Below are 121896 nucleotides of genomic sequence, written 5' to 3' on the forward strand. Positions count from 1 at the left end.
TATGAATGTTTAATCAGACCTAGATTAATGCTTGTTGCCATGATGGCAAGTATGCAGCTTGCAAGTTCAGGGGAAATGTGCCATGGTATTTCAAACAACAGGAAACAGCAATTTCTATCACATGCTGCTTTGAGGACTTTCCATGAAATATCTGGCCTTATCCAGCTAGGTGCTTATTTCCATGTAAATATACCTGAAGTAGTTAATAATTTGATGTCTGTTTGTCCTTTCCTTTTTTTTAAATAATAACTTTATTAAGTTTTGAGAAAAAAAAAAAGAACTAATGAGAACTAATATTAAGAAAAATAAAAGAGAGAAAATAGTAAATATTAAAAGTAGAAAAAGAAAAAAAACAAAAAGAATTTATTTCCAATCCTTCTCACTACAGATATAAGTAACAATATACATCCAACTCTTGCTCTAAGTTGTCTGTGTGTCCTTTCCAATGAGAAGTTCTGGAAATTATTTAATTGTCTACAGTGTAAAAAAAATATTCAAAAGGGAGATAGCTTTCATATTCCTTCAAATATCTGTCTTTCTCAGTGGCTTGCTTGTCAGTTATCTTGAGATTACAGAAGCCCTTTGGACTGATTTATATTGGATTTCATTAACAGGGAATAGCAAAGACAATTCTGGTGCAAATATTTTGTCCATCTCAAGATCAAGCAGGATGCTCAAAGGCACGTGTCATTTACATAGAAATACACTTAGTGAACATAACCTTAAGGAAATTAGAAAAAGATGCAAACCAGGATAGCAGTTGTTAAACACACCATAAAATGTGCATTGCTTTGTACTGTATCCAAGAGAATGTTATTGTTCATATTACTCATGGACTCTGAAATTATGCAAATTTACTTGGGAGGCGAACCCTGTTAAGTTTCCCAAAATTTACAGTTGAGTGTAAAACTGCAGATTAGACACACTTGTTTGGGAATAAACCCAATAAGGTCATCCCTAAAATGACCTGGAAAGTTTTTCACAAAATCCAGTAGCTTAATCCACAAATTATTGCTTGTCCACTGTATTCTATATCCTATATGTTAATCATTCCACATTTTCTTCAGTATATAATATCAGTTATCAGTTTGAGCTTCCATAAATACACGATACATTCTATTTACAATAACCAATAAATGGGAGGGTAGGTGGATTCATTAACCAGCCATCCACAGCATAAATGGAATGATGACAGTAGGAAGAGTGGTAGAGGGTCTCAGACCCAGATAGAGTATAGAAATCAGTCCCAGCAGCACCGAAACAAGTACACTTCTCTGGTCTCTAATGATCATCTTCAGCGTTTCACAGAACTGCAAAGATAATAGAAGAGTTTAGAATAAAAAATTAAAGATGTTCCCTCCCTTGCATGGGAGGAAAAGTTTTGATATTTGTTTCATGATTTGTTTAGTATGACCTCCATGCAATATAGATGGATTATTTTGTAATGCCTTCTTGTAAATTACTTAAGGATATTGCATGTAGCAACATAATATACAAAAAACAGCTATAATTCATTGTATATTGATCTAATGGGAGTTAGTAAGCTATCGTGCTACATGATCTGAAAAATAAAATAAGCACCTACTGTGACACTACAAAGGATTTTGATGAGAGAAGGCCCATGGTTTAATGATATTATACATAGATCACATATTAAAACCTAAGGTTTAAAATCTAACATATCTAAATTTCAGAATAGCTGGGACAAGTAGCAGCTCTACCTAAAAACATAAAAGAAAGATCTTAAGAGTACATGGCACACTGAAGTCAATAGACCACTGGTATATTTTGGTATTAGATAACTTCACGTGACTATGTACTGCTTCATCAGTTCAGTTAAAAGAGTTGCTACTCCAAGTCAGCACTTTAGCTGTGTCAGTTAAATGCGCCTCTACATTATTTCATAATGGGAAACCTACATAAGACAGGGTTCCTATCAGAGGGAAGTTGGTACTTGGCATTCACTTAAACATGGCAACAATTCTCCATGGATTTTAGAAATATGAAGTTAAAGGAATTCAGAGCCTCAAGCCTGCTTTGGGAGAGCCTGGATGGAGCTTGCCTATATGCCCTCATCCCCTCACTCCTTTAGCATTTGCACGTGCAGGTTGAAGCTCTGCATCAACCTGTAGAATTTACACATTGAAACAACACATGTATTATAGGCCTTTCCCATCAGTTCTAGCCAACATAGCTAATGATAAATGATTATGGGAACTGTACTCTAAAATGTTGTTTTTCCCCCTTGGAAATGGGATGGTATAAACCTTTCTTTTAGCTTTCGTGTGGGTTCTAGCTCATTCTTGTCAATTCTAATGCATATCTCCACTGGGCAGCATCCACCTTTCCAGCAGTTATGTTTTCACGTATCTAGAATTTTGGTAGTTTCATACCCACATGGGGGAGGTCATGGCATCATGTTGGTGTTTGTGATGGAAGACATGAGCGGAGAGGATTCTGGAATGGAGCTTCAAGGTTGCCGGGAGGAGGAAGAGAGGTTCCAGGGAAAGCACCTCCTCAGGCCCCAACCAGAGTGTGGGAAAGTCAAGAGAAGGAGACTGGCCTCTCCTTAAGGGCATTGTGGTTACAGTTGCTGTTGGGGATTAGAATGAGTCTGGCAAGATTCTGTCTATTAGGTGTAAGCTAATAAAGATGCTGAACTGATTCTGGACTGTCTCTCTGTTGTTCTTGGGCTGAACCTGACATCAATCTCGCCAGACTCATTCTAATCCTCAACAACAGCAACTATAACCACGATGCTCTTAGGGAGGGGCTAGTCTCCTTCTCTTGACTTTTCCACACTCTGGTTGGAGGCTGAGGAGGTGCTTTCCCTGGAACCTCTCTTCCCCCTCCCGGCAACCTTGAAGCTCCATTCCAGAATCTTCCCCGCTCATGTCTTCCACCACAGTGTTTAACTTGATTCTTGCCTCCTCTGCTTGAATATTGGAAGTGTGTTTTGGCTGTCAAGTCTAAGTGACTGCATATGTTTCCTTGTCTGCTTCTTTTCCGAAACAAGGTATGGGTTTGGTTTTCAATATGAAAAGATGAACAAAAACTTCTCTTGTATTTTCTTTCCTCCTTAGGGACTATAGGCAATAATTTATTGTTTCTTCACCAAAAGCTTTGGTCCTGCTCCAATGCAGGTCAGAAGAGATGTTGTCTTCCTAGAGGGTTGCCATCTCAATTGCCAATACTGCTCATGTCAGTTCTGGAGATTCTGACCTCCCAAATCAGCCTAGCTTTCCAGTTGATTGGATTATTTTCCTGGCATTGTTTTCTCTGCTTTATTTGGCTCTCCTCCTACGTCAGCCATATGGTCTCCTTACCTGTGGGCTTTTGCTAGTTTACCAGTCAGAAAACACTGGGTGGTGCTTTCGCACAACTCCTTCCTTCTTTCTTCCAAAATGTAGCCAGCATGAAAGCAACTATTTCTTCTAAAAGGCAGAGCATAAGACTGAACAGTAGGTGTTTCCTTCATGCAACAGGAAGAACTCTTAAATCCTGCCTTTTAGTTAGAAAAGTTACAGTTATCGCTTTCCAGTCACATCATCTCTGGTGACTGAGAAACTGAGTTCTCTCCATCTTAAGCAGTTTATTATAAACTTATTGAAACTGTATTTACATTTTTTGTTATGTGAACAATATTCAATATTAGCACCAATTAAATTCTCTTTTCGTTTCACAGAAACTTGGCAAATCTAAATGTCTTTATTGGCATTTCACTCAAATTTAATATTTTAAGTGATTGAAATTAAAGCAAAATAACCTTTTTTCATTCCTTGCTTACTTTCTTCACAGACATGAATACGTGTTCTATTCTAATTAACTTCCCAGAAACATCACCTCCCCTAAAAGAAATTATTTGCTTAGGACTTAAATAAATATGACATGTTTCCTTTCACAGATTTTCCTGCCGCATCCCTATACAATCGTACCTTTCTTTCATTTTGAATTATGGAGAGATTTTGCTTTTGCTCTTAATATTTTAACAAAGCATTCTCCTTACATCTTGAGTTTAGAGGCATTCGATTAGAATAAGTGCAGCACAATAAGAAAACAAATAAACCAATCCTTAAATTTACTTCAATTGAAAAGCTGGACTTTTAAACTTTTTGTAATACTAAAGCCTACCTCATTTCTTTGCTATTAAAGGAATTAATATTAAGCAAGCTAATTAAAACATGGGCGTTAACAAAGCTAGGTTAGATTCAAACCTAGATTGAAAGTTAGATTAAATGGGTGATGTCATGCTTCAGAAGGCCATTTACAAGCTCTGCTCTAAAATGTTAATTTTATAAATGAAAATGTTTCTTACATTAAAAAGACTGCCCCTCCTAAAAGCATTTCATTATGATACTGAAGAACTAGGAACCAACAATAGTTTTGATAAGGTTTTAAAGGCTTATTAGAAATGAACAAGAGACAATATCTGCATTACACCCCACTTCCTATATCAATAGGTTTCATTCTTGTTAGATGGAAAGGCACATCTAAAACAGCAAATCCCACATGCCATTAAGAGTCTGGGACGATCTGTTCTGAAATGATCTCCCTCTTGCAGTAAATCTTTGATCTAAGAGAAGGGAGGAGACCAGAGTGTTTAAAGCAATGAGTTGCCAACTTTCAGGGAGAAGTAACTCAAAAACCATTCTACAATGTTGAAATGTTGTTAAACCATGAACAGAGAGATGTTTTTATAAAAGCAGAGGCAGTTTTGCACCATTCACTCTTCTAGCTGTGAAGTGAGAAGCAAATTTCACTTCAGCAGTAGATACTCCTATTAACATACCATGAGCAAAATAACTCTCTTCCTGGGTCTGCATTCAGACAAGGAAGTTGAATGACTAAAGTTGCACCAGTATCCCCGGGCTTCCTCGGCAGCATCAACTCAGTTCTGCCCACTTTCCAGATCATTTGGTGGCTATCCATATATTAGTCTTCTTGGGACAAGCAAAGAAAACTGGGATTTGAATCTAATAGGCAATATGAAACATGTTATAGCCTTTTATGATCCATTTATCTAAGTGGGTATCAGTTATTAAAGCCTAAGAAAGTTTAAGAAAAGTTCCCCTTTCCTCCACATCCACCCACTCCAAAATCCCACTCACATCTCTGTTTTAGAAAAAAAGTCTAGGAGAAAAAAAATGCTTTTTAAAATATATTATAAATAAATGTTCATAAACATAAGCCACTTGTTCTTCTCACTTCCAGCACATCATAATTCAAAACAAGGACTTGGCCCCCCACCCTTGTCAGAGGTTATTTGCACAGTGGCAGTTTACCTTGGTTGTCTGGAAGCTGACTGAAGAACCGTATCTGCAAAAGGTCACAAAATGTTCACAGTTGTTCCAAAGTAAGCTGTATTCAGTTGTGCCTACCAGGCTTTTTGCTCTGCAGACTACTTCATCATTACAGAGGATACCATTTTTGAAAAACCTATCTATGCTGTTCACCAGGATGGGGCCTCCATAGGCAAAGTCCTCCACTGTGTCCACACGGATCCTTGCCGTTTTTGTGATGGCACCTAAGATAAGTCTCTTATTAGTCACTACTTTCTGGATCAGCTTCTGGTCATTCGTGAGAGCAGGCAGAATGTCTGGCATAAGATGTGCTACTTGGTTATCCCCCAGATAAATGCCAAAATGAATGAAGAGAGTGCGAGGCACTTCTAGTAAATCTCCTGGTTTGAAATAGGTGGAGTCATAACAACGTACATGTTTTTTCTTCTGTTCCTCCTCTCCCCTGGAACCTGTTCCCAGAGCTTTAAAGTTGGCAAGCAGAAGTAACTTTTCCAGTAACAGAGATGCTATTTCATACATTGGGTTTTTCATGATTTTTTTTCTTGCGGTAGTAGCTGCTCCTGATTTATTCTGCTTTGGTCTCTTTTTAGTATGGCAAGTTGGGCCATCCCACACACTGCATCAGTTCTGATTGGTAGACAGGCAAGTGGGCAGTTACTGTGGAGCAAAATAAAGTGGCTCTTTTAGAAAAGTTTTTGTAGGAGCCCTTATTATTTGTTGGTTATTTAACAAGAACATTACCTAAACCAAGTATTTCTTTCAATGCAAGTGCTGACTAAATGAACCATTTGGCCATTGACAAAGATGTCTGTAAGATATGCCATAATAATAATAATGATGATGATGATGATGATAATGATGATAATAATAATAATAATAATAATCCATAATGATGATGATGATGATGATGATAAACAACAACAACAACAATAATAATAAGGCTTCTGATGCAAATGTTGTATTATGATTTATGAGCCCAGCTTCTGAAATAATTTGAGGAAAATATTTACAGACCTTGGCTGAAATCCAGTGCATATTTACTGGAGATTAAGTATTGGTGAATTCATTGGGACTTACTTGCAAATAAATACATTAACTACAGCAATCAAGTGCTCCTGTATAATACATGGAAATTAATTTCAGTGGGATTTATTTAACAATGTCCCTGGCTTATATTTATTCTCTAATAAGAACATTTAGGGCTGCAGTCTTAATTTTGAAAAAAAAAATACTCGTAATGTATTAGGTAAAATCACTATAAGTGTTACTAAATAAAACATTGTTTTGTGAGATGTATATTAGACATGGGTCTCTTTACATGATATTCAAGATGACCAGTTTTTACTACAGAACTAAAAACAGACTTGCCAACCTATAAATATATAATTAAAGGCATGAATCACTTGAAATACATACAATCTTAAAGTAGTCCTTAACAATAAGTTGCACATGGATTTGCTAGACTATTTATATATATATATATAAATATAGCATCTGAATCTTTCTATGCCATTGTGTAACTCCAGATTTTTTGCTGTTGCTGATGAAATATTCAAGGCATATGTTAACATGCATGGATTGGGACTTGTTGCTTAGTTTAAGAAGAAACTTAATTGCTAGCTTTCAGGGTGATACCTGGGAAAGTCTGATATTTGCCATCATCTACTCATGTGCTTAAAACTGCCAGCTAGGAAATTCAACAAAACATGATAAAATCAGTGTTTGCAAATGGATCTCATGTTGATCCATTTATACAAAAGTCTCAGTCTTGTCAAAAAAGTACCTCCGGCACTGGATCAATGAAAGCTTCTGCCCTCCACCCCCAACCTGGCTCCCATCTGAGGCTCACAGCAAGAGGATCTCTTCAGCTTCCCCGGGGGCTGTAAATGCTGATGGATTGGGGCCATTCATCTTACCTGGAAAACTTCAAGGCTTGAGATCCTGGAAGAGGGGGAGACGCCGCCATGCACAGCCCCCTCATTCTCACAATCAGCCTGTGGCTTTTTTCTTACACAGCTCCTGGCGGCCAGGCTTTCTTTGTTTAGTTCGCCAAGTCTCCCAATCCAGTCTTTTGGGGGTTGGGGGGAGAGGGAAAAAATGGGAAGTGTAAAAGTCTTTCCGAGAACCTGAAGGAGGAAGGAGGCAGGACAAAGGAAAGGGGCGGTGTTTTTTACATTCAAGTAGTTGGGGAGAGAGAGAGAGGAAGAGAGGGAGAGAGGCTCCTTTTAAATTGTACTGTATAGCATTTATTGTGTTTACATAATGCAAGACCTCTTTGAAACAATTTAAAGGAGAGCAGAATTAATCTGGCACCGCTCTATCTTTTTACAGATGAGCGAGCAAAATTTGGCTTCTGTGGGAGGAGTTGAACTTATCATCAAAGATCTATCAGAAGGCAATATTTTCATGTTTAAGTTTTTTTCCCCACTTTTGGATGGATTGAATCTGTGGCCAAGCAGCCCAGTGGCATTCTTAATACATGCTTGGCGAGACGAGCCTTGGACTCTCCTAATACTAGCTATCAACACTCAACTTGCGACTGGAGCTCATTGGATTCCAGTTATTCATCCTCCTTCCCAATATCTTCTGGAACTAAATGAGAGATGCTGGAGGACATTTTTTAACTTACATCAGACTGCATACCTGCCATAGGTTTGACCACAGCAAACATACGATGGCTGTCTTTCTACTGATAATTAATATTAAGTTCCATCAGTAAACTAATGCTTCTTCCACCATTATGACTCCCAGAGGCACATAATCCTCTGGACATCGGGTGGGGGGCGGGAGGAGAGGAAGGAAAATGGTGGGGAAAAATGGTTAACCTGTAACCATAGCCAAGTAATGCCAGCAAATGATTTATTATTATTATCAAAGTCACACACTTTGGAAAGTGCCACTCAGGCATCATGTGGGCAGATGCTTCTTGGAAGCTATGTGACCAGTCTCTCCAGTCAAAATGGCTATAAGGTTCCTAGTGACTAAAAGAGAGGGGGGTTGCCCACAGCAGTCTAAAGTGGCCAATAGAAACCAGGCAGATCCCAACCTTGATTGCGTCAGCAGCCACAGCACTCAGAAAATGCACCAGAGAATGGCCACATCCAAACAGTTATGGATATGAATTTGGATTGCACACTGGTACAAGATGGAGCAGAAAGTGCCTGGTTTCTACTTGCCTAAACAATGTGCCCTTGATACACACCCAGAGCAAGTATGTTTGGTATTCTAATTTGGCCAGCACACCTTATACTACACCAAGGGTTGTGATTGACTGTTGCATTATGTTCCTTTGCATATATCACAGGACATGTGCAAGACCTCTGCCAATCAACACAATGGCCTTTTCAAATTTGTGTTCTGGGCTCTGATTATCTTGTCAATGGTACAACCTTCAATCAGTAGTCCTGTTGGCCCAGCATCAGTAATGGGTGCAAGCTTCCATGAAGTATTATATGGTGTGCTGTATGAGTCATGCCTTATAACCATCACTAAGGTACAGTGAACTCCCAATGTCCCTCATTACTAGGATTTTCTGCATAGCATGGCTTCCTGGGCTGGAGAGTGCTGGTGGCCCAACAAGGTTGAGATTGTGTATGATTGGTCCTTGAGTCAGACCATGCAGACACAATGTAGCTGCCTTCCCTTTTCCTCAGTCTACTAATCAGTCTGGGGGATGGGGAAGGAGGTCTATGGCCCACAGGTGTGCACAACATTTAAGTGGATCAAGGAGTGCTTGTATAGATTCCTTTGGGAGCACAATGACAAGCCTCTGCTTGCTATCAGTTTCCATGATTCCAAGCCATGAGGAGGCTGTGGGTGGTGCAGCCACCCATACTGGGAGGACTAGCAAACCACAGATATTCACACCAGCCCCACTCAATACTCCTGTTGCACTATGATACCATGTGGCATGCTAAGCCCTTTCTATTCTATGCCATGAGGCAATATGGGCTTTCTGCTCCCAGAAGTCTCTGCCAAACCCACATCAAATCATTCCCTTGGGGTATTTTCTGCGCACAATAAGAATGCTGGTATCACATTGCCCTGTCCCACCAACTGTAAGCAGGAAGCCAAGATGTGTCTCAGCCTTTCACCTTTTCCTTTGTCTCCTCCACTTCGTCAGGCTGCAGGAGCACATAGAGACAATGATCTGATGCTGGGACATTGAACAAGCAAGCCAGTATGCCGTATGCTTCACACCATGGTGGACAGAGTATGGTGAGTGGCACTCTTCACAGGCCATAGACCTGCTCCTTTCCCTTTCCAGCAGACATGAAAGATGATAAAACCCAATTGCCTTAGGTGGAGATTCAGTTTGCTCCAAAGACAACAGGTTTGTGTCTCAAGTCTCCTTCACTTACACAGAATTCCTTCATTGAGTTAGTTCTTCCACTTCCTGCCTGAATTTTTAGGTTCCATTATGCTACTAACACAGAGTGATGCTCCACCAAGGCCCATGGAGGCCCAGCCTACCAATGCTGAACCCCAGTCAGCAGTTGACCATTATCCTCACTCACAGAACCAGGTATACTATTTGTTCTGCACCAATATCAGTCGAAGTACTGACAAAATACCCAGCTGGGTCCCAATTGAACCTCAGGCAAAGAAGATTCAGGAGTTCAAAGGTTAAGAATCCTTTTTGTTTTCTTAATCACAATGCTATATGTAGATCTCCCATGTCAACTTTGCCCTCTCACACTGCATGCAATCAGCAGTTATTTGAGCATTGTTTTTTCACCTGCAACCCCCTTCTTCCCAGGCCAGGAACAGTGCAAGGACCATAAGCAGGAACGGGGACTGTTTCTACTTGGGAGCAATATCACACCATGCACACTGTGTATGGTCTGCTCCTTTGAGTCCATAGTGCTCTGATTTGGCAGATGGGTGGGGGAAGTCATGCCATGGTGACCCAGGCCTTTAACCACATGGATTGCCAGCAGACAGAATATAGAACACTTGTCTGGCAAGTGGACGGCTTGATCTATTATTTGTATGGGCGTATGAGTTCTGGGTGAATAGGGAGCAATGATGATACTGTAGAAACACTGAGTAGAGCATTGGTATACAGAGATGCAGGCAGACTAACTGAAGGTAAATCATCAGATTCCAGTGGAAGCAGGGGATCCCAATTTGACAGGGCAAGATCAGATCAATCCCCAACAGTAATGCTGAATATTTTACATGAACAGTACATTGTATTCCCATTAATTGATCATTGCATTGGCTTGGCTTGCGTATTGTTCAAAGTCACAGCAGATTTCTATCATGTCTTTGGGTTAAACAGAACCCTAATATTTTGCTGTTTATCTGGTGTGCATTTCAACAGGTTCTTCAGGCACAGTGGCACTTTTCCAGCCCATGAGAACCACCTTGGATGCACTATGGGAAGCACATGATGAAAGCAGGGATGGATTTTGAGGGATGCCATGCCCGTTCTTTCAAATGAGTATTTGACTATGGCACGTGGCTATTCTGGCAAGGAGACAAAAGAAGAGAGTGGACATTTATGGCACTTGAATGGGAGTGCTGCTGCTAGGCTACTTCCCCACTAATAGTAGATCTAAAATTAGCCATCAAGAATACACTTATTCCTGTCCACGCCTGGTACAACAAATCGTCTCTGTCCTGGCTTTGGGTGTGGCTATGAGGTGGTTACTGGATGAGGGAAGTGCACATTTGGGGGCCTTTCTTGCTGGTGGTAATAGAGACTGATGGCTTGGCATGTCTGTGATCAACTCCTCAGGTGAGGTGTAGTCCACCAGACCACAGGAACCTGTGGGAATATGAAGGTCACAACTCCATCATTTTGTGTCACTTGGGTCTTGACCTCTCCCTGTCCCTGCAGGCAAGACAGTCCTCTACATGTGGTGGGACACCTGCTACTTGGTAGGCTGTGTAACTGCCCTCTGATTGTTCATATTTGGCTGTGCTGTTTTATGTTATGGTGCTGGTGACAGCTGCTTGCCTGCCCAGCCAGGGCTCTATCAAGAACCTATGAGGTGTTACTGCCTACAGTGGTAGCAGTCATAGGCCACTGAATTCCCCAACACTGATAGCATGTTGATGAAGCCAAATGAGGTCAGGCAGCTGCAAAGCAGTCTTTGTGGTAGTGCATAGCTGTCTGCTTCATCCTGCAGTTGCTGAATAACCAATGTGTTCTTCTTCCACTCCACAACAATCTCATCCGACATCTGTTCCCAGTGGTGCACCAGGGCCTCAACCAGCTAATACATCCACACTGACATCTCTTCCTTGCCCAAAGTAGCACTATCTGGAATGCGGAGGACATATAGCCAGATCTTTTACTTGATGTAGAAAGGGTGATTCTGTGTTAGGGTGTGAAAGATGCTGAGGGAAAATATTGAGTTCTTTGGAACAAAATGTGGAGCACAATTGAGGAGCCATAAGGCAGCTGCTAACTAGATGTTTGTTGGGGGAAGGCAAAGCAAAGACTGGTACACTGTCCACACCAGCATGTCAGCTGTGGCCAACACAGCTAGCACTGATTAAATGTAATGAACAAGGAAGATGCATGTTTGTGTTATGCTTGTGTGGTCACATCTTGCACTCAACCAATTGATCCAAAAATCTCCTTCAGAAAAAAACAAGGAAGGAAGCTTTGGCGAAGTCATTCCACAGTCTCATCCTCACATATGCAAGCCCTGAATGGGTAGCTGGGCCAGTGGCTGGAGTCCAGGTGAAGGGGGCAGTCCTGGAGCACAGTTCTGGAACAAATAACAGGGCCCCATCACTGCAGTGCAGAATGCATCACACCTGGCAATGTCCCACCTTGCATGTTGACCACATGTTACTCCAACAGATGGTGTGCTAAGATGGAAAGCTCTGATTAAGGAGCAGAGCATTCAAAGCTGCCCTGGGGGTGCCTCAATCATTGGCTGACCTTGAGGTCCATGCAGGGGACTATGGAGACATCATATGGGACTGGTTTGCTGGTGTGTGGCCCATATCCATAACACAAAATGTGTCAGGAAAAGAATGAACCATTACTTTCTTACCTGCCTAAGCACACCTTAAAACAGAAAACTTGATTGGTTGAACATTATAAAACCTCAGTACTTAGACCTTCCTGTGTTTCATTTTCAGATAGTTCAAGAAATGATTTAAAGAAGGATTGTTTAATAAATCATATGCTAGAATTCAGTCTTAAGGGTCTCAAAAAAACTAGGGCAGACCTTTCTTTCAGAAAGGTCTTAAGAGTATAATAGCCTGCCTCCCCACCTGGGGCCCATTCACTAACTTGAAATAAATCCTTTGCTTCTTTTTCTCCTCTCAAATGTGAAACACAGATAGCATTTTCTGTTCGCTTTGTTTTTAAAAAGCTGCTTAGCTTTAACGCCCAGCTCGCTATAGCATTCTCAGTATAGCACCTATAGTTGGAAATCAGGTGGAGACAAAAACTAAGCTTATTCTTAGTAAGAGTAAACACTGGTTTCCAATCCTTTTTCATTGTTTAGACAGAGTCTTTGTTTTCTGTTCCAAATGGTAATTAAAACTTAATCTCCCACCACTCCAACAGAAGTATATCTAAGTAAATTCTGAGAGTGAATGCTCATGAAAACATACATGGTATTTAGGATTTTGACTAAAAGCTTTGATTGCCAAGATGAATCTTATCAGGCATGCAGAGACAACCAGCATTTAATTTCTTACAGCTTCTACTAACAAGTTAGAGATGGTTCCACATTACCTCATGTTCAATCTACAATTAGTAGGATGGGAGCACATAACAACTACACAACAGCCTTTTTAAGAACATGCAAGCTAGTTAACCTGGAATACACAGGCCTCTAAAAAAATAGAAGTTTCATTAGCTCTGTGTAAGTAAAGGTTTCAATTTAGAGTACAATAGCCTTTAGTTTAAAGAAATATTTTAAAAATGGGGGTAGGGGTAGTTTTTACATCTTTTCGCAGGCACTATTTCTTTTTAATGTCTGCAAGCATTTATTTATTTTTTTTACTTCTGCTCTAGAGTTCCATACAAGAAAAATCATAGAATTGTAGTGTTGGATGGAACCACAAGGATCATCTGATCCAGCCTTCTGTAATGTGCAGGAAAACCAATTAAACCTCCACTTCCAGCCTCTTAAAACTTCCAGAGATTTATTTATTAAAAAAATAAAAATAAATTTATAAGCCACTCATCTCACCTACATGACTGGGCGGCTCCTAGAGAACCCACAATCTTTATGGTTAACTGTTGTACAGATTCTACTATCAGGAAGTTTTTCTTTACATTTCAATGAAATCTAGATAGCTGCAATTTATAACTGTTATTTTTAGTTCTAATTTCTGGAGCCATGGAAAATAGTTTTTAATTATCTTCCCTGGAGCTTCCCTTTATGCATTTGAACATGGCTCTCTCTTCTCTAGACTGAACATCCCAAGTTCCTTCACCCCATCCTCATAAGTGTAATGGTAGGTGAGAAAAACCTTGACAGGGCAAAGAGGTGCTGCCTGGGGAATGGTCAGATAAGAGACAGCATAGCCCACAGCTAGATAGTGGACAGGGCAAGCAGCTCAGAAGAGATCCTCCCTAGTTTCTTGGGTGGTGTCAGGTCCAGCCCAAGAACAACGGTGAAACAATCCAGTTAAGTTCCTTTATTTGCTTATACCTTGTAGACAGAATCTTGCCAGACTAAATCTGTACTACTGCAACAAGTGTATATACCTGGGAGATTCTAGGGAGTGGCTATCCTGAACTCCTTTCACTTCCCACGCTCCTCCTGTGTTGTCTTTTGTCTCCTTTCCCCTCCTGGAATGCACACCCTCCTTCCTGATAGCCTTGATCTCTGCTTCTATCTTCCACATCACCCTCCTCTCCACTGGTGGTAAAGGAAATTGGGTGGGGCTGGGGGAGGGATTGTACTTTCATGCTTGTAAAGCTACATTCTGTCAATGTAGCTTTACAATAAAGTAGAATTAGCTCATCTGGTGGTGATTCCTATCTGGTTTACACCACGAGGCTGACATAAGCCACATCCTCAAGTTTTTATATTATTTCATTGCCCTCCTCTGAATCTTATCCAACCTGCCAGGATCCTTCTGGAAATATGCCCAGACTTGTTCAGTACTCCAGGTGTGGTCTCACCAGTGCCAAGTAGAGAGAAATAATGACTTCACTTGCATTTGATACAACTTTCTTCTAACACAGTCCAGAATTGTGTTAGCTATTCCACCGTCTTATATTGCTGACTCAGATTCAGCTTGTTGTCAATGTCTGCACCCAAGTCCATGGTTCTGTTTCTAAGCCATGAATCCTCAATTTTATATGTGTGTCCTACATGTTTTTTCCAAGTGTAATATCTTATATTTCTCCCTGTAAAGGGGATCTTGTTTCTCCAAGCCCAGTCTTTTAATCAATCAATCAAAGTTTATTGATTAGCCCTTAGGCCATATCAAAATTCAAAATTTCAAACACAAAGTGTTAGTAAAACCCAATGTTATAACAAATTAGGTAAAATGGAAATAAAATACAACAATTAAATATACAGGTGAGAGTACAGATCATATTTCTGTGTCACCCCTACAATTCACCCCAGTCAACCCCATGTATGCAGATCTCAACTGTATTTACTCAGATACCGAGCTGTATTATATGTTATTTTCAAGTTCTGACTACACATAAGATATGTTGTTTTAATATGTGGTTCCCAATGGGTCATTCAGTTAATGTATGATCCAAGATACATATCTCCTTCTTATACAGGTTACAATCAAATAATATATGTGTTGTCTTCTATCTCTGATGCTCCACAGATACCCAGTCTTTTAACTTGTCTAGACTAGATTAAAATTTCATCCTGGATGTTAGCCAGACCTCCCAATTTTATGTCATCTGAAAATCTGATAAGCAACCATCAATCCTATCATCCAGGTCATCCTTAGTGAGAATGTAATGTAGAGCTTGTCAATAACTTTGTTGAAATCAAGGTAGGTTGTATGCACAACATTCTGCATGTCTACTACACAAGTTTTGTTTCACATGATCTATTTTAGACAAATCCATGTTGGCTGTTTGCAATCATGGTATTTTCTTCAAGATGCTTGAAAATGGCCTGCTGTATTATCTGCTCTAACATCTTTGCAGGGGTTGATTTTAGGCCCACCTGTCAATAATTACTGCAATCCTCTTTTTTACCTTTTTAAAAATCTTTTCCAGCCCTCTTGTATGGAAGGGGTAGCAAGAATGAACTACAATTTTCCAGAAATTTATTTCCTTTCTTAGCCTATTTCCTTTCTTTTGAACTAGTTCAACCTTCATTTCTGAATTTAAACAAAATGAAAGTATAATCTTAGACAAAGCTAATTAGATTACTCTATTAAATCTGGATATGGGTATTTTCACTTGCAACAAATATTTCACTTTATAAGATTTAAGAAAACATGAGAAAACTATATTAATCCATGTATAAATATATATATCATTAAAACTATACTTAACATTCTAATAGTAATGTCAGTATTCTATTAAAATTTCAGAGCAGCCATGTGATTCACTGAAGATGCAGTCTTAAAGACACACACCTGAGACTAGTTTCTTTGGAACTTATTTTGGATCAAACATGCTTAGTAGTAAACTAGTTGTGAGCACATGCTCATTCACAAGTAACACTATTTTGAACTTGTTCCTATAATCTATTTTTGTCTTTCAGTTTTTCTGTTCAAATGCAGGATAAATATAGCATTGACATAAACAGAAATAACTTTTCTAATTTGTATAATGTTCATAAACCATCCTATTAAACACATCCATAAGATATTTGCAGCTTTTCTCAAGATGAGATAGCAGTAAGGGTACTTGGAAATACGTGGGATGCCTTCTTCATTATTGTCACTAGTAAATTTTATCACCTCTTCTGTCTGTGTGCCTTTGTGAGTGTCTGTGTTTTAGAAAGAACAATTCCAATTCCAAACAATCCCAATTCCTTCAGATGGTTTACAATCATGCATGTTCTTTGGCTACAACTTTGCCAACTCTACCTACTCAATGATTGTACAGTTAAATGAAATATTTTACTGAAGTAGTTGCAAGTTTTAACTGTACATTATTCTCTTTGTATTCTATATAGCTGCAAAGTTAATAGGAATAACCCTCATTAAATCTGACTTCCAAGGAGATTTGTGTCAGATTTCCATATTAGAAAACATACTTATGTAGATAGTCTCACCTTTTTAATAATGTCCTGGTTTTTGCCTTGTAATCTGCTCAGTTAAAAAAGGGCATATTTTGGTTAAAGGCCTTTGACTGTATAATAAGTAGAAAAATAAGACTTGTGTAGACTTAACTATACCAACATTTTGTCAACTCATTGCCCTTTCACTTAATTCTATATTTTAAAAATCTGACCATCTTTAATAAACAAGACCAAAACTATAATCCTTTATTCAGTTTATTTGAATACTGCATTACACTTAATGGATTGTGCTTTCGGACAAGTCTCCACTGTAGTTCTCCTTTCATCCAGATGTGTTAAGTTGTGCAAGTAATATATGCTACATGATTGACTTAAAAGCATGATGCTAACCACTTCCTATTCTCCATTGGGTAATGGGTTTTCCGGTCCTTGTTAGGGTAGGCCAGGTCACAACAGAAGAGTTATATAAATTAAGCCATAATATATGAAAAGTGAGATAGAAGAGTTTAGAGCGTATGCTGCTTTACCACAGCCTCCATCCTAATTGGCCATGCTTGCTTGGGACTGTTGAGAGTCTGAGCCCAGTATCATTTGGGTGGTGACAGCTACTCTATTCCTGGCTTAGAGACAAATAGTATTTTGTGAAGTTTGTAGTTTCCCTATTCTTTTAAGTATATTTCTGGAGACTGAAGTAAGAGTTAGCGGGTAGATGGGAACATAACTTTACAGCTATTTTTGTACAAAATAAAATGTAGTTTTTCTCTCTTGCAAAGAAAAAGTTATGTATAACTGTATCTTTTTCTGCTACAAGGAGACAGTAGTGGGTGGGACTGAAGTGCAGTTCTTCCACCCCTGCTTAAAGCAGATGCTCTTCATGAAAGGAAAACCGCTGTATGTGTGTGTGTGTGTGTGTGTGTGTATGTATATATAGTATATATACACACACGTACAATGTAAAAAGATAGGTCTGTTTCTAACAACAACAAATATAGCAGCTGGATAGTGTAGTGGTTACAGCACTGTCCTTTGACATAGGAGATCAGGGTTTGAATCCCAGCTGGTACTACCTTACCAGTGAGGGTCCTTGGGCAAAGATCCCCTAATGCTTCACCTGCCTACCTTGAATATGAGAATGACACAAACTAAGAGAGCATGCCGGCTTGGACATTGCCCAGATAAACAAGGTCTGCACCAGATGTTGGGGAACCAGGACAATCTGACAATAAGTGGGCTACTGGAACAAATCATACATGGTCAAGACAAGAGAATCTGGAATTGATGGAATGCTACTACAACAGTAGACCTAGTGAGAGGGAATATATGAAACATATGAGGGATGGACAGAAGACCTACATCTACACTTACTGAGAAACAGCTAGTTACTCAACGCTTCAACATAGTGAAGAGGAAGCTGCTCTCACAACTTGAGATAGACCAGCTATACATTACATCCTGGATTCAAGAAGACTTGGAAGAACAACTGGATGTGCAGCCAGCACCTGAAGCTGGAATGTCACTGCCACCCCCTCCATTACAGAGCATAGCAGCTGACATGAGGAATAAGATCATGGATAAACTAGCTATAGTAAACCTTTGAAATCAATTACCAAGGCTCAATGGAGAACTACCATCAGATAGTATGCTAGAAGATGCCAATAGAGCCCTCACAACAATCCCTACTACCACCATAACTCATATCAATGAACTGGTATACGCTACAGCTGCTGTAATCCTGGAGATGCTTGCCTACATGATCAAGAAGAACAGCTGTACATACCACCCCCAACCTCCATCCAGAAAATGAGGTTGGAAGCTAAGATCAAGGCAACTCAGAGAGAAGTAGTAAGCTGGTGGAACTACAGAAGGGTGTGGAGATTAAGGATAAGACTTGGCTACTGAAAAAATGTGATGGCCTGACTCCATTTGAATCCCTAGAGACAGCTAAACAAAGGCACACAGCAGTGGTTGGCAGGCTAAGGAGATATATTAGAGAAGCAGAAGCTAAGAAGATAAATGCCCTGTTCTCCACAGAACCATCCAAGGTACACTCCCAACTGCAGTGCAACAACACACTGACAGTAGAGCCACCAACAGCATAAACTGAACAGTACTGGAAGAACATCTGGGAGAAAGAGAAGACACATAACACCAGGGTGAAGTGGCTGCAGGACCTGAAAGCAGGCCACAGCAATCTCCCAGAACAGAAACCAGTTACCATCATAGTAGCAGACATCCAACAGCAGGTCAAGAACATGAAGAGCTGGACAGCACCTGGCCCGGACATAATCCACACCTACTGGCTAAAGAAACTAACAGCAGTGCACGAACGCCTAGCAGCACAGATGAACCAGCTAGCAGCAGGCTCCCACCCAGACTGGCTAACCCAAGGAAGGACAGTGCTGATCACAAAAGACCCCCACAAGGGAACAGCACCATCCAACTACCGGCCAATAATCTGCCTCCACACAACATGGAAAGTCCTGTCAGGCATCACAGCCACCAAGCTATAGAACCTATGGGCTAGTACATGAGCACAGCTCAGAAGGGCATTGGGAACAACACCAGAGGCTCAAAACACCAGTTGCTCATAGATAGAGCAGTCGCCTGAGACTCAAGGTCTAGACAGACCAATCTGAGCACAGCCTGGATTGTCTACAGGAACGCCTACAGCTCAATGCCATACACATTGGATCTGTGAATGCCTGGCACTATACAAAGTCAACAGGACACTAAGGACCTTCCCTCAACTCAATGGGATTGTGGAAGACAACACTGGAAGTCAACTCAAGACAGCTCGCATAAGTGGCCATCAAATGCAGCATATACCAAGGTGATGCACTGTCCCCGCTGCTGTTCTGCATAGGCTTGAATTCCCTCAGCCAGATAATCACAAGGAGTAGATATGGATACAAGTTCAATAGTGGAACTACCATCAGCCACTTCCTTTACATGGATGACATCAACCTGAATTGTAAGAGTGAACGAGACATCACCTCATTGATACACCTGACATAGAGCTTCAGTGAGGACATCGGGTTGTTAACTGGACTGGAAAAGTGTAGCTAGATGGTAGTAAAGAGAGGGAAGATAGTTAAGGCTGATGGGGTGGAACTACCTGCAGGTCACATAGCAGACATACAGACCAGCTACATGTACCTTGGTATCCCACACTCACATGGGAACCACGATGAGGAGGCAAGGCAGACAGCAACATCCAAGTACCACCAAAGGATAAGACAGGTCCTAAAGAGCCAGCTCAATGGGAAGAACAAGATCCATGCCATCAACCCATATGCCCTGCCAGTCATTAGGTTCCCCTGCTGGTATAGGCAAAGGAGGACACGGAGGCTGCCGATGTGAAGACCCAGAAGCTCCTCACAATGTACGGAGGTTTCCACCCCAAGTCCAACACCCAGAGATTGTACACCAGCCAGAAAGAGGATGGGCGGGATCTGGCGAGTGGCAAAGCCACTGTCCTGGACAAAACCTGGAGGATCCAGGAGTACATCAATAAGATGGCACCCAAAGATGAGCTGCTGAGAGAATGCCTGAGGCAGGAGCAAACATGGGAGGAAGTTCAAGCAGAAGAATTACTATGGCAAGAGAAGACCCTGCGTGGGATGTACCATCGCCAGATAGCTGAGATGGCTGACATTGGGAAATCCTACCATTGGCTGGAAAGGGTTGGACTAAAAGACAACACTGAGACACCAATCACAGCAGCACAAGAACAGGCACTAACCACCAGATCCACAGAAGCAGGAGTCTATCACATTAGACAGGATCCAAGGTGCAGACTGTGCAGAAAGGCTTCAAGACAATCCAACACACAGTGGCAGGGTGTAAAATGCAGGCAGAAACAGCATACACTGAACAACACAACCAAGTAACTGGCATTGTGTACAGGAACATCTGCACAGTGTAAGGGCTAGACCCTCCCAAGTCCAGATGGGAGATTCCACAGAAGGTCATGGAGAATAACAGGACTAAGATCCTGTGCAACTTCCAAATCCAGATGGACAGGCAGGTACTGGTCAATCAACCAGATAACATGGTAGTAGACAAGGACCAGAAGACAGCAGTGGTGATAGATGTAGCAGTGCTAAGTGACAGCAATGTCAAGAAGAAGGAGTATGAAAAGCTGAAGAAGTACCAGGGCATGAAGGAAGAACTAGAGAGGATGTGGAAAGTAAAGCCCAAAGTGGTCCCAGTGGTGGTAGGAGCACTCGGGGCTGTGTCTCCTAAGCTGGGAGAGTGGCTCCAAGAGATCCCAGGAACAACATCAGAGCTCTCTGTCCAGAAGAGTGCAGTGTTAGGAACAGCTAAGATACTGTGCAGAACCCTCAAACTCCCAGGCCTCTGGCAGAGGACCCGAGATTGAGGAAGACACATACCAACCATACTGGTGAGAGGGGATTTTTTTTTTTTTAACACACACACACAATGTAAAAAGATAGGTCTGTTTCTAACAACAAATCCAAATGATTTTCTGATTTTTTAGGACTCAACTACGTTGCTACAACTGTATAGTGAGATGAAATCAGGGTACACTGGATTACTGACTCTTGGTATATCACCACATAATGCCAAATCTTGAGAAAATAAACAGAGAAGAAAGATTCAAAAAGCAAACACAACAAATCCATAACATTATTTAATGCTAAAAGTAAATCAACACACTAATGGAAATGTAATTTCTCCCAGATGCACTCTATACTTATGTTACTCTTGCACAGGACACTTGAGAAGTAGCTCAGAGACAAGACTGATCAATATATCAATATTTAATGTTGATTAGTACTGCCTGAGTTCAGTTTCAGGAAATTATAGTGGAAAATCTGCTTTCTCTCTTCATTTCAGTTACCATTTACACATGATCAGTATCATTAACATTTTCTTTAACTGATAGTTCTTGTTATTTAAAAAGGTTATAGAAGTCAACAGGTAGAGACAAATTCAGTAAATGGTGTATTTGTACACTGATTATGAGCAGTAGATTAAAACTGATGTGTGTTTGCAAATTTCTGGCAAAACACAAAGCTATTATTTTTCCAAATTTAATTTTTACAAGTGCTACTCAATAACAGCTAAAATAATTCAAAACAAATGCATTTTCAGAAAAAAAAAACCCTGTATCTAAGCATTCTCTCTAAAACATTTAAAAACATTTAAAGCATTCACTTATCACTTTGTTTTCTCCTGCTATAACAGACAATTAACACATGGGACATGCCTGCACACAGCCCCCATTTGGAAACTTCCAGAGCTTATAGAAACATTTGGTGTGAACTGAGGTTGCAGCTACCTTGGTGTTCAAGAGCTGAAGAACATTCTGTGCTTTTGCCTCAAGAAGAATTTTGTGTGCTTGAAGCATACAGAATCATGGTAAAAATAGGGAAAAAACACTCCTCTGACAATATCTGTCAAAGTCCCATGAACAGGATAACCTGCAAGGGAAAAAGGGCAGTTTTCTCCTAAGTAACCCAAGGGCAAGTTATCCTGTAAAAGCACTTGAGCTTTGTGTCAGAATGGTTCTGCATAAAAATACATGGTAAGAAGCCAAACATCTATATGAGAACAGGATGTCTTGGAGGCAGAGGAAAGCAACAATAGACACCATACACTGAAAATATATTCTTGCAGCTGTGATAAAACACGATAAAAACAGATTCATTTATTATAAAATGAAGGAAGGAATGATGATAGGGTGCTACAGAAACACAAAAATATGCCTGTTGCAAAATTCCATGCAAAATTACACATTCCATTCTGTAAGTAAGTAACTTTATTGTTGTAGTCATAACATATAGTGTGCCATAAAATACAGTAACATAACAGTAAAATAATAAGATTGTAAAATAAAGAATATTGGATGTAAAAAGTTTATAGTAAGATAAAGATAAAGCTGCAACTAAGAATTTATTTGACTAAATTCTAAGCAACTAAGAACTTAAAAACTATTTCTCAGTTTAAATGACAGCAAAGTAGCAACTTGAACACATCTGCAAGAAGATAGTTCAATTTTTCGAGGTCTGAGCCTTTGAGTTCACCTACCATCAATAATTTGGCCCTGATCTTATTGTAAATGGGGTAGTGGAGGACATAATGGATGATGTCCTCCGCTTGACCAACTCCACAAGGACAGAGATGTCGTTTGACAGGGTGCTTACAAAACTCCCTTCGAGATATAAGCAGGGCATAGTCTGCAGGTGAAGCATGTTAAAGCCCTTCTCAGTGAAGGACTGGTTATATTAACCAGGTACTGGGAGAGGCTTCTATGTTTTTTATAATGATAGTACCAAGATGAAAATGTGGATGATTGTACTGCAGTGGCATCTTTATTGGCATCCTTTTCAAAAAGCCTATCTCTAACATTTTCTCTGTTCCAAGAGCTAAGTTCTCCCAAAAGTTGTAGGGAATACATTTCTGGATGGGTGGCAAGAATTTGGTCCATTGATTCCCAACTGTGTAATGGATAAAGCAGAATTTGGCAAGATGGGATTATTAAAGGTGTTCTGGTTTCTTATAGTGCCCCAACAATGCAAGATGTATTCTAAGAGCAATGGAACATTCCATTCTGTAGGAGAGGGAGGATGGAAGAATTTTTATCATCCCGAAACAGGATTGTCTCAGAAACATACAACAGCAGAAGTCCAATATGGATTTCCACCCATCACCTTTCATAGGGACTGAAAAATATTTGGAAAAGAAGGGAAAAGGATGATTTTCTGGAGGGATGTTTTTAATTGCTCCTTTTTGCCCAAGGAGAGAAACTTTCTGAGAAGCATGGAAGTGGCTTTGGAATCTAGAGAGCAACTTGGTATGAGGTTAAACCAAAGAAGTCACAAGTGTTGGAGACCTACATATTTTGAAAATGAGCCAGTTCTTGATGTCCAATATGGAGAAAACATGAAGATGCCCCCTGGATCTTTGAGGCTGACATCTAAAACTTTCTTGAGCAGGATGTGAAGGAAGTGCTGATCTCTAGCAAGAAGCCTAGAGGGTAGAGCCATCTAAAACCTTATTGTCTGTGGTCATAGCATGAGTGGGCCCAGGGATGTAAAAAAAGAAATGCAGTTATAGAGTCTACCTGAGGGCTGTTAAATGAATCTTTTGGAGCCTATCAGTTTTATTGCTGAATAGACTATCCATGTCAAATGGAAGGTATTCACTTCTAGCCTTAGCCTCCAATGAGACCAGTGGAATAGAGCCAGGAATTATGACACAAAGAAGTGGAAGTTACCATAATCTTGGCTGCCAAGTCAGTTTGCATGTTGAACTGTGTTTAGTTTCTACTTGGCAAAATGAGTAATTTCCATCTAAAAAATTTAAAGTGCCAAGTCAAGCCAAGAAGTTGAACTTAAAGTAAAGTATCAGATCAGTGATTTATATTGAGTCCAGGTGTGAAGCCTGACAAACATCCAGAATAAACTGAGGCAAAACTATATTGTTTAATTATTGTGTTCAGTCACCATTTTATATTTTATATATTGGGTAGATTTTTAAATGTTATGTAGTTTGGGCTTTTGGGGGGGGAGGTTGGTTGGTTTGTTTTTTTGTGGTAGGCCAGCCAGAGTCACATTGTTTAAATTGGGCGGCTTATAAATCCATTAAATAAATAAATAAATAATCTGAAAGGGGATCTGCAGGGCTGGCACTTGCACAGTTGGGCCCTAAGGCCAAAGCCAGATACCCATAACGGAGCACAAAATAGTATAACTCTGTGCTGATTCTAATGAGTTGAGAGGATAAATAACAGCAAAATAACAAATAAGAAAAAGAAAAGAAAATAAGAATCTGGCCAAAATGAGAAGCTCAAGGATGAATGTGCTATTGCTCTGCTGGTTGAAAACAACAGAAAGGATTCAGGGGATGTGGTGCTTAGCCACATAGTATGCGGGGAGAGGGGGTAAGGGGCAGTCAGCCACCAAATGTTTCTGTAAGCTGTAGAAGATTCCAAGTTGGGCTTGGTGCAGGCACATTGCTTGTATGCATGAATCTCAGAGACTACAATGAAGAATCAGTTGTTACAAAACATGTTGGTCTGTTATTTATAGCACAAACATGAATGAGCTCTTAAGATTTTGTTGACCCTTCAAGATAGTTCAGACAAGAAGCACAATCAGGAGCATCAGTATATCAATTGACTGTTTTTAAAGTTTATATTAAAGTGCTTCAGTGCAAGTTCCCACATTGTTTCATACATATGGACATGGCAAGCTTTTAATTTCGAGGACATATGTGTACTGGAATTTCAAATAGTTCACACAATGTAATCATCTGCTGTATGGCTGCCTCCTGTTAGCTTCTAACCTTCCTCGGTTTTTCAATTCACAGTGAAGGCTAATGGAATATTCCATTTTGTATTAGCAAAGTGATCCAAGAATAAAGAATACATAATCTAGAGAAATTAAAATAGATTTTTCACTGACTATATACCGTCATATCATCAATCTCACTAAACATTTACTATAGTGTGTATCTCTGTATGTTTATCTATATCTATTGATTTATGTCCATCAAGTTGGTGTTGACTCTTGGCAACTACATAGACAGACTTCTTCAACTTGGGCCTTCAGATCTCCCAATAGTGCACTCATCTCTACTTTAATCAAATCCATCCACCTTACTTCTGGTCATGCTCTTCTCTTTCCTTCCACCTTTTCCAGCATTATGGACTTTTCAAGGGGGCTGGATCTTCACATGATGTGTCCAAAATATGATAATTTGAGCTTGGTCATTTGTGCCTTGAGTGAGAACCCTGGATTGATTTGTTCTATTATTCATTTGTTTGTTTTCTTGGCTAACTATGATATTCACAGGAATCTTCTCCACCGCCAAAGTTCAAAAGCATCAATACTATTTCTATTCTGATTCTTCAGGGTCCACCTTTTGCTTCCATATAGAGTCACACGGAGAATAATTGCCTGTACAATTCTGATCTTTGTAGGTATAGATACATCATGTTATCTGAATATCTTTTCCAAGGCCTTCACTGCTATCCTATCAAGCACTAGACTATGGTGTATTCTTGACTGCTGGTTCCTTTACTACTGATGGTCAGATCTAAAAGGCAAAAGCTATCCACCACTTCAACATTTTGAAAGTACTGTATTGTAAATGCTAAATTTGGTTTCTGTATCTGTTATCATTAGTTTGGTCTTTATATTTAATCTTAATCCCATTTTTTCACTGTTCTCCTTGATTTTCATTATCAGAGCTTCTGAATCATTTGCATTTTCAGCTATCAAAGCAGTGTTATCAGTATAAATCAGGTTATTGAAATTTTTTCTCCCAATTTTAAAACCACACTCTTTTTCCAATCCAACCTCCCTTGAAACATATTCATTATATAGCTCAAGTAAATAAGGAGAGAATATACAGCCTTGTCTCACTCCTTTGCTGATCTGGAGCCTCTCTATTTCATCATATTCTGTTCGGACTGTGACTGCCTGTCCTGTGTATAGGTTTCTTATGAAGACGGATATTTTGGGATTCCCATTTTCCTAATGATATTCTAGATCTTCACATGGTCAACACAACTGAAGGCCTTTCTATAATCAACAAAGTACATATTGACGTTTTGGTACTCTTTGGCTTTCTCCATTATTCAGTGTATATTAGCAACATTGTCTCTTGTGCCTTGGCCTTTTTTAAAACCAACTTGAATATCTGGCATCTCCCTTTCCATGAAGGACTCTAATCTGCATTGGATAATCCACATCTGCATTGGATAATCTGCAAATCCAATTTGCTAGCTTGTGAATTTAAGGATATTAAATGATAGTTTGCACATTCTATCTATCTACATCTATATACAAATACACACATATAAGCTACATCAAATCCAAATGGCTGTGTATGAAATTATTTGAGGCTTACAGATATAATAATTCTGCAGTAACCATAAGGTTATATAGTTTATCATAATTTAATTTTTAAAATACTATATATACTAGTCTTCAGTTAAATCCAATAGCTAAGCTTCACTTAAAAATATTGAACAAGAAACAGTTGTTTATATCTGCTTGCAAACAAAATAAAAGTTGCCTTGTTTATCATAAGGAAGTAGTTACTAGAAAATATTCCAGATAAAGACAATAACAGTGTCTTGATCCCATGTTAGTAAGTTTTAATGATGGCAAATCCAGTAGTATTCCATTATTATTGTGGTCAGCTGTTGCTCATCATGCTTAGATGAGATGGGTGGCCATACAAATTGAATAATTACAATTACACATAGTATTGCTAGTTTTACATCTGTACTAGCAAGCAGCAGAGAAAGAGAGGCAGTTTTTACTTGGGAACAGCAGTTATCTCTTGGAAAAATATTCTATAATTTATTGCTTAATTATATTCACAGGAAATAAATAGGATCATCATCCAATGCAGAAGACAGGAAATACCAGTGACTTACAAAGCAACAGATCTGGCATTACTCAGAATATTCTCTTATCTGTACATTAGGAATTAGTTAAATCCTTAACTGATAAATGCCACCAGCACGTTTAGCTTTTAAAAATTATTTAAAATACTGTAATTTCAAAACTGAATGAGAATGATGACATTATTCTATCAAAGACCTTAAATCTGGAACATTTTTAATCTTGAAGTCGAGTAGCATTTGTCCAAGTGCCTTACCCTGTAAAAGAGACAGAAAAGAAAAACTGTAGTTCTAACTCAGCCAAGAGAAAGGCAACATTTTCTCAAATGACGTGTCTCCTCTTTGAGCACCAATCCCCTGTAGCATGGTGCAATCTACTTCTGAAGAGGCTGGCTTTCCTGCTGGTTTTTATTTCTCCTTTAGGTACCTAGATCACAAACCTGGGATTTACCCCCAAGTATAACCTACATGTAACATGCGTGGGCTTCAATTGTACCAATACAGAGAAAAAGGAAGCTAAAGAAGAAAAAAAATCAGGGAATATATTATCAAGCAAAGGGTTTACAATTTCAGCACATTGCCCACTGTGGCTAACATACTGACCTTAGATTGCTCTTGCACTTATTCCTCATTTGCAAAAAGCCAATATGAAAAGGGGAAGAGCCAGCAGAAAGGGCACTTTGAAATTTGGCTATGATCAACTCTGAATTTTAGAGCTGGAATTAATTATATGAGACTGACATCTGGAATATGGAATTGATTATATGAGACTGACATCTCAGCTGATATTATAACAATGACTGACAAAAGGAACAATGTAACTAGAAAATAATAAATAGCCAGATTCCTCTTTCAAATGTGTTACTAAGAAACAATAAGCTGTCCTGTTGCATCTTAAAGATTAATGGATTTATTTTGTGAAATTAATTAGAAAGAATTTTTGGATAAATACAAAGATTGTGCATTTCTCTTTATCCCTCGATGTATGTAGTCTCATGTACTTGAAATTAGTGTCAGTTTATGAAGTCTTTGCTTTGCTGAACAGACCAGCAGAGCAAGTTCTTATAACCAGTTACCTACTTGTGGGTCACTTCTCAGAGATGCTGTACCACCACCACCAAGGGAGTTTTTTAGAACAAAGTTTAATCCATATATTCCTGGCAAGTCATATCTGTAAAGATTAAAAAATACCATACTGTATCTATTCAGAGGAAGATGATGTGAATTTAAGACAAAGAAAACAATTCAGGCAATGTATTGTCGAAGGCTTTCACGGGCGGCATACGATGCCTGGTGTGGGTCTTCCGGGCTGTGTGGCCGTGTTCTGGAAGTTTTGTTTCCTAACGTTTTGCCAGCAACTGTGACCGGCATCTTCAGAGGGCAGGAGCACAGACAGGAGCAGTTCTCTCTGTGCCCAGGATGATGTGACCCTGTTGTGGGTATTTATAGAGATCAACGAGGGTGCCTGAAGGGTGTGTGTGTGTGTGGGGGGGGTTGGGTTAACAATTGGCTGCTTGTTTTGGTGTCAGAATATTCTTCAAACTTCCAGAACACGGCCACACAGCCCAGAAGACCCACACCAGCCAATTCAGGCAATGTCCGTTTACCCCACCCCAGTCCTGGAGATTTCTGCTTCCCATGCTGACAAATATCTGTCCACATCACATGAGTATATATATTTGTGCACATAGGTATGAATGTATATTCACTTCCAAGAAGCTAGACTCCAAAAAAGGGCAGGTCCAGGACAAAAAAAAGCAAATTAAATCAACAAGTAGTGATTAAAATCAAATGTCTGTAAAATAAGACACATCACCACTCCCACAAAGAAACACATAAATATGAAAACAGATACACATCCACACACCCACACGCTTTCCTCCTTTCTTCCAGCAGAAAGAGTAAAAAAAGAAGAAAAGGCGGAGATGGAGATGAGGTTACAAAGGAGCAATTGCACTGGGAAGGAAAAAAGAAAAGTAGAACAAAACTGAAGACGAGGCAAGGGGAAGACGTAATTGAACAGGGAAAGAAAGAGTCTGGTTTACATGTTACCAAAAAGGGTTAAGCCAACCAATGGCTAATCCTCAAAACATTCAGAGTTTTTCTGCAGCCATATCTACATCCATTTGTACCTCTCACCCCTCCTTCATGGGTAATTGCTTTTAGGGAAAACTTCCTCTTCCTGTCTAGTAAATACAGTAGATATTTGCCTCATCAACTTATAAACCATTAGGTTTATATATACGGCAGGGGATAATCTTAAGAAATCATATCAGAATAGAAGTAAGGGAAATGATATGCATTTAATGGAAATGACTTTGAGGAATTCACTTATTTTAATTTAATTAATTAGCTTATTTATTGTATCATTGGTACAATAAATCTCTAAGAATACATACATTACAGTGGTCAAATTTGGAAGAGTTAAACAGTTTATTTTAAGTGAAAACAGCTAATGTAACAATATTCAACATTTGAGATCTGTGTTCCTCTAGGCAGCTGTGAAGGTTGATGCTTGACAACAGAAAGCAACATAACTGAATACCTACTTACACTGAATGAGTTTCAGTTTTCAGAAATTTAAGTGCTACAAGGATGATCAGGGAACTAGAAATTAAATTTTATGAAGAGAGTTTGTAAGATGAGAAGACTGAGGGGTACCTGGTAGTCACACAGAAAACCAAAACCTGTTCTCTAGTACATGGGAGTGCAAGACATAGAAAAAAGGATTCAAATTACACACTGGAACTGATAGCCCAAATGATCCCCTTCCACATACCTGATTCTGTCATTCTAAAATAACTTATTATGGTATGATTGGACAGATTAGGATAAATTGCTGCCTTAGAACTATGGAACAGCATGTTCTCTAAGTTTACTGAAATTCACTTTTTAAAAATTGAAGATATGTGCTTGGCTACACTCAGTTTCAGATTTCCTCAAAATCAGCAACTCTTACATTACATGATTACTTTCCTCAATGTTGCTGCTACTTAGTCTTCTCTGTTTGTTAATATCAAGTGACTAGTAGCTAATCCTCTTGTGCCTACCTCTAAATACTGAAGGAGAAAACTATTAGAAACACAAGTTAGGAATGTCCTGAAATGCTTAGCAGATTTTTTTTAGAAGAGAAGTTGGTATATGGTCTCCCATCACTACTATTTCATGTCTCTCTGAAAGATCAGTAATGTGCTTTCGAAGAGAATCACCACATCTTCTTGGTGTGGCAAATGATAGTTGACAATTGCAGTTTGGCTTTATTTCTTCATTTATTTCAGTCTAGATCCTCTCAGCTTAACAAATATTTATATATAATGTCAAAGATTCAGTTACTTCTCATGGTATCTTAAGTCCCATTTTAAAAGCCAATACTTTTTTTCCCCCAAATGCATTAAGCCTTCACTTAAATCTTACTTAAATCAAAAGATAAATTTAATTTAGCTAGATTTTTTAATATGGTACTTCACCAAACTTTGACAGCACAATCTTTACATATCAACTTAGAAAAAAATACCACAAACTCATTTGGGACATATTAACTGATAATGGATAGAAAGCTCCAGCTTTACTTTATTGAAGCAGTTCCTAAAGCAAATTTTCAGATATTCTGTAAAAGAAGATGTGGAAAAGATGATGCCTTTTTCACCCATGTTGAGGGAAAAGATCTGTACGGAAACTACAGTCATATGGAGCATTGCAAATGAATTCAGGTGAAATGTGCTATGGTTTATTTCAAGATCTTCCCCATAACTCTAGACTGGCTGAATGGATCAGACCGCAGAGTGCACCTACCTGTTCAAATGTTTTTCAAAATGGCTTTAGACAGTAGAGTTTGCATTTTTGGATTTTAAACGTTATCTAATATTGTTGTCAATATGAAAAACACAAAATTATACTAATAGCATACAAGAATGATATCTAGCTTTTCATTTTACAAGTAATATTTTATGTCTTTTTTTTCTTTTTTGTTCAATAGAAACTTTGTCTCTATTTGTTCTTGTTCCTTTAGGGACACAGGGTTGGTCACAGTGCAATAAGAAGCTTCAGAGAGCTTAAAACATGTGAATATAATTCCTTTTAATCCTTAAGACGTACACAAAAGTGTTCTTTCTTTTGCTAGTTTCTTTTAATTCTATTCGCATTACCCTATTGTCACATCACTAAGAGAACAAAAAGCCCATGGTTTGATTACTAAAATAAAAGTTTAATCAAACATTTCAATTTTACTTGAACAGTTTTCGTCAGAGCAGTGAAAGATTTTATGCTTTTTTTTCAGACCTCTGAATTGTCTGGTTGAAAAAGCAGCACTGGCCATTACTGTTCACAATCCACCAGTATGAAAAATAACTACAGGGGGATTGAATCAGTTGTAGGAGATTCCACATCAAATATTAGAATATTCTCAGGTTTATTGGAATACAGGTAAGCTTAATAATTGAAAACCTTCATAATTTAGATCCAAGGACATGCTATACCCATTTCTCACTTTATATATAGTTTTCTAACAACATTTTTGATTGTGAGAGACCATATTTTGGATTTATTAGATAATATTAGTTTGGAAGCAGAGTATTTCATTAACATATAACTCAACATCAATAAGTAATAATATGAACACACATATATATATATATATACACATACACACACACACACACACATATATACATACAAACAAATAGATGGAACTCCAATGCAGTGTTTCTCACACCTCCTGGAATTCTGGACCACTAAATAAACCTCAGAAAATGCACGGACAATCCAATCAAATAAACATTCCCTTCCCCATAAATTTGTCTTTAAAAACATGGAACTTCACATTTTTCAATGTACACTATAAGATGATAATCATAGTTTCATTTCTGTGTGCCTTCCTGTTCTCTACATTTTTAAAGCAAAAGTTATGTAATTTCACATGTGAATCATTTTATGTACCTCACCATAATAACAGGAACTTTTAGCACAAACTTGCTGGTCAAGAATGATCTTCAGTAGAAATCTGAGTGCAAAGTGGCGAGGGACAAGTAGAACTCCAGCACAACTAAATTTCATGTTTAGATACTGATTGTCATATTTCTTATTTATACTTTTATCTAGGAGTTACTTTGCAAGGCTACAGTATATTTGGATCTATTCGCTATTGTCCATTTCTGAATTTTAGTACTCAGATTACTACTTTTATAATCACTGGTCCACTTCAACAAACCAATGTTCAGCCAGATTCACCTTTGCAAATCAGCTAACTGGCACTGACCACAAGAAGGCTGCCAATTTATTGAAAATCATTAATTACCCTATTTCTGATGGGGAGTAGGAATATTGTAAGTAACAGAGGGCCAGGCCTATAAAGTTAAAGGTGTTGGAAGGTTTCAGCCCTCCCCCCGCCCTTCACATACTCTAATCCACTTTCTTACCTTGGAGCAACTTCTAGGTATCTTATTGCTGCCAACATCTATCTTAATCTGCCCTAACTGGATTCCTTCCCCTTAAAACTGGCTTGGGAGAGATACAGGGCATCTCATAGCTTGAACACTTATTTGCCAGTAACTGGAGTAACAACAATGACAACAATGATAATAATGACAAAAAGTTGAATTCTGTAGTGTCATCTCCTAACCCCTGTAGCTTTGAGATTTGTAGCCATAGAAGAACACCCCTCCTTATCTGAGGAGCTATAAACAAAAGCAGAAACTATAGTTTAAAAATCAATTTTATTAAAAATAAAAAAAGGAAATTGAAAAAAACTTCCTTAAAACTTATAGGTAATTGCATGCACAAGCCACATATAGGTGGCTTAAATAATTACAGCACAATCACAAATAGCAACTTAAACATCAGTCTCCCAGTAAAATGCTGTGGGAGAATGGACATGGATTCACAATAGGTGGGACCTGAAGCTTAATGCTTAGGATGGAACAAAAATGCAAGAACTGAGTTTGTTTTGCACAAGGGTACAGATTAAAAAGTTACTAGAGATAGTTAGTAGAAACAATCAAGCAGACACAGCCCCGTGAAAATAAAATAAAATCAGTTTTACTCTGTGATTCAGTGGTTATCTAAATAAATGTGGCTACTTTCACATTTCCAATTTACGATTTGCAGGTCTGTAAAGCAAAGGAAAGCTAAAGTAAGATCATAAGCACAGTCACAGTTTCACTTAGTGACTGCTTTGCTTAATGACCGAGTTGCTAGTCCTGACTGTGGATGTTAAATGAGGACTACTTATAGTCCATATAGTTGATATAGAAATAAACTTAATGCAGGGAATAAAGATGGAGGCTGAATTTCTCATGACAGTTATATTGTAAAATTAAAATTGAATTGCTACTGCTATTATTATGCCTTCTGCAATCAGATTTCTTCCAGATGTTTTGAGTCTCCCAGAAATCCCAGCCAGCATATGTGTATGAGAGAGAGAAAGAGAGAGACAGAGAGCATGTGTCACCAAATTTTGAAGTGGATACCATATCAACTAAGAGTTGTGTTTCTGTTAGTGACTCTAGGCATGTGATACCATTCGGGCATCCTTTGGAAAAATGAGTAATTGCATAACATGAAAGCAGAATTTTTAAACTATGGTCTGTGGAGTACTGTCATAAATGGCCTAGTTTGAATATATTCCTGTGGCAAAAACAAAACGTATTGTGGCTTAGCATTACCTGTGAATTTAGGCCAATATATATATTCTAGGATTGGAGAAGAAAAAGGACACTTTTTCTTTCTCTATCAGCCCATCAGAAGCTCTTCTCTGATTGTTAAATAACAGAGCACTGTCAGCCCTAAGCCAGGGTTTAACAGAGAGTTTGGAAATGGGAACTGTGTTTCCTCATTTTTAATTCTCTTCTCAAGATATACTGTAGGAAGTGTATCTGGGACTTGAGAAAGTCCATTCATTTTAAAAAACCATGTATATCCCAGTCTGAAATGCTATTTTATCTATTTTCCCTTTCTCTCTCCATATCTTTTGTTTGGAGAAAGACTTGTTGATTTTCAGATGACACAACTATTCCACATTTCAAATCCTGCCTCCCTGACTTTCTGTTTGTTCCATTATCATAAACCTTTTGAAAACTCATGGGTTTTTAATATGAAATTTGATTTTTTTTAAAAAAAAAAATTATTTCAAGTGTGTGTGCACGTACAAATCTACATCAGTTCTCAAATATATACCCAGTACTCTGTTATTGTGGATGGCCCATTTTGCTTCCAGATTGGTAAATACTTACATATATATGCTGTGGGTGGGAATAATGCTGGTATACATGTTTTGATATTAAATATTCATAGTAACATGACATATTTCTATAAAATGTTTTTCAATATTATTCCTATTTGTGACCATGGGACTTCGGTCTGTTATGATTCTGTTTCTCCGGCTGTATTTGCTATCTTCAACATTTTTCTTGTTCTCTTCTAAATATATTTATCTTTATAATATGAAACATGGAAAGTAAACTCCAAGATACATAGAATTAAAAAGTCCAGGAAAAGGAAAATTGAAAAATTGCATTTTGAGGAGGACAGTTGGAAAATGGACTTAAAGACAAACACCAAATTAGAAGGCACGGTAACAGGAACATTACGCAACCTGTTCAGGGTCTGAAGGAGAGTGCTGGGGCAGAATGGTCCACATCACTATCCATTTCATATTTTAGCTAAGCAAACAGTAGGTTATTGCAGGTTTCTCGGACTCCTCAGCGAGGCCTCACACTGTTTCTACTGTGGGACTGAATCGGCACCTTTTTAGGTACATGCATGATCAATATACTGTTTGCCAAACTGTTAAGCCATTGCCTTACGTGAGTATTTTCCTGTAATCTAAATTCTTTAAATATAATCAAAGCATACTACATGAATACATTAATGTAAATGAGTACCTACCGCATTACCAAGATTTCTTCAGGCCATTCTCTTTCTAAAAGATGCCGGAAATAATCTTCTACAGCCAGAGCAGTTAATGTTTTCTTGAGGTATGGATAGTAGAGGGGGTGGCGCACTATGACACCTGTTAACAAACAAACAGAACACAACTACTTGTTACTCTACATCAGGGATTCCCAACCTGGGGTGCCTGCACCCCCAGGGGATGCGAGATGGAATTTCAGGGGGTGCAACAATTTTATACACTGAGTTAAAAGCTTTTTTTTTTAAGTTCCATTTGTTCACCCGCATTAGAAATTAGACTTCTTCATCTTCAGATGTGATATTACCTTTGTAGGGGGTGCAAACAATCAAATATTTCCTAGGGGCATGGCACATAGAAAAGGTTGGGAACCACTGTTCTACATGGACCATCAAACAATCATGCTATTATCTTTTTTTAAAAATCATTCAGCCCACATTATTTTAAACTCCAGCTACTTAAGACTAAACCTACTTACCTTTGTAGTATCAACCAATCTTTTCTGCCTCAATTTTATAGTATTTGTTCAATGTATAATCTGCCTCAATTGTCCAAGTGAATATTGGTGATATACAACATGTTAAAACAATAAAACCAGTAGAAAACTAACAAACAAAAAATTCAACCCAAAATATATTACTAATGTTTAAAAATGTTAAAATATAGCCCTACATCTTCTATAACTTCTTAGTTTTGAAAAGTTATTTTATTTATTTAAAATAAAATATTTTGCCAAGCACTTTTAGAACCAATTAAAGCAAGAAACAATAATATACCAACACCATATGTTTAAAAAACCACATTCTTTCTTCTTTCCAGACAAACAGAGATGCATTGAAAGAGCTCAGAAGGATTATGCTGAATTAGTAAACAAACTTAAAAGAAGTTTTGACTTGTGCTGAAAATAAGGATACATATAATTTCAATAGCCAGTGCCATGTTTTTTTCTGGTAAGAAAGAGCAGTTTCCCTCCACTTTTGCTCCAGTAATCACTCATATACTAGCACAGATCCAGGTGGATTTGGGATTATTGAAGCATATTTATTGGGTTAAAATTTTAGACTAATCGTTTTTTCTTTTTAAAATGCAGCTCAAAGGAGGAAGATCCGGTTTGTCCTAGTCACAACCAAACTAGCTGAACTTTGCTGATAATAAAAGCTGAAGGTTAGCTTAATTATATCAGAAAGTTCTACAGTACACAGATGAGTGAATTCATAGCAAATTTTATTACATATGGTATGTGATATGATTTATCACATATAAGTCTGTTAGGTAGGTCTATATGTATTCTAATACCCTCATTTAAAACAAATTTGCCAAACACAAAGGAAAATTCTATCATTTTAATTGTATGAAATAACTGAACACATCTAAGTACCTCAAATATAGCCATCTTGTGAGAAAAAGCAAACTAATTTTCTAATTAAACTATGAAATAGCTTGTCTTGACATACTTCAGAATTCTTTGATTCTTGCTATTCTAATCCTATGGATTATCTTGCCTCAATCTAGATAGCCTCCAGATAGGTGGCTAACTCTCAAAATTCTCAGAGATGACCATGCTGGCAGGGAATTCTGGAAGTAAATGCCTGCGTATTTCTTGGATGTTCAGGTTGAACATGGATGATTAAGGATCAATTTAAAGCTGGTATTACAATCTAAGAATAATGTATCTTAGCAATTAAAGTATCACTACTGGTAGTCCTCACTTAGTGACCACTTGTTCGGCAACCGTTCAAAGTTACGATGGTGCTGAATTAGTGGTACTTAAAACTGATCCTCAAGTTCCAGCCATCGCAGCATCCCAGTGGTCACATGATCGTGATTTGGGCACTTGGCAATCAGCTCACACTTAAAATGGTTACAGTGACCCATGGTCACATGATTGTAATTTGTGACCTTCCTGGCCAGCTTCCCAGAAGCAAAGTCAACGGGAAGCCAGCAGGGAAGGTTTCAAATCACTTCTGCTACTTTTTCCCCCAAGAAGCCCCACTATGGAGTACCAAAGATCTTGTACTCCGTAACCCCCCACCCACACTTTGTGGTGTGCACTCACCCACAGCACTCCCCTACCCACGGCCCCTGCCAACCTGCCCACACTCCATAATGCCCACCTGCAGCCTTTGCCAGCCTACCTGTGGCCCCCACCAGCCTGCCTGCATTCCGTAGCACCTGCCCATGGCAATTCCCCCCCCCCCGCAGAACCTGCACACTTTCCCACATTCCCTGCCTGGGACTCCCACCTCTTCCTGCTTAACGACCCATGTGGTCTTGGGGTTACAATGGCAACTGGAACCGCCGGGATTGCTGTCACTAAGTGATGCAGTCACATGACGTTGCGCTTTATGACGCTTAGCGAAGGCAATCCCAGTCCCAACTGCTGTCATAATCTGAGGATTACCTGCATTAAGAAGTGAACCAAGACATGATGGTTTATCTTATGCACTTTCAAATCTTCCTGATGCTGAGGGCTACTGGTACTAGGATGCGTGTACAGGTCAATACTCAACTGAAAGTTAGTTGTCAACAGACCTTCTGTGTCACAAATCTACAAACATATCAGCTATGCTGGGAAATGACACTTCTGCTATGAAAAGAGTTAATTGTTGCTGCACATGTCTTCTGATTAGCTCTGCTGTCTTCTGAGTTGGTTAAAAGATAATACAAACCACGATTTTAAAAACATAGGAAAATGTTTACAAAAGTCATACGCATGCCTACTCTGTCTGACCTGGTGGTCCCTTCCTATGTCCCTGATCTGAGACAAACTATACTTTATCATGTCCTCTGAAGATAAAACCATGGATTCTAATTTGATTTTACAGGTAATAACTAGCTGCTTTTTGACAATCTGGATGCAATTTGCAAATTATTACTTGCCTCAAATGAGGAAAAGATGATTTTTGAATATAAGCAACAAAGGGCAGAAGCTCATTGAAATAGCATCACATTACCTGAACCAGGTTAATTTTAGTTGTTTGGATCCACAAAACAAACAATATGTATTACTTTCTCACAAACAACCTAGAAATTAGTTACTAATATTTTAAGGTGTTGAAAATCTTGAATACTTTTTATTAATCCAATGGTTAAATGGATTATATTAATTTATATTTTCAAATAGTGGGCAAGCTTTTCAATCCTGGTGTTAGGGGCAGATGTGTATACAGATATATATGAGTGCAAACACTCTCTTAGAGTGGAAAGGCAGCCTTCTCTTTACCCTAGAAGAGAAAGACCCAACAATGGGAACATGGAAAAATAGGAAGAGTTAAAATCTCCCACACAGCGGTAATGTCAGCTATATAAAGACTAAAATGCAAACAAATATAAAGCATTTTACAAACAATTTTATTAATTTCCACAGAAAATAAATTTTGAATTGTTGACTAAGATTTTATGGTTGAAGAATCATGTAAACATTTCATTTTCTGCAATTCATTGTTACGGATTATTGTATGTATATTCAGTGAAAGAGACCAAAGCAATATACAAACAGAACAGCTATCTACTAAAAACAATCGAATGAAACAATAATAAAAACACATTCTATAACAACAATAAAAAAACATGAATTTGAAAGTACAGTATAAAAAACAGCCTGGTCTTAGAGCAGTTGTTGCCCTGGATGACCCGGTATGAACTTTAACTGTCATTTAAAATAAGACAGCATAGAGGCCAGCTATAGTTCTTGGAAGACAGTTTCATAATGGGACACTGCCACCAAGGAGGTCCTATTCCTAGGTACTGAAGAAGGCAGTGACAAACTAATTCCATACAGTTGCCAAGAACACTGCATGACATTATCCACAAAATTACCATGAGTTAAGCTTGACTCAGAGAGATGAGTAGCGTTTTATGAGTAGTGAGTAGTGTTGAGTGAGGCAATTTTTTAACTACTTTGAGACTTAATGTTTCCAATTATCCTTTGAATTTAAAAAATTTAAAACAGAGAAATAAAAAGTGAGATCAAGGGGACAAACCAAAAGCTAACCATTAATCCTTTTATTATGAAAAATAACAGAAAGATGAAGTGATACATTTTTAAAAATGTTTTCTCATTTTCTTACATCCCTTTGGAGTCACAGTTATAACCGCAGAAGGTTAGAACAGTTATGGCATAACACTTCTGTGTATTTTTTTTTTAATTTGAAGTTCTCTTTTAAAATAGGATTGACAAATACCTATATTTGCTGTGTTGCCTTTGTCTCCACTTCTTGTGTAAGCAAGATCTTCCAGACGATACGCATGTGGACCACTTGGTAGATCTATATAAAATGAAACAGATTACTGCTTCCTCATCTGCAACAGTAAAGTTGGGATTTTAGAAAAATTATATTTCAGTATGTTCATCCCTCATACATACATTTTCAGTTTTGCAGGAAATGTTTTCCTTTCAGATTCACCTTAAATATTCTACAGAAGCAGAGGCAAGAAGCATGGATAATTTATGCTTCCTACTCCCATTTTTCCAGTTCTGGTCTGTATGGGAAAATGTGCACAGAAGGTATACTTTCTCTAACTGTATGACACTTCTGGGGATTCATTGTTCATGGGAGTTCCAATCCAGTCCATTAGCTTCTTCCCCAGTCCCCACGTTATCTTCCCAGGCATGAAAAACTCTATTTTCAATCAACAGTCCAGAACAGCTCATCAAAAGAATAAGCTCAAAAGAATGCTCAGACAGTAGTAGCTTTTAAGATGGAATCTGAGTTAATATCTTTTTCTTCCTACAGCTCAGGAAGCGTAATCTTCTATGTGCTCCTGTTTTCTAGCCACTAGAAGCAAAGCTACAAAGCTACTTCATTCACTGAAGTCAATGAGAAGGAAAATACCAAGTTCAGCTACAAATTAGCAAAGCTTTCAGCTCCAGTCCAGTGATGTGCCAGAAGAGTGATAGGGCTTTAGATAATTTGGGATGCACATTCACCCCTTTCTCTGAAGCATATATTTCAGGGCCTGCTGCCAGCAAAATACCACCAGGATACATTTATGCCTACAGAACTTTCCATAGTTGCCAGAAAGATATGTGATTCATTGGCAAACTTCTCTTCCACCAACTGTAAATTGTTGTGAGTCTGATGATTTGGGGGTGTACGACTTTATCAATCAATCAGTAGAGCAACACTTTTCCCGTCATGTCTTATCTGGTCTTAAAACTGCTTCCTTAGCAGTTAACTAGTTTTACAGTACAGTATTATAAAGGTAAACTCAGTCCTCCTCCAGGTTTCAGATGATTTAAGATTACAATGTGGTGGAAAGGTGAACTAATGCAGTCTTCTAATTTACGTCTTCTTAATATGAAAAAAAAAAGTTTCAAAAAGCTAATAAGTTCAATTGGAGACCTTTGGGACATTAATCTAGCTCTTAAAATAAAAGTAAATGTACAATTTCACATATAATTTAAAGGTAAAATGAAAAATATTAGTATATAGCTATATTGATGGAATTTTATTCTTGAATATTTTTTCTAGCCTCAGTAATATATTAGCTATGTATAAACTTTTTTTTTCAGGAATGTTTTTCTCTGCAGCCCCTGGCTGTATTTGGCTCATTTTCAAACTTGATTTTTCTTTAGCCAGCTTCTCCCACCACACCAAATAAGGTCTCTTTCTGTTCTGTTATCAGAGTTATTCTCTTGGTGGACAGAAAGAAAAACAAAGTCCTAAACATCTTTATATAATCTATTTCCAACATTCCATTCTTAGAAAAGTAAAAATGGATAAAATATGTATTGTAGGTGCCTTGATCTCTCAAGAAGAAAGATAGATAATAAAAACATAAATAAACAACAGTACCTTTGAACTCTTCTTGAGTCTGAACCTCATCATGTGATGCAGTTAGATCTGAAGTGAATGAAGTATCTTCCTGAAATGTTTCAACATGTTGTCCATTCATAAATATATTGATCTAGAAAAATGTACATTTTGATTTAAACTCAAAGATACACCTTACTGTAATGCCATACATATAAAAATCTACGATGGTAGGAGTCAAATGCAATGTGTAAATCTGTACAGTCACCCAATGAACATCTGACTTACACTCTTTCCTGTGAAAAGTGTTGAGACAAACCTTCCATACTGAGCACTGGGTGACTGGGCTTGTGCTTAAAGAAAGCGCATAAAGCAAACATTCCAGTTGCTGCACTTAAAAGCAAACCATATTAAGGTCTTTGCCACCTTCTTTTAAAAAAGCCAGCTATCAGGATGTTTTATTAGCGAATGGGTGCTGAAATAGCTATGAAGAGAAGTTCAAAACGAAAGTCTAACTTGGAGAGTAAGAAACTTACAACTCTTCTTTATGTGCACCCAGTAATCCAGTTAATTGGGTTACAGCTAAATGACATAAGACAATATTATCCTTATTTAGCAGACGTTAAAATACTTTGTTCAAAAAAAATATTGGTGGAATTGGTTTTTTATTTTCCTTAAAATATAAAAAATTAATTACATGCATTCTAAAAGCATTTTTTACATCTGTAGCTAAGAACAACACACATTCTGTTCTGAAGTTGCATAAGTACATCAAAGCTGAAGAAAAGCCACAATGATCCTTATTAATCCATCATAAAGAACAAAGATGTACTACAAATCAAAAAAACAGAATCGTCATATTATTATACAAGTGCTTGGGGAGAAAATGTTATGCAATAGATTTCATTTTTGTCAGATTGTGAAATATTTATTTATTGTATCACTGAAAGTCAATTTGTATACTGCATTAAGCAAAGGAAATGGTATTGTCTCTACCACTCCCAAACGAACATAGGGTGGGGGAGATCAAAGTAAGAATGCACATGTAATTAAGTTTCATATTAAAATGGAACAAATCATGTAAAGTTTACATTGTTGCAAGACAGAATATTGACTGCATCAGTTTTCTCCACCTCCTAAACCTATTCGTCAGACTGATATTCTCAGGTCAATCATCATTTCCTGTTCCTTCTCCATCTCCACAATTTTCTCTGCTCTTTCTCTCTCTGGAAATGGAGCAAACACCATGCAGGTTTCTAAGGAACAGAGAGCCTAGGCAACTTAGGCTTTCCTCCTACAGTGTTACTTCCCAAATAAAGATTCTCCCTCTCTATTTTTTAGTTTCATGTATCAGACTTGCCACTGTTTCTAGCATTGATGCTAAACAGCAGCTCCTACCTTGACATTCTTCTTTGGATAAAGGAAGAAAAATGGTTTCAGGACTGGAGATCTAGAGAGAAAAAAGATGCGAATTCAGAATAAATGTAAAGAGAAATACCTTTCAGCTGGCTTTTATATAGCCCTCATAGCCCCTTAAATCCAGTTACAGTGCTTGGGCATCAATTTAAATATTGACAGCGTAATATGGTTATTGATGTTGGCCCCCACAATGCTGGCCTTCAGGAAACTATTGAAAATGGAATTGCTTCAGAAAGCCTTTTGTTACTGACAATGCCTAAGATGATCGTAATTGTATGTTATGGTTATTTTTATTTTGTACCATAAACATTTTATTTTTATTTTAAACTACCAAGAGTCTTGGAATTATGGTGTGTAAAAAATCAAATAAATAGATAAATATTGAAACTATGCAGAATTGGTAGTAATCTGCTTTTGAGCAACTCTGTTACACCTGGATAGTACAGTTTATGGTAGTCCTATAATTGAATATACTGACTGGTAAATGTTGGTGAATACTCTCAGTATAGACAGATCTAATACATAAGCCAGAACATTTCTAAGATTGACAATATTTATTTAGATTCTAACTAAGGCAATCAGCTGTATAGCTAGCCAAACAAAGTTAATAATTGCTAACAATTAATTGACTAACAGTCTGTTCCTGTGTTTCTCAACCTTAGCAACTTTAAGACACGTGGACTTCAACTCCCAGAATTCCCCAGCTAGCTAGAATTCCCCAGGAGTTGAAGTTCATGTGTCTTAAAGTTGCTAAGGTTGAGAAACACTGGTGTATTCTAACTGGAGACAAAGAGAAGCAAAGTAGGGGATCTTCTTACCTCAAGCCCTGGTAGTTCATAATATCCAGGGCAGAAAGTGACATTGTGGGGGTTGTCAGGTTTTCAGCCTGCTAGATATTGTTATTTTAAAATTTCACATTTCAAGGAATAGCAGGAAGATAGCTACAATAGTTCCTGGTATACCAAACCAGATTATTCTTTTGAGGGAATGAAGAACAACAAATCTTAGAACCTTAACTTTGCTATTGCTAGTGGCAGTTTTCAAGAGGAGTGAATGAAAAGTAATGCCCCCACCTCCATAACTTTAATTTAAATAGGGAAAATTTAATAAACGGAACAGGAGAATAGTCCTTGAAATGAGCTGTTTTGTTTTCTTTTACTTCTCCACATAATCATTGCCATTTGCTACATAGTTCTGCTGCTGTACAAACTTACTAAAGCTATCCACAAAGTATTCCATACTTTTTTACTTCAACCAGGCTGTCACAGTCCTTTCCACCTCTTCATTTGAGTCAAACAGTGAGATCCAACTACAGTATACAATTCGTTATTGGGTGACTCGTGAGATGTGAAGTCTAGCATTGCCATATTGCAGCAAAACACCCTTCTTGTGTTTCCAAGTCCAGCTTAACGATTGCCTCAACGTTTTGAGCATTACAATGTAACACTCTGAGTTGATGTGGTACAAGGTTCAAAGAAAGCCATGTGAATAACATCATTTATGTCTCATCTGTAGCCATGAGTTTTCCTGCTGAAGCCCAGATTTTAATTTTTTTTTCCCACAGATGAAGCTTTGTGATGATATACCATGGACTTACACTTCATTTCTGGGTTATAATGAAAAGCCCATGTTTTGTGCTGTGAAGAAATTCCTCAGCTTCATTCTCTTGGTGTGACAACATTTGCTGGCAGATATCTCTTGGAGCTTTCATCTGTCAAGAAACCCATCTTGCACAAATCTTCCAATATTGAAGAAAATCAGTAATGTGACTCACACATTCCTGTGAAATACCAAGCCTGTCAGCAATTACCCTTTGAGTGATCCACTGAGTCTTCTTAATCAGATTTATCATCCTTTCTCACGGGAAACTCTTCGGTTGCTGCACAGGTTGTCCAATTTGTTCTCACTCACACAAATCAGCTCTTCCTGGTTCACCAGCTTTATATTTTTTGCCCCAGCAATGTACAGTACTCATATTAACATAGTAAACACCATAAACAACCTACATTTGGCAGTCAGTTGGAGGAATTCCTTCAGTGAATTGCTTAAAGCACACTGACAAGTACAAACTGCAGGCATCCATTTCACGAACAACAGCAATACAACCTTTTCTCGCAATAACTTCCCACCAACTAAAGTGAAGGAACAGATGCTGAAGAACGTGTCAGAGCTTCTATCATGTCAGTACTGCCATCTGTTGGCAACTTATAACATTACTTTTCATTTAAGCTTCGTATATTGAAAACAGCTATTGCAGTATCCCTCCCCAGGCAGAATTACAAATCATGGATGCCTTGCATTCATCTTCAACTTCCCCAGCCAGCATCCTGAGGTTTGGAAATCTCTATAAAGAGATGCAAAACATTAGAACATCAGAACAGAGTAGTAATTACTATACTTCTCCTTTAAAATACTTACACTTTGGGACGTCCTCCAATAATTCCAGTGAGTCCAGGTGCTAAAAATGCATGAAATGAAAAAGCAAATGAACATAAAATGCCAAAGACAGTTCACAAAGAATGACTATGTAATGTCCTATGCTCAAGTGGAAATATACTCCAAAGCTATTCCATCCTTTTGTAAAGAGCTAAAATTACATTCTAATTTAATCAAATGTTATGCCATTTAATTAAATGTTAACAATTTAAGAACATCTAGGACAAACGGTAGTAGGAGGGAACTTATTATTTATTCAATAAAAGTAAGAGCAAGGAAACTTTTTAAAAAAAGATAATATATAGGAGTGGAAGTTTGTGAAACCATGAAACTAGTGAAAATTAATGAGAAATTATAGGGGTGTAACTGTATCTTTAAGAAAATACTTATAGTATCTGTGTTATGAAGAGAGGCATGAAAGATATAAACTCAAATGTTGAACTAATATAGGGTTTTTAATGTAAGATTTTTTAAAATAGCATTTTTAAAAAATGAGTGGAATATTTAAAAACTGGAATGTGTATTACATTTTGCTATAAATTTCAGTCTGGAATATATATTCTAATTTTCAAATATCCTTCTATTAGTTTTTCTGTTCTAATAGAAAGAAAGCAATGATAATTGAGACAAACCAACTTTTATCACATCATATGGCCAGAAGTTGGCTACAAATAAAACATATAAAAATGAATATATATTTAGTGGAGCTTAAAAGTTTGTGAACCCTTTTGAATTTTCAAATTTTCTGGATAAATATGACCTAAAACTTGATCTGTTCTCCTCACAAGCCCTAAAACTAGAAGAAGAGAACCCAATTTTAGCCCATTCTTCCTTACAGAACAGCTTCAACTCAGGTATGTTGGTGGGCTTCTTCACTGCCCACTTCAGGTCCTTCCACAACATTTCTCTAGGATTACTGTCAGGATTTAGGCCATTCCAAAACATTAACTTTCTTTTGCTTTAACATTCTTTGGTTGTGCGACTTGTGTGTTTTGGATTGTTGTCTTGCTGCATTACCCACTTTCTCTTGAGCTTCATGAAGTTCATGGACAGATACCCTGACATTTTTCTTGTAGAATTTACTGGTCCACTTCAGAATTCATAGTTTCATCAATGATGCCAAGCCATCCTGGTCCAGAGGCAGCAAAGCAGGCCAAACCATGATACTGCCATCACGTTTCACAGATGGGATAAGGTTCTTATGCTGGAACCTTTTGCCAAACAACACTTTTCATTCAAGCCAAAAAGTTCTATTTTGGTCTCATCCATCCACAGAACATTTTCCAATAGCCTTCTGACTTATCCACGTGGTCTTTTGCAAACCGTAAATGGGCAGCAGTGTTCTTTTTGGAGAGTAGTAGCTTTCATCTTGCAACCCTGCCATGCACACCATTGTTCTGCAGTGTTCTCCTGATGGTGGTCTCATGAACACTGACACTCACCAACACAAGAGAAGTCTTTAGTTCCTTAGACATTACCCTTGGCTTCTTTGAGACTTCCTGGAGTATTACACACCTTAATCTTGGTGTGATCTTGGTTGGCCCACCATCCAGGGGAGTAACAACAGTATTGGATTGCCTCCATTTGTTCATGATCTGCCTGACAGTGGACTAGTGGAGTCCCAGCTCTTTAGAAAGAGTTTTGTAACCTTTTCCAGCCTGGTGAGCATCAACAACTGTTTTTCAGAGGTCCTCAAAAATGTTCTTTGTTCAAGCCATGATACATTTCCACATACTTGTGTTGTGAAGAACAGATTTTGCTAGTGAATACCCAGAATTCTGTTTTTTAAATAAGGCAGGACCCCCCCCCCACACACTCACACCTGATTATCATCCCATTGACAGAAACATCTGACTGTAATTTCCCCTTCAAATGAACTGGTAACCCTAGAGGTTCACATACTTTTGCCACACACAAATATGTAGCTTTGGATCATTTTTCTCTACGAATAAATGAACAAGTATAATGTTTTTGACTCATTTGTTTAACTGGGTTCTCTTTATCTAATTTTAGGATTTGTGTGGAGAACAGATCACATTTTAGGTCATATTTATGCAGAAATACTGAAAATTCAAAAGGTTCACAAATTTTTAAGCACCACTGTATATGTGTGTGTGTGGCTGGCTGGCTGGCTGGCTGGCTGGCTGAAGAAATCAATTTAGAAGCATATGGCTGAAGGCTTCTACCAAGCCATCTCCACAAGGACACGTGCTGGTGGAAGGGGATGCTTTTGTAATGCCCCAGAGCAAAAGCCCAACAACATTTCAAAATTGCTGGCATATACCCATTTGAAATGACCCCAAGAACTATGAAGCTGGCAACTAGACTGATATTTATTTGAAGAGCTATGTGTCCCAGGTAAACTGCCTGAGGATACTTCATTTTCAAAGCTCTCCAGTTCTAGGGAGTGAAGTTTGCCAACATTTTTAGACAGGTTCACTTAAAGTAGTTTCTAAGTGCACTGGGGCGGACCTACGGGCGGGGGGGAGGGCTTTAACCAAGGATTTAAAAGATAGTACCAAACTCTAGCATCCTGAGAGACCAAGCCAGTCTCTAAATATATAACAGCATTCTTAATACATCTTGGAACTGCAAGGATAGCTCTAATACATTTAGACCAAACAGCTTCAAGGTACAGATCTAGACACTGCAGAGAAGCTGAGAAATGGCTTTGGCTATGAAGATCTTTCAATCTGCAAGTATAAAGTGAACCCCTTTCAAATGGAAAAATCTCAAGATAGTGATGTTTATTATAATATATGTGAAAAAATACAGAACCAGAGCAATGACAATATAACATCTTCCCCATCAACTCCTCCCCACAATTCCCAAAAGGCTACTCCTCCCTAATAACTGTTGAAAATCACAGAGGCAAAGCTGGGTTACAGTTATGCTATTCAGCAGTATGAGAGAACTTTTTGGAGGTAGGGAAGGGCATTTCTAGCCACACTTGTTATTCATTTTGCCAGCTTTGTTCTGCCACTTTTTGTAAAAAATGGGATAAAATAAAAACTTTAGGTGACAAACAATAATATTTCCCAGTTCCACAAAACACAAAAGCACTAATAATGGCCAAAAATTGTCTAAGGAGCCTTTATTTAAAAAAATAAAAATAAAAGCAACAATTGATTCCTAGAAATAAGAAGAGGCAATTTGAGCAAGGGAATACTAGGAACTACCACTTCCTCTAATTTCCAGCACATATATTACAGGGTATTCCAATGTGCCAGGAAAAGTTAAGAGACTGATAGAGATGAGGGAGAGACTGGCCAATGAGCAGGAAATGCCTTTTTGATTTAGGGATGTGAGTAGCGAGAATTACTTGATTACAAAAAAACAGAGGATGGTAATTAGAACTAAGGCCCAGATAATGGATTAAGAGGCCCAAAAGATAAAAGCCTATGTTGGAAAATATTCTTTGTTTCTTGACAAAGCTCCAGCCATTGACGTTACTACAATCTGAATTTTTAGATGACAAGCATTTAAAATCAAATGTTCTACATTCATTACAATATTGTGCCTTATATACAAAACACTTTACTTGCAGAGGTCAGTTATAATTGCTTTAGCTATTTCCGCCCAACTGAGAGATAAGAAATCTTTTAGGATTATGTACTCAAACATGAATGAGGACTGATCTGTCTATTAAACTTAGGACATTTGTTGGAGAAACATCCAACACACTTGTCACCATTCATAATATTTACATGTACTCAGGACTTTAACATCTCAAACTGACTTAACCAGCTGTCATCATAGTGTCAACCTCCGGTCAATTAGATGTCAAATAGGGGTTAGCACATTAGTTTTGCTTTAGAAATAACTACTGAATAGAATAGTTATTAAAATATTCTTTGTTTATGGTGTTGAAATTTTATTTTCAATATGAAAAAAGAAATAACAAGTATTAATTAATAATAGGAGGAAATGGAACTTTTTTAGTCAATTTAATATACAGTATTTAGTCATTCCTAGTGGATTACAAATATAGAAAACTAGAAAAGATGCTTAAGGTATGTCAAATAAATAACCACTGTGGAATTCCTTGAGGCACAGAAGCAGCTGATTATTACAATGTTATGTTTCTTGATAAAAATATTAATTCAGAACTTTATTTAAATTAAAATGTGAAGACTTATATTCTGTGTTGTCTCTAAAGAGATATTCAATGAAATATAATTTCATGAATAAGATATGGCAAGTATGACAAAAAACTAGACGGGAACAAAAAAAAAAATGAACCCACACAACCCAAAGGGGGCTTCACTCACCCTTGCCAAAGGCCTGAGCAAAGAGCCAGGTCTTCAACACCACCAAGGTGGGGGTGGACTAGATTCCAGAAGAACCTTATTCCAGAAGACAGGTGCTGCTACAAAGAAGGCTTCTGGTGTCCCAATACATGGCACTGTTTAATCAAAGGAACCATGGAGGCCCCCAAACTCCTGAGCTTCCCTGGAGTCAATGTTGCCTAGTGACAAATTAAAATCCCCAAGGACTAATAGCCAGGACCATGACATTATCTTAGGCTGAGATATCTAGGAAGAGTTTTGCACATGCATATTAACTTGTTAACCCTTTATTTCCTAATAAGTGAAAGTCCTTTACATTGACCAATTTTAATTGAAATATTCTGTTAACTTGATTCTTCTAGATCAGATGAGGGGTAGATGGCAGCGCATATTTGTACTTTATACTACAGAAATATTTACTGTTATTTAATTAGTCCTATTCTAATGAATAAATAAGCCAGAATTTGGTCTTTTACCAGACCAAATTGCAGCAATCTCTGAAAAAAAATTGCCAAATTTTGGTATTTTTATTCTAGTTTGCCAAAAAAGTGATTGAATTAACCCAATTAGCTTGCTAGCTAATTTTGTGATCTGTACCTACTGTTGTTTACAACATAGTTTGTTGATCTGAAGTAGGTAGTTTCCGTATTTTTTAATGTCTGTTGTTTTATCTCATATGCTGGCCTATGGCAATATTAATAAAATACAATCTAAGTTTCTCGTGTGCTTTTTACAAGGTTCAGCTAAAGTTGCAGCTCACTTTTACCTTTTAGGAGTCTACATTCAGAGCAGGAATTGGGAATTTCTGGCCATTCAGATGCTGCTGACCTAACCAGTCCCTTGAGTCTCAGCCAGATGGCCAGTACTGAGTCATGCTTGAGGGTCAGACATCTCCCAGCATCTAAAAGGCCAGACATTTGTTTTTGAATACGTATGTTCCTTACCTGCTTCTGCAGTTACTGTTTTAAAAATGCCCCGCTGATTCAAACACAAATGAAAGCTGAAACATCTTTCCTTAGGGTTGCCTTCTTTTCTTAATATCTGGGCTGCTTCTCTAGACATTCCTGAGTGAAATAAGTTGGTTTTCCTTTGGTCACACCATGACCAAAGAGGAAAGCATGAGTTTGGGGAAAACAGTGCAATATTAAGTTAAGCTGAGCTGCCATGAATGGATGGGTGGAAAAAAGACGAGACGCAGAAAAAAACAATTAGGTCATTTGGAGACCTAAGAAAAAATGAGAACGGTGACTGTTTGGTATTTTTTTAAAAAGAGGGCTGTACCTCATGAAAACTTACTATTTTTAATAACATTTGTTAGTCTCAAAAGGTGCTACCAGATAACTCCTCATTTTTGGCTACCATAAAATAACATGGGTCTCCTTCTGCAATGTATGCTAATTGATTTCTCTTGTTTATAGTATAACCATGCTTTTGACTTTCAGTAAAACTTAAGAAAACTTTTAGTTATACTTACACACGCTCTGAGGAATGGACTTTTAGTAAACAATATTTTTGCAGATATGCAGTATAAGGAAATATATTTTAAATATAAAAAAGATCCTAAAAGCAAATACCATCAGTAACAAATGTCAAGATGGATACAGCTGTCTTATCTTAGTAATATTTAAAATCATATAGATAAATATCACTTTACTTTGCTGTTTGGTAGAAAATAAATTTATTGTCAATTAGACACTATGACCGCACACTGACCTTTCTTCTACAAACACAAGTTAAAATCAACAATGTATTCATCTTCTGTAGACGCAATGACTAAATAATTTATTTATATGCCTACATTAGCTACTGTATTCCATGTGTTTCTAAACAGTATAATAATAGTTAACTGGAAGTAAATGTAATGCAAATTAAGATCCGCATTCCAAAAGTGTTTAATTTTTCCAATGTGATTATTGCAATTTCCACAATTGTAAATAGTCAATGAATACTGTTATTTATGACAAGGTTCAGTCAAAACAAATAATGCAACAGTATTTCCAAAAAATTTTTTGCTTTCAAAATATGTTCTTGAATTTTAACTGACTGCTTTACACAATGCAGATTTTCAAAATAAATATTTAAAGTGTGTATGCTTTCTAAGAGTTTTTTTTAATCCCCTTTTAACCAAATTAAGTTTCTAATACTATTCAGATTTTTTATTCAGTCTCTCTCTTTTCTTTAACTGAGCAAATGTTTAATGTAGCTGTTCGAAATTTCTAGTGTTTCCAGCAATAAAATGAATTCATATGCTAAGGAAATGAAGATGTACTGATCAAATATTATAAGTGTCTTGACTTTCTGCTAGGTCCAGAAATATTTTACTTATTACATTATTACATTTATTACATTAAAATCCTTAGTAACTTTTATTCAGATGCCAGACCACTATAGCATTTATATGGCATAAAAAGAGGGACAGCATGAGAAATACAATTTCCATTACTGCCCACTTAAAAGAAATCTATCTAGAGGTATGAACCTAAAACAGAGCAAAGGTGGTTGACAGTAGAGAAATATGAGGCAACAATTTAACAGACAGAGGCTGGAAGGAAGGAAGGCAGGCAGGCAGGCAGGCAGGCAGGCAGGCAGGCAGGGTGGGGCAGGACATGACTAGTAATAAAATGAGTAGGATTTTATAGCTCTAAACAATACTGTTTGAAAAAAAAAACCTGTAATATAAACCATAATTAAAAAGAGGTACTACAGTAATCAGACCAGTGAGAATGTATATGTCAAGTCTGAGAATCTACGAGGTATTCTATCATATTTGAGTATATATTATAAATGTGGGTAACAAAATATTATAGTAAGCTTTAAAATAAACCATCACTATGAATATTGCGTGCAGTCTCATGCAATTTGATGTAATTGGATCAAATGTGTAAAGAAAGTTTCCTTTGTAATTGTGTGAATCATAATCCTCAAATGATTCAGTTAGTTTTCCTCTTATACCCCAAGGCCTATGACACATACTTTAATAGATTACATGCACATACAATATCCTCATAAATCATTATTTTGGTTAACTGAAAAAACAGAGGACAGATACATATGCACAGGGAAGAATCATGCTATATAATAATAAGTTACGGGTAAAAGTAAAGACTGCTTCTAAAGCCCTATATGGAAGGGGAAATACCAAGTGTCCAAGCTGGTTTTAGAAAAGACTGAGGAACATGAATCATTTTTGCTGATGCACACTGGAGAAAGCCAAAGAATATCAAAAAGAAATCAATATATGCTTCACTGATCATAGAAAGACCTTTGTGTCAATCATGTCAAGCAGTATAATGTGTTTAGAAAAATGGGAATCCCAGAACATCTCACTGTCCTATACACAGGTCAGAAAGCAACAGTCCAGAGTCAGTCCTGGCAGAGTGAAATGATTGGCTCCAGGTTGACAAAGGAGTAAGACAAAGCTGTATCGTACCCCCTTATTTACTCAAGTAATATGCTGAATATATATTGAGCTAAACTGGACTAGAAGATCAGCATCATTTTAAAACTAAAGGAAGAAGCATCAATAACCTGCGCTATGCTGATAACACTACTCTGATAGTTGAAAATGCAAATGATCTGCAAACTCTAGTAATGAAAGGAGTGAATCTTGGACTAAAATTAAATGGAAAGAAGACAAAGATGAACAAATAATGACATCAAGTAAAGCAACCAGCCTTAGAATTGACAGTGAAGTGGTGGATAGCTACTGCCTTTTAGGATTGACAGTAAAAAATCAGCAGTCAAGAAATAAACCACAAACTTGTACTTGGTACAGTAGCAGTGAAGACCTTGGAAAAGATATTCAGATGCCAGGATATGTCTATATCTACAGTGATTAGAATGTAGGCAATAGTTTTCCCTGTGACACTCTAGGGAAGTGGAAGTTGGACTTTGAAGAAGCATGATAGAAAGAGTATTGCTTATAAATTTTGGTGTTGGGGGAGACTCCTGAGAATACCATGGATAGCTAAGAAAACAAAGAAATAGATCATAAAACAAATCAGTCCAGAGGTCTTACTCAAGACACAAATGACCAGGCTCAAATTATCATACTTCAGACACATTGTGGGAAAATCTAGCTCTCTGGAGAACTCCATAATGCTGGGAAAGGTGGAAGAAAAGAGAAGAGGACAACCAACAGCGAAGTAGATGGACTCAGTTACATTGGCAATGGGCGTACCATTGGAAGCCCTGAAAGACCAGGCTGGGGACAGATTACCATGGACAACATCAGTCTGTGTGGTCATTAAAAGTCAACACTCCTGGAGTCTTCTTTATGGACAAAACCATGTAGTTGTCTTATTAAAAATACAGAAGCCTTCTGATTCCAGTTTAGCCTATAGCCCTAGAATTTATTATTCTCCCAAGTATTAACCAGGTTTGATCCTTGCTCGTTCCTTCAGGATAAGCTAATTTAGCTAAGTGCTGCCACAATACAATGATGGTAATGGTTTGCCTTAACTATTAATAACAAAGCCCTTTATTGCACTAAAAGCTAATAACTGGAAATGTCATATACTCCTAATATTGGTTCCACAAATTAGTCAACATTTAGTTATCAATGAAAATGGTATCTCTAACATGTCACTCAAAAAATATTATATTAGTTGACAGCTGGAGGTACTTAGTGCAATAATGTACAATTACAGAAAGATTTTTAAGCCATCAAACTGATTTTGTTCTTGAGCAAACAGGAACCACAAATGCATTTCTATCCTGTGTTTTCTTCATGTAAGTAAAAGCAATGTCAATAACAATTTAAAAAAGCACACATTAGCAACATACTTGTCAGCTCCTCTTTCACCAAACAATTTAAGCCATTATCATTTCAATAACAACAACAACAGCAATAGCCAAATCCAGTCTAAACAGCTGGCTGACTGTGTGACCAACAATAATTCAAGTGAATGCTGAGCCTGAAGATGGTAGCTTGCAAAGTGAACTAGATAATTTGCAGTAGAGATAATTTCTGAACTAGAGACTTTCCAATTCAAAACTCAGATTGTTAATTACTATATTATTCTAATTCTATAAAAAATATGCTATTTACACATTGAATACAAACTATAAGCTGATTCCAGTTTTCTCTAACGTTTTCTATTAATTTTAAATGTACAGGCCATATTGTAGATTAATAGAGGACTGGTATCTGTTACTGTGGAGCTCAGACATACTATTGCTCAATTCCTTTGTATATTGACAGTTTATCTTTTGTTTGAAATAACTGGGACTATTTGATGTAACAAAATATCTTAATGTTTACTGTTCATATAGAGATGCTCACATTCTTCTGGCAATTATGTTTTAGGAAATCTCCAAAAGAGGAAGATACGCAGTGCAAAATTCTGCTAATTATGAGTCAAATTCTGCCAGTAAAACCAAAAGAGAAATACTTGAAATGGCCAATCCAGAGCCCATACAATAGTGCAGTTGCAAAACATGACTATACGCATAACAGGTTATAAAGTTCAGAGGAGCATTTGATCACTTACTTGTTTTTATTGTTTTTTTTATGTCTGCCTTTTGTAATTCAGTGTTTTTGTTCACTGTTCAGGCTGCCCAAGAGCAGTGCTGGCTCAAGGGTATGTGGCACCCCTAAGCCACTTTGACTGATAGTGCCACCTCCTGCCAATGCAAAGATATGCATTTTTAGAATGACTTGGAAGGAGGGATGGCATTGGTGCCCCCTAAACTTTAACAGCCTAGGCCAGTGCCTACCTGGCCATAGTCTAAAGCTGGCCCTGGATCAGAGACTGCTGCTAACTCCTTCTAGCTTCTCCATGAGCTTTTTGTTGTCATCTTCTTTCTGAGGGGATTATTATGGTCTGATCTGGTCTCCCCCTGGCCTCCACACTTCCTTTCAGGTCCTCCAGGCCCTCTTCTCTGGGTGTTGACACTGCCTACAAGGTTTTCCAGGACCTCTTCCTTCCCCTTTCTTATGCAGCTAGCTTTTTATAATAACATCTGTCAGTTGTATTACTAGGGTCTTCGTTGGTCCTGTGCAGTGCAGAGTGGGGAGGACTCTAATTTCTTCCTTGCCCAGCCTCAGGCACCTTCAACACTATTTTCTTGACTGTCATTGCTCCAAGGTGGCTTCTTCTGCCTGTTGATATTGCTGGTGCTGCAAGTTGCTGTTGAGGTCACAGCAAAGAGGTTTGGAGTTCCAGCTTACCCTTCTACCAGCTATTGCTACGTCTGGCCTGGTGCTGGATCCCTTGTTGGCCTCCACGGCTTCCACCAATTACTCAGAAATTGTTCAGCTTCTTACTCTTTGTCACCCATACATGCACATCTTCCCATTTAGCTTCTCTTGTCTGCCCCCACTGTGCTCCTGGTCCAAATCACTACCAGTTTCTTGGCTCCTCCAGATACCTGTCCTCCAGGTTGAGAGGTCCATTACCACCCCTGAGGACCTCCTCTATGACAACTCTGCAACTGCTGACATTGCTACTAGGTAGCTCTGTGAGGGGAGGAAGCGAGGGAAGACTGTCTACCTCCTTGTACATCTTCTCCTGGCTCAAGTCACCCAGGATTTTTAACCTGTGTTCTACTGCTTACTGCTTCTCTGCACTTCTTGTCACAGCTATTGCCATCATTGCTGGGCTGTTTCCCAGCAGAGAGGCTGAAGTTGGTGGTGGTGTCATCACTGGCTCCCCAGTTTCCTTTCACAGCCTGGAGCTCATCGGCATCTTCCTGGCTTGCACACTCACATGCACAATCTTCTCTGCTGCCACACCACCAAATAAAAAAACCAATCAACCTCTACTGCGACAGCTGTGTCTATTTTAAAGGGACTGGCTCCTTTTCTTCAGCAGGATGGGGCCCTTAACTGGTTCAAGGTGGGAGGAAGCGTGCAACACTTTTCATCACCCTGCAGCTGTCCTTGCACATGTTTAGATTTACCTAACATGATAAGCCAAAACACAGAATTAGCATTCTGATCTACCTGTTAAGTGTGGGGCACACTAATCAAAACTCTGTTTTCCATTAATCTTTTTAACTTTGATATTTGTCAGAAACAATTCTTCTAAATTGTTCATAAGTGCAAGCATTTGTTTAGCTAACAACTCCCTAAATTGTTTGTGAGGTCTGAATAAATACATAAAATATTAATCCCATTTGAGAGATAGAAATTGTTTTCATTAATGAAATTAACAGTGCATACGTCTGCCAGAAAAACATCACATATCAATTTTAAAAAACGTTCTGAAAATTTTCTACCCATCTATAAACACTCCCCTTTAATCATTAGTGCTCATTTTTTTAATCAAAGGACCACAAGTTTTTCTACAGCTTAATTAGAATTCATTTATGAAGTACAACAGCAAAAGAAAAAAGCAAATGTGATGAATTTGAGTTGTCAAGTAGGGAGAGTAAGAAATTAAAGATGTACCCATTCCTGTTCCAGCTGGAGCAATCTCTCTGGAAAAGATTTCTACTGCTTCTTTCTGCTTATGAAATACAGCAAGCCAAATGACAACTTCACGGGGACCCTGTTTTCAAATATTAGAAGAGAAAAAATACAGGTTAATAGAACAAACATTTGTTTACTATGCAATTCTTTAAAGACAGAAAAACAGAATCTAAAATGTGAATCAGAAATCATAAGCCATAGTAACTTAAGCTATATACAGTATTTCCCAAAACCTTAATAAGAAATTGTCATTAATTTGTAAAATTGATTACTATTACTGAACTTTATGTTAAATAAAAGTATTAAAAGTAATGACCTAGCAATAGAAATAGCATATACAGGTAGTTAACAAAGGCAGTTGGGACCAGAATTTCCATTATTAAGCGACGCGGTTACAAAGCTTAGTAATGTTCACTTAGCAATGGAAATTCTGGCACTTCTGGTTGCTGTCGATAAGTGAATCACCGCGGGTTGTTAAGCAAAGACATCATGTGGTCGCCATTTGCAACCTCCTGCCAGCTTCCCCACTGACCTTGCTTGTGGGAAGCCGGCAAAGAAGGTCGCAAATGGCGACCACATGACCACGGGATGCTGCAACCTCATAATCACGAACTGGGTGCCAAGCGCCCAGATCATGATCACATGTCCGTAGGGACACTGCGACAGCCAGAATTTCAAGGACCGGTCATAAGTACCACTCATTCACTGCCGTCGCAAATTTGTACGGTCACTGAACAAGTGGTCACTGAGTGGTCACTAAGCAAGGACCACCTGTATACCAAATGACCTTTAGACTGCTGATCAAAAAGTATGGCTTGAATGGTTTATATCAATATTAACTATGATTTTTAAGACATCACTGTTGATAAGCATAAAGTTGTTTAAATTTTACATCCAAAGCTAAATGTAATGAACTGCAAAATACATCAAACTATTTGTTATACAGTAAAGGTTTCTGTCTTAAGCTTAATACTTAATACTAAGGTCTCCACTGTATTGTTACTTATTATTTATTCATATTAAAGAAAAAAGAGAAAAAACAAACAAAAAGAAAATGTTTGAAAAAATAATTTAAAATGCTATTTGGTTTCTAACTTCCCCCTTTTTGTGCCTCTACCAATTTGCAGTGTTTATAAGCATTTAGGCCCCCTTAGAAGCCATACTGTGTTTATATTTGCCTTGCTGCATAATATATTGCATATATGGGAATCATTCTTGCTTGAATTTGGTTAAACTTGATTGCATTATATTCTGAAGTGGAAAACACACTACAATTAAACAGTATTATATTTTTAATGTTATGTGATTTCATAATTTTACCAATTAAATTAAATTAAATGAAAATTGTGAAGATAACAATAAAGATAAATTGTGATGCTACTCACATACCTTCATTCTGCATAGAACCCATTATGATATTCAACTAAGGTATTTTATTTATTTATCAACAATCTTTATATACTAGTCCCAGCAATTTGTAATATAAAATAATACATAAATAAATAATTGTACAACATAAACAATAAAAACAAACACCCAATTCAGCATTGATGAATCATGGCAAAAGCTCTTATTCAAAATATTGCTATCCCAATTCTCCTACAACATTAGGCAGTTTAAGCCTTTCTCTAAAAACAATATAGTCTGAAAACCGTGACATATAAACAAAAATAAATTATCATTAATGAAAATGACTTTATTCTTATAATTGCTTAGCCTCCAATTTGCATTTCTGTTCAGCTTCCTACCTGAGATCAGACTCCACAAAGAAAAGGAGTATTCTCTGCAAATATTTATCTTTGTTTCCATTTACCCTTTCTTTTTTCATGGAGGAGGTGAAATGATGGAGGAGAATCAAAAGGGTAGAAAAATGGAAAGGGTGGAATCCTTTCCTTGATTTCCTCTTAACCTATGAAGTCCCTCAATTTCATACTTACACCCTCTAAGTTCTGCTTTGCATGTGGTCCATAGGTTTCTTCAGAACCTAAAATCTGTAGGTTAACTCCACTGTAGTCCTCATATCCCAGCTGATGAAACATAATCCGTGTCCTGAAACAATTATACTATCTTTGTTTTATAGTATTTTATTTGTATCCCACCATCTTAAAACCTGAACATATATCATAAAATCATAAGTAAAAATATCATCGAGAGCCAGTCTAGTGTACTGATTAAAGGCACCAGGCTAGAAACCGGAAGACTGTGATTTCCAGTCCTGCCGTAGGCATGAAGCCAGCTGGGTGATTTTGGGCCAGTCACTTTGTCTTAGCCCTAGGAAGGAAGCAGTGGCAAACCACATCCTAAAAATTTGCCAAGAAAATTGCACTGACTTGAAGGCATGCATAAATAAATAAACAAATCTCCAATAAAAATATAAATAAAAAACAATCCAACCTGCCTGAGAGGAACCATCAAGTAACTAATGAATTGTAATTAATGAACTGTGGAGTCCTTGGGGTTCTCTGAGCTTGGTTCTTTTCTTGCAAACGTTTCATTACCCGGCTAGGTAACATCTTCAGTGCTAAAATGGGATGGGATTTGCTCTCTATTTATATACTTATGCCTTGCCAGTGCTGGTGGGGGTGGAGGTTTTGTTTTGCTCCTCTGGTAGTTCTTTGATTAGCATATATTTACTGCTTGATTGTGTGCCTGGTGGTAACCCTTGCTTATCTGGGTGATGATTGCTGGTGACTGACTGCTGGTGAGGCGATCTTCTGGTCTTTTGTCTCTTTTGAATAGTATGTAGATGCTGTTTATCTCTATGTGTCTGATAACTGCTGCCTTGTCTGAATACCAGGCTTCCAAGAATTCTCCTGTATTTGGTCTAAAATGCTGACAGTTTCCCAGTTAAACTATGGTTAAGTCTGTCCATGGGTTTAATTAATTAATTTATGTGTTTAATTAATTAATGAAATGTTTCTGAAAAAGATTTTTGAATCAGCTAAATACCAGTATGTCCCTTTCTGAGGTATAAATGACACAGTATATCAGCAGACTTGTTTGTTAAATAAGTTTGCCACCTTTGTGGATTAGGCAGCATGAAACTGAGATTTAAAGGGAAAAATAGATGGAACAACTAGTAGCACAGCCTATGCATAAGTTGTGGATTGTCCCCTTCACCAAGTGATTGAAACATGTCAAGCATCCCATTATTCATAAATATCTTTGGTCCTTTAAACTGTATCTCAGCTCCTTATTTTTTTTTTCAAGATGCAAATTAGGTATCTTCATGTATACTTTGTGACAGAAAATTAAGTTCTTCATTGGGCAAGTATTCATATATGTCTGATCCCCAAGAGTGGTTATCGTAAGAAATTTTGTTAAGAAAAATGCAACAGAATCAAGAAAAATGCTAAATACTCATAACTCAGTTAGACCTAAATATTTTGATTTTTTTTAAAAAAAAATCTTTTAATTTTTGCCCAATTTTATTCCACTCATTGCTACAAACACCGTACTCTTTTAAAAAAAAACTAGAGGAGAAATTTAAACATTTTAAGCATCCCTTATATCCAAATCGACATTTGTATAGGCAAAGATAACCTCTTAGAAAAATATATATATATAACCATTAAGCGAGCAGAAGAAAGTAGAAGCTGCAGTAGGAAATCCCAGAACAGCAGGAAAGAGAAATACTTCCAGGCTTTTACATCCAGGCTCTGCTCCTCTCCTGCTTGAACTACACAACTTGCTCAGTCTTAGTCAGTGTTAAGCCCCATGCAGGGATGCAAGAACTACTATATACAGGTTCCAGTAAAGTATCTTTAATGCTATTTGGGGATAAATTAGAACCCTGGAAACTATAAGATGAATTTTCCTCTCATTTCCTCATTTATTTATTTATTTATTAAATTTCTATGCTACCCATCTCCCCCAGAGGGTGACTCTGGATGGCTCACAATTAAAATCAAACATTAAAGACAGTAAAAATAAATATCTGTATTAAATTACCTAAAAAATAATACTATATAAAAAGACTATATACATAAAAAGACTATATAATTCAAGATGACAGGGGGGCAGAATCAATTACCCCACCAGCCAATTCCAACAATGCAAGCCCCCATGAGGCCCCCAGGCCCTTTGGCATAGCCAAAATTTCACACTCTTTCTGAAGGCCCTGAGTGTGGGGGCACACACCTCAGGTGCTAGGTTGTTCCACAGGGTGGGGGCCATGGCAGAAAAGGCCATCTTCCTAGACCCTGACAGCCAAAATTCCTTGCTTGGTGGGGTCCGCAACATGCCCCTTCTGCTGGACCAAGTGGGGTGGACTGATATAACAGGGGCAAGACAGCTCCTCAGATAACCTGGTCCTGTGCCATGAAGGACTTTAACGGTAATAACCAACACCTTGAACTGGACCTGAAAGCAAACCGGCAACCAATGCAGCTCATGTAACAGAGGTGTTATATGTGCCCCCCTCGGGGCATTCAAAACGGTCTGCACTGCTGCATTTTGTGCCAGCTGTAGCTTCCAGATACTCTTCAAGGGTAGCCCCATGTAGAACGCATTGCAGAAATCCAACCAGGAGGTGACTAGGGCATGAGTGACCGTGAGTTAATTTATAGTGAGTTAATTAAAACAGAGTCTCTTTGAATTATCTGAAATGCTTCTTTCCAGGTTTCTTGCCACCTGTGCTATGTTGTAATGCCAGGTTGGTATAATATAAAAGGGAGATCATCCAAGATCACTCAAAGTTCATCCAGCTTGACTCATAACAGAGACCTAGCTGGTGGATGCTGGCGAACAATATGGGGCCAGTTTCTCTCAGCAGGATATTCTACAGTAGAACAAGCAAGAAGATGGGAAAACGTGTGATGTGGCTGTTGCCCATAAGAATAGTATCTGTAAATACTGAATACTTGTCAGAAAACTGGTTCATATTGAGAACATGTACAGTGACCATGGAAAGAATGAGAATTCATGTTTTTGCGCTCCCAAACCTGCTGCCTAATGAAATGATTGACTGAGCTGATATGGTTGATCTCAGAGATGGAGCTCCTAGGTTTATTTACTGGGAATTTCAATAATCATCTGGGGGACGATTTATTTGGAATGGCTTAGGAGTTCACAGCAGCCAAGAGAACTATAACCTATCCTAACTGATCACATGCCCAATTTGTTACTTTGTTCTGATCAGGGAGGTATTTCATGAGTGAGGCAATTTAGGTTTCCCCACTCTCATGAACAGTCACCAACTAGTTAAGACGGGAGTAGTGACTACACTTCAGGGGTAGTGAACTTATTAGTTATTATCCAACCAAAAGTTTATGGATCCAGTTATTTATTTATTCATTAATTTATTAGATTTCTATCCCATAATTCTTCCAGAAGTTTAAAATGAGATACACAGAACTCCACCCTCCAATTTTTCTCCACAATAACCTCGTGAGTTGGATTGTATTGAAAAAGAATAACTGGTACAAAATCATCCAGAAAGTTTTCATGGCTGAGGATTTAACCTGAGTCTCCTGATATTACACTAATCTTCTAAGAGGACTTAGAAGGGTTTGGAGTGGTTCCATCAGTGTTTCTGCCAATGGTATCGGGATAAGGAGTTAACATAATAGCCCCTAAGTGCCCTTTCTAACCTGCTGCAAAGGTGGCCCTGTGGTATACAGATCAATTGCAACAGCTAAAGTGGCAAAGTAGACACTAGAACACAAGTGGAGGAACACCTGATTCAAATCAGATACAACACAACAATAAAATCCATTTGGAAGCCTACACTGTGGCAAAACATGCAGCACAGAAGCAGTTTTTTCCTGCATGTTTCACATTCAAAAGCTTATGGTCTGCTGAACTGTTACAGATTATGAGGGTGTTGACTCATATTCTGCCTACTTATCCCAGAGTTTTATTACAGAAACCTAAGGGACTTATAGCAATACTTTCATTTTGTTTTTTGTGGATAAAATCTGTCATATTCGGATTTTACATACAGTACACAGTCACATATGGGGGTGTCTAGTGATTCCTTTTTCTATAGTTAGACTGGATTAATTTCAATTTATGACACTACAGATGTGACCTGGCCTAATTTAGCTTGTAACTTCTAGCTAGGATGTTACTGGAAGCAGATTATCTTGACCTATTTCAAACTGTATCAGGGCAGGACACTGCTTAATAACCTAATGGATGACATTTGGGAACTAATGTACGGAATGTGACTCTGTTGGTTATCTTCACATCTCAGTGCTTTAAATAGCATCAACTATGGTAACCTTCTGGACTGGCTGAGTAATTTAGGAACAAGAAGTAAAATTCTGCAGCAGTTCCGTTCCTAACTTCAGACAGATTTCATATGGTATCGCATGGAGACAAATGCTCCTCAAAATATATGTTCCTTGAGGCTCTACTCTGTCTCCACTGGTTTTCACTATCTACGTGAAATTGCTGGGGGAGATATCAGAATATCTAAACCAAGTGTTATTATTCTGTGGCATGTTCAGGAAATAGTGTGGCTCCTGGAATGCTTGCCAGCAGTCATTAATGGGCTGGGTGAGGTATAAGAGAATCTGGACAAGATAGAGATACTCATTGTGAGGGGCTATAATTCTAGAGAGGTGATCAGATCTGCCTGTTCTGAATAGGATTCAATTAATGGGGAGTTTGGGATTGCTTCTGGACCCAAGTCTCTCTCTGATTTTCCAGATCAGAAACACCTTTAAAAGCTTTGGTTGATATGCCAAATACATCCCTTTCTGGAAGAAAATGACCATAACTGAACTGATAATATTGACAATAACAGTATATGCTCTATTTGAGGCGGCCTTTGTATGTAGTCTGGAAACTTCAACTGGAAGTGTCAAACTTGGCACAAACTCGGCAGCTAGACTAATCCTGGGAACAAGACAAAGAGACTACATTACAACTATGTTTAAAGCACTACACTGGCTGCCAATTCATTTCTAAGCAAAATACAAAGTGCTTGTCTTTACTAGTTAAAGGCATACTTAGCTTATAACCAGTCTATTTGCAAGAATATCTCCATGTAGATACTCTCTACAGAGCTTCATCTACAGTTGCTGCAAGCTTATCTAGTGGTGATATGGGATAAAACTTTTTCTGTTGCTGACTCTTCTCTTTAAATTGTAGAGCTGAGGGGCCTAACGCCTTAGGCTTTTAAAAGACCCTTAAAATATTCTTTTTATCTAAGCTTTTATAGTTGATTTTAATTGCTAATTTTATTTATTCATTTTAATTGCTTTTCAGTTGTTTGTAAAGTCTTGATTTTAGACCTCCTTTTTATTGTAAACTATCAAGGGACATAAATAAACAAACAGTGACCAAATTTGGTCCTTCACTGTCAAGTTCTTTGAAGATCACTGTTGCTGTGTTAATTTTTGGGGTCCAAGCAATCCCTCACAATTAGACCTTTTCTTAACCATGGTTTGAAAAAAAATGAGATGAAAAATGTTGGAATCCAGCCCAAATCAGATATTTTACCTTCTTGCCTTAACTGCAGAAAATATTTACACTGGCATTGTTTACAGGAAATCCAGGCACCCATTTATTCAGGATGTGAATACCATCAATGTCTGAAACTCTTTCGACAACATTTATGGATGGTGATGGGCAACAATGCATAATTTGTAAACATAATAACCTGTTACATTACTTGAAACACTAATATGATACTATTCATTTAAAAGAGTTATATTTTAGGATACTGACCAAATAATAACCTACTGTTAGGAAATGTACTATGCACTAGATTCTAACCTTTCCAAGATACTTTCAGCAGTTCTTCTTCCCTTCTCTATTGCCCTTGGCCCTCCCACTGGGCAGCAAGCTGTAGCTCTGAATCCATCAAGATAAGTGGCATTTACCTGGGGAAACAGTTGCAAAGGGTTTGCCATTAATTGTACAATCTCTGATTAGAAATATAAAAATTCAATTTTATGGTTATGAAATTTATTCTGGGGATTTTTGTTTGAAGTTGTTCAAAAGATTTATCAGGTAAACTGCATTCAAAGATGATTGCTTTGAACATCACAGACAGGAGAGTCACTCAGAGTCATCTGGAGTCAGCCAGAATCAATCAATCAATAAAAATATTAAAAAGGAAGCCAACAGATAATTCACTTTTTAATCTCTAAAGTTAAAAATGGATTTCATTTGATAGTTGATAAGCATGGTTTATCAAGACAAAAGAAAGACTGTCACCATCCTCAGCATTGTGTGTTCTCACCTCCAGCACGAGGGTGAAGAGAATATCACAGATTTTTAACTTTAAGATTAAACTATCATTGATTTCATCTATTCTTTTAAACTACAGTTAATTAAAACAAGAACAAAATCGTTGTTTCTTCTTGATTATAGCCAAACAGAAAAATACAGGGCGGAGGGGAAATTGCAAACATCCACTGAGGAGAGTAGGGTATTTTTTTCTTAAAGTGAGAAGGCGAACTACCCGTAGCCAATAATGCAGTCTTTCTCGACTGGGGTTCTAATCCTGCTAGTTATTTAACAGAAATATGTTTGCCTTGTGAGTTAAATTTTAAAAACTTTAAAAAAGAGAGATTAATTTCAAAAAAGCTAAGCCTAACTTTTTTTAAGAAGTGGGGGCTAAAAAGTCATTTTTAGTTTTAAATAAGGGGGAAAAACCCCTATTATTGCACACACCATTCCTCATTAGCATCTTGTAGAGTAGAACTTTGTGATAACACTTTTAGGCCTACTTGGTAAGGTAAAAAAATATAATCAAGTAGGATTGTTTTTTAAAAAAAGGAAAAACTGAAGTTTCTTCTATCTATACTACTGACTTGCATTAGAGTTGATATCCTTTGGGTGGGAGGGAGGGAAGGAGGGAGAAGTAAACAAAAAGAGTAGTCAAATGAAGTTGGCCAAAATAAACATATCTAACAGAAGAATATCTTCTCTCCAAACCAATTCTATTCTATATAACCATAAAGCAATGAAAAAAACCTTGTAAAATGGTGTAGGAGGCAATCCTTTAGCTCCTTGAACCTTCACTTCACCACTGTCAATGCCTAAAAATAATGTTTAAAAATTTAGGATTATTTATAATTAAATGAAAAAAATCAAATCAAATTCTTTATTTACAACCAGAGATCAGCAATAGATATAACCAGATAAAATCAAACAATTAAATAGAAGTAAAGAGAAAGGACTGGATGACTTTGAATACCAGTCTGAAATCAGCTCACTCTCTCAGAGCCCCAGAAGTATGCTAGACCCAGGCTTTGAGGAACTTGCAAGGTATTTGTACACCTTTACATCTTCTAGCTTGAGGAAAGGATTTTTCAGGGCCAGGCATAACATCTTTCCATCCCTACTATTAATTGGCAGGTATGCCAAGATTTATCTAGCTCAGCGCACTTGCTCTTGTGACTCTGAGGAAATCAAGACAATTCAACATATCCTTCTTTACTGTAACTTTTATAAGGAACTTTGAAAAGACATCATAGCCCATTTACTAAGTTCACATGGGAGAATGGATGATCTTCATACCTACCTTTTACTCTCTAACTCAAACTACAAAACCACCTGCGCAATAGCCAAATTTATTGCTGCAGCAATAATGAGGCAACAACTAACATCAAACAATTAAATTAATATGAATAAATTATGCACTCTAACTGCTTTGTCCTGACAATAATACAATTAAATGAATAACATATGTGGTTTATGTATCCTTAATATTCACAGATAATAAGAACAAATGAGACTTGACATATGTATGAAGGATAGTTCTAAATATGAGGCTTAGTCATGAATGGAACCTCTACTCCTCCAGAATTTTGATCCAATCTATAAGTTATCAGAGAGTGTTGTGCCAGATGTTAGCCCCTAAACTTATCCTTCTGAAAATGTCAGGTCTCTTGTAGATGTGTGCCAACAATTCCTCATCTTTTCCTTTATGCAGCCCACTTCATCATCAATGAAAGCTTCTGAGACCATCACATAAGCCACTGGTCATAAACATAGCAGCTGTGAGCAGTATCGCTAACAGGAACCCTAGACACTCATGGGATTACCAGATTAAATCAAAGTTTGTTTATTTTTGTACATGTACTTGTATACCCAATAGAGTGGTATATAATAATATGATTAAAGGCATAAATAAACAGCAACCAAAGCAAACAAATCCAAATCTAGGCAAACTAAATAGCAGCTCAGATAAAGAGTATTCTAGTCATCATAAAATCACTTAACTGTAAAATCAACACCAAACATATATTCAAACAAAACAGTCTTCATAGCCCTGCAGAAGTTCAGTGAAGAGGGCATCAGGCTACCTCCAGTGCCAGATTTCCACAGTGTGGAGGCCATCATAAAGAAGGACTGCCTCAGGTCCATGTCCCTTTCACTTCTTGTAGCGATTGGAAGAGAATCCTTTCTGGGTCCAAACACAATATTCACAGAGTCCTTTTTAACAAGATTTTTTGTGATAAGAGAGGTAGTAGTATACAAATTCCTGCAAATGAACTTTCAGGACAGAACCAATATATCTCAGTGTACATTAAGGCAGAGACTTCCTGGGTCCCTTTCTCACAACCATATGGTGCAACTGAAGAGAACAATTGTCTTCACTACTAACAGGAAAGTCTGCAGCTGGTTATTTACCTAAGTATTATTTGAAACTTTACCAGCTGGACAACCAATTCTTAGAGTAACACTGTCTTCTTGGGTTGATGTATAGCTGGGTATCATCAGGCTACTGATGACACCTCATCCCAAATCAGCAGATGACTTCACACAGCAGCTTCATATAAATGCTAAACAACAGAGGCCATCCACCAGAGTGATCAATTCTATTTTCATTCCATGCTCGAGCCTGAATCTAGTTTGAAAGGGCTCTAAATAATCCACTTAATCAAGAATCTGTTGTACCCATTCCCTACCACCATCTCCAAAAAGATAAAGCTAGAGACACGGCAGAAACTGTCTAAAATGGCCAAATTGAGGGATGGCTTCTTCAAGAGAGGATGCATTCCTGCCTCTTTCAAAGGCAACGGCATCTTGAAGTCTTAGAAAAGGCAGACTTGGCATCAGCTTTCGATGCTCTAGCTTTTCCAGACTAGACTATCACAATGCACTGTGTAGAGCAATCTTAAAAGTAACTTATAAATGGTTGGTTTTCCTGCTTCAGATTTATCAATCCATTCTTTTGGTGCTGGTTAATGTAAATCAGTGATAAGTATACAGAAATGATTCATACTTTTTATCATGCCTTACTTAAAATCTAGCTAGTCTTACCAGATAAGATGTCCTAGTATGATTATTTTATGAATGGTATTGTTTCATTGCCTGAGGCTGATTTTGTAGGAATTGTTTGGGACACCTTGATTCCATGTCATCCAATGCTGTTAAAAAAATGCCCATATTCCCGTATCTGTTTCCGAAGACCCTGATAATTATGTTTATGTGTCTTTGGTAAATTGATGTAATAGCATTTTTTGCTCCACTTCAGAAACGTATGTATCAGAGTAGATATAAGCTGTGTTACTTATGTTATATATATTTGATGGTTTTTGAGTGATACTATCTTGAAAACTTATTTTCTGGAAAAAAAAAAATTAAGGTGAACTTTAAAGTTATTGCCAAGGTATGTTTCTTTGTCATGATTTCTGATTTAAAGTGGGGCAAATGAAATGGAAGAATAAGGTACTAAAACAGGAATGATAATTGTGCTGAAGCAGCACTTGACATTAGATTTCCTGTATAATAGCCCTGACTACAGCATTTTACATGATGCAACACTATCCGGTGACAGTAGTCTGAGAGAACTATCCTGAGTTCTGAATAACAAAACAATCCTGGTTGATTATCTCAGTGGAGTTGAGCTGTTGTTTATTATCACCGACAGTTTTGGTAGATGGAGCGCTCGTTTAAATTAAAGAGTAAGATTAAAACATCAGTTTTGTTCACATAGATCAGCTGCATTTGAGAAAGGTACTTAGGAATAAATTATATAATTACTATGAATTGGAGGTGTATAAAAACACACATGCACCTTTTCAAACACTAAAAGCAAAAAGAAGTGGTTCACTTAAAAGAAAAAAGGATTGATGGAAGCAAGTTAGTCCAATATTACTTATGGCTAAGAAACAGAGTTCCTCTCTACAGATACCACCATGTCTTCTTATTTATTTATTGGTTAACATATTTATATACCATTTTCCATTATTACAAATAGCAAAGTACTTTATAATAACATTAAAATTGCAATACAAATCATAATTGGATAAGCCCGTATTTACTAAACTAAGAGAACATAATATTCCAGTTGGACCTTACACTATTTTGAATAGTATTTTTAATGTCATTAAATTTATTTGATATTTTAAATATATTTTACACTTCAGCATGTATCATTTTAATGCCAGTATCTACTTCAAATAGAATATAAAGAATATAAAATCACACTTCAATTGAGTTGGGATTAAGTCACCTGAACTTACTGCAATTTCGTTTTAAGTAGATATATTTGCAGTGGAATTGTATGCTTAATATTCTGTACAGCTCAAATATGCCTTTAAAAACAAACACATTAATAGAATTTTGGTTCCAGTTATATTATAAAAAAAAAAAAATCACTCCTGAAATATTAAAAAGAGCACCACTAAATTCACCCAAATGCTTTATCTAATCCTGCCATATGAACTATTTAGTAAAGTAAACAATTAAAGCAGAAAGGCCTGCAGTCCTTTTTCTGGTGTACATGTCACAACACTTATATCTAAAGATATTTCAGAAATCTGTCTATTTCCCATCTGTTAAATTTCTAGTAGAATAACTAACTGAAAGTTCATGTGAAAGTTCATCTGGAGTTCAGATGTGTCATACTGGGCCATTTACAAGCTAGAAGTTCACTTGAAGGTTAAAATATTTTAATTCTTATTTTTTAAAACACAGTTTAAATGCAGCTACTAATTAATGAGGCAATTTTGAGCAAACGATGCACATTTTGAGAACATTTTTAGGTTGATTTTATGTTCTTTGAATCCTTGCCCAACAGGACTGATAGCATGCAAGAGTATATTGAAACTGGCTACTTAACATAATTAATGCTTCACTGACCCAGGGCAGAATCATCCCAGTAAAACCTTAAGTTTATTTAGTTATTCAGTGTATAGCCTGCCTTTCCGCTCTGATGAGGTCACAAAATTTTAAAACAGCATACAAAAGATTAAAAACTAATGCTAAAATCTATTAATACTTAAGTATTTGCAAATTTGGCAAAAGAGATACATCAGATTTTTTAATTCAGAAACATAGGCAACAGTCAGTGACTGCAATCCTAATGCAGTACAGAGTGCAAATAAATAATTGGCAATAGTTATTAAGGTTGACAGATTTTTAAATCAATTGCTATCAATGTCAGGAAGTAATATAACTCTGGCTTATTTCCTTTTATCAAACTCCTTCCTCGCTGTCCTTTTGAATATATGCTGCTTAGGTGTTGCTCAGACAGCACTGGAGAATTGCCTTTTCCGGATCTTATCCTCACTTTCTTTTCTCACTTGATGCACACAGAAGCCATTAGCATCTCTCTCCATCCCCATGTATTAAGTTACATTAGAAGTCATTACACTTCATTTAAAGCATGTAATAAATACGCAGACAATATTGGTATATTCAGATGCTGCATGTATTGAATGTCTATTTATTTGGAGTTCAGAAGGTAAGGACATTTGGCTGACCTTGGCTGCTCTCAAAATGCTAAGCAGAAAGGTAGCTTTGATGGAAGACCACAAGGAAATCCCAGGGCTACAGGCTAGACTAGGAAACGGGTAAAATGGGTAAAATATCCCAGAAGGAGGAATACCAAACCATGTCTATATTGTTCCCGGAGAACATTACAGAGTTCATAGTCACCAAGAGTTGAGCTCAGTTTGGGGAGAACTTTATTTAACTTTTTATTTAACATTAACATGGGTTTTTTTTTTTCATCTTTCTTCCATTCCGTTTCCATTTGTATTGCACTATTCAGATTAAATACATATTTGCAAGATCTAGCTTTTACCAATTTTCCGATGAAAGCTTAACGAAGATGAACACGATGTCTACAGTTTAAGACTGATTTCATAAGTGCCCTTAGCAAGTCACACTAACATCAAAATAACAATAAGTGCATCATTACATCAACATGTGCAAATAGTAAAATTAGGTCATGACATCCGACACCACTATGTAAATAACATCATCTAACCTCCCTTGTCCGCCTCCCAACCCGTGGATGTCCATGCCCAAGTTCCCTGCTTTTGCTCTTCAAATGTTACATGAACCATTCCTCACATCAAACACAAGTTTTCCTATCACTCCTTTTGTGGCCCACTTTTCAGGTTGCTTGTTTAAAGTCCTATTCATAATACCTGATTTAACACACCACATTAACATGGTTCAGTTGAAATGAAAAAAAAAGGTCCACAATGCAAGAGTGCATGTACACATGCACAGCCACTCACTCCACCAATCAGCACTCTGCATTTTCTTCTGCATCAAAACTTGCAGAATACGATCCCTCAGACCAGTATTTCTCAACCTCAGCAACTATAAGATGTGTGGAGTTCAACTTCCAGAATTCCCCAGCTAACACTGGCTGGGGAATTCTGGGAGTTGAAATACACATCTTAAAAGTGCTAAAGTTGAGAAACACTGCCCCAGATTATGGGAAAACTATGACTGAGCCAGCTTTTCAGAGAAGTCTGATTCCTGTTATTACATTCACATATACTTAAAAGCATCCTTTCTTTCAAACAACAATAAAATTTCATACAAAAAAACGTATTTCCCTAGAATAAGAATAATCCAATATCAGCAGACACTGACCTGTGATTTCAGTAAGGGAGACTTGAGAGAAATCACATGTGACATCTGGTAAGAGATATTCTTTAGGATTATCAATTTCATATACCAACTGTTCTGCCACAGTGCCAAAAGTCACCAGGCCCCCTGTGTTGGGTGGTTTGGATACAATAAAACTTCCATCAGAAGAAGATTCTACTATGGGGAAACCGATGTTATGCCTAAAAGTTGAAAATATTAAATTTTAATGATATAGAAGGTATACAAATAGCATATAACGCATGATAATGCTATGTAGTAAAAAACAGAATATCACAAACTGCAAATGTATACCAGTTGGTTTTTTTAAAAAACTTCCAAGAAAAACTTCCTTTCAGCTTCTTAAAATATTCTTAGAGACACCAAATGATCAACTGAATAAACCAATTAGATTTGGAAAAGAGACAAACAAAATATCAAAGAAGTATGGGAGCAGTAACAGTCCAAGAAAACAAATTAATGTCTTTCACGGTGCAGTAAAAAAATCAAAACAAAACAACTGGATATGAAATTGCTTTTGCTACATCTCACTTTCACATTGCAGCTTGGGTGAGGTTTAGTTCAAGTAAATGCATTATGGGAGAATTTTTTTCAAGTTATCAGCTACTCTGCAATCTTCCTTTAACCTTCTTTGCCCTTACGTCAACTGCCTACTCCCCAGGACCACTTCCTAGTCAACCTATCGAAGTTCAGTGCTAGCTAAATGCACACATTCTCTACCCTTATTATGTTGCACAAATTTCATTCTGGTCCAACTAATTCAGACAATCAGTGTTGATCATGTTGCAACCATTGTGCAGTACAGATTGTGAACGCACTGCATTTCATATAGGGCAGTGTTGTCCAAACTTGGCCACTTTAAGATGAGTGGACTTCAACTCCCAGAATTCCCCAGCCAGCCATTGAAGTCCACTCATCTTAAAGTGGCCAAGTTTGGACAACACTGATATAGGGGAAACAGTGATACCTTTTTTCTTGCCAGAAAGAAAGAACAAGGAAAGGACAGAAAGGAGGTTATTGAGGCATACTGTCTGTAGCAGCTTTAACAAACTGCAGCCACAACTTCATGGATATTCATTCAACATGACAGCTTATTAAAAGTCAAAGTATGAAACACAGCAGAGATAAAACAATGGTATACTATAATGAAGCACTAACACATTATGATGTGGCACCAATTCACAAACTGACTGCTGTGGGCAGATTATAACGGCACAATTGAGTCTTCAGCACTGTCAGTTACTTTTATTTAGGTCTTCAAGAGAAATAGATCACATTACTGCATTTTGCCCAAATAAACAAGTGCCAATTGGCAAGAGGTATTCTATTCACAAGACATTAATTCTCAGGGGGAATAAACATAACATCTACAACTGCACTCTCCCAGGACCTAGCAGAGTATTTAGGTTTTAACTTCTAGTGAAAGTTCCATAAAAATCTTATTAGCGCTAGTTTCCCTGGAGATGACATAATTAAACAAGCTCTCCATTATCTTGGCCATGCCACACTTGAGCAGTACTACTGAACATTTTTAAACACTCAGTGGCTGTCAGCCCTTGAAATGCTGAATAAATCTCATTCCACACAAAGTCCCCAGTTTCAACATACCTTTCATTACAAAGAGCCTGAATTCTAGGTCTGTAGCTACAGAACAGCTACCTAGGGCATGTTGGAACTATGTTATTATGAGACTAGTATGCTTAAAGTGAAGTCAAATTAAAATTGTACTTAAGGACTAAACTGGGCTTATTTTCTAGATTTTTAAGCAGGAAACATTCCAATAGAAATTCTAGTAGAATTTCTAAAAGAAGATTGATATAAGGTTACTCCAAGTCAAAATAACTTTATTTTTAGTACTTCATTGACAGTATCTTCATAAAAAGTTGATGTGGCTCATAATCCAGTGATAAAATGCATATACTGAAAAAAATAAAGAACATATTCTATGGGAAAATCTGAACATGCCTCTTTTCTAAGTTCAGACATACAGTATATATTCACTTCATTATGGAAAGATTTAAGCACTCCAAGTTGTTTAATGGATAATGCTCGAAATGAATAAATTAATAATCTTCCTTTGAATTTCAGATCCTTTCTATCAATAAGGTAAGTATTCCTATCCAATACTATGTTGCAAGTTGTATGTTGCTGAATTGCCAGAAAGCAATCAATCAACTATAGAGCCTTGGCAAGAACCAATTAAGGATGAGGAAGCATCCGGAGGACTTCAAAGTATGACATCACTTCATTAGAAATAAAAGGAATACTGCCATATCAACTCATTTTTTAAAAAGACAAATATTAATTCAAACAATTATGGATCCTAGTTTGCACAGAATAGTGTAAGGCAGCTTGGGATAAAACTGGGCTTTGACTGCACTTGTGGCATATGGCCCAAAATGTATCAACGTTGAATGGTACTATCCTTTTCATTACCAGGAATGTTACATGTGGCACTAGGTTAATGCTGGAAATCTAGTTGTAGAGAACCACAGACATTACCATGGAGTGGGAATGTGACAACAAATAATTTAAGACCAGGAAAACAAGAGAACATTAATAACTTGAACTGACTCTGCCTTAACTCTCTTTGGTATAACAGGAAGAGAGGTAAAAACACTGTCAGGCTTTCAAGATTCTGCTACTGTAGACTAAAGCATATCAATAGAATTCTTCTACTTGGAATCATCAGGCCTACCTTGAAGGGCTGACACTAGTCTATACTAATCTAGGTGTTATGTAAAACCTACAATTAACAAAACCCACAATGGGCAGTAAGTCCATTTGGTGATGAATATGGCATATTGAAGATTGCCATTTATCATTTATATTCCAAGTGACAAAGAACATAAGTTAACAAATGAAAGAAAGAAAAATAGATGTGGTGTGTGTCTGGGGAAGGACATAACAGATCTGAATGATGGTAGTCTCATCTTGTGGAGCAGAGTTGATACAGGAAAGTGAAGAAGTTTATGTCAGATATGTCAGAAACTATAAATCAGTATCATATCGCTGTTTGTGGGTGTATATGAATGTAAGAATTCATAGGTTGGTGATAAGTACACATTACACTCCAGTGAGTAGTGATAATAGAAAAAAACATAGAGGTAATTAATGGGAAAAAAATATTAACATTCTCAAAGAACATGATCCAAAGGGAAAAATACTCTGCTAATGTTCAGCAAAACATTGCTGAAAAAAATAAATGCTGTGAAAATGCTGAAAATGGTAAGGGTGTGGTGAAAGCAAGGATGGTTCGTAAGGACAGAAAGATGAGAGGTTTAGTTAAGGATGTAGTTTTAAACTAGTTTTAGCTAAGTTCATTTCCTTGTTTCTTACATTTTTACATCTTTTGCTTTCTATTTTTTACTCCTTTTCTGCACTTTGTATAATATTTACCCCCACAGGGATATATATACCATGATGGGTATGTATGCATATATGTATACACACAATTATAAAGGTATGATAAATAGAAAAATCACATCCCATGATAGAAATACTGCAGAGATTCTATTAATGTGACCATAGGCTGAATACTGTCCTTTATCACTCAGCAATCTACAGTTTTAAAATATACTACAAAATACTCTTCTACTAAAGTGTATCAAAAGCACCTTTCAACTATTTATACACTGAGAAAAGACCGACTCTTGGGTAATTATCATTATCATTATTGTAGCTGTTATGGAACTGAGGGCCATCTAAATCAATTTATTAACAAACTACTAGAGGCTTTTGTAAGCCATTAATTAGCTTCAGCTAGAGTTATTCCATTGTAATCACTTTGTCTGTGCTTTTGCTTGTTAACAATCAGCACTTCCTTAACCTGCTAGCGGGGCTAGAAAAATTGACCACAAAGACTTTGTAGGCTGACCACAAACACTCCATACATGGACTAGCTGACTAGAATAAAAAAAGGAGACAGGGCATTCAGCTCCAGTGCGGTTAGAGGCGTCCAGACAAGGGTCCAGAGGTGAACAAAAGTGTATCATTAGCATGCTAAAAAGCACACCCAGAGGTGGAAATTTCATATGCTAATATCCCCCCCCCCGGACTATTATGTGATAGAATGCTTTCGTGAGCATGTCTAAGACATATACCAATCAGCTTATTACTTCCTTGTTTAAACTGTATAAAAGATGGTTTTGGCTTCAAGAAGGGCACTCAGTTTGGACTTGGGTCCCGAGCGCACCTCTTTGTTTCTGTGCAGAAATAAAGTGTTGGAATTCACTTTCCTCGACTCTGTGTGATTTATGGCTCATTGCACTGGGTGAAAACGAACCCAGTATCGGGCTGGATTAAATCTCCTAAACTGCTATTACTGTAATGTAATTTCAGTTCCCCCTTCATGGATCACTGCCTTGTCGTGGTGAAGGGGCTTGCGTAACTCAGTGAAGCCATGAGCTATACCATGCAAGGTCACCCAAGACGGACAGGTCATGACAGAGAGTTCTGACAAAATGTGGTCCACTGGAGAAGGAAATGGCAACCCACTCCAGTATCCTTGCCAAGAAAACCCCATGGACAATGTTTGAGCATGAAACTGAGCAAACTCAGGGAGGCAATGAAGGACAGGAAGCCTGGCGCAATATGGTTCATGGGGTCACGAAGAGTCGGACACGACTTAACGACTAAACAACAACAACAACAAATTTCAGTTCATCATCACATATCTTAAAGAAGAATAAACATACCAGTTTGGCACAGTGTGCCAGTCAGTGAATATTCCACCTGTACACTGAGCACCACATTCAATCAGATGACCTGCAAGACTGAAAATCATATTTAAATCTTATTGAACTGAGTTTTAAAAACTTAATATCTACTGAGAGTTTCTAGTGTATAATCTTTAGTGTGTAGACAAAGAAACCTTTACTACAATCTAATCTGATATCCTATTGAAACCAACCCTGAAATATCATCAATTAATTAACTAATTAACTAACTAACTTCAGGGATTTTGACCCTTGTATCATTTTAACAGTATTTGGTATTTTCTGAAACAAAGATGACATTTACCTTCCAGATGCTAATAGGTTGAATTCATCTCTAGTCCATCCAAACTAGAAAAATAATGTTTAAAATATTAAGTGAAATAGAATTAAATAGTGAGCTGAACGTTAAAAATCACATAAAATCACAGAGTACAACAGATTCCCAAAGGCTCATGAAAGCTCAGGTATTTCCCAGTTTCCCTTTTTATGCATGCTCACCTGTAGACAATACGAAAGAGGCATTATGGGAATATGTTACCCATGTTATATGTTACCCTTTCATAATCCATCCAATTTTCTTTTTCCCGTTTGTATAAATTGCCTGTGTGACTTCATACAGTAAGCAGAGAAAATGCTCTAGTGACCCCACAATCCATTGAGCCTGACTGTATTGTCTGTGATTTAGATTGTACATTTCACAATTAGACCAGCAAAGGTAAAGGAGGAAGGTAATATCACATATATGCAATATTTCATATATATGGACTTCCCTGTATCTTTAAACAGGACCAATGCAAAACTGTTTCAAACCCCACTTTGTTAATATCAAATAAAAATAAAGAACTTGTGGTTTCTAAGGCAAAAAAAAAAAAAACCTCCACCATCAGATTTTTCAGAACTGTTCATTTTGCAAATTAACTATACCAAAGTACTGGTATCATCTTAAACAATACTTCAGTGCTCTGGATGTTAATTAACTAAATACTTAATTCAAAAATGTTCTTTGGTTGTTTTTTCTTAAGTTGACCATTTCTGCCATCTTGTGGTAAGCGAAATTATTTGCAAGTTGTAGTCAAGGTAATCCAAATGAAAGAAAAGTTAAGTAATTATATTATTTTGAAAAGCAGCACATATTTTTAAAATGCAGAATGGAAAAATAGCATTAACAGAAAATCTCTCTTTGAATTAGATTTTCTTGGTAAAAAGAAAAAGAAATATGTGTACCATACTATTTTTTTAAAACTGTAAGAAACATGTCTCAGTCCCAAACTTAAAAGTTCTGTATATTTCAGAAATTGAATTAACAGTTGCATCAGGGTTGGGGGCATGGGGAGTGTGAGCTGGAAAGAGGAAGAAAAGAAGAAAAGAGAAGGGAAGAAAAGAGAAACTTGCATCCTATGTAGTAGATGTTGTAGCTTTGCTGTTGCAGGAATCACTGTGGATTGTTATTGCTGGGATCGGTGATGGCTGTGTGAATTCAGGTGTGTGATTTTGCTGGAGGGAAAGACAAGTCAAGAGGCAGCAAAAAGGCAATGATTTTTACCTATTACACTGGGAAGAACAAGAGCCACATTATAATGAAAATGCATTAGTGCTTGGTTTCAAGGACTGTAGAGAAAAACAGCTGGAATTGTATAAAAATTCATAAAGATAACTGGTATTTAAATAACTAAGTAAAATGACTAGTAAAAACGAAATTATTTTAAAAATATTGATCCGCACTTACAGAATGAATTAGTGGTCCCAACACAAGGCTACTGTCAACACATCTTCCAATCACCACAACATCTGCTCCTAGATCAAGAGCTCTGCTGATTGGTCTTGCACTGAAAAAACAATATATTTACCCATCAAAATCTTAGGTAGCCTGGCAGGTTCTGGCTGCCAAAAATAACAAAGACTGCAGTTTCTACTTGGAGTGAGAACATTAGCAAAACAAAGATAGCAAAGTGCTCCTTCCCAGGAGAGAGCTCTACAGGAAAATACAAAAGCTTTCCCTTCCTGCCTATCTTCATTAACAGTGTAAAACATTCAGCCCGGTACAGGACAAAAAAGGAGCAATCATGAGCCACGTACATACTCCTTCTCAGGAAAAAAAAGGCTTATTTTTAATCTTGAAATGCCAAAGGGATTGAAGAACTGAAGAAAACAAGCCAAACCAGCAAGTTCAAGTATGTCTTTATGACAACTGGCACTAGGGAGTGCAACCAAAATACTCAAGACCGTGAATAGAGCATGCAGACACACTAAAGTTCAGTAATCAGCCCAACCAACCATCATAGCATCTTTGTGTTTCAAACAAACTATGATGGCTCCACAAACAGTAGTATACATGACAATCCACAGAATGCAATAAACACACAAAGCTCAACAATCCAACTAAGCACATCATAAAGTACTGAATTACTCTTTTTTCCCTAAAAAATGCACTCAGAAGTTTGAAAGAGCCACTGATTAACCAGCCAATTAAAACTACATCAGCACAGAGATTTTGGGGGAGAAAAGACACTATTTGGTTGGCTTGCTGAGCTTAGCTAAGCGTGCATTATGTTTATGCTCTTTTTGTCCTGTTCTCCATGAAACTTTCAAAATGACTTTGAAGATGAAAATACATGATATGCTTAAAGACACTGCAAATCTCAGTCAGCACCAGCAGGAATAAATACCTAAAGTGAGTATTTTAAAATTCTTTAGAAAGAATGACTTCACAGATTATAACCTAAACAAGATGAATTAAAGAGATTTTTTTAATGAAGCATTTCTAGTTTTCTCAAAATGTGAATCAGAGAATGTATTCCTTCTTTTCAGTTTGATTATCATAGCATCACTACTTAGTTAGTATGCACTCCGTCTGCAGTGGATTTATCATAGCTCTTTGACTTTTACACTAGAGACTGCACACATTTCATTAAGCAAACCATCTCACAAATTAAAACAATATTTTTTAGTTTGGCTCAAAAATTAAAAGACTCTACCCAGTGCAGATAAATAAATGCACACTATACAGCGCTTTCTCAGATAACTTTTTACAAAATAAGTATTTAAGGATCATACCCCAAATATACGTTCATGCTCTGAACGTTTTCTGGAAACAGTTTCCCATTCTCCCCTTTTATAATAGTTTCTTTTATGTTGTTTAACTGTAAAACAAAACAAAACAAACTTATGAATTGAATATGAAAGTATTAATTGTATACTGCCGAGACATATACAGCACAATATATGTTATGTACATATTTTAAATATTAATAAAAACAAAATCTTCTCAGTTATGAAACACTAACCAGCACAAGTCTACATTTTTAGAAAAGCATTCAATATTTAACTAACAAACTAAAGAAACTACATAATTTAAAGAATCTCAAAGAAACAATAAACTTCTATCACGTTTTCACAAAATACTTTCCTGTTTCCCCAGTTTGCCATGAAGCCTGAAGTGTTACTAAACTGTAATCTGAGCAATCCTTTTCAACCATGAACAAGCCACAGACAGAGACACAGAAAGAGTTATTGAGAACTACTATATCCGCTTATCTGAATTTAACACTGTATTTAGGCAAGTGAGCAGCTGGAAACAAACCTACTATACAGTGGTACCTCGGTTCACAAACTTAATTCGTTCCGTGACTCTGGTTGCAACCCGAATCAAATTTCCCCATAAGGTTCAATGTAAATACAGTTAATCCGTTCTGACCCCTCTGAATTTGGTTGCCAACTGATTTTGGTCACGTCCCGAATCAAATTTCCTCATAAGGTTCAATGTAATTATGGTTAATCCATTCTGAACCATATGTATATTTTTTTTTAAACCACAAAAATATGACACAAAGTACAGTACGAAGAGAGAGAACGCTAACCTTGCTCGTCGCGACTTCTGGCGTGGAGGACAGGAAGGCGGGTGGGGAGGCGGTTATTGCTTGGAGGGAGAGTCCCCCTTCCTACAGGAAGCCATGACCACGTGTCACGGGAGGGAAAATGGCCGCGGATCCTGTTCGTCACCTGATCCGGCGTTCACAAATGGAGGCAAAATTTTGTGAACGGAGCTGTTCGTGACCCGAATTGGTCGTGAACAGAAGCGTTCGTGACCCGAGGTACCACTGTATTTGATTTTGCTTGCATAGTAGTTGCTATTGATAAATATATCAATGCATTTGCAGTTCATACACAATTGATATTGGAATAAATTGCAGAAATTATATTGAGTCATGTCAGATTGTTTGCAATCGGCTCTTGTATTCATCTTAACAAAGGTGGAGATGATAAGGAGTGGAGTTCAACACAAAAAAGCATAGTGCTATTGCAGGTGGTATTTAAGTTGCAGTGATACGCAGACTTACCAATAAACCTCATCTAGGTACACATGCAGAAGATTCTACTGTTATCAATTATAGTCCCTTTCTTAATGGTATATCTAGCTTTATTAAAAAGTAAACAGAATTTAGGACCATACCATTCATTGAGTTTGTGCATAGCTGATGAAAAATTATTTAACGTAGTCTTCCACAATCTCCTGATATTCTGTATTGGGGAATTTCAGTGATTGTGGTAACAACTCATCTAAAAGGTAGCAAGTTGGGGAATGAGAGTTTAATGAAAATACCATGACTGATCAGGATTCAGAGGTATATAACGATCATAATTGTTTTTAATGTACCAAACTTAGTGAAATTCCCAACTGTAATCAATCAGCATTTTACAAAATATTGGAATACCTCTCCCATCAAATCATCACCAATAATAACCGCTATCTTCAAGTCAACATCAGCATTTCTGGCAACTTGGTGAAGAGCAGCAGCACATCCGAGTGGATTCATTCCACCAGCATTACTGATAACACGAACACCTAAACCAGATTAAAGCTTCATGACAGTGGACACATACCTAAAACATACAACCAAACCCTTAATTTAAGAGACTAGTGAGAACAGTTGTCTGTTAAAGCCAATTGCCCATTAAATAGCAAACTGTATTTTTTGTGCCCCAAAACATTCTCATCCATAAGAAAACCTATTTTCCTGTTAACAATGAACATCCATTCTGAGAAGTAGTGAAGATTGTCCAACCTGATTCACCAGACAACTTTGTATCCAAGGTATTTTATCTATTAAATTCAGAGTCTGCTAAACTGAAATCTATTAAATCAAAGGTTTACTGTAAATTGGTTTCTCTCATTAAGCTGCTCAGACTGTTACAGTATATGTAAAATTATATACATATTTGTATACAATTTGCACACCTTCAGGTTGAGCGCAAGTTGTGCCTGTTCCTGGACCAGAAGGCCCTCCTCACGGTCACTCACACCCTTATTACCTCCCGTTTGGATTACTGCAACATGCTCTACATGGGGCTGCCCTTGAAGAGCATTAAGAAGCTTCAACTGGTGCAAAATGCGGCTGCATAAATGGTGCTGGATATGCGGCACATGTAACATCACTACTATGGGAGCTGCATTGGTTCCCAATGTGTTTCTGGGTACAATTCAAGGTGCTGGTTGTCACCTTTAAAGCCCTGCATGGCTTGGGACTGGGTTACCTAAGGGACTGTCTTCTCCCAATAGTTTCTACCCGTCCAATTCGGTCTAGTAGATTGGGGATGCTGCAGATCCCATCAGCCAAGGAATGTCGACTGGCAGGGACCACAAGGAGTGCCTTCTCAGCAGCAGCCCCTACCCTCTGGAGCATTCTTCCTTTGGAGCTCAGGATGGCCCCAACCCTGCTAGCCTTTCGTAAGGCTTTAAAAACCTGGCTATGTGTCCAGGTCTGGGGTCCTGAAAGTGTCAGGGGCCCCATTACCTGGTTGCACTGTTGCCTTTTACATAATTTTTATGAGAACTGTCGGCTGCCTATATATATAATTTGTAATTGTTTTAATGGTTTTAATTATTGAAATTGTTCACCGCCCAGAGTCACTTGGATTGAGAAGGGCAGCTAAACAAATTGCAGAAATAAACAAACAAACAAACAATCAAGTTACTATAAATTGTTGTAACAGATTGTTCTGTTTGGACTAAAAATAGTCACTTATATACCTCATGATTGCACCCAGAATTTTTCTTTATACATTGAAAGAGAATTTTAGAAACAATTGTTAGGACTGAGAGCTTTGGTCCTACTACTTTCTTCTTTCCAACAGAAGAGAATACGTGTAGCTCAGGGTTGAACTGTGGAGTCCTTGGGGTTCTCTGAGCTGGTTGTTTTCTTGCAAATGTTTTGTACCCAGCTAGGCAAAGGTTTCGTTACCCGACTAGGTAACATCCTCAGGCACTAAAGATGTTCCCTAGCCGGGTAACGAAATGTTTGCAAGAAAACAACCAAGCTCAGAGAACTCCAAGGACTCCACACTTCTTCTTTCCATCAGAAAACTAGATTTGACACAAAGATCCCAGCTTATATTAAGTTAGAAATCCTTTCTTGTATTTGAACTGGAAAATTATGAATTAACAAGTCAGAGAATAAATCAAACTGCTTTATGGAAAGAGAAGGTAGCAACCAGGCACATCACGGATACACAGAATGTTCCATATATGAGCTGCCCCATGGATGGAACAGCTAGTTTGGGGAAGTATGCGTCCAAACTGAGATATGTGTGTTTCAACCAGACATGGACCCACAAAACACATGTTCCAGGAGGAAGTGTTTAGCTGGATCTGGGAGAAAAAAAAAACAATTTTGACATCAGGAGGAAGTGGGGCAACGGAAGAATAAAGAATGAATAAGTGGCTTGGATATGCCACGTTTGGATGATGGTGGTGGCAGGAAGGTATGAAAAAAAAGCTGCTGGAAATATAAGATGGTAGATCAGTAGCTTGGGTATGCTGTGCTTGAGTAGCAATTAGGAGGCAAGAAAAATGAATTTGAAAGATGAGGGGGGCTTGTGGCAAGCTTGGATGGGACATGCTTGGGTAACAGTGTCTTGGGGCACTAAGAAAAGGAAGATGGAGGGGTGGGATGGTGGCTTGAATATCCAGTGCTTGGTAGCAAAGAGGTAAGGAAGCTGATGGAAGATCAGTGGGTGGGCAGACTGGATATGAGGTAAGAAATGAAAAGGGGATATCAACCGGTAGGTTGGGACACTGGCCATGTGGAGGAGGGGAGTGGGGGTGACATTCACACAGGCCTTGTTCTAGCTTTCGGTTCTGCCAAACTGAAGCCAATCTGGAACATCTTGGCAGAAATTCTGGACCCCAATTATGGACTATCCTGAACCTGGAGGCTAAATGATTCAGAGGTATCTAACATAACTGTTATTGTTGTACCAAACTTAGTGAAAATCCCAAGTGTAATAAATCAGCATTTTACAAAATATTGGAATACCTCTCCCACTGAATCATCATCAGTAATAACAGCTATCTTCAGATAATTAAATTAAATACAATATTTCAGAAATGTAAATTGGGAGAAAAAGAGTAATTGTGATTTCTTAGTTCATTATCAATATAATCTAAAATTATGACTTCTGCTTAAAATATAAAAGTGCCCCCATCATACCTTTCCGATGTATGTCCTTTATATAAGGAGCCATTGCAGTTGATACAAAATCAGGAGTGTATCCCAAATCCTAAAATTAAAAAAAAAAATCCAACCATTTTTATCAGAGAATATATAATTTCATGTTGTTCATTATAGTGCCATAAAACCCATCTCAGTTAAAGCAGCTATAAAGTTTCCATTTTTTTTCCAAAACAAAATCTCCATTTTTAAAAAAGAAAAGCTGTACTGTATTTCACACTAGTTTGTTCTGCAACTGACAGCTGAAATTAAACCTTAATAATATCAATACCCTGCAGATTTTATAAAATTGCATCATTCCAGTAATTAAAAAATCATCTCCCAGCAGAACAAATTCATCTTCCCTACAATCAGTCCATCTCAAACACCCTTGCTCCAGGGAGGTTTTAGGGCATGCATAAGAAAGCAGAATGGAAGAAGACAGTCCCTTATTCTGCAAACTTTAGTACATTCCTGAACCTGCACAATGTAATAAAACACTTTTTTCAATGGCAGATAATCCAATAGAGTTAAATGAACTGTTGTGTATTGATTTCCACAGGCCTATGCATGCATGAAGCCATTTAAAGATCGATATTCAAGCTGGTAACTCTCATTCTAAAGCATCAGAGCCATTCCCCCTATAGTGATTTACAGCTTCTTATGATGTTACCCATCATTGTTAAGATGATATAAAAGCCTGGGCTCATTACTGCTATATCAGTACAAAGACTGGATGACTCCAAAACGTGCTGCAAGTCACTTGTAGGGAAATGGCTGAAATTAAACTGGGAAGGTCACATACCAAATCACCAGCAAAGATCTTCTCTATTTCTAGGTATTCCTTTTTTGCATTTAACACTACAATTTCAAAGAGATTCATTCCAAAACCCAGAGAACATTTTATGGCTGGCATTTCTTAGTAGAAAACCAGAGGCTTCTGCAGCTAATTATTTCTGAACAGTGAAATTAATTGCTGTTGAGAATCTGGTTTCCACCATAACATTTCCTGTAATAATTCTTTTTTAAAAATCCATTCAATTGGGTCCAATTCTCTAAAACTGCTGGGATAATTCCCTGCAGTTTTCTTGGCAAGATTTTTCAGAAGTGGTTTGCCATTGCATCCTTCCTAGGGCTGAGAGAGAGTGACTGGCCCAGCTGGCTTTGTGCTTAGGCAGGACTAGAACTCACAGTCACCTGGTTTCTAGCCCGATGTCTTAACCACTACACCAAACTGGCTTTCTGTAATAAAAATACATTGAAACAATAATTATATCATTTTATCACTTCATATATATCACTTACTATATATCATTATAACATTTCAAGGGAATTATTCCAATGTAACAAAAATACATTGGAATAATTTCCTTGAAATGATATAAGTGGCTCTGGTTTTGTTAGAATTCAGTCTTACTCTTCTTTCTTAAAGCCCTAAGCATATTTTTCACTTGGGCATAGATTTTTGCATTTTGATTCCACAAGGAATATTTCTGAATTGTTCAGTTGAGGGAGAAACTTATATAAATGCTGTCCTTAAGAAATGAAAGAGCTAAAGAATAATTTACAAATACAGACCATAATACATACTAGTTACAGCTGCAGAGAAAAAGCATTTTAGATTGAAGTAATTAAGATAACTGATATATTTATTGCAAATTTTACTGTTCTACCATTTCCAAAATTCTGAACAAACAGGTCAATTACAGATATGCTAAAGAAATCTTACAACTCTAATAGTTCATAGTTCAATAGACTGGATATTCTTTCTAATTTTTGTTTTCCAAAAAATGCAAATTTACTTACCGGAGATCTGGCTTTGGCACTAGCTAGTAAAGACATTGTAATTTCAGAAAGGTAATCAAAAACCAGGAAATCCAGCTTCCCCCCATAGAGCAGCTGAGGAACTAATAACAGAAAATCAAGAGAAAAGTATTACAAATAGAAAACAAATCAGGAATGTGGCCATTCATCAAACAAACAGCATTAATACTGTGCTGAAAACGGACCTTAATGTGGACATATAAAGATCTAGACATTACCCTTAAACAACAGTTTATCACTTGCATTCCTTCACACGATAAAAAAGAATTTCTACCATCCATAACAAATGGCTGAATTCTCAATACATAAAGGCCAAAATTGCTCATCCCTGTGTTATATGGAATGAGTATAAAAATGTAATTCAGGATAGATGTACATATACCCCTTCCCACATGAGAGGATTTAATATTTAAAACCCAAATGGCAAAGCTCAAGGCTTCCTGACTGGTTTGTAATTTTAATTCCAAGGTGGATGTAGCGACGGCAATACATTCATGAGACTTTTCATTAAGATACATGCCAGTAGTTTTGTCTCAAATTTACAGCCTAGCCCTGTGAATGTTATTAGTAAATCTGATGGGATTTAACAGGGCTTATACCCGCCCCATCAAATGTGCTATTAGCTGCAACCAATCCACTTCTTTGGGTGTAAGCCTCGGTGCTTAAAGCCAGAGTTTTTCAAACTTGGCAACTTTAAGATGTGTGGAGCTGAATTCCCAGAATTCCTATTCTGGGAGTTGACCTCCACACATCTCAAAACTGCCAAGTTTGAAAAACTCTGGCTTAAAGAGTTTTGCCTAGGACAATCGGCTTTCACAATTAGATTTTGTGCACGCTAACCTGAGAAATTATTCTTATGAACTTCACCTTTCATTCTTAGGAAGATGGTTATAAAATTGCATCGTGCACGTCGTTTGACTTGCTTATATTGTACACACAGTTCCAACATTACTGCCTTCTCCCGTTTTACTGTTTCCTGAATTCACCAGCGTGTTATTTAAAAAGGACAAGGACGGCGCTTTCGGCTTTGCTTCTTGCTTTGCTTCTTGTTTACTCACGGTGTCGTTAGACTCCCTTCTACAGATCCTCCCTTCTGGGTTCAAATTATTTTGCACCCTCTGAAAACCATCCCGTTGAAGGTGAACATTCGCTCTTTCAGAGGTTTAAGAATTATACAAAGCAAATGATTAATCCTTCAACAACTCTCCCAAACTGCTCCAAGAGATGAAAGTGGGCAGGCATTACTCCAGTTTATTTTCAGATCACGCATGTGAAGAAAGTTAGACTGAAAGTTCTGGGCTATGGAAAGATTTGAGTTCTGGCTTTTCCAAAGTTCAACACGCCAGTTCTTTTATTCAACTTAGGGTGCCAGTCACAATAAAGTGCAATGGAATGTTTGCGGAAGGGGACCCATCGGAGGGCCCATGGTGGAAATGCGCGTGACACAGAAGAATACGAAAGTGGTTTCTTAGGGATACTTTTAGTACCGTAAAGTCGGGCCGATTCACGATGGCATAAATGTAGGTGGCTATGTCAGGAGGCGGAATCATCGAGGACGCAAGCGAAAGGTCTTAAGGCGCATGCGTGTAGGTGTGTATTCGAAAGCCAGCCTGTTCTGTATTGCCGGCGGTTTCTCTCCCCAACCTTTGCACGTGAGAGTGGGGCGGAGGGCGTTTTCTGTCCCCCGCTTTTTCGAAACGTTCACTTTGCGGAGGTCTCGCCATACAGGCGGCCCTAGGAGCTGCCTGCCGACGGACGTAGAGAAAAGGGCCTGCGCTTTGCGGCCGACCCTGCCCCTAGCGCTGCTTCCTCGGAAGTACCTGCGGCGGCCGTGTCTCCCCAGAAGCCTGAGGCGCAGCCGATCCGCACCGCGCGCGGCTGAGGGCTGCCCGGCTCGCTGCTCCAACGGCGACTGCAGCTACGGCTGCTTCCTTCCCACAGCCGGGGGGCGGCGGCGGCGGCGGCGGCCCGAAGCCCCACGAACGCGCGGCAGGTCATGGTGTCTTGCCAACAGGCGCGGCCGGGGCGGGCTCCCCGCGGGAAGTTGTGCGGAAAAGGCCCGCCTGCGACCGCTGCCGGTCACGGCGCAGAAACTCTCTCCGGGCCTATTGCTATTGGATGGTTGCTGCTTTTCGGCGCAATCTTCAGAAGTGGCTTCTGCTTGTCCTGCGGACGGGAGGTCGAAGTCATGATGAAAGCAGGCTGCCACGTTTTCTCTGAATTCTGCCTGCTGTGGTATCCCCACAAATGGCACAAATGTCGAGTTCTCGCTCGGACGCCAGGGAGACCGTTTTCCTAACATGGAAATGTAATAATGGGGACCACTGCATCTTAGGACTGCTTCGTTTAGCTGCAGCTGTTAAAGACATATAAACCAAACCTAATCTCTATCGAAGCTGAACTTCGTCTTCTTTTTCCCCTCCATTCCCTTGGAAGACGAAGTGAGCAAAGTTTTTGAGCAGTGTTGGGCTTTAGGGTTTAGTGACTATGGTCTAGACAACAGATTTCCTGACATTTCACTGGCAGCTGGCTGGCATCTTCAGAGACAAGGTGGTCCTCTATGCAGACCTCAGGCAACTGAGCAAGGATTGACTGGGTCCTGGTCTTTATAGCCAGGTGTTCTTACAGTAGCCCAGTCTATCCCTGCTTGGTTGCCTGCCTCTGAAGATGCCAGCCACAGTTGTGGGTGAAACATTACGAAATCTGTTGTCTAGACCATGGTCACTAAAGCCAGAAGCCCAACACTCCCCAACAGATACTGGCTGTGAAAGCCTATACCAATATATTGAGCAAAGCTTTAATTGCAAAAGTGGCTGCAATTTACTTGAAAATATAAGGAGCTAATCTTCATACAATGTCAGCTGTTCTAGTTGGTAGCAACTGTCAAGAATCTTAAAAAATAGATCTTTCTAATTGGAGACAGTGAAGATTGAACCTAGGCTTTCTATACATGTAGCATATGCTGGAATTTCTCCCTAATGTAGCTTTCACTGGGCCTGGTGGGAGACCTTCAGAGAAACCAGGAGCTGTGGGCTAGACTGGGAAGCTGAAAAAAACTTCCTGGAAGAAGGCAATTATGAACTGTTTATATTGATGTAAAAAAACCCCCCATGTCTTACAAAGTTGTGCAGAGCTGAGCTTAATTGGAAGAATGTTTTGTTACTCTTATTCATATAGACAAGAAAGGGTGTATCAGTGATAAAACACAATTTCTGGGGAAAAAAATTCCAGTATCAGGACAGGGCTGGATGCAGTATATTTTGCTGCTGGGGATTAAAAAAAAAAAAGTCCATATTCCATGTATAGAAACTAACCAGACTGGCAGTTTTAACAAGATAATGGGCAGAACCTTTCTTTGGGCTATGGGCAGCAAGTTGGTTAAATAAATTCAGCTGGTCCAGAAGCCTAAGTCATTGCTCAATCCATGTCTGCTCCATGATCACCATCCTTTCTTGAGGCAGTTACCAGTAAGACTTGTCCTGAAACACAGCAAAACAGAAGGTGAATGCAAATTCAAATTACTGCCTGCCTTTTTTTCCTTAATTGATTATATGCCAATAAGTCGGTGTTGACTATTAGTGACCGACCATATAGATAGATTTTTTTCCAGGATGATTTGTCCCCAGCCTGGTCGTTCAGATCTTCCAATGGTGCACCCATCACCCCTGTAATTAAGTCCATCCATGTGTTTACCATCTGGTAAAGGAAGTTAAGTTTGGGGACGCGGTGGCGCAGCGGCTTAATGACGCTGAAAGTTGCTGGCCAGAAATGGTCGACACTTCAGTGGTTCAAGCCCAGCTCCGCGCAGCAGAGTGAGCGCCCGCTTCCTCCCCAGCTCCTGTCAACCCAGCAGCTCGAAAACTTACATGAGTAGATAAATGGGTACTTTCACCCTGGTGGGAGGAAAAATGCTGGCGGTGCCTTGCAAAGGAGACAGGAGCAGTTGCCGGTAACGTGGAAGCTGCGCACACCCGAAAAAGGCGCGAAGCAACGGAAACCCCACCTCCTGCGCTCGCCAGCTGGGCTCTGCTCTAGGAAGGAGGCAATGGCAAACCACTTCCAAAACACCTTGCCTTGAAAACTGCAGGGACTTGTCCAGGCAGTCGCCGCAGAATCGGTAACAAATGAGTGCGGATTAAAAAAAAAAAAAGTAAGTTAAAGTTACCTTACATATTTTCTAAATAAAATACATAATTTCTAAATAAAACCCTTGAAAAAGGTTTAGGCCATTATTAGGAGGAAATTTTCTTTGATTGAGATGCCATATATGGTGAATATTAGGGGTGAAATGTTCAAGCCCATTGTCCAAAGCAAGAGTTTTATTTTGTTTTTACTTGTATAATAGTAAACTAGGTCCATTTTCGAGAGGACCCCAAATGACCATCCAAAGAGTTGATAATGTGGGCAATGGCAAACAGACCCAAATGCTTTACACAAGCTTGCAAGAGAATGGCATTGACCACTCAGACTGGTTGTGCTTATAATAACGTTCTTTCTGGCTATGTAAGATAATTATATCCAATGCTTAAAATTACTTAGCTGCTTCACTGCACCTATGCTTAGTTCTTGATTTTTGAAACTAAAAGTAAGTTGATCAGCAAATTGAGGGAAAATGTTTTGTTTGCCAAGCATTTTATAATTAGACTTATATCTACTTGGAGTGTTTTCATTTCTCACAGATTTTCTGGCCAGCAGGAGGCTCTGCTGCACTTCCTAAAACATATCTATCATGCTTTTCTCTTTCAAAGTAAATAGTGTGCAGAGCACAGAAAAAGAGTAATGAAGAAATTAAAGGCATAAGATAAGGAAAGAGTTAAAACAAGTTTACTCCAACACCATTCACTATACATCTTCATACTTTTTTATACTAACAAATAATCATTGCTTCCATCATGTCCATATACAACATCCATATTTTTTGCTGCGTAAACTTCTCATCTTTCTTTTTGAAGGTCTCAGCTCTATCCTGTTACTTGGTCTTCCTCTTTTTCTCAGTCCATTCACTCTTCATCCATGTATGTTGTCATTTGATCCTCATTCATTTTCTCTATTAACAAATCAACTCTGTACTTCTTTGCTACCGGGTCACTGAATCCAAATTCATTCACTCATTAATTCTTAATCCCTTATCTTCTTATTTTACCACAAACATTAAGTAACCATTATCTCTGCATTCAACTTACCTTTATGTTACAGCAATGCATTAGTATTTTCTAGTTCCATATCACTTTTCTTGCTCCCCCAAATTTTTTCCTGTACAAATTTGCCTTCTTCCAACATGCTGGGGGCAGGGGGAGACAAAAGAGAGAGAAACTATGATGCACCAGAAGTCTGAAAAGTTGTTGATTGTCACAGTTACCTACTTGAGGAGTGAAATTTGCAATTTTCCATAAGGCAAAACTAGTTCCTGATCAGTTGTGTCATTAACTAATCTTTACATCCCCCAGGATCCATTTTCTATAGAGGTGCAGAGGGGGTTGGTTTTATTTTTTTTTAGTGAGCTTCCAAAATATAGTGACATTTTTAGCTTCTAAAGCATACATAGGCCTATTCTTATACTTTTAAGAGACACTTCTGTAAAAATAAATGAAGCTTTTTACTGACTGTAAATTACCATCCCTAATTCCTGAAGACGATCCAAAATTGGCCACTGTAACAGAATTAAAAGGTTAAATATGGTCAAAGAGATTGTGAGGACTACATGTACCACATAACATAAAGGAAGAGGCTTCCTGTACAAACAACAGTTCCTTGTAGCATTTAATCTCTACTTCCCTTAATATTAGAATTCAAATTTTCATATAAATTATGAATACCACAACTCCCCACTTCAGAAGTTAATCTTAACACGGAAGGGTCAGAAAGATAACATTGCTTAGAGGATTTTTCTTGGAGCTCCCATCATATTTAATCCTATTCATACAGGTACAGTAATGCAAGAATAATGCAAGCACACTGTACAGACTGCTCTGCTCCCTGTTGATTTTGTAGACCCACAAGGGTTTGATATGAACAAAAATACCTGAGATTACATTTCTCTGAAGGAAAAATATAAATCCTTGTGCAAATAAAAATAGGGCTTTGATTGTGCATCTTCATCTAGTTTGAGAATGAGCCTTTCTTGCTCCATGTGGAATAATGTGTTGTTTGGGGAGGGAGGGATGGGGTGTTAGCCCCAGTTTTGACTTAGCATACAACAGCAATATTATGTTATTGGGATAAAATGAAACATTTGGAAATGAACCATTTTTGGCAATTCTTTTTACCTGTATTTTTGGTTCCTAATGTCCTTATTTAATTCATTGTACTTACTATTCCCATTTCACTTCCAAGACATTTTGTATTATTTATTTATGTGGCCTGTCCCTGTTTGCCTCTGCTGCATCAATAATTACAAACAATTGAATTTGTTCTAGATCCTATCTTCACCTAATTGGAATGTATTCTACAAATATTTGAGCTGATTATCTTCCCCCTGCACATTAGCACATCAGCTTTTTGTTTAACAAATAGAGTTCACTGATCTTCTGCTCAAGGTAAAGTATACATTGCAATCTCTTTTGAATAAAGAACTTTTTAAAAATAACCTTTTATGAATATACCAAAGCACCTCCAATAACTGTACGACTACAATGTGGTACAAATTTACCAGGAAGTAAATCTCATTGGCCTCAATCGAGTTAATTTCAGAATAGAATAGAAAGGTATAGGAACTGCAAAAATGGTATCCCAGTCCACAAATTACCAACCCCAAGCGGAAGTAGTTTGTGCTCACCTACTGAAGTAAATAAACTCATCACCTCTGTCTTTCAGATATTTGACATATCTTCTGCCTCCATACCCTCATGTTTTCATTATAACTGAAATGGATTTTTTTTATTCATAATGTCTAGCCTATCCAGGGTGACTTAGAAAATGGCAACAACTGAACAAGCAAAACAATTATCTAAAGCAAAACCAATAAAGAACAGCTTAAATAATACAGTACTGTATCATCAAAGATTTTTTAAAACTTGGGAAAAACCTTTGCCCCAGATGCTTGGATTCACATATCATACATAGCACCATCAGTCAATTGCAAAAGGCAGCTTTACCTGGAACAGCTTACATCCTGCAACAGTACTTTTAACACCATCGAACAACATCTGCCTATCCCAAGTCCTTGGGAAGGACTTGATAAGTGGATAAAAATGCCAAATCCAATCTAAACGTCTGGCTGACTGTGTGACCAACAGTAATATGTTAAATTTGTATAATAAATGCTTGCAGTTCTATGCATGTGCATGTTTCCTCACAACTTCCTGCCTTGGCTACTAAAGTCAACCTTGGATTCCATTCCAGATCTAAATCCTGTAATGGCTGTGAGCTAAAAAAAAATGATAATTATTGTGTATTTCAATGTTCTACAAATATCCTGAAGTATTACCCAAGTTTCTTTGGATATATGCTATAAACAGACAGCTAGTATCTCACTGTTTTTGTTAACCTAAAGGCAACAGAAGTTCACCTCACTGAGAACATTTCAGATAACTTCCCAATGTTCTGAAAAAGAAAACTAACAAGAAGTGAGTCAAACTGGTATTTGCATAACAAATATAATTTAGAAAGTTTGAACAAACCAAATACCAATTTCACCTTTCTTATCAGCCTGAAAGGGACGCAGTAATCTAGACCTAACCTTCCTTGTATCTCTGCATGTATAATCATTCAGAACTTCTTGAGAAATCAGTAAATAACTACAAGAAAGGTCAAAATTGCTCAATTGGGCATGCACTGGGATTCACTTTGGCCTCTAAAAACGAATTGCATATTATTGTTTCATTTCTGAAAGAACACTTCTAAGGACACATGAGCAAAAGCAAAAACAAATGGGGGAGAATATCTTATCTCCTTTACCTTTCTGATATACATAAACAGGAATTCTTTTCTTTTTCTAATCATTATTGAAAAATAATCATTTTACTGTGTTTTCATTCTTCCATTCCTTCATTTTTCATCTGTCCAGACAACATTTCTTTGTTCATTTATTTAACTAAGTTGATATACTGTCAAATACAAAAGTCCCTTGGCAATTTTCTGGGCGCATTATAAATAATGTAAATAAATGCATAGTCCTGCTGATTGTTTGGAATAAATTTAACAATTCATGTTTATCTATACAGTATTGAAAAAAGTGCTGCTTGGTTTGTATGGTTTGCCCAAGAAAAGATTATACAGTATGATTCTATATATGTTTACTCAAAAGCAGCCCCATTATTTTAAATGTAGATTGCTCTCAGGAAAGTTTTTAAAACATTGTAGCCATATTTGCTCAGAGGTAAATTTATGAAGACAGGGTGACTATTAAAGCATCAGGGTCTAGAGAAAGGCCACCATTGATGGGATATTGGAGAACAGAGGTCTCTGTGCCACATACTTTGAACTAATCTGCTACTTCAAATGTGATTTAGGAAACTCTCCCATTTTCAGTGTTGAAATAAGATTAATCTTCTAGTGCAATTAATTTCTGCATATGGTTTAATGTGGGGACCGCTATAACCTTCATAAACTGCTTGATTTAGCCCTGGTTGGAAGTCATTAAAGAAAAGTTTCAGGGGAAAATACTAACATAGTTCTTCTGGAGATTATATAATGATGGATAAATTGGGTTAATAAATTCCCATGGCTTGTAAGAAGATGAGAAATTAATGTCTGTATTTCTGAACCTGTTTTCACTTGCATTATTATTACAGGCCAACCTATGACTTCAAGCTACAAATTCTGAATTGCCAGTTGTTACAATCTTCTCTGGAACTCATTTACTCGCATCTTGAGGAATTAAAAAGAACATAACTGATTGTGACGTTGAAAACCAAAATCACTGCACAAGTTCTTGTCTTGGTTTTATTTTCTAAATGGTTATGCGCTGTTGCTTTAACTGAAGAAAATTTATGTAGAAAATGTCAAATTTTTGCACATTTCATTTCAACTAGGCTCATAGGACACCTACGAGACAAAGTTTACATTGCTGTTGTGTTATTCATCTTCATCTTCCCCCATGGTGTGAGAGAAGCTGAGGCTAGCAGGGCTGCTTTTCTGCTGCAGCATCTTTATTATGGAACTTCTCTCTAGAGCAGTGTTGTCCAAACTCGGCTACTTTAAGATGAGTGGACTTCAACTCCCAGAATTCCCCAGCCAGCATGGCTGGCTGGGGAATTCTGGGATTTGAAGTCCACTCATCTTAAAGTGGCCAAGTTTGGACAACACTGTTCTAGACATTAAGCTGGCTACCTCGCTGCATGCTCTTAAAGCCCGAGCTTTTCCCAAGGGGGAATTATTGTGATTGTCATTGATTAGATGTCCTCTTATTATTATTAGTTACCATTATTATCATCATTAAATATTGTGTTTTAATGGGAATGCTTTCATTGTTCTTTAGTATGTTGTAAGCAGCTGTGAAGAGTTGGCAGTGTACAAGTACGTAAGAAAATTAATAAGTAAAATACATCTCAGCCAAGAAAACATCCTGGGCTATCCCTGAATAATGGTAGATTTTTTTTGTAATATGAAGTATCTTACTATATATGCGTATCAGACATTTTCATTCACTAGGAAGCTAGAATGTGCTAGTCAGTGGGAAACCTGAATTAGCAACTATGTAACATGTCACTTAAATCCTTGTAACTGCAGGATAAAGAACAATGGAATCATTTCTTCATTTCAAAAGCCAATCATGCCCCATGCTTGCTAGATTATTTTTCTCTATAATTCTGTTGCTCTTAATGTGATAAACCAATTTTACCTATCTGAGCTCTCTTTGTAGCCTGATCACTAGGGTGTATTGGAAAGATGCAGAAGTAGTATTTGTCCCATGGCTTAACCCAATATAACTGATATTTTTAAATTGATAGTCAGTGCAAGGTGGATGGGCGGGGTAGAAGAAATTAGAGGCAAAGTAGAGAAAGAAGGGAGCTTTAATGCTTTGTCTTCCCTTCAATCCCAATTGAAATGAAACAAAACTGATACCTCATATTGCTCTCGGAAACACTTTTAATGCTGCTATGGCCTGAAGATTTTCTTTACATGATTCACATTTACCAAAATTTAGCCTTTGCCCCCTAACAGCAGGGGAGAAATTGTGACAGCCAGTTGCTCCTGAAATTCTTGTTATCTTTTGCATTCAGGTCCTTCAGAAAAGCAAGTCAGCTTTATTGCAAATGATTACTGGAAGGGATTGCTACATAGGATTAGTTATCCTTCCACAGCTTTTTCTGGCAGAGGTGAATGGAAGTGAGAAACATCTAGTGCTAAAAATGAAATGAATGGGTGCCAGCAAATTCTGGAAACACTCCCACTATGGCCTGGAAGAGGCTGTCCTCCTCGTGTCAACCCCACCTATTTCACCCACTAATACCACATGATCGCTTAAGCTGTCCCTGCACAGTTTAGAGAACAAGATCAGTTCTCTGAAGTCCACAAACCCACACTGATTAAGCACTGCCTCTCCGGTGTTTGGTGGTTCTGGAAGCTACAGACATAATGCAACCAAAATTTAACAAGTGGCTGCCTCTTCTATCTTTCTTCTTTTCAACTTGTACTGCAGTAAGTTTAGCTGGGTAGGGTATGGACCTGTCTAAAAAGTGTAGTCACCAAAATATCATAATCACTGAAAATGCCATGTTTTTATTCTTTTATTCAGTATTTTGCCACGCGTGATAACTGCTGTATCTTGGATGCACGATTCGTAAGTCATTATCTCTGTTATTTCTGCATTCCTTTCTAATCAGGTTATTACTGTATATTGCTATCTGTAAACATGAAGTTCTTACTAAAGTGCATGATCTTTTTTAACTATTGACAAATCAATATAGGCTTATTAGCTGTTTTGTTTTCATTTCTCCTACTGTTCAGATTTCTGTCTATTACAAATCACTTTAAAGTACCACATCATCTCTATGCGTAAAGGAAAAAAGTTCTACTGCCAGGCTATTAAACATTTTTTGTTGGTTCATATGATTAAAAATTCTCTTTTCCTTTAGGGCAGCTTTTGTCCTACAACATGCGGTGTTGCAGATTTCATGACTAAATATCATTCGGAGGTTGATCGGGATCTCCAGATCCTTGAACAAATGTTGGTGGATATCTCTAACTCTTCAACAGTAACTGACAATTTGATACGCCATATCCGACAAGGGCATGTCTCACAGCCAGCAACTCAGTCAAGTGAGAACCAAAGGCTACCATAAATGGTTTTACTATCCCAATTATTTAGTTTGGTATCCTTAATGTTTTATGTACCCCCTGCATTTCTTCTACAGATGTGATTCCAGGTTATACACAGAAGTCCAGACAAATCATTGATGAAATTATCAGATATGAAAACGTCGTTGTGGGCCATGAAAATACAATACAGTAGGTTTTTTGTTTATTGCTTCAATGTTTCGAATGCAAAAGCATTTTGTTTATTTAATTTTGGGGTTTCCATCTATTTTATTCCAACAGAATTTCTACTGATGTATAAAGGCAAAGTCTGCTTCCTTTCATGTTGTCCATGTCAAATTACTTGCCTCATTTAAAATCAGTCATCAAGACAGGAAAGTTAAACTGTTTACTATGTAGTTTAAACTATGCAGTTTATTGGAGAGGTAAAGCAGAATTATTTATTTTTAAAAGCACTTTTATATTCTACAAAGGATACGGAATAACAAAAATGCTCAGAGAATGTTTGCTTATTATCTTGCCCTATGTATGGTTTACTTATCCCCACATTTTAGCCATATAGCAATCTTTTGGGGTAGAGCGGGAACAGACCAGGCATTCTCCAGATATTGCTGAATTTTAGCTCCCAATATTCCCCTCTGTTGGTTACAATGGCTGGGACTGCTTAAAGTTATAGTTAGCAGTTTTTAACAGATTTTAGGTTCCCTGTACCAGATTAAGAGATAATAATTTATCCATTTTTAGTGCTTTTCTAGTTTCCTTGGTTTGAACTTTGTGTTTTTATTTGCATTTTTTCATTATAACTACTGGGCCTTCCTTCTGTAATGTGGGAAGAAAAATAGTATACAAATAGAAGAGTAATAATACAGTCCCCTTTATAAACATACATACAGAAATTGATCTGCAAACTGATAGCCCTATTCAGGCATTCTGTTTGTTAAACACTGAATACGTGAAGAGGCAGGGATATTTTACAGTCCCACCTCAATCTGTAAATTCAGTAAGAAGATGGTAAGGGCAATGCATAATTGTATTCTCCCTTCTATACGTTCTATTCCTCTCTGCCTCCTTTCGTGGAAGGAAAGGGAATCATATGTGTAGTTTCAAGTGTTGCTACAATAAATCTGTATTGTCCTTTTTTAAACTCCAGGCAATTGACAGACATACTGATATTAAACAATAACAAGATTCAGCTATTAAAGCAGAAAACTGCTCAACTTGAGGCACAGTGTCAGCAGCCATGTAAAGACACTGTCCAGATACAAGAATTAACTGGAAAAGGTAAGAGTAACAAGATGTTATATTAATTTACTAACACTCAGTTTCTATCCTGTAACTTCCACTCTAAAAAATTGTTTACCAAGCCAAAAATACATTTTTGGCCCATATACATTATAATCTAATCTGCATAGATTAAAAAGCATTTCTTATATTTAACATGCTATAAACATGTTAACAATTCTATGTGAAATAATTCGTTGATTTATAATCAGCTCTGTTTTAGCTTAAATTTATTTTTTGAGAACACATTATTAAATTAATAACAATTAGACATAGATTAAAACTAAACGAAACAAATTTGAAAGGCGCTTTATTTATTTTTAGAGTGACAGAAATATATTGATTTCAGGGGATATTAATGGACTTAAGATGTAGATGTTACTGCTGTAATTCTCTTTTGACCTCAGTTCTAAGCACACTTATTTATAGATCAATTCACTTGATATTAGTTGCATTATTCATTCTAATAGTCAAATATCCTTAGAACTAGAATCTTGGATATTATGGTCTGATGTATTCTGTTTATAGTATTGTTGTCAAGTGCAAGCAATCCACAAATAAGCCACTAAAAAGAAAGTATTGTGTTAAAAGCATTTTAACTGTGGCTTCAAATGTTGTGAAAAGCATGTTGGTATAGGATAGTGCGCAAATATTCTATGCAGATTGTGGTATATCATGACTGCATGCACATAACATTATGCCCCACCAAAAGTTGCCTCAAAGTTGTAATTAATTATAAAGGGGAGAAATCATGTTAATTGTACTTAGTTAATTTAATCCCATTTTAATTACATGTAAATTAAATAAAAGCACTGGTTATTGCCTTTGAACTACTTACTTCCTGGTCCTGGAAGCACCTATTTCTTGAAGGATGGCCTTCCAGCATCTCACTCAAATGGCCAAAAGAAGTTATGCCCTTTTTTCCCCAGATGGATTCTCATCAACAGCAGATGAGAAGATAACAAAAGATAATTGTTTCGAGACTGTAACCCTTAAGGCTAGAGATAGGGGACATATATGTTAATGTTTTTCTTTAAGTATCTTAGGAAATAGGCTAGGCTAGGACATTTTCTCCAACTCCAGTTTTCTAAGTTTGATATGGAGATCAATGAGATGCCACCTTCAGACTGAAACATTAAAGTTCAAAAACAAATGTATGTTCATATCTGTTGGAACATAATAGGAAACTACCTTTATAACAGCTAACTATGAAACAAAAAAAAAATACTTCATAACTCTGCTCATACTACTTTACTTATTTCCCATATCTGCTTTTGTGCAGGACACCAATAATTCTTGAATGGGCTTATGTGTTTGTTTGTTTGTTTATTTATTTATTTATTTATTTATTTTTCAGATTTAGACACCACCCATCTCACTAGATAAGTCACTGCCCTAGACTTACCTAGGCCGACAGGAATAATGGAAACATTTGTAGACATTTGCTAAATATATTAGCCACCTGCCCTTATTGCTCTATATAGGCTAGTTTCGCATAACATGCTGTTTAACAAAACATAGTTGCTGTTTCCATAACATACAAAAGTGCAGAAATAAACCAAATAATAGCTTCTTTATTCATTTAATATGCTAAGACAAAGGAGTGATTCCTATAACTTGCTGAACACAAACTATCAAACCTTGTTTTAGGCTAATGTACTATATTGGTTGAATCCTAGCCATTGTCTCAGGCTGTCTGTCACATTTGTTTCATTTGAACTGATGTGAATAACCTTTGCAGCCACACAGCCCAGATGCTTAGAAGCTTGATTATATGTTTTAATTTCTAGCAGAAAAATCATGTTCAGTACCAAATAAAATCCAATACCAATAACAAGGATGTGGCTTTTGTTTGGATATGAGTACCCGTAAGTTTTATATTATCTGGGCTAGAAATCATTTATTCCAAAGCAATTCAGTAAAATCTAGTATGTGCGGTTTGAGGATAACTACTGGAGTCGACTCTTCACTGGACTAGGGATGCTTAGATTCCAGTTTCTTCTTCCTCACAGGCTTGTTGTGAGATTAAAGGGAGATTTTTTTAAAATGTATTTTTTGTCTATAATTATTAAAACTTTTAAACAAGAAGATAAAAACTAATACAAATTAATGTAAAGTAAGGAAAAAAGCAAAAAGGAAGAAATCAAAGAAAAAGCAAAAAGTGCAAGAAAAAAAAGTTGAAGAAAAATAGAAAAGAATGAAAAAAGATATAAAGGAGTGGCTTCCTATATTCTTCACAGCACTTATGAGTACAAATATATTTTAACCTCTCTCTCTAAAGTTATATCATATTACTCCTCTTTCTATAATCTAGCCTATCTAATCATCAAAACCATAAATCACAAGTTCATTTTTTTCATGTTTACGCAAAAAGTCCATAAGAGGCTTCCAGTCACCAGTAAATGTAGATAATGTCTTCTCACTAATCAAATAAGTCAATTTATTCATTTCAGCAAAATCTGTCAACTTCACCAACCATTCCTCCATTGTGGGTAGTGTTGAATCTTTCCATTCATTCCATTCATGTAGTGAAATAATCTTCCATGGCTTTTTTCTAACTGTTTATCCATTAATCCTAAAAGGAATAGTTCTGGCTTCAATTGAATATTCATCTTTAAAATCATCTCTGTCAAAGTATGTATCTGAATCCAAAATTGTTTAGCTTTTTTACATGTCTACCAAGCATGATAAAATGTCCCTTCATGTTCACATTTCCAACGTACATTTGAAATGCCTTTATACATTCTAGATAATTTCTCTGACATCATGTACCAATGTTACATCATTTTATAAAAATTTTCTTTGAGATCAAAACACAGTGTAAATTTCAACCCTTTTGATCACATATTTTCCCATTGATTCATCTGTATATTATAACCAAAATTCTTAGCCCACTGTATCATACATTCTTTAACCTGTTCTTCCTCTGTTTTAAATTTTAACAAAAGTTTGTACATTTTAGCAGTTACATGTTCATCATCAGTACACAGTTATATGTCAAATTATGTCTTACTTTGCTCCATACCATAAGTCTTTTTATCCATTTTAAATCTTTCAGATAACTGTAAATGGGATAACCATTGACAACTATATCCTTCTGCTATTAATTGCTCTCTTGATTTGATTTTAAATTCCCCTTGACAGTTTTCCAATAAGTCCTGGTACTTCAACCATTTATCTTTGTCTGCCAGTTCTTTTCTATAATATGCTTCTTAAGCTGAGATCCATAAAGTGTTTTCAGGTACAACCTGGGTTTATATCTATTTCATATTCTCAGTATGGCACATCTAATAAAATGATTTTTAAAGTCCATTAATTTTATCATACCATAAATAGCCATGCCATCCAAACCTAAGGTCATGAACTTCTAACTCTAAAAGTCTCTTGTTTCTCAGACAAAATCTTAGGAATCCAAATCATGTCTATTCTTGAAAAAGATCTATGTCTTTCAGACAAATAAGTATATTTGAATCACCATTTTTATGTCTCCATGCATCAACAAGTTCCAAATTATCCATTAAATAAAAAAAAATCTTTGGTAGTTTACCCTGTTTTTAAATATTTTTCTCAGAAGTTCTGTCTTTTTGTGGGGAAACCATCCATTCCAATTCCCCAGGAGACACCAATTTTCATGTGTAAAATCCAATAGTTTATCCACAAGTCCTTTATAAAATGCTGTTTTATCTTCATTTAGGCATAAATTCCTAATATCAAAGTCTTAGCCACATGTAAATTAACTACCACTCCAACATATCTAACACAATCATCAGTTGTTATAAATTTTGGATGTAGATGGTGGTTTATATACAAAACAACTCCATTTTTTTCAATCCTGTTGAAATAAATTCTCTCCAAGATTTTTGTCTTGAATATTTTACATCTTTTTTCCTAATCTGTGTTTCTTGTAGACAAATCACATCTTGTTTTAACTTTTTCAAATAATGGTTTTTTTTCTTTCTTTTGAGGGGCATTTGCCCCATTTATATTCCATGTTAAGCATTTATAATCCATAATTAGTCCAAGATTTTGGAAAAGTCAATACCTGTAGCACCCAATGTGGAATCCTCTTCAGTGTCTTGTATCTGTCATGGCATTTGTTTAGTCTCATCTGTCATTGTCACTTCCTTTGTTTCTCCTCCAGTTCTTATTTAATTTTTTTTAAAAAAAAAAATCTCTTGCTTTCTGCACCAAGTTCAATCTAAATCGTTGTTTGAAAGTAAAAATCACCCCTATGACTTGTCTCACATAAATGGAATTTTCTTCTGTTTAAGTTTGTCAGAAAAAAGTACTCTCTTCTCTTGCATAATATCCTAACTGGAATTTCTTAAAGTACAATTACATCTGTATTATTAGTCCTCAGTCTAGTATTAAAATGCTGCTGTAGAACTTGGTTTCTTGTCTTCTTTCTGACAAAGTGCACAAGGACATCCCTTCAAAAATTTCTTAACTTTGCAAAACATGTATTGATCCTATGGATCTTATCAATCTCTTTATCAGTATTATCTTCCTCCCAATCCAGGAAATTAGACAGAGACTTAACAATCTTTTCTCTAATATCCTCTCCATATCCTTCTGGAATTGCTATAAATCTTAAGCAAAATTCTTTTTTTCTCAGTTCTAATAATGCCAAATTGTCAAATCCTTCTCCATCTCTCTATTTATAACTTCTGTCTTACTTTCCAAAACATCCACTTTGTCAGTAATTTGTTTTAAATCTGCAGCCAGTTGCCCTACAAATTCTTCAATTTTCTTAACTACTTCTTTCAGATCTTTTTTCATTTCTGTAAATCCTTCTTCCATTTCCTTTTTTTCTGTTGCAGTCATCTTTTTACCAAATTCTTCAAACAATTTCTGTAATAAATCTGGTGAAATGCCTTTATCTGTAAGTTGTTCCAGTGAACCCCTATGTCCTTCTCCCAATTTGGCAGCTTTCCTTATTGCCATGGTAAGAAAGTGAAAGTATGTCAATTACTATGGTGAAAGTAAAGGGCAGGCTGCTTCTTCTTCTCTCTCTCTCTCTCTCTGTTTTTTTCTCTCTATTTTTAAGACTCTAGTCCCAATTGGCTGTCCATAGTCACAGTTACAGTCACACATTCTGGCTCATATTACTCTTATCTTTTTGTTTTGTAAATCCACCAGTTATCTGCTGTCCTTAAAAATAAACAATCCACATTCCCACAAAGGTCTGGTCTGTTAGTCTAATTAATTTTACTATTTTCAAAGCCACTTTCATCATAAAAAAATATTTATTCTATTTTTTTAAATCACTGACTCCTTTTTCCATTTGAAACTTCCTTGGATCACAATCTTGTTAAGCTTTTTGCTTTTAAATTAAAATCCTTTAAAATTGCATTTTTTCTCTCTTCTTAATTTCAAAAAGAAGGCACTCACCAAGAGCCTGTGATCTTCACTGCTGTTCAGAATATCTCTCTTAGGTTGTACAGCAATTAAACCATAAAGTGATTAAGAAAGTGAGACTTTTGCCAGTCAAATGTCCATAAAGACTACACAGCAGTTTAGGGTACGTTGTGAATCCCTCGACTCCCAAGCTGCTCAACCCATGATCAACCACAAGAAACTAAATTCCTGTGGTCTCCTTGTGAGGAGCAGCTCTCGCAGAGCATAGGTGGGTGATCCTCCGATTTCTCCTTCCTCCGGAGAAATTTCTGTCAGCCAAAACCTTCTCCTGGCTGGCAGTTCCACTGCTGTGTTGTCCCTGCTTGTGGAGCCGCTCGCAGAGATGTCTAACCAGCCATAATACCTCACCCAGAAGCCTGAGATTTTTAAAATATGTATTTTGTTATGAGTTCTTTCAGCAAAAAGGGAGACTCACCATTTAAGATAAAGAGTTTAAGGTTCGTTAAAAATGAATATAGTGGATTGCGGTTAAATACTATTTCTCTCTTACATATTAATTATAGACTGTCAAGACATTGCCAATAAAGGTGCACAGCAGAGTGGGCTGTACTTCATAAAACCCTTGAAAGCCAAGGAGCAGTTCCTGGTCTACTGTGAAATTGATTCTCTGGGCAACGGATGGACAGTTTTTCAGAGGGTAAGCATATCACAGAAAAGGGAATTACAACAAAGGAGTGCTAGTCCCCTTAATATATAATCTTTCTCCATCTTCTGCTATTTTATTGTCAGAGGCTTGATGGAAGTGAAGATTTTAATAAAAACTGGATTCAGTATAAGGAAGGATTTGGACATCTGTCACCAAATGACAATACAGAATTCTGGTTGGGAAATGAAAAGATTCATTTAATAACAACTCAGACAACTGTTCCATATGCCTTGAGAGTAGAGCTGGAGGATTGGAGTAACCAAAAAAGGTATAGATTTCTTTAACAATACAATTCAAGGTTCATAGTTAACAGTAATGGGCAAAAATTGCTATTTTAACTACATGCACTTTACATATGCATACAAATAAATGGCACAATAAGATCACTGCATCTGGTGGTAATACTGCTATAAACTAAACATACTTCAATTCCATTGAAATTAGTGGAACTTAAATTGCTTTTAGCCAATTTATCCATTAGTTTTAGTGGAACAAAATATGAAGACATTATAATATCACCTAGGGTTAGTTTGCTTCAGCTCTTTCAGATAAAGAGTTGCTTGTTTCAGCAGTATCTGCAGCAAGAAAGAGCATATTTTATTCATTATTTGCTTGTCTACACAGATCCTGTGCATCTGTATAACTCCTGAAATTAAGTACTTTAATAATTTTTCAGGGAATAAGTATAAACACATGCCCTTGAAATATTTGCATCAGGTCATCCAACTGAATGTCCAAGGAATGAAAGACCACAACAAGTTAATGGCTATTTTATTTCTTTTTCTTTTCACAGCTATGCAGATTATGCCCATTTCAAAGTGGGAAATGAAGCTGATAAGTACCGTTTGACCTATGCCTACTTTGTTGGGGGTGAAGCTGGGGATGCCTTTGATGGGTTTGATTTTGGAGATGATCCAAGTGACAAATTTTTTACTTCTCACAATGGCATGCAATTTAGCACACCTGACAATGATAATGATAAATTTGAAGGCAACTGCGCTGAACAAGATGGATCTGGATGGTGGATGAACAGATGTCATGCTGGTCATCTGAATGGCAAATATTATAAAGGTAATAATTGGAACTTTCCCATAGGCACAATGAGATCTCTGGATGAAACATTTTTCATGCAATTGCTTTATCTCTTTCCCAGTAGTTTTTACTGAGGAGGTCCAGACGACACTAATTTGTAGCCTTTCTATCATACAATTTTTGTCTTTTTTAAAACTCATAAAATATCATTAAAGAGGAAAAGCTGAGATTAGTTGAACAATGTCTTTTGATAGCTTCCATCTCAAGTATTTTAAGAAAGCTAAATGTCTGCAACATAGATTTCTTGGTTATCAGACCCAAATTGAACATTCCTGTTAAGAGATCAATCTTACTAAACTCCATAAAACTTCTAAATAAGCATAAAAACATAAGCAGCAGATCCAGCAGATCTCTGCTGGATTGGACCCCTGGCCCCTCTAGTCTAGCAGTCTATTCTCACAGTGGCCAACCAACTGCACAAGGAAGCCCACTAGTCTCCAAGCATATGGCCTTCAGAGGCAGTCACACTGCCATCAAGGTTAATAGCCATTGATTCCCATGACTTTCATTAATTGATTCAACCCTTTTTTGAAGCCAGCCAAGCTGGTAACCAGCACATCTTGTGGTAGCAAATTCCAACTTTGAATTATAGTTTATCCAGAAATGTGAAAAGAAACAGTGTGTCTATAGCAGTTTAACACCGTTTATATTATACTGGATTATAGAGTAAATGAGAATTATGTAATCCTCATCCAGCATGGTCTTAAAACTACTACATAGAGATCTCAAAGCTATGCAAAAATATTTCATGGCTCAATTACATTTTACATTATTTTTCACATTTTAGGAGGTCTTTACACTGAGAAAGATGCTGGTCCAAGGGGCTATGACAATGGCATTGTCTGGTCAACCTGGCGCCGCCGGTGGTACTCCATGAAGAAAACAATTATGAAAATAATTCCATTCAGCAGACTTGCAGTTGTAACAGGACAGCAGACTGGAGGAATAAAAGATGTTGAACTCAGAAACCGTGGAGACATTTAGAAAGATAAAAACAGCTGCCTGTTCATGTATCCTATGGAAAATGTTGTCAGAACTATTGAACTTTGAGCATATTTTTTACATCTCATTTATAAAATAAATTGCAGTTTCATCACAAAAGGTGGTTAATTTTTGTGATAAGTATATATCACAATTAATTAATGGAACTCGTGGTATAAACTCTGGTGGTGTCCACTACTTTAATAGACTTTAAAAGTAGATGTTACAAATTATTGTGATTGGTTTAAAACTTACTCATATTTAGAATAGATCAATTTAAATCAACAGCCTTTGTGTGTGTCATGACACTGATATCATTGACTGGGTTCCCACAATGTGCTAAGCCACAGCATATTTAGTCATATCTAGCAGCAATTGGCTGGACGTATATATCATACTAGGATATATGGCTGGATGTATACATTATGTTAGACTATAAATCATGGTTAACAAACTAGAACACAATGGCTAAAGCCAAACAAATTAGCTTATGACTTAGAGCAATTATCCAACTGAACCTTTTAAAAATAACTTGGTCTCAATCCAGTCAAATCATGAGGAAAATGGCAATCAGCTCTGCTGGTTATCTGGCTTCATTAAGTGTAATATCTTGTAACCACAAAGAGAATTAAATTAGGAATGTGGGTACTGTCTACTGAGGATTTCAGATTAAATGAACATAGCTGTTCTGATTTAATGTTCATGGAATCCTATTTACAGACATTAAAAATCCAGATTTTTCTCAGGATAAAAATATAATTGTTTATTTTTTATTGCAAGTTAGAGATGTTTAAAAGAATGTTTTTTAAAAACCATGATTTATCTGGTCAAGCCACAACTCTTTTATAAAATGGTAGTGAGACTAAGCTCAGGCAGTAATTTTCTCTATCACTGGATAACAGATATTCATCATCCACTTCTTGCATGCATTGCATACATATATGTGTGCATAATTGCACCAACTTTCATTAGATTTTGTAAAAGTGAATAGCTCAATAGTGTGGTTGACATGTCAAAAGACTGAATCCTGATGTTTTCTTCATTGTGTCTCTCTGCAGTATATGCAATAATGATGTTGCAATTTCCATGTGTGAGTAAATCTCCTACACAGGCAAAACTGTTCTATACACGTGCTATCATTTTTAGTTACTTTGCAATGTGTCTTACATGAATCAATTAAATGTGTTGCTAATGGCTTCTCAGCTGCTATACAAAAGCATGGCAACAGTTTTAAAATGTGTGCGCATACTCATTTATACAACACTATCTCATACTATTCATCAAGAAAGAATGCACTTCAGATACATTACATAATGACAATTTGCTTGTTCTATTAAAGATGGACAACTTAATGTAAAATGCAAATTGATGTATGAATAAAAACTCCAAGTATGCTAATCTGATCAACTCATTTTACTGGCTTTCTTACCATACTAAAAATATCCACATGGCAAGAAATATCCCACGCATTCACTGAAAACCAGGTTAGTTTTTCCTTTATATTTATTTTTTCAGAAATACTTCCTACATCTTGTATTGGAACAGAAACTTTGCTATGTGAACCATATTTTTAAAAATGACTCATAAAACAGTTGCACCAAACATTTTACAGCAGCTTCTAGGCTGATATTAATTCTCTACTACTTTTCATCCTGGTGAGGTTTGTGCAAAACCATTTGGAACCCACCGTTTGAAGCAGCTGTTTTGGTGTGGCTGAGCTGAGAGCTTCCTCAGGTCTGATCATGCTTGTGCATGTATAGAAGATACTTCTGCTAGGATTGTTATCAAGACAAACCATAGTATTGGTTACATTCACTATTTTACTATATTATTAGTGGGTATTAGCATCCCCTTTACTAGGTTTTTAATTGTTGCTTCATTTTTATTTTTACTTCTATTTTATATTCTGTATTTAAAGTCAAGTTATAAATCAAATAAAGCATGCATATATGCATATAAATATGTATAATTGATTGAATGTCAAACAAACACACAGACATGCGAAACAAAAACAAAAAAACCCCCCACCCAGCTAGCTCATTGTTCCAGAAGCATTGCTATCAGTTTCAGAAAACCAACCTGTTCCCATATAAAGTAAAGTTCAGTGGCGATACTCAACTGTAGTTCCCTTGTTTAGGGCTTTTAATAGTGATACAATTAACAGAAATAAAACAAATGAAGTTTTCCCTGCAAACACATTTGCATGCAGAAATATATGTTAAACCATTGTGGTTTATTTGATTTGGTTTCATATGTCCTATAAATCCAATGAACGTGGTTTATTTTATTATTAAATTTGTATACTATTCTATCCCAAGACTCTAGTGATTTATAGTACATAAAACATGTAATATTAAAATACAATATCAATATACAAAATCAAACCCTTAAAAAATAAAATATATTGATTAAAAACAATCATATTACATCTAAAATATGTCATCAAAAGCCAACAAAAAGCAACCCAAACATCACTTAATTTCTGGATGCCCAGAAGAACAAGACTGTTTTAACTGTCTTCCTAAAACTTAGAAGGGGAGGAACCAATTGGACTTCTGGGGCAACTCATCCATAATCATGGCACAGCAACATAGGTCTATTTCTGGTCTTCTGCCGCCCTCATCCTTGCAGAAAAGGAACTCTATCTCCTCCAAGAAAGACTGCATCAATGGCAGATGCTATTAAAGGGAGATAGTCCCAAAGGGAAATGGAGCCAAACCGTGTAGGATTTTATAGTTACCAACAGCACTTTGAAATGAACTCTGAAGCTTATTGGCAACCAATGTAACCTCAAAACAGGGATTATACTGCTAACACAGCTTCCATCAGTCAGCAAGTGGGCAGCTGAATTCTGTCCCAGCTGCAGCTTCCAGATAGTCTTCAAAGCCAGCCCCAAATAAAACAAATTGCAGTAGTCTAACTTTGAGGTGGTAGTCACCTGGAAGTCACTTCCAAAAGCACTTCCTGATCTAAAAAGGGCTGCAACTGTTTTTTCTGTTTGCAGTCCCAGTATCTTAACTGATGATCACCGGTCTTTGCTCTTGCTTATTGATTTCATGATAAGGGTTACAAATTTCCAGGATCCAGGAATCTCTGCAGTGAGCCACAGAGATTAAGTTAAAGAAACTAAGCAGTGACAGTTACAAAAACATGCTTTAAGCCAGGGAGAGAAAGAAAACATTAGAAACTCAAATTGACTCCACTTTAATTCCCTGAGATATAAAATGGAGGGAAGGGAAAACATAACTAGGCTTTCCAGATTCTGTTACTATAGCCAATCAATCAATTAAGAAGAGTTCAAGCATTCTTGTGGAGCATGTTTCCTTGAAGGGTTGACAACCTTTGACAGAAGTGATGGCAGATTTACTGATGTATCTTTGGTTACTCCCTGCAGTAGTCTCCTGGCAGGTGTTCCCAACTCTCCTCTCCATCTTCTGATTCTGTTTGGCTTGTTTTGGTGTTTCCATGTTATTCCCATCTTTTGTTACATCATAGGACCCTATTTAAGCCAGAGCCCAATTCAAACTACAGATGCTTTTGGTTAGCACTCTCTGGTCTTACACACATTCACACCAGTACACATCTACCTGCATTTCTCACTACAAACTTACTTATTCTTTACATTTTTCTTAGTATCTATTTATGTTCACTTTTCCAGGCTGTGGTCTCCCGATTCCAGCTTTCACCTGGCCTTGTGACTTTAAAATCAGCTCCCTCCTTTCTTTCATCTCTAGGAAAGTTTGAAGGCCTTTAAAAGGAGTTTAAAGTCCTTTTTATTTGATTAGTGGATTAGTTTGTGATTAGGTAATTTGCCCTGTTCTCATAAGATTTGTAGTTTTTAGATCAGATTTGTTTTATATTATTTATAAATGCATATATATTCTGCAGTACTGTAGGGCATTCCTTTAAATACACATCATTGTGTTTGATTTATTTCAGTTGTAAATATTGGTTTTAATATTTAACGTTAATTTGTGAACTAATTTTATTGGACAGGAGTTTGTAACTATGGTACTTTTCTTTTTAACTGAACCACATTTTGGTAAAGGTGTGTTGTTGTAGTAGTTGTTGATAATAATGACTAATAACTAATATTTATGCCCTCAGGCAAATGAAGAATGAATGGAGTTCAGCACTGACACACTTATGTTACATTTCACTGTTCATAAATGATGTGATCAAGTTTGCAGATGGCTCCAAATTTTTCAGGATAGTGAAAACAAATATATAGTACAAAAATAAAGGGGAATGGGAAATAAAATGGCAAGTTAGACTCCATTTATGAAAGTGTAAAATAATGTGCTCTAGATCAAAAGAAAATAAACCACCACCTAACTTCACAACGTGCTATACTCACATACAATATAGAAATAACATCTACACTGGTTATGCCTAAACAGAAAATAGATCCTAGACCTGTAGTGAATAGCTAACAGGAAAACAGAAATGTTAACTCACTAAGCAACTCCATGCTAGGCTGTGGATCATCAAGAAACAGTGTGAACACAGAAATGCTACTAATCATGGTCTTGTGGTAGAAAAATACAATACATTTTGAAAACTAATTTTCTGGTTGCCCTATTTCAAACTGATCAAAGAGCTGGACATCTATCCTAAAAAGAAACACTACAGTATTGGGAGTCTTTATTCACAAGAACAACTACGCTAAGGAACATGAGAGCTGTACAGTTATGCACAGTGAGATAAGAGCAGACATGGACAGACTCCATTCAAAGGCTTTTGTAGGGGAGGGGCAAAGAGGACAAATGTCAAAACATTCATTGAGACATTGTGATGCATGCTCCACCATTATGTATTGCATGGAATGCAAATGTGAAAGGATGTTACTTGTGTTGTGACATCACAGCACATTTTATCATTTTAGCATCATCAGTAGGAACAGATACATATGTCTCTGTCCCATGTTAATAGAACATGACATTGATTAAATTTGGGACAAATGAAAGAATTCTTCACATAATGCAGAAGTTATTCAAGTAATGATGGGGAAGGAAGTATGCTGGACTAGACAAATTTATTTTTGCTTCAACTGGGTCAAAATTATTTTGAACAGTGCAACAGGTTTCCTAAAATTAGAAATAGTAAGAATATTACACTAATAGGTCACTGAAAAGCAAACAAATGTTAAATTAAATTATTGTTCTGCAGTGTCCTTGACATGAAATGAAAGGAAGTTAGCATAAACCTTTTTTAAAAACAGGGTTAGGGCTAATCTATGGGCTCCCAAATATTGTTGGACTTTAGCTCCCATCAGCTTAGACCACTGCTGGGGTATGTAGGAACAGCATCTGGAGAGCTGCTGTCTTTCCAACCCTGCTTTTAAATGAGTCACTTTTCAGCAGTATGTTACATCTACCATTAATGGCCTGAGATAATAGTATCTTGTTCATTAAATCTCAAACAATGGTACTCTGAAGTCCCTTAGAAATCAAGTTTCTGATATAGAATAATCTTCACCATCAAAGAAAAGAACAAAAGCTGCTTGGAGCAGAAGAAAAGGTAATCAAAGCATGGATGATACTGTCTCCACCTGGACGGCCCCTGCCAGTATTAGCACTGATACTATAGGGCTAGATAGACTAACTTAATGGGGGTTGAAACAGTCCTTTCAGAAATTTACCTAGCCATTTTTTTGTACTATTACACATTTTAGCAGAAATGCTTACCTTGGTTTAAAATAGAGTACAGCAAATTAAGCAATCACACTTCTAGAACATCCCTTGCCAAATATATGAGGACACGCCAGCCAAAGTTAGGATTCCGCTAATTCATATGATAGAAAGTTAAGCATATGTCTCATTATTATTGGTAAAGTGTCAAGATTTGACTGGAATGGGCCTAGCCTAATTTCTGGCAATGTTTCTAAAATGTTTACGAAATAGCTCCGCGGACCGTAATCTGACAGTTACTCAGAAGCAGGCCTTTTCGGGCGGGGGGGGCACTCTGTGGAACATCTCCACCCATTAACTGTGAGGTGCCTGTTGCAATTTACTTTAGGCAATGCACCTCTTGTCTCATTGTTACTTTCCCTACGTGAATACTTGGAGTTATTTAATTTGGACATGCAGTAAATAGTTTTTTAAAGTATTTAAAATGCTTACATGTTTTAACAATTGTCATTTTTATTTGTTTCTAATTTACGATATGAAAAGCAGTAATTGACTCATTAATTAAATGAACTTATGTAATCTTGTCCCCTGATTCTTCTCATAAATTAGTTGCAAGTACTAATCTGCAAGTACTGTGTGCATAATTATTTGCACATGCTGGAATTCATTTCTGCTTAAATGTACGTATATAAGATGAAGATGTGCAATGTATTGAAAGTTATGAACTCAATCATAATTAAAGGCCAAATTAAACACAATATTCCATGCATCTTTTCATTTCATGTACAAGTAAATATGAAAAAAAGCAGCAAGGAAAAAAAAACTGAAAAAAATAGGGAGTACAAAAAGTATGAAAGAGGAATTTAACTTTTTGTCCCATGCAGTTTGTTCTAAATTTAGCTTTCTTCTCCTGTTGTAGAAAATAATTCCCTTAAAGGGAATTAAATCAGAAGCCAGGACAGGCTTACACTGAAGCCTAAGTTGATTTATTGACACTTACAGTTAACTGGAGGCAGTGAATGTTACCTAAAGAGGGATGGGTTATAAACCCTCTTTACTGGCATATGCAAATCAACCTTTTCATATGATTAGTTACATTATAATTACATTGAATCAGAATCAATTTAATTGGTCATTTCCCTTTAGCAACCCATATACTATTACTAATTGGATCTGATTCAACATATTAATATAATAATAATATATGTCACTCATCTTATATGATGAGGCTTTGCTTAGAACAAAGAGCCTTTAAGCCTATCCCTGAGCTGATACATTTATTTTACTGCTATCTAAAAGACCTTGGGTCCCAGCAGCAGCCACTATGATTCTCAGCCTGGTAATGAATTGCCCTGTTGTGGTTAACACTTTTGCTCCTCTTGTTAGCACCTTGTTATTATAAGTGTGGCACCTGCTGGCTTGGTTGACTGAATAATAAGGCCTGCTAAATTCTTTCTAGATTTTGGCTCAATTTTTAAAATTGTTGTTGTTATTCTTGGGGTTCCATCTCAAATCCCATGAAAATTCCTCCTTCAATTCCATGCAGTTGGTTCTTTTGAACCTCTCATTTTTACATTTTTAATTATAGTATCCTGCTGTGAGTTGAAGACATGCTGTTATGGTATTTCAGGATGAAGGTGTTAAAAATGGTGTTACTACAGTGCTTGTTCCAAAGTCACAAACTTTGGTGTATGTCAACGTTCTATCTGGTCTCTCATTCTTTTTAACATCCACACAAAACATTCCTGAAAGAAATTAACATGAGGTTTGAGCTCAGATGGCATCAATCTGCAGATAACATGCAGTTCTCTCTTTTGTTTCCATCATTTAATCCAAAGAAAGCTGTGGAAACTTTGACCAGGTATTTGGGAGTAATTATGGGATGGATGAGGACAAATGAAATTTAATCCAGACAAGACAGAACTGTTGCAGGTAGGAAAATATGTTGATATGAATAGAATTGCAAAATGATACTATTTATACAACAGACTTAACTGGGTCATATGGGGAATAGAGAAGCATGTCATGCAAAGTTTCTGTTTCTTACAAATAATTTACTTAACTAACTCAGATGGAATTAGATTTGGCTCCATCTTACCCAACTGTTTGGGGGGATAAATTAACTCTCCCCCGCCCCCCCGATATCTAACTTCTCCTGTTGCATGTCAACTACTTACTGTCAGGATAGTTGACCCTCATTATTCTGAGACAGCATTCAAGAGATGCCCCTCAAAAATGGAGTCTCTTTAGAAACTTTTATCTCTGTGTCCTTGGTAGTTTTCACCTTCTCCATCACAGCCACATGGGTTGTGGGAGTGGGGGAGCCAAAAAGTGTGGAGTAGGTAAATCCTCCAGAATTTGTACAAATATTTTTTTTCCCTTCCAGAGATCTCTTAGATTCAGGCATTACAATGAACTATAAAAGATTGACAACAAGCTGTCTTCTGTAATGGACTCTTATAATGCAAGAAATGCTATCTATTTAGCATTACATTTGCCCTGTTCTTAATGTTGGTTTTCTCTCTATAATTTACTTTGAAATGACTCATTTCAACCTTTAGACAAACCCAGTTCCTGGAATATGGCTGGATCAACTTCACTTGCCTTCCATGTTTGCTAGCATTGAGCAACAAGACTGCCAGAAAACAAACTGAAGAGCTTGTGCAAGGGTTCCTGGGTCACCAAACTCAGATTGCAATATGCCTCTGTAAACAGAAGGAAACTAATCATTAATGAAGGAAGGGGTGGGGGATTGACAAAATTAAGATTGAAATACAACCAAAAATACCTGAGAGGTATTGCTTTGTGCCACATCCACACCTTTCTGAAGATGTTTCAGCTAAGAATTCTCTGTGCACTGCTGTGCTTCAACATCGCCTTGGTATGAACATATTTTAATTTAGTTCTCTTGTTTCTTTGCTGGTTGTATTGATTTGCGTTCCTTTTACTGCTTGCCTATTGAAGGAGCAACATATTTTATCCCTTATTATCAAATAGTAATATGTTCATGAAGAACAAGCTCTTCCCCTTCAAATATTCTCTTAGGGGTAGTATAATTCTTGGGCCAACTTGAAGGTTTGTTGATGAAATCTGTATTTACCTTTGTTTGCACATGTGCAAAAATCTCAGTGCCACATCTAGCGCCTACTTATGTTCAACAAGTTGCATATAACAGGTAATTCAATCTTTGGAGAGTTGACTGGTACCCAAAAGAACATTATGATGCAGCACATATCCTGATGTGTCTTTGCATTTTCAAATGCTCATGTAAGTTGAAGTTTATTTATCATCTTGGTTGACTAGGACCATTAGTTTACTACAAATACAGTATACATTCATATGTATTTCCTTTATATGTTTCATACAAAATCTAGAAGACATGTTTGAACATGTTATGATATTTGTAATATTATTAACAAAAAATCTTTTACAATGTGCTAACATTTGTTCATACAATCACCAGGAGTCAGGCCCACACAGCAGCACTTAATTACAGGTGCGTTACAATAAAACTGATATTGTAAAACTGTACATGTCTATTTAGCAATCCCATTGATTTCAAAGTCCTCTACTATTTTCTAAACAAAAAAGCTGGGACAATGGGACTCAGAAATACAGCACATCACAGTCACTTCCATGACTGCTGTTTAAGGCCAGCTCTGATGATAAAAAGGCAGTCCTAGAGATATAGCATTGTCAACATTCACTGATTCATTGATAACTTTGTAATTCCTGATAACTTTTGTTCAATAGATAGAATTGATAGAGTATTGCTGATTTTAATCATTTGTTTTAGGTGACTTTAATCATTTGTCGCCATCTGATAATGAGTAATCCATAAAACATGATTTTCATTTGCATCAGAAACAACATAGTTCAAGGAATTATCCCAGTGCAGAGTAATTTGTGACACCTTGATTTGTATTATAAACCATTTTTATAATATTATTTTTAAATATTTTAGTTTGAATTTAAAGATAGTTTTGTATTTAAAATTAGCTGTATACTTTCAGTACTTCAATAATTCTGATTAGTTCATAATACATTTTAATATAGTCAGCATCAAAATAGAGAGATGCTGTTCATTTAATCTTCTATTTTTAGTATAATGGTTAATATTAAGGAAGACTTTTACTGTATGTCAATTCATTCTCTTCATAATTTAAAGTCTCATGACAAAAATTAAAATGATGTCTTCTAATTAGATGAAGAGTCAAGTTGAGCTATCTGACACACTTGTTAGTACTGCAAATGCTAATTAAAATTTCTAACTCATAATGTTTAATATTTTTTGTAACATGTTAATTACATGAGTTGAATCCAAACAAGTGAGCTACATTGAAATCCTATTGAAATCAGTGGGATTCAAAGTAACCCTGGCTACATATTCATGTGTACTTCCATGGGCCCTAATCAAGCAGTTCTAATGTAATATTATCTTTGTGGGAAAGGGGGATCATTTTTAGGATTAGAGTAGTGAAAGTAGTGGATCATTTTTAGGAGTAGAGTAATCATTCAATCCATATTTATAAAACTAGGAAGTAGGTACCAATACTGATATAGCTAGAGATGGATTCTCTCTTCTAGACTTTATGGGCTTTGTTCCTTTGAACAACTATTATCTATTCATTAAAAATGTAATAGTCAAATAATTGCAAGTAAATATCTAATATGTGGTTAATATTTACATTATTTTTAGCAAGTACCAAGGATTATCAACTAAAGACATATGAGTTATTTATGACTCAAGGAATTATTATTGTGTGCATTTTCAGCATTTAATTTCAGCTTTAATTCAGCCTTCTTTGTTCTCCTTTATTTCATGACAGGCAACAGACACTGGATCTTCCTTTCAAGAACTTGGAGGAGGAGTACGTGGCCCCAGAATAGTAGAGCATAAAGCTCAATCTGACTGCAAACAAGATAAGGAATGGCCAATATGTGCTGATGAGGACTGGGTAAGCCAACAGACAATAAAAACACTAATGGTAGACTAATCACATTGTTTTTCATGTAAAACCACCATTTCCCCTGTTGTAATGTGTTAGATATACATAGGCTAGATGCAGTAGAGAAACACATTCATAATTCAGTAATTTCCACAAAAATATTACTTTGAATATCTGGTTCAATGATTTTCTTTATCTTTTGGGCATGATTATCAGCTGCTGTGGAGAGTAGTATTAGAAATGTCCTGATCAAGAACAGTTCAGGCCACAATCCTGCTCACTTTCCTAAGAGAAAGCCTGTTGCAACACAGTTAACCAGGTCATTGGGGATAAGTGTTTTGTGAGAACTAGCAGAGAAGCAAATGAGCTGTTTAACTACCCCAGAAGAAGAACTATAAACCTCCTTCTCTGCCTTATTGATAGTATTCATCTCCTGCATTCCTCTTGGGCAAATACAGTCAATTAATATAATAAGATTTACTTTTGCGTAAATGTGCATAAGTAATTGTACAAATCTGTACAAAGTATAGAAGTTTTTAAACCATGGTTTGGGTTCACACAATAGGAAACCACAATGACTGAGTACACATATCAGTCTAATTCAAAACAAAGAAGCCTTGTGGCTTGTCTGGTGTTTGAACTCAGCTATTTTATAACATCTGAAGATTGGTCAACTATCTGACAATTGTGTTATGTACCCTTATGTTTTGTTTCTGTTATTTTAGGGCATTAGATGTCCCTCAGGTTGCAGGATTCAGGGACTGATAGATGAAACAAATCATGATTTTCAAAACAGGATAGAAAAAATTAAGAAAGTGCTCTTGGATAATCAAAATAGCTACAAGTCATCCAATACTTTGAAACAAGAAATTTTTAACTATCTGGAAAGATATCTGCCCAGTGAACAAGGTGAGTTTCATCTCAGTTATATGAAGGTTAAAACTGCCCATAAAACTGAAAGGTATCTGAAATTCTTCAAATTCTGTAGCCCCAGTGCATCTGGAGGGCATATTAGGGAAGGCTGGCATGTAAAATCAATGGTTGTTTTACCTCAGGGTTATCACAGCTATTAGAAATAAATTGGTAGTAAGCACTCTTATCTAATTCTGGCCTAATTCAGCTTCCTTCAAGATCACAATAATTGTATCCTCTTCACCAATACTTAAAAAAATCTTAGAAATGTGTTTCTTCCAGTACATTCTTTCCTCACTTTCCCTTCCAAAAGTTACTTGCTATGCTTTCAGACCTATGTATGTATTTTCCAGTACCATCTCTGGAACACATGGCTTAGTGTTATGGTTAGTAAGAAAGGCAGGAAGTCATATTCCAAAACATGCCTGTCAAATATGCACTGTTTCTAAGCCACCTACTCATTACTTAGTTGCACCTGAAACAGAGATGCATGTGCTGAGTATTGATGCAGAACAAGGAGCTGTGGCTTGGAAGACTAAACAAGAGGGAATCTTCCATATATAAACAGAGGCAGATGGTTCCTTCAGTTCCAGATGTTAACCTAATGTAATGGCTCTCTCAGAACCAAAACTAAAAATAAGAAGACTTCCCCCCAAGTCTTACAAATAGCAATGTAGCCCAATATAAGTTGGGACCACAGTGGGAGGGAGAAAACTCTTTGGGGCTATTTAGAATAAGAAATGCAACACAAGAGAGTGGAATGAACTCTTTCCCTTCCTAGTAGAGAGATTCTGATCTGAATCCACAGCTGCACTTTGTAAAAAGAAGTAGAAGGAAGAGAGAAAAAGGTTAAGAAGGAATTGCAGTTATAATATTCTATCTCTAAGACTCTATCCAGTCTTATAAACACATATACAGTACTACTGAAGTATTATATGGGTGGTTCCGGCTAATCTTAAAGGCATCAAACTGCGAAGGCTGTGTAGTTTTGGTTAATCCATATTTTTAGAGCACTTATATGGTATGAAGGGCTTTGGCTATACTAACTTCTTTTATTTCAGAATTAGATAAGAACTATGGACAAATAACTGATGATCTAAGAAGGAGGTTGGTGACACTGAAACAGAGAGTTGCTGATAAAGTACAAAGGATTAAAACCTTGCAGAATTCTATCCAGAATCAAGTTGGAGAGTTGAAACGTTTAGAAGTGAGTTGTGTTATTTTCTTTTAAGACATACCTTTTTAAAAATGTTGGAGCAAATACCTACCCATGCTCCTTTTTATCAGCTATATGTTTTCAATGAGTGAGGCGTTTTCAGCAACCAATGTGGGATTAGAGAAAGATACTTTTTGTATGATGGATGGTCTTCCTTCCTTCCTTCCTTCCTTCCTTCCTTCCTTCCTTCCTTCCTTCCTTCCTTCCTTCCTTCCTTCCTTCCTTCCTTCCTTCCTTCCTTCCTTCCTTCCTTCCTTCCTGTTGTATAGCAGCAACCTTTTCTTTCATTGAGGATTATGTTCCCCAGAAATAATCAGTTGGTAGGTAAGACTGAAGCAAATTCCATGTGGAATCAGCATCAACCTGGATGGGCTACTCACTTCTCTTCCCCTTTTTAATTTCTGTAGCAGACTGCCAGGGAAAGGATATTAAAATCTGCAATTCGTTTGCAGAGGTCTTTTTGAATTAGATCAAGGGTCATATGAAATGAAGCTAAAGGCCACATATAATTCTATGACTGCAGATTTCCCACCTACATTTATGGCAGAATTTAGCCCTACTTCAAGCAACAATGGAGCTATTATCAGCAATGACTTGACAAGAGTTCCTTATTTTCAATGTAATGAGGCAATAATTAGGGTTACAACTCAATTGAGAGGTTTAGGAATCAAAGTCCACTTACAAATCTCTACTTTTTTTTTTTTCCAAACCATCATGGCCTAGGTGGACATTGATATTAAGATACGTGCCTGCAAAGGATCTTGTGCTCGCCTATTCAATTACAATCTGGACACTGAGAGCTATGGAAACTTACAGAAGCAGCTCGTACAAGTTAATTCCATTAACTTGGGATCAGAAGAGGAAGTTCATCCCCTGAAGGCACTGAAAATAACACAAGTGAAAGATTCTACTGCTTCTCAATATAAATCTGGTTATCTGACTGAACAAGAAAAAAATTTACTTGACAGTATAAAGGTGTTTAAGGTAGTATTGGAAGATTCTAAAGGATCCTTAATAGACACCAAGTATGTTTCAGAAGTAGACACAGCTGGAAAACTATCTACAAGCAGCAAGGCAATAATAATACCTTCAGTTGGTGTTCAAACCAGCCGTACATGTATCAAAACCATTACTAAAAAAGTCATTCGTGGGCCTGATGGTTTCAGGGAAGAGATAGTTGAAGAATTTAAAAGTCCTGATGGTTCAGATTGTTCTGATTTGCGTGATTTCATTAAAGAAGCAGGAAGTTACCATCATGTCAGTAGTGGAGGCGGGGGAAGTGGCTCTCACGATTTTGCTCCCCAACATCCAGATGCAGATTCTGGAAGCATATCCTTTAACACAGAATCGTTTAGCCACACATCAAAAATACAGGAAGGGGACACTTTATCAGAAATAGGGGAGGGAGAATTTGATGACTTCTCAAGATTTGAACATTCCTCACATGGAGGTCATTCTAAGACAAGTAGCACTTCGTCCCATTCCAAGACAGTTATATCCAGTAGCAGTAGCACTAGTGCCTTCAACAAAGGGGATTCCACCTTTGAGACCAAGTCAAGAAGAATCCTTGAATCAGATCATGATGTAGAAGAAGTACAACATGATGAAAATGCAGAGCATAGTCCTGATTTAGAAGAAGAAAACTTGAATGCAGAAGAGAAGCTGGGGAAAGGCAACATCGGGACAGGTATCCATCCAGTTCATGGAAAATAATTGTGGAGGGAGCAAAAATGAAGTTTGCAACCAAACTGACACAAATACTGCAATCCATGACATTGTTCAGTTAATAAAAGCCATGTGTCTGTTTGTTGCCATTTAAGAAAGGTGGGATACAATGAGTTTTTATCATGAGTAATTGGTTAGCAAGGCAGTTCCATACAGAATGCCAGTGGTAATAAATTTAAATCTAAATGTTCTTTGTGGGTGGGGGATGACACAAAATGTCTTTCCATGTAGCACAACATTAAGTGTAGACAGTTGACTTCAGCAATATTACTGTTGGATTCCTGTGAGCTTGTAATAAAATTTAACTGAAAACTTCTGTCAACTTGATCAACTTTGTTTTTTTAGACTGTGAGGATATCCACCAAAAACACACTTCTGGTGCCCAAAGTGGCATTTTCAGAATCACGCCAGCAGGATCCGCTAAGGTTTTTTCAGTTTATTGCGACCAAGAGACTACTTTGGGAGGATGGCTTCTGATCCAACAGAGATTGGATGGGTCATTGAATTTTAACCGGACCTGGGAAGACTACAAGAAAGGTTTCGGCAGCTTGGATGTCAAAGGGAGGGGAGAGTTCTGGTTGGGCAATGAAAATCTCCATATCCTGACCCAGGAGGACACTGTCCTTCGGGTTGAAATAGAAGACTGGGAGGGCAATAAGGCTTATGCGGAATATAATATACATGTAGGTTCTGAATCAGAAGGTTATAGGCTCAGAGTCTCCGACTATAAGGGGACAGCAGGGGATGCTCTGATCAAAGGATCAGAGGAAGATGGCAGTGAATATACAGCTCACACTAACATGAAATTTAGTACTTTTGACCAAGACAGTGATCAGTGGGAAGAGAATTGTGCTGAGGTATATGGAGGTGGCTGGTGGTATAACAATTGTCAAGCTGCTAATCTCAATGGGATTTACTACTCAGGTGGTCAGTATGATCCAAGGGACAATGTTCCTTACGAGATTGAAAATGGAGTGATCTGGTTACCCTTCAGACCATCAGATTACTCTCTCAAAGTTACGCGAATGAAAATTCGGCCAGTAGAAACAGACTAGATACCAGCCCTAAAATCTAAATCCAACTTCCAAAACAATATATACCTCAAACTTACTATGTGTGTATGTGTGTGTGTGTTTGGTTTTTTTTACCAAAGTTTCTGAATGCAACTGAGTAATACCTACCTATTAAACAAAATAAACAGATTCACTCTAATAAATTTTTCTGGTGTATTTAACTTATTTTGCAAAATCAAAAGAAGGTGGGGGGGGATGTATATATCTTATAACTGTGTGAAGTAATACACTGAAACCAGATTTTAAATCATTCCAGTGGAAAAAAATTGGCAAAGCAAAGAATGATCCTTTTATTTAAATATATGGCAGAAAACTGGGGAAAAAGTAGAAAGAAAAAAACAGAATTGCACTTTTCTTATTACATAATAAGTGGGATCAGATCTTGATTTCTAAAACAAGGAAGGAAAATCCTCTTAGAAAGGAATGATTATTAACACAACATTTTGAAGTGTGGCACTGGAACATTTTTTATCACCAGTGTAATGAAACAATATTATAGGAAAATTTACAATCACATAGGAAATCTGCCCCCAATCCCACCTCAAACTGTAATAGTTAAATGTACAATGCGGAAATTGTGCAATATAATAGTCCTCAATACTGAAACATTAACTTTACGACTTCCATTATATTCTCAAATAGCTGTTCAAGAGACCCCTTTAGGATGTTCAAGTGCTGCTCTGGAAAAAAACAATGTTGGAGTCCTCAAAGACCCCTTAGGAAAGATATGTGCCCTTTTTGCTCCTCTTCATACTGACTTGAACACTGTTTTTAATGCAGTTCTACTGTGGTAGGCAATAATCCACCATCTGCTCTAATTGTATGGGAACATTTTCAGCTTATGAGGCCTGAGAATATAACCACTTATTGC

At 37.2% G+C, this 121896-nt stretch overlaps 4 protein-coding genes and 1 long non-coding RNA gene across 8 annotated transcripts; 3 read left to right on the forward strand and 2 right to left on the reverse strand.

The window, feature by feature from the left end:
* Nucleotides 1-160: 160 nt before the first annotated feature.
* LRAT (lecithin retinol acyltransferase) lies at nt 161-5957 on the reverse strand. The gene is made up of 2 exons (XM_007436463.4): nt 5283-5957; nt 161-1310 (listed from the first exon to the last, which is right to left on the reverse strand). Exons 1-2 carry the CDS (start codon nt 5829-5831, stop codon nt 1158-1160), a joined length of 702 nt encoding a protein of 233 aa, XP_007436525.1. The 5' UTR covers nt 5832-5957; the 3' UTR covers nt 161-1157.
* Nucleotides 5958-14691: 8734 nt separating this feature from the next.
* LOC103061691 (uncharacterized) lies at nt 14692-86901 on the reverse strand. Of its 4 annotated transcripts, none has more exons than XM_007436464.4 (20): nt 86724-86901; nt 84886-84986; nt 83080-83149; nt 80305-80435; nt 78647-78732; nt 77319-77418; nt 75897-75940; nt 75572-75649; nt 70860-71056; nt 64989-65053; nt 63783-63889; nt 57995-58106; nt 56037-56136; nt 44337-44376; nt 41898-41949; nt 40542-40653; nt 38928-39011; nt 34722-34845; nt 27921-28011; nt 14692-27098 (listed from the first exon to the last, which is right to left on the reverse strand). In XM_007436464.4, exons 1-20 carry the CDS (start codon nt 86899-86901, stop codon nt 27024-27026), a joined length of 1947 nt encoding a protein of 648 aa, XP_007436526.2. In that variant the 3' UTR covers nt 14692-27023. The 4 variants fall into 4 exon arrangements, with proteins under 4 accessions (XP_007436526.2, XP_087988853.1, XP_087988851.1 ...); XM_088132727.1 differs by lacking the exon at nt 86724-86901 and adding an exon at nt 85771-86436; XM_088132725.1 differs by lacking the exon at nt 86724-86901 and adding an exon at nt 85744-86436.
* A 26-nt stretch (nt 86902-86927) lies between these two features.
* On the forward strand, nt 86928-94060 carry LOC148216853 (uncharacterized). The gene is made up of 3 exons (XR_015794529.1): nt 86928-89053; nt 91320-91439; nt 93636-94060. It is a non-coding gene; the product is annotated as an uncharacterized LOC148216853 (long non-coding RNA).
* Nucleotides 94061-95272: 1212 nt separating this feature from the next.
* Nucleotides 95273-106918, forward strand: FGG (fibrinogen gamma chain). Its single transcript, XM_015889495.3, has 9 exons — nt 95273-95484; nt 95582-95626; nt 95922-96105; nt 96201-96294; nt 97253-97383; nt 103305-103438; nt 103531-103715; nt 104241-104518; nt 105327-106918. Exons 1-9 carry the CDS (start codon nt 95422-95424, stop codon nt 105521-105523), a joined length of 1311 nt encoding a protein of 436 aa, XP_015744981.1. The 5' UTR covers nt 95273-95421; the 3' UTR covers nt 105524-106918.
* Nucleotides 106919-113923: 7005 nt separating this feature from the next.
* Nucleotides 113924-121154, forward strand: FGA (fibrinogen alpha chain). The gene is made up of 6 exons (XM_015889496.3): nt 113924-114031; nt 115980-116108; nt 116825-117008; nt 118073-118218; nt 118951-119914; nt 120298-121154. The coding sequence occupies exons 1-6, from the start codon at nt 113981-113983 to the stop codon at nt 121005-121007; spliced, it is 2184 nt and encodes a 727-aa protein (XP_015744982.2). The 5' UTR covers nt 113924-113980; the 3' UTR covers nt 121008-121154.
* The last annotated feature ends 742 nt before the right edge of the window (nt 121155-121896 follow it).

Source organism: Python bivittatus, unplaced genomic scaffold (assembly GCF_059951505.1).
Source record: "Python bivittatus isolate LINGU-HERP-01145 unplaced genomic scaffold, Pbiv_v1 ctg000070_np1212, whole genome shotgun sequence".
Taxonomy (NCBI): domain Eukaryota; kingdom Metazoa; phylum Chordata; class Lepidosauria; order Squamata; family Pythonidae; genus Python; species Python bivittatus.

Bases quoted from the DNA above. Each gene is read 5' to 3' on its own strand.
- LRAT (XM_007436463.4), bottom strand. From the start codon at position 5,831: ATGAAAAACCCAATGTATGAAATAGCATCTCTGTTACTGGAAAAGTTA. The intron at 1,311-5,282 runs GTAAACTGCCAC...TTATCTTTGCAG, and splicing joins TCAGCTTCCAGACAACCAAG to TTCTGTGAAACGCTGAAGAT.
- FGA (XM_015889496.3), top strand. From the start codon at position 113,981: ATGTTTCAGCTAAGAATTCTCTGTGCACTGCTGTGCTTCAACATCGCC. The intron at 114,032-115,979 runs GTATGAACATAT...ATTTCATGACAG, and splicing joins TGTGCTTCAACATCGCCTTG to GCAACAGACACTGGATCTTC. The intron at 116,109-116,824 runs GTAAGCCAACAG...CTGTTATTTTAG, and splicing joins TATGTGCTGATGAGGACTGG to GGCATTAGATGTCCCTCAGG.
- FGG (XM_015889495.3), top strand. From the start codon at position 95,422: ATGCAACCAAAATTTAACAAGTGGCTGCCTCTTCTATCTTTCTTCTTT. The intron at 95,627-95,921 runs GTAAGTCATTAT...CTTTTCCTTTAG, and splicing joins GTATCTTGGATGCACGATTC to GGCAGCTTTTGTCCTACAAC. The intron at 104,519-105,326 runs GTAATAATTGGA...TTCACATTTTAG, and splicing joins GAATGGCAAATATTATAAAG to GAGGTCTTTACACTGAGAAA.
- LOC103061691 (XM_007436464.4), bottom strand. From the start codon at position 86,901: ATGACCTGCCGCGCGTTCGTGGGGCTTCGGGCCGCCGCCGCCGCCGCC. The intron at 75,941-77,318 runs GTAAGTGCGGAT...TTATTTTTCTAG, and splicing joins TGGGACCACTAATTCATTCT to TTTGGATGGACTAGAGATGA. The intron at 58,107-63,782 runs GTTAGAATCTAG...TAATTGTTTCAG, and splicing joins GCTGAAAGTATCTTGGAAAG to GACACGGATTATGTTTCATC.